A 102,377-nucleotide genomic window follows, 5' to 3' on the forward strand; every position below is an offset into this window, starting at 1 on the left:
AAAAATAATTAAATTGGTTGCATTATCAAATTTTAGCATTTATGTTCATGTTTTAGCTTAAAAAATAATTAAATTGATAGCATTATCAAATTTTAGCATTTGTTTTTTCATGTTTTAGCTAAAAATAATTAAATTGATTGCATTATAAAATTTTAGCATTTATGTTTCTTCATGTTTTAGCTAAAAAATAATTAAATTGATAGCATTATCAAATTTTAGCATTTGTTTTTTCATGTTTTAGCTAAAAATCATTAAATTGATTGCATTATAAAATTTTAGCATTTATGTTTCTTCATGTTTTTGATAAAAAATAATTACATTGGTTGCATTATCAAATTTTAGCATTTGTTTCTTCCTGTTTTAGCTAAAAATAATTAAATTTGTTGCATTATAAAATTTTAGCATTTATGTTTCTTCATGTTTTAGCTAAAAAATAATTAAATTGGTTGCATTATCAAATTTTAGCATTTATGTTTCTTCATGTTTAGCTAAAAATAATTAAATTGATTGCATTCTCAAATTAATGTGTTTAAAGCCGAACAGAACCGGTATTAATATTATTTTGCACTCCAGCTACGTAAAGTGTCCATGTGTGCTTGGTTTATATTTTCAGTAGAGCTGAACACTTTAATAGAGCAACTCAAAGTTATTTTAGCACCACCCACCTGGGATGTACCAAGGTCAAGACGAACCGCACCACAAGTGTCTAAAGTTAAGCTATCTGTGATGCTAGCAATAATGACTTTTCTTAATGTTTATAATAGTAAAAATGTAATCTCCTGTCTTTTGTTTAGTGTTTAGTGGGGTTAGAATGTGTATTTGGGTAGTTAAAACTGTTTTTTTAGCAATTTTGGGGTATTCATCTGTTACCTAAGGTTAGCTAGGTGGCTAGCTAGCATCATTTTGCTTACAAAAAGTGCAACTAGTGCATGGCTGTCAAGTTATCTTAACATTTGTCATTATATTACAATGTTTTGTAACATTTGGGTATCAGTTAAGCCACAAAGTATACTCTCAACTTCACCTCTTTTGTTTTTGTATCTTTTTTTTGTATCCTTTTTTCCCCGGTGGTGGGCGTACTATCTACTAGGCCAGAAGGACACAATGTGCGAGAGGAGAACAAGAGGACGGCCGGGGGACGAGCACCAGCAGCGCGGTGAGTGATGCTGTCAAGAAGACGCCCTCGCACTGTTTGGAGGGTGTGTGGTGGGGGCGGTTGGCAGGCATAATGTGAGATTGGGGAAGAATGAAAAGAAGAATCAACTGATAAAAGAAACAGGACACAGATCACAATAGTGTACTACACATATTATTAATGGAATACTGTTCCGACAGTGAACAAGACCCGATCCCCAGTCAAATCAAACATATTTTTCTTTATTTTGTAGTGTCGAATGTTGGAAAAGCAGAACTCGTGTATATACTTTCATTACTTATTTTTATCTCCTCCCTGTGTAGACTCCGCAGTGTTTCAAGAACAAAATTCCATCAACTGGTAATTATAAAACTCTTCACCATTGCTTGCCACACAGATTGAGATTAACCCCTTGACATTAGTGGTTCCACAGGTCTATTTTAATATGGCACAACTTAATCCTAATTGACCTCAGCCACCGCTTATGTCCTCTGGGCAAAATAATGTGGCTAATACGGCAGCGCTAACAGCTGGACGTAGCAGACTAGCACTGTTGCATTGTGGGTTATCACAAAGCTGATGTGGAGGGCTTATGCAAAACAGAATGTGCTATTTTAAATCTACTTTTATTTAATTCTGCCACATGTTCTCTGTACCGTCTTGATGGGTGGGTGGGGGGGCGGTTGTCATGGAGATTGCCTGTCTTGTTCATTTTGACAGCTTCAAAGGTCACAAAATGTTTGGAAAATTGCATGTCAAAAAGGTTAGTTATTACTACTAAGAAGCTTATATATATATATATATATATATATATATATATATATATATATATAGCGCTTCACTTTTTCTACATTTTGTCATGTTACAGCCTCATTCCAAACTGAATTAAATTAATCTCTTACCTCAAAATTCTACACAAAATACTCCATTATGACAATGTGAAAAAAGGTTTTTTTGACGTATTTTGAATTTATTAAAAATAGAAAACAAAAAATCACATTTACATAGGTATTCACAGCCTTTGCCATGAAGCTGAAAATTGAGCTCAGGTGCATCTTTTTTCCACTGATCATCCTTGAGATCTTTCTACAGCTTAATTGGAGTCCACCTGCAGTAAATTCGGTTGATTGGACATGATTTGGAAATATAATAACTGTCTATATAAGGTCCCACAGTTGACTGTGCATGTCAGAGCACAAACACCAAGCATGAAGTCAAAAGAACTGTCTGTAGACCTGCAAGACAGGATTGTCTTGAGGCACAAATCTGGGGAAGGATACAGAAACATTTCTGCTGCTTTGAAGGTCCCAATGAGCACAGTGGCCTCCATTATTCGTAAATGGAAGACGTTTGGAACCACCAGGACTCTTCCTAGAGCTGGCCGGCCTTCTAAACTGAGCGATCGGGGAAGAAGGGCCTTAGTCAGGGAGGTGACCAAGGCCCCGATGGTCACTCTGTCAGAGCTCCAGCGTTCCTCTGTGGAGAGAGGAGAGCCTTCCAGAAGGACAACCATCTCTGCAGCAATCCACCAATCAGGCCTGTATGGTAGAGTGGCCAGACGAAAGCCACTCCTTAGTAAAAGGAACATGGCAGCCCGTCTGGAATTTGCCAAAAAGCATCAGAATGACTCTCAGACCATTAGAAACAAAATTCTCTGGTCTGATGAGATAAAGATTGAACTCTTTGGTGTGAATGCCAGGCGCCATGTTTGGAGGAAACCAGGCACTGCTCATCACCAGGCCAATACCATCCCTACAGTGAAGCATGGTGGTGGCAGCATCATGCTGTGGGGATGTTTTTCAGCAGCAGGAACTGGCAGACTAGTCAGGATAGAAGGAAAAATGAATGCAGCAATACATAGAGATATCCTGGATGAAAACCTGCTCCAGAGCGCTCTTGACCTCAGTAGACTGGTCATGTACCTTGACCATATAGACAGTAGACATTAGCACACAGCCAAGATCTCAAAATGATGGAGCTTGAGACTTATTACAAAGAAGAATGGGCAAAACTGCCTAAAGATAGGTGTGCTAAACTTGTGGGATCATATTCAAAAAGACTAGAGGCTGTAATTGCTGCCAAAGGTGGATCAACCAAGTATTAAGCAAAGGCTGTGAATACTTATGTAAATGTGATTTTTTTGTTTTCTATTTTTAATAAATTCAAAACATGTCAAAAAAAACTTTTTTCACATTGTCATAATGGAGTATTTTGTGTAGAATTTTGAGGTAATTTAATACAGTTTGGAATGAGGCTGTAACATGACAAAATGTAGAAAAAGTGAAGCGCTGTGAATACTTTCCGGATGCACTGTATATATATATATATATATATATATATAGTAATAAAATAATAAATATAATAATAAAATAATAGTTTTAAGTCAATAAATCAATATTAATATGGCGGCTGCCTCAAAGACCAGGAAACTGGGAATTGGAAAAATTGCATATCAGAAGGATCACTCCATCCATCCATTTTCTATGCCGCTTATCCATATAAGGGTCACAGGGGTATGCTGGAGCCTATCCCAACTGTCTTCGGGTTTGAGGCGAGGTACACGCTGGACTGATAGCCAGCCAATCACAGGGTACCACATATAGACAAACAACCATTCACACTCACATTCATACCTATGGACAATTTGGAGTCGCTAATTACCTTAGCATGTTTTTGGAATGTGGGAGGAAACCGGAGTACCCGGAGAAAACCCACGCATGGGGAGAACACGAGGAGAACAGGGTGGAATCGAACTCGGGTCTCCTACCTGTGTGGCCAGTGCGCTAACCGCTCGTCCGCTGTGCAACATTAATACAAATTGAAACTTAAAATTGTTATTTTATTTACCTATTTTTGCTATGTAACACCATTTAATATTTTTAATATAAATAGAATATATACAGTTGTATAACTCTTCTGTTTTAGTACAAAACCAGCATTAAAATGTCTGTTCTGCACGATGCGTTCAGGAGCACCGTTGACAGTTGGTGTCCTTGTGCGTGTCACTCACCTTGCCCTATTGAAGATACAGAATGACCTGTGATTTAATGCTTTAACATGTGTGTAGCACTTTAAATGGAAATGTGACAATCCCACGAGCTTTGTCAAGGATAAGACTCCCGCTTCATTCGTCTGTGCATGCATTGCACATAGCATGTCGTCTCCTACCCCCCTTCCCGCCCCTCCATGTGTTGGCATGTATAACCTTGGGAGTGCTCTTTCCTCTAAGCACCATGGGATGGCTCAGAGGATAGGGGATTAGCCAATCAACTGTTAGGGTCACCTCAGTCAAATAACATCTTACTGTTCATCATCACACACACTGCAATAACCATAGACACCAACACAAGACGTTTCATGTACATGTTAGACTGCGTATGGACGATGCAAATGCAGTATTTAGAGCAAGGATGTTCAAAGTGCGGCCTGGGGGCCGTTTTTGGTACATGGCTGTTTCTTTATTGGCTTGTTGCATGTTCTGAAAATAGAATTTAAAATAAGAAAAATAAAAAAACAACATAAAAGATTGATGTATCAGAAATAATTTTAAAAGAATTAAGAAAAATGCAAATATTGAGAGCACAAAGTTGAAAAAAAATACGACAATGTCAAAATGAATTATTTTTGTAGCATAAAGTGGAAATATCAAAGAAAAATGAAAAAATTCTAAAATGTTAGCAGAATAAAGTCAAACCATTATGGGAATAAATTTAAAATTCTGAGAATAAAAATGTACAGGAAGAAAGTTGGAACTGAATGGGAAAAAACACTTATTAATTTTAACACTTATTAAATTTAAACTTTAAACTTATTAAAAAAAATTAATTTTATCAAAATAAAGTCAAATTAGGAAGAGGGAAAATACATATTCTATCAAGAAAATTTTACAAGAATATGAGTGTCATTTTTAGAGTTGAAATATTAAAGAAAAATATGTAAAAATTGAATATTATGAGACCCAAACAAAAGATAAAATTTTAATTTCTGGTAAATTAGGTCATAAAAAGAAGTTATATTATGGGAATAAAGTCAAAATATGATGGAAATAAATCCAAAATATTCAGAAAAGAAGATTTGCAAAGACAATTTTAGAAGAAAGTTGAAATATATTTTGAATATTAAAAAAAAAGCAAAAATGGGGAAATATACTAATACACCACTAATTACCCTTGGTGGGAAAACCATTATTTAGAGCAAAGTGAAGCGGTACAGCTTAAATTAGACACAGCCCATCCTTTAGGGAGGAGGAGCTAGAAGGGAAGGAAGCAACATCGAGGACACAAGATGATGATGACCTATGATGGTCCAGCACATTTTAATTTCTGGTAACTCACCTGCAACAAAAAAACAAAGCTTACTATTGTAGCTGTTCCTTGTAAGACTTGTACTGTAGTACAATTATGTCATAATTGAGCCTGGCTGCACGGTTGACGGGTGGTTAGCATGTAGGCCACACAGTCAGGAGATCGGGAAGACCTGAGTTCGATTCTCCGCTTGGAGAATTGCATGTTTTCCCGGTGCGTGAGTTTTCCCCAGGTACTCCGGTTTCTTCCCACATTCCAAAAACTAGTTAACTAGCGACTCCAAATTGTCCATAGGTATGAATGTAGTGGCCTGTGAGTGTATGTAATTCCTTTTATATTATACAGTATGTGTCTGTGTGTGTGTGTGTGTGTGTGTCATGTGACAGATGAGTAATGTACTGAGGAGTGAAATGAAGATGGGGGATGGGAGGGAAGGAGAGCTTGTAGTTGCTACGGTGACCTTCACTCCCCAGGGTTGTTTGACTTGTGTGGCCTTGACAGGGCAACAGCACCCTCCCTCCATATCTGTCGAAGGATAAATGTTGTCCCGTTAGCATCAGTGTTGTATGGAGACGGCCGTAAGTGAGAAGAAGACAAGGTTGACTCTTACTGTGCCTTTGCGGTACAGTAGACGCCATGTCTGAATAGGTGACTGGTTGCAGCCATAATGAAAACATTGCTGTGGTTGCCTAGCTAGCATTGCACCAGGTTACCATTGCAACACACCGATCCATTGGGGACTGCAGCGTTTCTCATCCCGTAACCTTTTCAGCACCTTTCTCAAGCCATGAATCACTGCCTTCTTTCTACGCTTGTTTGCAATTAATTTGGGTTGATACAAAAACAGGAAGTGGTCGAAGAATGCTCAATTTTGACATTTAACTATGGTTCCAACTAAAAATGCATCTCAAAATGTTGGCACTGTTGTTGTTTTGTACAATATTTGCATATAGACCAGGGGTCTCAAACTCGCGGCCCACGGGCCGCATTTGGCCCGCGAGATGCTAGTTTGAGGCCCCCACCTTAATACAAAAGTTTAATGTTGAAATGACAGCTTAAAGCTGTGTGCACACCGGACACAATTGACGTGATTTTGCCCCACGCCCATACTGTTACCCTACCCTGTTACCCTGCCCTGTTTTGCTTTGGATTAGCAATGAAGCTAAAGGCTTATGACGCTGGGTACAAATAAATGCAGGAAATAATTTGGAATAAAACGGAAAATACACGTCAAGATAAAGCATCTTATCAAATATGTTGTTAAAGTTACGACGCTGCTCCCAGATGGAACTGAGTACGATGCTAACTTGCTAATTGGGTAAAATTATTAAGTTTAATTAATGTTCATGTTAAAGGTTAAATAACTGTTAATACTGTTCATTTGAATCTGAAAAAAATAATTTCTCTACCAACTGTATGTGGTTTCTTATGTTTTTCTTATTTGCTGTTTTATTATTATTTTACTTATTACTAATTGATTGATTGATTTTCTTTATTCTTAATTTGTTTATTTATTTTTTCATCTTATTTTGTGTATAGAAAAATAAAAATTAAGATATTTGAGAACAGTGGAATGTTTTATCAGATTTTCTTGAGGAAAACCGGAACCAAAGAACTGAAAAGGTGTAGGGTATAGCAGAAGCAAAAGCACTGAAGATTTTTTATTGATTTTTTTCCGTTTTTAATAAATGCAATTTTGTTTTTTTGTTTTTTTAAACCTGATGCGGCCCGGCTTCACCTAGAACCTAGCACCAGTGGCCCCCAGGTAAATTGAGTTTGAGACCCCTGATATAGACCCCTGATATGCTTAAATTTAGAAATGTAAATTTCTACATCTTCTAGAATCTGCACCTATTGCAGCTGGATTTCCTTGGTCTGTTTTAATTTATTCCACCCACATCCCGCATTATATTTACCAGCCCTACTTTTTTTTTTCTTACACATTTATTCTTGTAAAATGACATTTTTTCATGCAATTTTGTATCTTTAGGACTATAATTATTAATTAGAAATCTTTTACAAGTTAGCAACTGCGCGGATGCAAATTGAACATGCTGTAACAGAATGAGGCCACATACTAGGCAAAGCATCTGGTCGGGTTTATTTAATAATTTTTTTTTGCTGACACCTCCATGCATAGAAGAGCCCCAGAAGAGCCTTACTTGGCATTCTGCGAGTGAATGCGTCATTAGTGCTCTGTTGCTGGTCTGTGATTGTGCTCGCTTTATTTCACACATAATTCTTTTATGACTGTGGCTTTATCGTACATACTTGGAGCCTATTTACTAGAACTAGCACCTCATAGTACCTGTATTTGTCAGTGGAACGTCAAAAAAGGTCATAGTAATTAATTGTACTACATAGCGGTGTCACAAGATTTTTCAAGATTAAAATGTGACGATATTTCTCGTTGAGACTATCAGACTGTGAGCTATGGCATCGCTACTGTGTATGATTATGCACTTAAGATGGACGTTCCGGTGCGTCAGGCAAGATTGGAACCACGCATCAAGTGTTTTATGCACACTACAATCCTTGCAATGCTGCTTTCACTTGGTGTTCCCAGCATCACTTCTTTGTTTTCATGCAGCTGCCACTGTTAAATGTCCAAGTAGAAGCTTTAGTAGTTCTCCATTTGATCAACATTACTTGAGATTTTTCAAATCAAAACACACTCGCTGTATATGACTTCTGTCAAAGCATACGATACTGGAGTCTAATTTGGACTTACTTCTTGCTCCTTGATTCAAAGGCAAGATAGTCGAATCATTCATTCATTCATTCATTTTCTACTCAACTATTCTAAGACAGCCCTGTGATGTATTATTAGAACATTTATAGGTTATCCTCACAAGGGTCGCAGGGGTGCTGGAGTCTATCCCAGCTGTTTTCAGGCAAGAGGCGGGGTACACCCTGTACTGGTCACCAGTCAATCACAGGGCACATATAGACAAACAACCATTCACACTCACATTCATACCTATGGACAATTTGGAGTCGGCAATTAACGTAGCATGTTTTTGGAATGTGGAAGGAAAACTCACACACGCACAGGGAGAACATGGAAACTCTACATAGACAAGGCAGAGGGTGGAATTGAACTCGGGTCTGTGAGGCCTGCGTGCTAACCACTTGTCCGCTGTACAGCCCCGTGTCCAATATTCATTCATTTTCGATCGCTTATTCTCACGAGGGTCACGGGCGGTGCTGGAGCCTATCCCAGCTGTCTTCAGGCGAGAGGCGGGGTACACCCTGGACTGGTCGCCAGCCAATCACAGGGCACATATAGACAAACAACCATTCACACTCACATTCATACCTATGGACAATTTGGAGTCGCCAATTAACCTAGCATGTTTTTGGAATGTGGGAGGAAACCGGAGTACCCGGAGAAAACCCACGCATGGGGGGAGAACATGCAAACTCCACACAGAGTGTGGAATCGAACTCGGGTCTCCAAGTTGTGTGGCCTGCTCGCTAAAATTTGGTAGACAATAAATATTTCAAATTGTACCTGTATTGTTTTGTGACTTTATGACATATTTTTCATTGTACTTTTCTTAAAAATAATATTAAAATCTTTGGTTCATATAGACCCCATATAGTGTGTTGTCAACTGTGACAACCCGAGTAGTGCACATTACTGCCACCTACAGGACCAGAGTGGAAAACGTTATCAGCCCCAAATGAAAACCACATTGTGCTTTAATAGCTTTAAAGACATTTCCAAGGTTCCTTTGCTGTTTTTCTTTTCTTCCTTATTACACTAATCATGTCGGTTACATATTATTGCCCACTTTCAAAACTATTCTTATCCTTGTTTCAGAGAATTCCTTATGCAATGATAGAAGCCGGCGCGTGGTTTAATCTTGTCGGTGATGACGTCCATAACGACCACAGAGGGAACAGACAGCGAGGTGCGGTGAAGCCGAGCCATGTGGCTGAACTTTAAATCCTCTTAATGTCCGCAACTCTCTCTCGCTCTCATTCATGTGTCTCCCGTGTGGATCTAACCACCAATCTGCTATAACTGACGTTTTACTTTGTGTCAATTAGAGCGCTTTTTTTTTCTTATCCATGCACCCTCACCATCCCTAGGCCCCAACCACCACCAACCTCCTCCTCCTCCTCCTCCCTGCAAGGTCACTCCCAAGGACAGCCTACTCCCAGCATCCCCTGCGTGATTGGATGACAGGTATTAAAGGGCCGGTTCCTTACGCTGTGCACATGGCCTGACTCCAACACTGCTGCAAGGCCGTCTGCACTCCCATCACTCCTCAAGCAGCCACACACAGCAGTTCACTGTTAGAAGATGCTGACAAAACATGCGACAAGGCAGACTTGACCGCCTCTTAAATCAGTTTGCTGCACTCTGCACGGCAGCACACTTATCACAGTGACTAAACATTCTTTCCAGCACATACACATGCTAGAAACAGGAAAATAAAACACTTGACCCAAGCTTACAGACTGCATCTAGCATCTGTCCAGGCAAACCTTTCCCTTTGTGATAAGTGGGCATGACACACTACAAGCTCAGCAGACTTGAAAAGCATAAACCAAATAGCTTCAGATCAGCTCTGGTAAATAGATGACCGGCCACCCACTTCACAGTAACCCCCGAATGTAACCACATGTAACACCTGGTAAAAGACTAGAGGATTAAAAGAAAAGTATTTCTGAAAATGTTGCCCTAATAGGTTCTTCCAAAGTGCATCAATGCTAATCCGCTGCGTAATAATAGTTAAAAGCTATTTTGCCCTCATCCTAGTAACCTCATTTACACAGCAAGAGGAGAGCGGTGCATTAAACATGAATGACTTTGATAAGTGGACACGTTTTTGTCCCAAATCCAACTCCCACCGAAAAGCTCAGACATTCTGGCAACAGAGAGAGGAGAGCTATTAGAGAGATACAGTGGTTTAGTGTTCTATAGAAAAAAAAAGCTTCATAAAATGCTTAGCTTTTAGTATAAAATAATGATCCATAGAACCAATGAACCACTGTTCTGGCACTAGTTCATGCTGGAAATGGACTTGAAAGTGATGCCACATTTTCTGTATATGTTTACTTTTGGGGGCTGCACAGTGGAAAGTGGTTAGCGCGCAGGCCACACAGCCAGGAGACTCGAGTTCGATTCCACCCTCGGCCATCTCTGTGTGGAGTTTGCACGTTCTCCCCGTGCATGCGTGGGTTTTCTCCGGGTACTCCGGTTTCCTCCCACATTCCAAAAACATGCTAGGTTAATTGGCGACTCCAAATTGTCCATAGGTATGAATGTGAGTGTGAATGGTTGTTTGTCTATATGTGCCCTGTGATTAGCTAGCGACCAGTCCAGGGTGTACCCCGCCTCTTGCCCGAAGACAGCTGGGATAGGCTCCAGCACGCCCATAACCCTCATGAGGATAAGTGGAAATGAATGAATGAATGTTTACTTTTGGCTAAATGAATCAATTCCGTTTGGTTATGAGCATCTGTCGGTTGCCCTTTGGCTGCTTGTTTTTGTTTTGTTTTTTGACCGTCGTGTGGTGCTTACATGGTTGGTTTTTTAATGTTCATCAATGCACCGTTAAGCCACTAAATTCCACACTTTTCACTCAGAAAACTCACTTAGAAGAAACCCTTCATCATTCAAAATAGAAAAAATCACCCATATTCAACTCTTGTTCTTCTGTTCCCACATACTCAGACAGCCAGTCCACCTTAAAAAACCTTTTTTAGACCTCGGTTGCAAATACTGCAAGTATTACACATTATGAATGTACCTGTTACTAAAACTTTATGGAAGTGTTTTTCATACAAAAAAGTATCATTACTATTTTGTAAAAAAAAATGAAATGTGACCCCACTAAACTTAAGCGCCATCCTTAATTTTCAACATTTTCACGAGCGTACAAACTGTACGAGGGGGGGAGGGGGTTAAGACATCAACGTACGCTTTTTTGAAAACCAGAAAATGTCGATGTCTGTATGTTCGAACCGCGGGACGCAGTCAAATTTTAGCGCGAATAGACTGGTCCGTCGTATGCTAGCGCGAGAGCGTACCAGTCCACGCGATACTCCACGTAGCTCTGCGTGCTTCGCATTCCAACACAACAATCAGACAATGGCCGACCCCGGTGATTTCGATTACCTATTTTCGTTCATCAAAAAGAGAATTACTGCCATTCATCGCTCACCGAGCAATGCATACAAACAATACATCAATGTTTACTGCTTTGTGCGTTCGGAAAGAAAGCGGAAGGATGCTGTCGCGGCTGGCCAGGCGGCTTGGAAAGGTTCCAAATCGAAGGAATCGAGCAGGGCGGATTTGTTCCGAAGTGCCGTTGCGAAAATGGAGAAGATCAAAACTAAACCGACCATCCTGAATCTATTCGCCAGCTTTGTGTTTATTTTCTATATTTGGGCATGGGCCTGGTTGGGATTGCCATTTTCTGAATGACTGTGGTGGTGAATTTGACTTTATGGACAGTGCAGTAACAATCAATGTGATTTTTACTTCCTGTGATACACTGACTAGACTATAGGTGTGATTGTTAAGCCTTTTCAAAACAGTTGTGGCATCTTTATTGCATACTTCGTTCACATTGAGTTGAGTTCAAGGGTTGTGTCCATCATTTCAAAGAAGATTTTATCTCCTCAGGCTTTTGGAAACCAGAGGCAACTCTTCTGCTCCTTGAGTAATCATGTGTGTATACAAGAAGTATTCCCTTGTTTAAAAAATCCTGTGGAAAACAGTTGTTGCATCAGGACCTTTCTACATGTATCATTTGATAGAAATAACAATACAAAAAGACCAAATTTGTAATACCTTTGTATTTTTTTGAAAGAAAAATACAGTAAACCTCGGATATATCGGATACAATTGTTCCCACTGGTTTTGTCCGATATAAGCGAAATCCGTTATGTGCGTATACCGGAAAATGTCCACCACATTCATTACACGGACGCGCAATGCCATGGGGGAACTTTCTTTGATCCATGTTCACAGCCAAAGCTGAAGATTATAACATCTTTGTATGAATTACAGACATGTACATGAGCATGTACAACGAAATAAAAAAAAAATCTCAAATCTGTAGAAATGCCTTCTTTTTGCTATTAAACGATAAACGTAAACGCAAACGATAATGACGTCACAGGCTATTGACAAGTCGGCAAGTTCCCATACATTTCAATAGCATGTGACGTCATTATCGTTTGCACTTACGTTTATCGCTTGGTTTCTAAACCTCGCTAATAGCAACAAGAAGGCATTTCTACAGATTTGAGAATTTTTTTTTATTTCGTTGTACATGCTCATGTACATGTCTGTAATTCATACAAAGATGTTATAATCTTCAGCTTTGGCTGTGAACATGGATCAAAGATGGCTCAAAGGCCACGATGCGGCCATCCGATATATGCCAGGGAAATTGGAACGGGACTGGAGATTTTGTCCAAAATAGGCGAAATCCGTTATAAAAAATCTGATATATGCAATGAATTTTTATTGGAAATGCATCACAGAAAAATTGGTTCTTTTTTATCTGTCCGTTGTGAGTGAATTTCCGATATATCCGAGTCCGATATATCCGAGGTTTACTGTACAAAAAAGGCATTTCATATAATTTTTTATCTTGTTCGTGTTCAATACAATGTTGATGGGCAGTGACTGATTGACCAGAGTCCCAAAATACAGCCAGAGAACACTATTGGATTGGATATGTTCGAATTTCCTGGCTGTATTGGGTCAGTTGGTCATGGACCTATCAACATTTTTCATTTGGGATTGTACTCTTTTTTTTGGGGGGGGCGGGGGGTTGCTCAAAAGAGTACTCTTTGTACTGAAAATGTTGAAAATTATGGATGGCCCCTTAGTAATGTATTACTTATTTTATATCTGTTGTAAAAATAAAAAAAAAACAGTAGAAATTAGTAATTCTAGCTGTTAATAGGATATACATAATCTGATTAGCAGGTAGGAGTGCAGTTAGCATTCATGAATTCCTAATGAGCATCTAATGTGAGTGCTTAAAGAGTAAACTGAGAATCAACACACACATGCTTTCCCTATAATGACTCATTAAGATTTTATTAAATACTGTTTTCATTTTGGAGACAGCATCAAATAAACAGAACCATGGAAGAACTCCAAGACAAAACTAGTACATTTATAACACTATGATGTCGATTCATTTCAGTTGTTCTTAGCACAAAGACAGAACAGTTTGTTCTTTGCAAGCATGCTTTGACGCTGCATTTTAAAAAGCCAAAGCCACAAAGTCACAATACACTAACACCACTTTGAAATGCTGCCAGCCTCTTGAGACTCTGGACCATCTGAGATGGTCGCAGGCAAAATGGCAAACATTTGCTGTGCTCCGATGAGCCCACGTCTGAAATTTGGCCTCAGGACTAAAGAGGGGAAAAGAAGCGTCCGGATTGTAGTGAGTGCAAAGTTAAATAGGCTGACATCTGTGATTCTGCCCACGGCATTTTGGGTATTGGCACATCTGTGAAAGCAGCTTTAATGGCTACATGTGCAACCTTATGCTGATTGTTGCACATTGTCAATACTGTCAGTACAATGAGTGTTTTGTAGAGCGGTGTTAGAAATTTGATGTCACTTATGGGGTTTAGGAACACCGCCACCATGGGTTGTATTTGTCAGAAAAATAATAGCACAGGCAACAAAGGCAGGGGTGCATGCTTTGACAAAATTTCTATATTTACAGCAGTCGTTTGTTTGCGTATGTTGGCATGGATGTGACCTTTTCTAGCTGAGTAGCTGAGGCGTGAATGGAGCAATGACAACATGTTGAGGTTAGGAAAATAAAATAATTGTCGACTCCAAATTGTCCATAGGTATGAATGTGAGTGTGAATGGTGGTTTGTCTATATGTGCCCTGTGATTGGCTGGCGACCAGTCCAGGGTGTACCTGCCGTGTCTTGGCGAAGACAGCTGGGAGAGGCTCCAGCACTCCCCTCGTGAGGATAAGCGGTAGAAAATGAATGAATGAACATTATTAGAGCCCTCTAGACATGAAATAACACCCCTATAGTCACTTATTACCCAATATAGTAGATATAATCAAAGAAAAGAAGCCATGTAAGACAAATACGACTTGTACTTGTGTATGTTGTACAGGAAGTGTCTTTTTCAAGTTATGACATAGATTACCCATTTATCATGTTCTAAATATATAGACCAGGGTTCAATTCCACCCTCGGCCATCTCTGTGTGGAGTTTGCATGTTCTCCCCGTGCATACATGGGTTTTCTCCGGGTACTCCGGTTTCCTCCCACATTCCAAAAACATGCTAGGTTAATTGGCGACTCCAAATTGTCCATAGGTATGAATGTGAGTGTGAATGGTTGTTTGTCTATATGTGCCCTGTGATTGGCTGGCGACCAGTCCAGGGTGTACCCCGCCTCTCGCCCGAATGACAGCTGGGATAGGCTCCAGCACCCCCTACAACCCTTGTGAGGACAAGCGGTAGAAAATGAATGAATGAATATCCGCTGCATTGATTGGTGGTGCTGAAAGAACAGCTACCGAGGAGAGAGGGAACCAGATGAACACCAAATAGGCTCCTACAGATACTAATCTAATCCAATACAATAACCATATAAAAAATTGTACCTTTGGAATGATAGAAACATTATATAACAAATAACATTGTTGTGGATTGCAATGATATACAGTACTGTGTTAAAAATGTAAGTTTTAGTAATTTCCTGCCGTTGAAGTCACATTGAATATATGCCAAGGCTGGATTATTTGAAAGAAAACGTCCATCTGTTTGTTAGTGACTTTCTGGTTCATGGAGCATGACAGCCAGTTGGGCCGTACCATTATGAAGGGTGGGCGATTACGTTTTTTTGCATCTGATATCCTGTGGAGGACATTGAGGGCATTGAAACAACAAAGATAGAGGTGGACTATTGAGAAGGCCACACTTACATCTAAATGAAATAACATTTTCCAGCTCTCAGGGACATATTGACCAATCAGCAACCTCAAAAGGAACATCAGCTGACTCCTCCATTCCTCAATAAAGTGAGAGACTATACTTTTATTCATTCATTCATTTTTTACTGCTTATCCTCACGAGGGTCGTGAGGGGTGCTGGAGCCTATCCCAGCTGTCTTTGGGCGAGAGGCGGGGTACACCCTGGACTGGTCGCCAGCCAATCACAGGGCACATAAAGACAAACAACCATTCACACTCACATTCATACCTATGGACAATTTGGAGTCGCCAATTAACCTAGCATGTTTTTGGAATGTGGGAGGAAACCGGAGTACCCGGAGAAAACCCATGTATGCACGGGGAGAACGTGCAAACTCCACACGGAGATGGCCGAGGGTGAAATTGAACCCTGGTCGATATATTTAGGACATGATAAATGGGTCGTCTGTCATAACTTGAAAAAGTCACTTCTTGTACAACATACACAAGTACAAGTTATATTTGTCTTACATGGCTTATTTCTTTGATTATATCTACTATATTGGGTAATAAGTGACTATAGGGGTGTTATTTCATGTCTAGAGGGCTCTAATAATGTTCATTCATTCATTAATTTTGACCGCTTATCCTCACGAGGGGAGTGCTGGAGCCTGTCCCAGCTGTCTTCGGGCAAGAGGCGGGGTACACCCTGGACTGGTCGCCAGCCAATCACAGGGCACATATAGACAAACCACCATTCACACTCACATTCATACCTATAGACAATTTGAAGTCGCCAATTAACCTAGCATGTTTTTGGTGGGAGATAACCGCAGTAAATTCCACACAGAGATGGCCGAGGGTGGGGTGGAAACTAAAAGTTTGGGCACCGCTGAGGTATTTTTGTGTTTGTCTTTTATTTTGTGTTGTCGTGACAGTACTTGAGATCTCATCGTGGAACAAAAGTGGTATCATTTTCTTTAATTGTGATGAAGATATGGTATTTTACACATGGATTAAAGATTAACAGTTTAATTTAAGATGACTTCATTAATGAAACAGGAGATGCCGACATCCCGATAGGATACATTGTGATTGTCTACGCCCAGGAAATTCTGGTTATCTTAGAAAGGGCAACATTTTTGATACATCTTTTGTACTGGAAGCTTAGATGCGGATTCAGGCATTTTAATTCCAGCGCCCTTATTTTTTGTGTGTCAAGAGAGAGGTCCATGGTGATAAATTGCACTGTGAAAAGAGCACAATAGCAAATGAAAGAATGCAAGATCCTAAATGTCAAATCTGGATTGCATTGGGCTGATGGTGACTCATGGTGACTATAAGTGTAGTCATATCCTGTGCAATCTTATCCTTTGTAAGTAAACCCCCCCCCTTAACTGTCATGTGGTTCCATGCTCAAAAAACCCAAAGGAATTTTCCATCACCACCCACCTGACGCCTTCCCTCCTTCATCTCCGTCATCCTCATTCCTCATCCCCTATCCTTGCTTTCAGCCATTCTCACGCCTCATTTCTGTGATCCTCCTTAACCTCATCTGCCTCTCCATCATCCATCCCCGGTGATCTCATTCCTCATTTTGTCATCTTCCACCACCTCTTTTCCCTCTTACCTCCCTCTCCCTCCACTTTCTCCTGCTTCTGCCCCCTCTCTGGACCCTATGAGTGGAACACAGATTATGTCAGACATTTATAAAACCGGCTTAGCTAGGATCACCTTCACACACGCACAGATGACTCCCACAACAGCATACAAAGTAATCTTGGCGCTGCATACACCCAATTTGAGTGAGAAGTATGCTGACACGAGTTGTGACATGCTGATTTTTGACATGTTGGTTCTGGTCTGTTTTGAAAAGGATGGCAGCATTGGCAGAATGACATTAAACCTTTTACATGTTTAGCCATGCAAGGCTCACTGTATGATAAATACTGTTTGTATGTTAGCAGGCTTCTCATTGACAGTTGACAGGACTGTACCATTTCTGTGGTGTGTGACTGAGTCTGTGAATAGAAGTGGAGGTGCCAACTTGTATTCTTTTGCTGTGCGCAATTAACGACCATAATTTTTTCCATTTTTTTCCTCACACTTTGAACCCTGTGGCTTGTACAGTCTTCTTCTTCTCTCTCACACCAACTACCCTTATGTCCTCCTTCACTACATCTAAAACCTCCTCTGGACATGTCCGAACCATCTCAGTCTGGCCTCTCTGACTTTATCTCCAAGGCCTCTAACATGTAATGTACCTCTGATATACTCCTTCCTGATCTTATCCATCCTGGTCACTCCCAATGAGAACCTCAGCACCCTCATCTCTGCTACCTCCGGTTCTACATCCTGCCTGCACACACTTCTTCACCTCCTTTTCACAATCGCCATTGTTCTGAACTGTTGACTTTTAAAATTCACCACCCTCTGTATCTCTTCTCCCTGTAACCTCACTCTTCTACTTGGGTCCCTCTCATTCACACACATTTACTCCATCTTGCTACGGCTAATCTTCATTCCTCTCCTTTTTCTGCGGGCTTATACTGTAATGCAACTAATTTGTGGTCACGTTCTGCTCTCTGCAACATCTTGTTTGCTTCTGAGCAGTCATTTTATGCTTGTGATGTGCGATCCCAGTTATTTATTTTCCAATTCAATGCTGAGTAAATTTCAGGCTGGTATTAGTGATCGCGATCTGATACATATATTTTGTGCAAATACACCTAACTTGTCAGGTAAATTTAATAAATAGTACATCTCAAATCATAGTATAGCTCATGGAATGAAAAATAGAAGACATCAGACTAATTAAGTTATTTTAAACAACTGCATAACAAGGTCTGAATAATGTATTTACCGCTGTGTTCGTGTTAGAAGTATCAAGTATATTTTGGATTTTTTAAAATTGATTTTAGAGCCTAAAGATCTGGTAACTCCGGTATTGATATTTCAGTATCGATCAGCACATCACTACTCACCATGGAGAATGTAAGAAGTGTATGGGTCTGCTGTATGGAGAACTGAATGGGTCTGTTGTTGTATTTTGGCAGCGTGAAGGGTGTCGGGAAGTTCATTGTCGCTGGTGAGTTTTGGGGAAATGGACAGCTGCTTGCTGGAGAGGACTGCACAGGCTTGGGGGCTGATTTATCTTGGGGCGGGGGTGACACTAGTAGCAACAACCCAAGGAGAGAGACTGCCGGTATGTGTGCTGAAGGAATAGTGTAACTGTTTGGTTCCGACCAATTTAAGTGATTTTAGTTCCCCGGATGAAGGCGAGGACAGCATTGACTTTTCTGGTAATTAGGGTATGTTTCACAATCCGTATTACACGTGTTACATCGGATGTCATCCAATAGTATATATTTTTTTATAAATATAGCACTTGCCCTGTGTCTCGCCTTAGGCCTCCCAAGTGGTGCATGACACTGAGACCTCATGACATTCAGCACTCATCTGCAGCCTTGACTCATGCCTCACATCATAGACTTACCAAAAAGGCTCCTCGGCCTTTATTCGTCTCGGCATGTGTGTGTGTGTGTGTGTGTGTGTGTGCACATCACTTTCTTGTAAATGCATGTGACACAGCAGCACCACATGAGCACAGCCGCCATATTCCTTCTCTCCCTCCTGACTTCACCCATCTTTCAATGTCTGACTCAGCAGTCTCAGACAAGGTCATCTGACTTCTGTTGCCGTGGCGACCAAGAATTGGGGCGAGGGTTCCTCCACCCCACCTATCTCTGCCTGCTTTTTTAGCTTAGGGTGCGTTACTTTATTTGAAAAGGGACGGAAGAGGTTATGATAGGGTAGCAATGGCAGCCATTTTGAGTGAACACAACTTTATTAGCAGCAAGGCCGGTGACAAAGCCATAAAAAAGCAGAGTAACATGTTCTGCGCTGCTTTGCATGGGCATCTCCAGAGACGGCAGGATCTGTATTTCCCTTGCAAATTAGCAGTGCAGTGCAGTGTGGGTCCTGCATGTCTGCAGTCGACAACCCAGCAAAAAAACAAAAACAAAAAAGGATGCTGCATCTACTTGTCACCGTCTGCTGACTCTTTTGGCACTGTTACATAGAAATGACATCTGTGTCATCATAGTGTATCCCTGCTGAACGTGCAACCCTGTCACAATTCCACATCTGCAGCTATAAAAAAAAGTGCTGACTCTGTATGGAGTCTGCTGCTTTAAGTGCAGAGATGTAACCATTACAAGGCACCTTTATTACACACACACACACACACAGACCATAATGTCTTTTCACACGGAGAGCAACACAAAAAACAAATGGAATCTAACCTTTTCTACAAAAGCCTCAGGTACCCTAGGGGGCGAGCCACGGAATTCTGCAGTAAACCGGGAGGGGTCGTTCTCATTCTCTCATTGGTTCCCGGTAACACGAGGGTGACACTCATTGGTCAGATATCCCAAGTCACCGAAAAGACGCACCACATCACGGTTGGTTAATTGGGCGAGCGTGGAAGAAAGAGCGTTTCCTATTGGCGGAGCCGGTGGTTGTGGGCAGGGCGTATGGAAACTGACAAGCCGGCTAAGCCATTCCCTTCGAGGCGGCGCTTCTTTCCTAAGCGTAGTGCGGAGGCGAGGAGTACTGCGGCCAGGAGGGGGGGTAGTGCGGCTAGTTAGATATTTTACTCCGGTCTTTTCGGGCGAGGGATCCATCACAGCGTGATGCTCCTCTTTTGCACCGTGACGTTTATTTAAAGAAATAACACCGGGGGTTGAGGAAGTCGTCGGGAATAGGCTTGTTATTTTAGTCAGTCACAGACGCTTTCATCTGTGAAACTTTCAGTGACGCACTCCTCGCGTCCTTAAAGCTAGCCTACCATTTTATTTTCCCTCCCTTTTTTCTGTTGTTTGACATCCCCCTACCACCACAAGAAAGCGAGTTGGGGGGTCGTCTACACCTCTCAAGCATCACCTGAGTGGAGGAGAAGAGTGACTGCGCCAACATGGGGGTAAGTAATAATAAGACGAGACTATTAGTAACTTTTAACGCCCACCTGAAGCGAACCCAAGAAGCGTAACGAGATTGTCCGAAAACGAAAGGACGATGGCGATGGTGAGAGAAGAAGCCGGTGGGGGGTGGGGGGGACCTCGACTCGACATGAGCCATGATGTAATTTTCCCTTTCCTTGAGCGGAAATCCCTATCTTGTGAGTGGCATTGCCTTGTAATGCGGAACTGCCTCAAGGAAGACTGCGACAAAACTGATGGTGGCCACAAAATGTGTCATAAAATTGGCGGATTACTGTGTTATTATTAGCTTGCAATGACTCGCTGTGGAAAATGTTTGCTCAAGTCTCCCGAAAGAAGACTAGCCCTGTGTCCTCTGAATGTTTTGCCTATAACCTTGCCAACCATTTAGGTAGGCCCTAATCCGTTTATACTTGGGGGGGTGAGGGGGTGCATTAGAGACGCATTTTCACCCATCGTTTATCACTAAAACGCTCATATCACCACCGTAACCCCCTCTTTCTGACTGATGCGCAAGCCCCGACTGCAGTGCCCTCTTCTCGGTCATTTCATCCTCGGTACCCTCCGTGACCCATGCGTCATAATGCGGTTACCGGGAATAAGCGCCTCACCAGCTTATTTCCCCTTTAATTTGTGACATAACAGAGACGCGCTAATCGCTAACAAGTGAATACATTTACACACACGCAAAATACAGTACGGATTAAAGAGTGTGTGCAAAAAATAAATGATGGGTCTGTACCATTGAGATGCATATGAAGGGGGGAAAAATCATATGCAAATGAAGTCAAGATGCAGATGCTAGTGTGCACCACTGCATCAATATTGTGACGCTGCAGACAAGAAAGGCCACTGTCCGCAGAGAGTCGGCGTCATTGCAGTGACACCAGGCAGCCGAGGGGGTCCCCTGCATGCTGCATCCCTGCTGCAGTGTCCCCTGCAAAGGGAGGTGACAGGCTTCTGCGTCAAAATTGGGTGCGAGTGTTGGGAAAAAAGGTGCTTTTGTGGAAGTGTGGTTAAGGAAGCATACATGTGGAGTGAAAAGAAAGGTTGAAATTTGCGGAAGAGCACATGAATACCCTTGAAGGGTGTTTTTCCCCTTAAAGGTCATGTGCATCACTGTTGTGCATGATTTTGTGTCCTCACACACACATTCCAAATTCACTGTGGTGGTGCACTGTGCGGTGACTTGCCAGCTGTCCTTTCCCCAAGGCCACAGGGGGCATCGCATGCAACGTGCCTGCTGCGTCAAAGTGGGGGCGGGGCCTCTGCTGTGGAAATTCCCAGCAAAGTGCTGTGATAGGCTGGACTCAGGGATGCACACAGTTAGCTCCAGATGCAGTGATGCGATGGAGCAGAGCTTCAATTGTGCGTGTGTCAAAAAGAAAGATAGTGACTGGTGGATGCTGGGAGCACATTGCCGCCTTTTCACCTTGACATAGAGGACAGGGACGTTTCATGGGGGGTGTTCGGCAAGTGAGGAAGGACACAAGGTGCAGCAAGAGGGATTTACAGTGAGCACGGAAAAAGGGAGGAGGGCTCGCCGGCTCTATATCCTGTTACAGGATAATGACCCAGAAGCTCACATTACCACGGCTCCTGTTTCCTCCTTGCAATGCATTGTGGGACGGGGTAATCAGGGAGACAGATGGGACGGGGGCGACGGGGTCAGGTGGTTGATCTTCATAGGGGTGTGGTTGCGGAGATAGGTGGGGAAATGGAGGATTAGTGTTGTCAGAAGATCCTTATGGCGGTTTTTAGTGTATAAATGTGGCTAGCAAGGTGATGTGCATTATAGTGAAAGGGGGGGGGGGTGCACTTGTATAAGCGACGTTTGCATGCGGCCTCTGCAGAGGCCCAACCCTCGCTTTGGTGCAGAGTGCTACACATCCCTCCCCACTCCACCTGCCGCACTGGACCACCAGAACCACACGGAAGAGTGTTCCTATAGCATAATCATCCTGTCTCTTTTATCCTAGCCGAGGGGTCAATTAAGGTGACGCTGACGACCTTTGACATCTTCATTAAACATCTGGAGGGTCCCTGTTCAATAAAAAACCCCTGTAATGAGGGCATTGTCCTTGAAAGCAGCGCTGCTGAAGGACAATCTGGATTTATTGTTTGGCTCAGCAGAAAAATGCTGCAGTTAGCATCCATGCTAACAGTGTTCTTACATAATGCTAATAAAATGTAAAGGTCATCGTTGTTTCTTTACTCCAAAGCTCTACTATGGTGGAGAAGACGCAGTGCCGGCGGTCATGGCTACCAGTACAATGACAGAAGGGTTAGGTTGCCTGACAACAAAGGACATGATTGAAGGTGTTTTCTTGGGAGATGTTTTGGGTGACACTTTGTTTGAATGGAGCACAATGAGACAGCAAGCAACGCGAATTCCAGTGCACTAACAGCTTTCTGATATGTAAGTGCTGATTTGGCAGCAGTTCAGCGGATCGGTAGTCATGCACATCTGCACATTTGTGTTTGACAGATGAGTCCTTATGTGCCCTCTTACAACACGGCCAGTGTGGTGAGATTCCACCTTTACTCCAACCTCTAAAAAGGCCAGTGTTACAATATTACTCTTCAGACGCACAGACATGCAAGGTACAGCGTAGTAGTGGGCAGACAGTAGTGTATGGAGAGATGAACAAACGACCAACGTTTTAGTTTCATTATTCAGTTAATGAAATAATTCATCTGTAAGGTATTCAGATAATAATAATAAGTTTGTGTTCATTCATCTTGTATGTGGTCAAATCTGTCTTTAGCATCAGAAAAGCGCCGTAAAAGAAACACTTTTCACAGTGAGCTAATCCACTGTTTCGCTAATCCGAACAGCCCTACTTTGAGACCCCCTAGTGCGTCCCAGAGGACCGACATCCTGCTGCATGGAACAGCAGATGGCCTAATGACCTTGCAAGGTTACAAATGCGTGCAATAGCATCTTCCACTTAGACACACACACACTAACAGGAACATGTCAACAGCTGGGGAAAATTCTCTTCTCTATTTGTATTTTAACTGATACAAATGATACAAATGTACTTAAAGGGTGTGTTAATATGCACTAGCAGTGCTATGATTTCTGGAATAATTCGAGTACCTCGATTACATCAGATTACAGCTTTTTCTTAATTATGACTACTGTGAGTATGTGGCAGTTTATTACGATGGTAACATGACTTCATACAGGGTTTACAGTATTTCATTTGCAAAAACACAGTGCTGTGAGTTAAGAAGATGGAGCATAAAAACATTGTAGCTAACCAATCAGTAGCTGCTTGTTCATTATTTGGTGTAAATGTTGTATTTTCTTTTGTATTTATAATTGCACTTTAACAAGGCCTGTCACGATAATGGATATATTGATTATCAAACTGTGCTATAACGGCTGGATGACATGAGGATTCTGTGTACATTGACTCTATATGAAATGAACACAGCATCTTCTCAGCTATTAAGTCTTTTTGTGCCAGGTTAGCAGTTAGCAACCAGACACGAATGTGAATGAAGGCACAAAAACGAGTGCCACAGTTCTTCCCGACAGTCAACATTTACTGAAGCTTTTGATCGGCGGAGTAAATATTATATGAAACAGCGCAAAATGGTGTGCATTCACATTGTCGCGCGTTATGGTCCAGCTTGTGATGCCCAAGAAGTGCAGTCTGTCATATCCATTATTTTACACGGCTCAAATTTGACCTCCTACTATAGTTTAACAATACACTACTTACCTCTGTGTGTACAGATTTTGTAAAATAGGGTGGAAAGCACATGGTTAGAGCTCACATCATAGTTGGTTAATATTCTACATTATACGTTGGTTGTGTATTGTCTGTTTGTATCCACCTATTGTGTTGCTGTGTGTATGTGTGTGTAGTTGGTTGATATTCTGCATTATTCGTTGGTTGTGTATTGTCTGTTTGTATCCACCTATTGTGTTGCTGTGTGTGTGTGTAGTTCTTTTGACACCAGGAGTAGGAGTTTTGTGTTCTGTGTGTTATTTGATTCTTAGTATATTAGTCACGTTTATGGCTAATTGTATGACAATATGATGCTTTGAGTATCTGATGATTCCAAGGCTTATCTTCTAGTTTTAGGCGTGAAACACAATGTAAAAAAAATAACGCAAAAATATGGTGTTAGTGCAGAGGAAGTTAAAATAAACGGTGGTTTCCCTTCCTGTTCTATCGACAAAAAATATTACCTCAGTAGCTGTACATAGCAACACCTTTTGTGTCCATTGTGAAAAAACTACTTCCTCATTCGGGTGTTCCTGATTTGTGAGATTTAAAAGAAGTCGAGAAAAATCCAGTTGAGCACAAAGCAGTTGTTTTTTTTTTGTGTGTGTGTGTGTGTGTGATGGCGATCTCTCTCGATTTTGCTCATGCGTGTTCTCAAGTGAAACCTAACTGAAATCGCAGGCTAAGCGGGCTTGCATCTTAAAAGTGATCTTTCATCCCCCAGACCCCCATCTCTCGCTCTCTCTCTCTCTGTCTCTCTCTCCCTGTGTCGCAATGCGTGCACAGATGCTGAACATACGCACTATAGCCAGCACAATGACTCACCTCCGCAAGCACTCACACATGCCTCCCAACGCTGTACAGCAAGGAACGCAGTGTCCACTTACACATGCATCAATTATTACTTGTCCTGCATCCCAGTAGGGGACCCTTGCAGTTTCTGTGTTGGTCACCATGGTTACCTACCCTCCAAACACACTTCTTACACAATACATTGTGCCCACATGAGGTCAAAAGACAGTATTGACTTTTTTTACATAAAGGTAAATACGTATGCTGTTGTAATTAGTAGTATGTCATTATTTTGCGTTGATGGGGCAGGTCTTGGTTCATTTTGGGTGGGAACTGCTTAGCAATTGTTAAAGTGCAAACACAGAGATGCATGTTTCCAAACAGATGATGTCAGAGTTGTGTGTGTGTGTGTGGATACATATGTCTGTTTTCTCTGAGTGGGCCTGCAGCAGCGTCTGTAATTCCAGCCACAGGGCTCTGTTTCCTCCCCTTAGAACAACAAAAGGGGCTCATTTCATTACACAGAGAGACGTGTCGGTCATTCGGGCACAGACACACTTTGATGTTTGCTAAATTCACATTATGTGAGAAGAAGATGGAGACAATGAAAACGGCATCATCAACAATCCTTATGAGATATGAACACATAAGTCTTTTTTGTGTGCATTTTTACAATGATATAAATACAGCTAAGAATGCACATAATTGGAAACACTTATTCCGCCTCCTAAGACTTTACAGATAGACTGTACATATAATGCGATTTACATATTAACAGAGCTGCAGCGACATGATTATTATTAACGTTGTTACCGATCAAACTCATATTGACACCACGATGAGCCAATTCAAGAAACAATACAAGCAGTTGATATCTGCTAAATACAAGGATGAAGAGTCTTGAACCAGTCATGATGTGCTATACATATCACTATATTGACACTTACTATGGTACCCATTATGGCATTGGATGGTCATATCACCTTGTACTTCGGTACGGGACAAAAAAAAATTAAATTAAAAAAAAAAACTATATTAGGAAAGCAGGAAGTGAACAAATGTAACAGTTACTGATTGTAAAAGTACCAGATAGAGGGGTAGAATTTAATAAGCTTTGCTTCTTCCTACTCCTTTTGGACACGTGAAACTGTGAACTGATTATGTGGTGCATTCAATTGTAATCTGATGCATGTTCAAATGAAATAAAACCATTACCATTACACCTTGCCACACCAAGCCGGCTAGGTACACCACACACTCTGCTACATATTGGAGCCGCTGCAACTGCTGCTGTGTGTTTATTTTGGAATTTGGGAAAGTTAATGCTAAGTTTAGGTGTTTGTTTCTGTGTTGCTATGAGAAATCAATACGCCCAGGAATGAAGTTCTGGTAATGCTTAAAAGTACCAAAGTATGACAAAATACTGTTAAGTATTACAAGTTATCATGAATGTACCTGTTACTTCATGCTCACAGCATTTATATAAAACCATAAAACCTTGTTGGAGGTTTTTGGAGGTATTTTAATAGCGGCCTTTGTAGGCAGCATAGGTGTACCCCATTACGTGCAGTAATGAGATGTCTCTTTGTATCTGTTTTTATATCTTTAAAACACACAGAAGAGATACAGACTAGTCTGTTTATTTCACACTCCTCCTTTAAAGGGTGTATTTAGTAGGGGTCAGAATCTCTGAATAGCTCAAACATGTGTGCAACACTGCCAAAAGCACACATGTAATACAGATATTCCCAATGTTGTAGAAGCATTTGACAAATGACAATAACTTATGGCCAATTCGTTGCCGAAGCCCGCTGTGCCCCTGCAAACATGTTTTGGTTGATGGTGGCCATGTTTTTCAACAAATCATACTGATATTTGCTTGTCAGTCCCTTAAAAGTGTGTGTCAAATTTCTTGGTAATTCAGCAAAACACCCTAAAATTGCATTGGGTGTTTTGTAAAGCGCATTGAAAAATTTTATGAGTAATTTAAATGTGGGTGTTTAATAGCAGCGTATTTACCAGAAAGTAATAGCACAAGCAACATGGTAATTTTTAAATGTTTTAAAAGTGAGAAGGTACTGGAGCACTGCAGGGATATTTTTTAAAATTGTCATTTATACAGTGGTACCTTGGTGTGTCTCAACTAACGAGTGTTTTTTTTAGATGCAAGTCATCTTTCAGCTGATTTTTTGTTTTTAACTACAAGCTATAACTTGGGTTACAAGCTGATGATTTTTACTGACAGGCATAACAGAGGACAGCTATTTAGCTTGTGTCAATTTGAAAAAGTAGAAGCGAGTGAGCACACTGAATATTAAACATGTTTTTATAGCTATGAATGTACATTTAATGTCTACGTGCTGCCTGCACATGTAGGATGCCTACCTGATACTGGTGTATTGATACTATTTTGTGATATTTAGTAGGCGTTAAATGGCATAGTTTAGTCATAGTGGTAGTGGGTGGTAGCTGGGTGTGTGTTTTTTTTGTCTTTCAGAAAGTTTAGGTCAGCACAGCCAAGGATCCTTCATTCATTCTCAACACAATGTCTTCTCACCTCGTCTCTCACACACACACACATACACACACTCTCACACAATGGATGATGACTAATCGCAAAAAAACGCAGCGCACAATTCTATAACACCTGACGCGGAGGGTTGTGCAATATGTGGGAGAGGGGTCAGAGCAGGTCAAATGCTACACACATACAGATTGTTGGTCAGTAACTAATTATGAGATTTTTTTTTTTGGGGGGGGGGGGGTTGACGTGTAACAAGTACACCTCCACCCCCCCACCTTCCAGCAGGACCACCTGCTTTGTTTCACTCTTTATCTGGCCCAGCTTCGCACCTCCCACTGATGTCTCAACTTCCATGTGTCCGCTCCTGTCTGTCACCAGCCTCCTTCACATTCCACTCTGCTTCGCTCTCTACATTCCTAAGCGTCACAGTGGCCCGCGTTATGTATGCCACCGGCACCATATGCAAAGGTATTTAAATATGTAATGAAAAGTGAAAAGGAAATCGAAATAATCTGTTCCTGAGTCAAACTGTGACCGTCGTCATCATAAAACCTCCATAGACAGTACTGTAAGAAAAGTATTTACGTTCATACAAAAATAAGCACTTCAATACTAACACGGTGAAACAATAAAACGCTCTTTAAAGCTACGGTACCATTTGCTTGTCATTAGTCAGCTATGTGCTATTTATATTAACATCAGCTTGCCACAATATAGGAGTATAGTAAAACTGTTCATGCTTTGAAGTACTATTAATATTCAAATGTGCTGCTCATCTACAAGCTTCTTTGGTCATTGGTGTTCGTCTTTCACCAATAGGTTTTCAGATACATGCTACAGTGGTTAATTGGTTCCATTCAATTGGTATCATCCAATACTAATAAATTTAATGTTTTTGTAGCTAAAGCATAGAAAACCTGTTTATGACCTTCTAAAAATGTTTAACATTGTTAGTTTGTAAACATGAAATAACATCCTTATGCTATTTTTACCGAATGTAGTAAGCATTAGTAAGACACAATAGCTCACCTTCAGTATTGGCAAAGTTCCTTGTTGTTGTAGTATCTCAAACGTAGCGTAGGTTGATCGCATGGCATTAAAAAAAAGACTCACATCATCCATCCTCGCTATGACATTTGTATAGTGTGATATTGTATAGATTGATATAGTCATGCCAGCCTGACATGCGTCTGCCATACATAGACGTACGTACACTCTGACAGTACTGCTAGCGTTGTTTACATCACATTGCGTACCGCTTATGCGCAGGCTACAGCATCTCTGAAGTGACATTTGAGATGGCCACCACTTTAAAAATAGCGATACTGTATGTTATGGCCACATAGGAGATCTGGAAGTTCTCCCCTGAGCATCTCTTTGTTTGTATGTTCTCCCCATGTGTGTGTGGAAGGGGGGTTCCTCTGGGTACTCCGGTTTCCTCCCACATTCCAAAAACATGCTAGGTTAATTGGTGACTCCAAATTGTCCATAGGTATGAATGTGAGTGTGAATGGTTGTTTGTCTATATGTGCGCTGTGATTGGCTGGCGACCAGTCCATGGTGTACCCCGCCTCTTCCCCGTCCAAAGTCAGCTGTGATAGGTTCCAGCATACCCCGGCAACCTAGTAAGGATAAGCGTTATAGAAGATGTATGGATGTACAATAAAAGTAAAGTAAAACTTTGAGTATCATCGGAATATCTCATTGTCAGTATAGATGTCCTGGTCAAAATATGGTCACCTTAAGTAAAACTAGGTAATATGCAGTTTATTTAAAAGCTTCTCCAGTCCTTTTAATACTAGTCATTCCGTTCACGTTAGCATCTGTGTGTTACAGTGAATTGTTTGCCATGTTGTTTGTACAACTGACCAGTGTTGCAGTCATTTTTCTTCATTCTGTCGTCACTTGAATGAATTATTCTACAGTGGCATCAAAGAAAAATACCCCGTTGTTGATTTGTTACTCATAAGGTACTGAGTAGTATGACGTGTGTACCACTTTTTGATGTCATTAAGTCAGGGGTCTCAAACTCAATTTACCTGGGGGCCACTGGAGCTAGGGTCTGGGCAAGGCTGGGCCGCATCAGGTCCCCCCCCCCAAACTTTTTCAGTGCTTTGGTTCCGATTTTCTACAATAAAAGCTCAAACATTCCACTGTTCTCAAATATCTCAATTTTTATTTTTCTGCACAAAATTAGATGAAAAATAAATAAACAAATCAAGAATAAAGAAAATCAATTAATCAGTAATAAATAAATTTAATAATAATAAAACGGCAAATAATAAAAACTTAAGAAACCACATATAGTTGGTGGGTAGACAAATGATTTTTGTTCAGATTAAAATGAATTTATACTCTTTTTATTTACAACATATTGCGCAACTGCAGGGTCTTGAGACACATGCTAACTCGCAAACTCGAGAGCTTGTGACCTAAACGGTCGCCTTTAAGTTATTTCCTTTAAACTTAAATAGCCAAAAACTTACCACTTCAACACGGATAGGGAGGATAACTATTAACAGTTATTTAACCTTTAACATGAACATTAATCAAGCGTAATAATTTTTTCTGGGTACATGATACCATACAGCATCCATATCAAACTTGCGCGGGCCGCACTAACATTAAACTTTCATATCAAGGCGGGGGCCTCAAACTAGTGTCCTGCGGGCCACATTTGGCCGGCGGGCCGCGTGTTTGAGACCCCTGCATTAAGTTCTATTTCAAATTCTATGGTTGTTTACCTTCTGTGCTGGCATCACAGAAACAAAGCTGAAGTTGCACATGGGTTGCACATGTGAATGTGCAAACTGTAATAACGATAATGAACACTCTGTAAAATAATTACCTCCCCGACGACATCAGCCAGGGAGGTTGCCGCAGATTTGTGAGCAGCAACAAGTCGAACAAAGAAACACATTTCCACATTACTTTGGTCAAAGGTTGGAGCTGGATGATTGAATTTAGCTGCAAATACATTTTTTACATGCTTTTTTTTTTTTTTTTTTTTTACTTCTGTTAACAGGTAATGCATGAGCCTTGTTGATATGTACAAGAAGTCGGTATTTTTAAAGGCGTATGCTGTAGTTCCAAATTAGGGCTGTTGCTCCCGGGCAGAGATCCTTGCTCTACTGCATGCCATTCTAGTCTATTGTGTTTCTTTACATTTTACATTTAAATTAATGTAAATTTAAAGCCTGAATGAAAGGCTAGAGCTACAGATCTACAGAAGCGCCATTCATTCGCATGTGATTAGTCATGTTGATAATACACACCAGCCCTGCACAGTTTCACAATCACATCAAATACACACACAAAAGTACTTTTCCATGACATTCTTTTTCTTTACAAGGCTTGTTTGGTCTTGCTGCAGCTCGAAGTTTACACACCTGCCCTTCAGTCTCATAGCAAGCCCCAGGTTGTTTATATGCGTGCACGCACACGCGTGTGCGTGTATGTGTGAGAACTGTACATGTATGTCAGGCCGCTCCCTCCGGCTCAGACTTACAACACGAACAAAGGCTATGGTTGTGTGTTTGGAGCGGGAATTGACGACACAACCAGAAAGTCCTGTCTTGTACCTATAGACCCAATTTCACTTGAGCTTCCAGTTCACATTAATGGCGAGGCAAAATGTTAATATTTGTCTTTTCTTGTGTTTGACTGGGTGTGGTTTGGGCGTCCATGATGTTTGTGACGATGATGTTTAAGCAATAGAGCTGCTCTTTCATAGACTTACACTTACTCATTGTGTCATTTGTGGTCAAAGCAGCTTCAGACAGTTGTGTGAGAAGACAAATCCTCTGAAAATTATTATTATTGCTTATTATTATCATTTTCATCACAGGATAGCTCTTACAAACCAATGCTTCAGTGTATACCTGGCCGTATTAATTAATCGATCACCAATAGGTAAGTCTTTTCAGTTCTTTAACTACTGAAGACGGACACACCCTCCTCCTCTCTCCCCCCGGTGGTCACGCTGCCTCTCTGACAACAGGCTGCCATTTACACTGGATGATAAAGTGCAGCACTGTGAAAAATGTGAGTTATTAATAGGCTGCTCACGTCTGCTCCAGCAACGGAAGTGGATTTCTTAAAGCACGAAAGGAATGAAGGAATGAAGCTGCATTGCAGCAAAAGCAGAAAGGGAGGCTGAAGTGCACTTGTGTTATCTTTATAGTATGCGCCTGTGATGTCATGTTTAAGGGAAAAAAAACGCACTTCTTTTGGAATTTTACCCATTATGCATTTTCCCCTTGTGTTTTCCATTGTGAACCTAATCCTCATTCATAATGCTCTAATGCTTGTGATTGTATTTTTTTAGAACATGCACGGTACGCATGGGCCGTAATTGGGACTTAATCCAACTCTTAATACCACCACTATCACATCACGATAATACAAACAATCAGTAATATACAGAAATTCAATACAATGTGTATCATTATAAATAGGGGATGAATACTATTATTTTACATATGTCATTGGGTAGGCCAGGCGTTTCCAAACATGAGACTTAACTACAAGGGTTTTCACACTTTGGCTTCTTCTTCTCACTATTGCTAGCCATGATTCCTGCTAGTGAAAGACTGGACCACATTGTATACATTGTATATCCATACCAGATTTTTTTGTACCACTCTTTTATATGCATTCTTAGTGTTTGCCATGTTTTATAATAATATTACCTAATGAAAGCCCCTTTACAGGCCCTATTTTTAATGGATATTAATTGTGGTTGAACACAATGTACTTTTCAAGGCTCCTTCTCATGATGTACTGTTACTAGCAAGTCTAATGATATACGATATGTGTTATAGTTACATCTAGAGCTCATTATTATATATAATAATTTCTATTTCTGAGACAAAGGGACACAAGCTACTACAGTGGAACCTCCAAAGCTGAACACATTCCATAATGTGAGCCATGATACTCAGGTGTCCCTCAGGTGAACTGCATGCATGGAGTCCATTTCTAACTTATTCAATGATAATATGTCAACAGACTATCAGTAATTGCTGAGAGTTGGACTTCCAAAATGGTAGAAACGGTGAATTTACTTGTTCCGGGCTCACACTGCCGACAACATAAAACTGTTATGAACTGTACAGGGTAAGCTTGCACAATTTTAACTATGTTAACCCTCTATGCAAGTGTAAAAAAAAAAGCAAAGAGGGACTCGGAAGGAGTCACCCAGTGGGGTGTGTATCATGTACTGCTGTGTAGTGCATGTAATTACATCGTTATATTATATTACATTATGTTACATTATATTCCTTGTGTTATACCAAACAGCCAGACAATTCCATTCCCTGATCTATGATTGTCATCGCATTGGTCCTATTTGCTATCCGTACAAACAAATAGCTTTGGACAAATCTAATCATTCTAGTTGAGATTTACAATTTACTGATGGGTCTGGTTTTGTTTGACTTTTGAGGCATATATTTCCAAAAATATTCAACTTTTGCTGCGTTTTTGTGTTGTCTTTGGAGGTTCCGCTGTATTTGTTCTAGTTGAAAGGCATGTATAAAACATGTGTGTGTGTCTGTAGTATGGCCGGTCAGACAGTTACCGCGTTGCCACCACACAGGACAAAGATGACCGATCCCCCAAGAAGAAGAAGGGGGCGGCGACCAAGGATATGGACGACCTGAAGAAGGAAGTACCCATTGTGAGTATAAAAAAAACCATCCTACTTTTTCAATACTGGTGAAGACAAGTGAAGGAGGGAAACTGTAACAATAATCTAGTTCTGTCAGTAATTGAAAAATGAAGGGTGTGGCTGACTGTCATATCCTCATGTCAAACAACTTGAACGCTGTTGAAGAGAACTGAAAGTCTCTCATTCAGGATGAAAGTTGTATTTCTTTGTCGGTTAGAGACTTGATAGCAGGAAGTCGCCACATCGCAGTGCGACAAGCAGACTGGCTGCCATGATACTCAGGTGTCCCTCAGGTGAACTGCATGCATGGAGTCCATTCCTAACTTATTCAATGATAATATGTCAACAGATTATCAGTAATTGCTGAGAGTTGGAGAAAGGGGTAGGACTAACAAAGCTCTGCTTCTTCCTACCACTTCTCGGACAATTGGGATGTATGTCCTTATTAAACATGTTGAAATAAATGAATATATATCCATTACCATAACAGAAAAAAATCCTTATTTTGAGTTGGACAAATAGTTTTCCTTGCATGCACAACTGTTAGGCTTAATCCAGATGTAATAATTATTTGAAGTTTGTATATTTTATTATTGTTTTTTTTTTCGCCCCCCCTTTACAGACGGAACACAAGATGTCCGTAGAGGAGGTATGCAGGAAATACCAGACAGACATTGTCCAGGTAATGGAGTGGAATGGAATGGCCTTTATTGTCATTATACAAGATTTACAACAAGATTGGAGAGCTTCTCCTTTCAGTGCAGTAGTCAAGCTAAAAAACGTGTACAAAAAGTAGAGTAAAAAAAAGATAATTTAACAAGATATATCCAAGTTATATACAAGATATCCAAAATGTACACATAATATTGCACAGGAGCATATGCAGGGGCAGACATATTGCAGATATAGTATTAATTTTAGTGCAATGATAAATGGGTCTTAGTGCAAATAATGACTGGTGTATACAGATGAGTAATAATCCTTCCATTGATTGTTGACCATCCTAATGAAATCATACCAGTTTTTTACATTTTAAAAATAAACAAAACTTTCAGGTTACACTGCAAACCTGATTTGACTCTTTGCTCTGGCTCACTTTAGCTTTAGCCTTGCTAGTCGCTGTAGAAGAACAAATGGCGACAGTGACTGACTTTGAGATTTGTCTTTTTTTTTGCTGCTAACCTCTCCAGGGACTGACCAATGCCAAAGCAGCAGAGGTCCTGCTCAGGGATGGCCCCAATGCACTCACCCCGCCTCCCACCACCCCGGAGTGGGTCAAGTTTTGTCGCCAGCTCTTTGGAGGCTTCTCCATCCTGCTGTGGATCGGCGCCATCCTCTGTTTCCTGGCTTACGCCATCCAGGCGGCCACTGAAGACGACCCTGCGGGAGACAACGTGAGTACAAACATAAGATCCATCTCTCAGAAAAAAATGATAACACCTCAGCCTCTAACGTGTGTGTTCTTTGTAGTTGTACCTAGGTATTGTGCTCACAGCTGTCGTCATCATTACTGGTTGCTTCTCATATTTCCAAGAGGCCAAAAGCTCCAAAATCATGGAGTCTTTCAAGAACATGGTGCCTCAGGTAATGTGTTAAAGCAGATATTCCACACACACACCGCTTTTATTAGTTTTTAACAAAACAAAATTCAGTTTTGTTCAATGTTTTTTTTTTTTCATCTGTCCACAACAGCAAGCTTTGGTGATCCGAGAGGGTGAGAAGGTGCAGATTAACGCAGAAGAAGTGGTGGCTGGAGATCTGATTGAAGTGAAGGGAGGAGACAGGATCCCTGCTGATATTCGAGTGGTTTCAGCACATGGTTGCAAGGTGAAAAGGCGTGCGTGGGCGCCACAGAATTGTCGTTAAACAAGACCAAACAAACTCTTGAATGTTCTTTCTCATATTTTCCTTTCTTTCCTTTAATAGGTGGACAACTCCTCCCTTACAGGCGAATCAGAGCCTCAGAGCAGGTCGCCTGACTGTACCCATGACAACCCCTTGGAGACCCGAAATGTGGCTTTCTTCTCCACCAACTGTGTGGAAGGTGTGTTATTATTAACATAATATCTCTGTGAAATTGCGTAATGTGTTTTAAAACAGGGCTGCACGGCAGTCGATTGGTTAGCGCGAAGACCTCACAGCTAGGAGACCCGAGTTCAATCCCACTCTCGGCCTTCTCTGTGTGGAGTTTGCATGTTCTCCCCGTGCATGTGTGGGTTTTCTCCGGGTACTCCGGTTTCCTCCCACATTCCAAAAACATGCTAGGTTAATTGGCGACTCTAAATTGTCCATAGGTATGAATGTGAGTGTGAATGGTTGTTTGTCTATATGTGCCCTGTGATTGGCTAGCCACCAGTCCAACAGCTGAGATTGCACCCCCAGCAATCCTCGTGACGATAAGCAGTAGAAAATGAATGAATTAATGAATGTTTTAAAACAATACGTTTTTTTCTACTTCATGCTCCTATAGTTGTAAACCATTGCTAGTCTTCTGCTCTAGTTTAGTACCGTAGAAGACGTGTGTTACTCTACACTGCCCACTGCAGCTTGGGAGTAGATGCTGCACTGAGTATAAAGACACACACGGCCTCTTAATCTGTCCACACGGCTCTTTTTCACAGCTCTGAGATGTGTAGTGAAGGTTTTGGGGTTTTTTTTTTTTTACAAAACTGTCCTCCATGCAGGCTGCACGGCGCAGAGTAGTTAGCACGCAGGCCTCACAGCTAAGAGACCAGTGTTCAATTCCACCCTCGTCTATCTCCCCGATTTCTCCCTGTGCATGTGTGGGTTTTCTCCGGGTGCTCCGGTTTCCTCCCACATTCCAAAAACATGCTAGGTTAATTGGTGACTCCAAATTGTCCATAGATATGAATGTGAGTGTGAATGGTTGTTTGTCTATATGTGCCCTGTGATTGGCTGGCGACCAGTCCAGGGTGTTGATAAGCGGTAGAAGATGATTGAATGAATGAATGAATGAATGAATGTCCTCCATGCAGTGGTGGGCGTATACACAGGGCAGCTTCATCTAGCGAGGGGCTGATCAGGAAAAGCCACAACTTTAAAAACCATGTTGGAGCATCTCTTCTCTCAAAGGTGGAGCAAAAAATGATGGAGATGATAGATTTTTCCCACATTTGGTGCTCAAAAGCACTACAGGGACTATTATCATCACTATTAGAACACCATTAAGAACCTGTAATGTGTCTCCATTTCTGATGCATTCAATGTGGCAGGGTTTTTGCATTTTTTTCCGCTCTTTTATTAAAGTGGAATTGCTGTTTAGCCTGTTTAAAACATTCATTCATTAACCAATTAACCCAGTCTAAACAGAAAAAAAAATACAACTGAAATTCCTTCCTCTCCCAAACCAGGCACAGCACGTGGCATCGTCATCTGCACCGGAGACCGTACTGTCATGGGCCGCATTGCTACTCTAACCTCTGGCTTGGAGACGGGCAAAACTCCCATCGCCAAGGAGATTGAGCACTTCATCCACATCATCACCGGCGTGGCTGTTTTCCTGGGCGTCACCTTCTTCGTCTTGGCCCTCATTCTGGGCTACAGCTGGCTGGAAGCTGTCATCTTCCTCATCGGTATCATTGTGGCTAATGTGCCTGAAGGTCTGCTGGCTACTGTCACTGTAAGTAGGAATCATTTGGCTGTCAGTTAAGCATTTAAGCTTAGAGGGTCTTGAGTCTGATCCATGTGATGTGTCCAGGTCTGTCTGACCCTGACTGCCAAGCGTATGGCAAAGAAGAATTGCTTGGTGAAGAATTTGGAGGCAGTGGAGACTCTGGGCTCCACCTCCACCATCTGCTCTGACAAGACAGGCACCCTGACCCAGAACAGGATGACCGTGGCCCACATGTGGTTCGACAACCAGATCCACGAGGCCGACACAACAGAGGACCAATCTGGTCAGTGTGGAGAGATTCAGCGGGGGGTCAGGCGCCGCTGCACAACATATGTGCATGATTCAAACGCTGCATGAGTGTTAGAAATTAATTCATGACGTTACTTCCTTCCTCCAGGTGCCTCGTTCGACAAGAGTTCGGTGACATGGCAGTCTCTGGCCCGTATCGCCTCTCTGTGCAACCGCGCACAGTTCAAGGCGGGACAAGACTCGGTGGCCATCCTCAAACGTGACGTGGCGGGAGACGCCTCGGAGTCGGCTTTGCTCAAGTGCATCGAACTGTCCTGTGGCTCAGTCAGGATGATGAGGGAGAAGAACAAGAAGGTCGCCGAGATCCCCTTTAACTCCACCAACAAATACCAAGTACGTCATATTTGCAGAGTGTTGGATGTTTCACCAGGGCAGCACGGCGGTTGAGTGGTTAGCGCGCCGACCTCACAGCTAGGAGAACAGGGTTCAATTCCACCCTCGGCCATCTCTGTGTGAAGTTTGCATGTTCTCCCCGTGCATGTGTGGGTTTTTTCCGGGTACTCCGGTTTTCTCCCACATGCTAAAAAACATGCTAGGTTAATTGGCGACTCCAAATTGTCCATAGGTATGAATGTGAGTGTGAATGGTTGTTTGTCTATATGTGTGGACTGGCGACCAGTCCAGGGTGTACCCTGCCTCTCGCCCGAAGACAGCTGGGATAGGCTCCAGCACCCCCCGCGACCCTTGTGAGGAAAAGCGGTAGAAAATGAATGAATGAATGGATGTTTCACCCATGAAAACAAGGCTTTCTCATTTGAACTTGAACTTTTCCTCCTCTAGCTCTCAGTGCATGAGACAGAAGACCCCAATGATAACCGCTACCTGCTGGTGATGAAGGGTGCCCCTGAACGGATCCTGGACCGTTGCTCCACCATCATGCTGCAGGGCAAAGAGCAACCTATGGATGAGGAGATGAAGGAGGCTTTCCAGAATGCCTACATGGAGCTGGGAGGACTGGGAGAAAGAGTATTGGGTAAGGACTCATGGATGCTGGAGGCTAATATTTGAAAAAAACTGCACTATAACAGATGAAGATGTTGAAAGAGGTTTTTTTTTGTTGATTTATTGCATGTATTTCAACATGGGCCAATTTTTTTTATCTCCTGTCAATTTTCTTATTTTTTTTCCCCTCAAGAGACTTTAGGTTACTTAATAATCCAATTACAAAATAATTATAATTGAGGATGTCTGGTGGGATACAGGACGGCACGGCGGTCGTGTGGTTAGCGTGCAGACCTCACAGCTAGGAGACCAGGGTTCAATTCCACCCTCGGCCATCTCTGTGTGGAGTTTGCATGTTCTCTCCGTGCATGCGTGGGTTTTCTCCGGGTACTCCGGTTTCCTCCCACATTCCAAAAACATGCTAGGTTAATTGGCGACTCCAAATTGTCCATAGGTATGAATGTGAGTGTGAATGGTTGTTTGTCTATATGTGCCCTGTGATTGGCTGGCGACCAGTCCAGGGTGTACCCCGCCTCTTGCCCGAAGACAGCTGGGATAGGCTCCAGCACCCCCGTGACCCTTGTGAGGAAAAGTGGTTGAAAATGAATGAATGAATGGTGGGATACATCATGGTTATCTACAACCATGCAATTCTAGTTTTAATTACTCCGGCACACCCCCCGCAAATCTAGTCAGGTTATAAGCGGCATAGAAAATTGATGGAATTACTCATACTCTTGTTTTTCCATGCAGGTTTTTGCCACCTGATGCTTCCAGAGGACCAATATCCCAAGGGCTTTGCCTTCGACACAGATGATGTCAACTTCCAGACGGACAACCTTTGCTTCATTGGTCTCATGTCCATGATCGACCCTCCCCGTGCCGCCGTGCCTGACGCTGTGGGCAAATGTCGATCTGCTGGCATCAAGGTGAGCATCTCCAAAACAACTACAGTAAAGACTCCACACATGAAGCAGAGTTTCTTCACCGTGTCTGCTTTATTAGGTCATTATGGTCACTGGAGATCATCCGATCACAGCCAAGGCCATCGCCAAAGGAGTGGGCATCATTTCTGAGGGCAACGAGACAGTGGAGGACATCGCTGCTCGTCTCAACATCCCCGTCAGCCAGGTCAATCCCAGGTAAGTCAAACTACTCTTTTGTATGTAAACACACTTTGAACCTCCATAACACTACTTGTGTCATATATTTTTTTTTGTAGGGATGCCAAAGCTTGCGTGATCCATGGCACAGACCTGAAAGATCTCTCTCAGGATCAGATGGACGACATCTTGAGAAACCACACTGAAATCGTCTTCGCTAGGACCTCGCCACAGCAGAAACTCATCATCGTGGAGGGCTGCCAGAGACAGGTTTGAATAATATTACTACATTTGATGTTTTTTGTTAGTTTTAAATGGGTTGCAAATTGGATGCACTCACACCTAAAGTCCAGACTCTGGTCCATGCTCCAGTTTGGCACACTTTCCCTCCTTTGACAGGAATGGAATAGCTGGCCTGACATAATTCTATGCATACTCAAATTTAGCCAAGTCATGCAATGACTGCAATGCAGTGCAGTGATGCAATCACTCCTGGCATGTACTGAATGATAATCGTCAACTTTCATAATAGAGATAACAATAACCCGTGACTATATTTGTGTGCGGAATAATGACTCGTCATTTAAAGTAAAGTAATTCATGACAGCTGCCACAAAAAAATAATCCAAACAACAAAAATACAACTGGAAATAAACCACAAAGCCACGGAAATTGCAGCAAAGCGATGGGACAAACGTGGAGCTGCAGCTTGAATGCTTAATGTGAGAACAGGCGAGTGGGATTCAGGAAGGGGGGGGGGCAATTCCGGTACAGTGTGAATTGCCTAGTGCAGGGGTGTCAGGGTGTGTGGCCAGGGGGTTATTCACGGCCCACAAGTCTTTTAAAAATGTATTTAAGATATATATTGTGCAGGCCGGCACGGCGGTCGAGTGGTTAGCGCGCAGACCTCACAGCTAGGAGACCAGGGTTCAATTCCACCCTCGGCCATCTCTGTGTGGAGTTTGCATGTTCTCCCCCGTGCATGTGTGGGTTTTCTCCGGGTACTCCGGTTTCCTCCCACATTCCAAAAACATGCTAGGTTAATTGGTGACTCCAAATTGTCCATAGGTATGAATGTGAGTGTGAATGGTTGTTTGTCTATATGTGCCCTGTGATTGACTGGCGACCAGTCCAGGGTGTACCCCGCCTCTCGCCCGATGACAGCTGGGATAGGCTCCAGCACCCCCGCGACCCTCATGAGGAAAAAGCGGTAGAAAATGAATGAATGAATATATATTGTGCGATATGGTATATCCCCACTATTTGGGTTTTGTTAATTTTGGTGTGTTTGTGTTGATATAAGCTATGAAAATAAATGCTTTTGGCCATTTTCCTTTTGTAAAAGTAGCTCTCACAAGAAAAAAACCTCGAAACTCAATGCCCTAAGCCTCGTACAGTTACTAAATCTCGTACAGTTACTAAACCCATTTTAAATTCATACAGTACTGCACTCACAAAATGTGCAGTTCCACGTTTTGTTAAAGAAATTTGACACTTGTGAGACAGCGCCCTCTGTTGGATTCAAAGCTGCAGTACTCTCATCACTCCTACAGATACTGTAAGTCTAATAAAGTTACTATTTAAAAAAATATTTACAATTTGAAGCTGAAATTTGATGGACTTTTGACGGGAAAGGTTTGTACATCCCTGTTGGGAGTGTGAATGCACCCTAAAATTAAATCAGTATGAGGCAGATTACGTGCAATACCGGTATAAGACACGAGATGGCGCCAATGGTCTGAGTAAAAAGATCCTCGTCCCCCACCCACATCCACCCCTTCCTCTCCCAGGGTGCTATTGTGGCTGTGACAGGCGACGGTGTGAACGACTCCCCAGCGCTGAAGAAAGCTGACATCGGTGTTGCCATGGGAATCTCCGGCTCTGACGTGTCCAAGCAAGCTGCAGACATGATCTTATTGGATGACAATTTTGCCTCCATCGTTACTGGAGTGGAGGAAGGTGGGAAGAATTAACAGTCGAATAGATTTCTTTTTTTTATTATTATTTATTTATGGCATCATTGCTCCCCCTCAGGTCGCCTGATCTTTGACAACCTGAAGAAGTCCATCGCCTACACCCTGACCAGCAACATCCCCGAGATCACACCCTTCCTCCTGTTCATCATCGTCAATATTCCCCTGCCACTGGGCACCATCACCATCCTCTGCATCGATCTGGGAACTGACATGGTGCCTCCGCTGTTAAATACTCCGTCCTCCTGCTCTACGCTCCAAGATGCTATAACTATGACGTCTTCTCTCAGGTGCCCGCTATCTCCCTGGCCTATGAGGCGGCTGAGAGCGACATCATGAAGCGTCAGCCCAGGAACCCCTTCAGGGACAAGCTGGTGAACGAGCGCCTCATCAGCATTGCTTACGGACAAATTGGTGGGTGAAGTTTGGTTAGAGTTTGGCGGTATTAAGTCAGCACAAGTAAAATTTTGGTTCTTTTTGGTTTTGGTTCTTTAGGCATGATCCAGGCCCTCGGTGGCTTCTTCTCCTATTTTGTCATCCTGGCTGAAAACGGCTTCCTGCCGTCTCGTCTTGTGGGCATCCGTCTCAACTGGGATGACCGTTCAGTCAACGACTTGGAGGACAGCTATGGACAACAATGGGTAAATACGTTTTTTTTTTTTACCTGTCTCTTATTTCCTCTCTTGTGCTCACTTCCTGTGTTTTCCATTCCAGACGTACGAGCAGAGGAAGATCGTGGAGTTCACATGCCACACCGCCTTCTTCGTCAGTATTGTGGTGGTGCAGTGGGCCGACGTCATCATCTGCAAGACTAGACGTAACTCTGTGTTCCAGCAGGGCATGAAGTCAGTCCGACAATGTCTTCCACTTCCTGTCAGCTCCCATCGCTCTTCTCTTAACGCCGTGATTCCATCCCAAACAGGAACAAGATCTTGATTTTCGGTTTGTTTGAAGAGACTGCTCTGGCCGCCTTTCTGTCCTACTGCCCGGGCATGGATGTGGCCCTCAGGATGTTCCCCTTAAAGTGAGTATCATGACACCTTTAGTCCGCTTTGTATGCTAGCCCTGTAAAAGCCGTTCATCCTTATGTTAGCCCTGTCCAATAAAGGACAGTACATACCGAATATATATTTCTTCATTTAGTGGCCGAGGACCTTTTATTTCATCCATCCATTTCGTAAACTACTACACCCCAGTACCGGCCCATCGGGACAAAACCCACATAAGCACCGCTTTTTCCTCACGAGGGTCGCGGTGGTGCTGGAGCCTATCCCAGCTGTCTTCGGGCGAAAGGCGGGGTACACCCTGGACTGGTCGCCAGCCAATCACAGGGCACATATAGACAAACAACCATTCACACTCACATTCATACCTATGGACAATTTGGAGTCGCCAATTAACCTAGCATGTTTTTGGAATGTGGGAGGAAACCGGAGTACCCGGAGAAAACCCACACATGCACGGGGAAAACATGAAAACTCCACACGGAGATGGCCGAGGGTGGAATTGAACTCTGAGCTGTGAGGTCTGCGCGCTAACCACTCTACCACCGTGCCATGTTATTATTTAGTCATATTTCTTCTTTTTTTTTTTTATTAGTATTAGTTACTAATTTCTTGTTATAGTCATATTTAAGGCCATTATTTTCTGCAGAGAATACCAGGAATCTAAGTATAAGATGGAAAGAGTTTATTCCTATTAATATTGGTGACAAATGACCCCAAAACAATTTAAAGGGGACCTAATATGCTCATTTACGGCCCCTTTGTATTGAGTTGTCGTCTCCTATAGAGCAGCTATCCAATCCAATCCACTTTATTTATATAGCACATTTTATAAACAGGCGGCACAGCGGTTGAGTGGTTAGCGTGCAGACCTCACAGCTAGGAGACCAGAGTTCAATTCCACCCTTGGCCATCTCTGTGTGGAGTTTGGTGTACCCCGCCTCTCGCCCAAAGACAGCTGGGATAGGCTCCAGCAACCCCCCCCCCCCCCCCGCGACCCTCATGAGGAAAAGCGGTACAAGTTTCCAAAGTGCTGCACAGACTAAAAAAGAAAAAAAACAATAAATAAAGGTACAAATTGAATTTAATCCAAAACTAAAAGATCAAATAAGAAAGAAAATAGTAAAATATATTAAAATATTAAAAACAAGAAGCAAAGCAATAAAAGTATAAAAAATAAAACCAATTAAAATAAAAAGAAAGAACTAAAAGACACAGGACCATGCGATTCACTCCGTGTTAAAATCCAGAGAATAAAAGTGCCTTACAGCTACACACAATAACACATAAAGCTTTCTAGACCTTCCAGATCCTGCACCTCTTTTTCCATGGATTTCCTGCTTCTGACCCAAACGGTCTGTTTAATTTATTCCATGATTGCAGAGGTTATTGCTAACTATGAAAATATTCCATTTATATTATCACGGTCGTGTCTGGAACCAATTAGCTGTGATAAAGGAGGGATTACCATATACGCGATAAAATGTTGTTGTGCTCATGATAATTCTTCATAATCAACAAAGTATATTTAACCGTCCCGTGTCCCTTTCTTGTCTTGCGTGTATCTGCAGGCCTTCCTGGTGGTTTTGCGCGTTCCCTTACAGTTTCCTCATCTTTGTTTATGATGAAATTCGAAAACTCCTCATCCGTAGGAACCCTGGAGGTGAGTTTTTCCATATACTTTTGCATTATATTATGTTATTCATGTTTTAGTAGACTTATATAGAAAGTATATTATTAATATATTCACTGTGCAATATTAAGGCTCTAAGTGCAATATATTAAGTTCTAAGTGAAGTATTTCTATAATGTCTCATATTAACTCACTAGCAAGATCTCATAGTGTATAGACTGGTCATATATCTCATCTAATTTCATATTATAGACAAACTGTATTTGTGTATAACTTGTTGATTTGTTAATACTTGGGTTGTTATATTGTTGCTATATTGTTTTTTTTATAAAAAATAAGTAATTACGTAATTAAGTAATTTTTTTATATTGTGTATTTTGTACTCTTGCCGCTGTGCAATGCAAATTTCCCCACTGAGGGACTAATAAAAGCATATCTTATCTCGTATTAATTTAAATAAATAAATAATTTAAAAGTAAATGTGATTAAGTCACATTTTATTTAATTTAAATTATTTATAATTTATGTATTTGAATGGATTAAATTTAATTGTTTAAATGTACATGTATTTAATTTTGCACTTTGTACTGCTTAACTGATTCTGTACTCTGGCCGCTGTGCAATGCAAATTTCCCCACTGAGGGACGAATAAAAGCATATCTTATCTCTTATTAATTTAAAATAATTAATAAATTAATTATTTAAAAATTAAACGTGATTAAGTTACATTTTATTTAATTAATTTAAATATTTATAATTAATGTATTTGAATGAATTAAATTTAAATGTTTAATTGTTTAATTGTTTAAATTTAATGTATTGTATTTAATTTTGTGCTTTGTACTGCTTAACTGAGTCTGTACTCTTGCCGCTGCGCAATGCAAATTTCCGCACTGAGGGACTAATAAAAGCAAATCTTATCTTATCTCTTATTAATTTAAATTACTTAATACATTAATTAATTATTTAAAATTAAATGTGATTATGTTACATTTTATTTAATTAATTTAAATTACTTATAATTCATGTATTTGAATGGATTACATTTAAATGTTTAAATGTACATGTATTGTATTTAATTTGTACTTTGTACTGCTTAACTGAGTCTGTACTCTTGCGCAATGCAAATTTCCGCACTGAGGGACTAATAAAAGCATATCTTATCTCTTATTAATTTTAATTAATTAATTAATTAACATTAAATGTGATTAAGTTACATTTTATTTAATTTAAATGATTTATAACTGATGTATTTGAATGGATTAAATTGAAATGTTTAAAAGTACATGTATTGTATTTAAATAGTAACTCACCTGTGTCCGTCCTTTTTTTTTTTTTTTGCCCTGCAGGCTGGGTGGAAAAGGAGACATACTATTGATCGTTGGAGCGTCTTGTTGCTCCCAGACCCCCACCCGACCCCCACATCCTTCCCTCCCACCACATCTCCTTCCACTTATAACTTCAGATGCCCTGCCCCCCCTGTCTTTCCCCTTTTAAACACACACAAAAAAACATGCTTTGAAGCAATTTCCACCACAACCGCCCCAAAGATTAAAAACAGCAAAAGCACCTTTACAACTTTCTACGTTCAACCCCCCCGCCCCCCCTCCCCCCTTCCCCAGCCGTCCCTTGTCGCCACCTCCTATGATAGTCTTTGCATGTGTTCTTTCACTGCTGTGTACATAAACCAATATAATATCTACCAAAACGGCAGCTGCATATTGTCTATGTAGATTTGAACGGGCATGATCACACGGCGTCTCAAGCTTGGCGGAAAAGGGCCATACAGCTCGCTTTTCTCTCATCACTCCCGACCTCATCACCTTTGCTCGTCCTCCGGACCGCATACAAAAATAGCGTTCACACTGACTGACTTCCCACCTGCGTCTCCTGTCTTGTTGGAGGACCAGCACGGTGGTCGTCTTTTCAATTCCCCCCCCCCCCGCCAATTCCCTCACATTCTCCGCGGCCACAGTGTTGTTGTTGTTGGGTTTTTTTTAAACATACAGTATGTCAGCTAGGGGGAGTTCATTTATTTTTTTAATTAAGATTTAGAAGGGGCGGGTGGGGGGTGCATATGTGAGGCCCAACAAAGCGTCCTTCCCTCCTCCTCCTCCTCCTCCTCCTTCCCTGTTTGTCTCTCGTTTGTGTACACTGTGTGAAACCATTGTTAACTACAAGTACCAACATTCCCCTCCCATCCCACCCACCCACCCGAACCTTGATAAATACTCCAATCTTTCTGTGTACTAGGAAATCTATACAATTCTATACTGGATTTAAAAGAATACAATACAATAAAAAAAAAAGAAAAACAATAAAAGAACATTATTGTTATTAAAAATGATGGTGAGATCGCGAGAGGTTTTTTGGATTGGTTTCAGTTATTTTGGCCCCTTTTTTTCCAACAACAACAAAACAGGCTACAGCAAATGTTGCAAAGACATCGAACAAGACTCAATGTAGGTGTGCTGTCATATGTGGGGATGATGATGATGATGATGAGTCCTAGCCCTGGTCCTGGTCCAGGTGTATGTGTATGTGTTTCAGGCTGGCTGCTTTAAAGGTTGATATTCAAGGTCAATAAATCTACACAACTAGTAAGAACGTGTGTGTCAAATAAATGAAACCAACACTGAAATATTTAATACAACCTGATTCTGCCTGTGTCTTTCTGTATCCCATTCTCCTCAGCTTCACTCATACCTGTACTCTGCTATCATCTCACTAAAAAAAAATATTAAATAATATTACATGCTGACGGAGTATTTTGAGATCTTTTTTAAATATATTGTGGATTTTTTTTTAATGAATGATAAAATATTTTTTTAAGAAATACTTTTAATATTTTTTAATACTTTATATAAAATATTATATAAGTATAATGTATAAATATTATATAAGTATAATATATAAATATTAGTATAAGTATAAATATTTATATAAAATATTTTATGCTGATTCCACACAACAATATTTTGTTAAGATTTTTTAAAATAAAATACTATTTGTTTTTATTATTTTGAGATCTTTTTAAAATATTTAATGAGACTTTTAAAAAATAGGAATAATTACCAGTAATTTACAAAAAATAATATATTGTTAAATTAATAACTGAATAATACTGCATTTTAAAGAAATCTTTAAAAGTAATATTTTACATTTCATTCCATGCAATTCAATAATAATTTAAATAAATGATACTACTATGAATTATTGCACAAAATAATTTAAAATAATAATTTTAAAAAATGGTATGATTAGTTTGCATTAAAAAAAACCTGGTTCCACACAATATTTTTTATTTTATCAATTAAAAGTGTATTAAATTGTTAAAAAGTAAATATTTTATTTTAGTGTAGTTTGTAAAATATTTTCTTTTATATTATTTTATTATTTAATAAATGTATCAGCAACTTCCACACATTTTATTTAATCAGGTTCCACAATATAAATTGGCTCAATTTCATAAAAAAATAAAATGTATTAATTTTTTTACATTAAGACACATTACGTAGAAATAATATTCTGTGTCCTCAACTTCCATAATAATATAATTTTTATTTTTTTAATGGTAAGATTTATTTAGAACATACATATGAGGTTAAATTAGTGTGTATATATACACAACATATATGTATATATATATATATATATATATATATATATATATATACACTTCAACATGTCCGAAAAGGAGTCAGTATTCAATCCTACTTCTTTTCGCATCAATCATTAATACGTTTTTTTCACACTGTTTCATATTGTTCAACACCACAAAATGTACATGTTTATTTGCAGTGGACGCTGTATGAACCATGTGATCAGCAAAGAAAGGTAATGAAACTGTTTATAGCTTTAGTATAACTATATATACAAGTCACATTTTTAAATTATGTACAAATTACATACAAAATCAAGTTTTCCATTGTTAGAATTTTGAATATTTCATGACTTATTGGATTTTATATGATTTAATTTATTCTACTTTATTAAAGGAGAAAGTGCATTGGAATATCATAGTTCTGTAGCGATTCAGCGACATTAAATGAATTAGTCCACATCATAGATAATATGGTATATGAGTATAATTATTGAGTAAGACTAAAATAGGTGGATAAGGCCACATTGGAGATAATACAATATACTGCAAATTAGCATATATCTGCTAATATGTCGGCATATGGAGCCACAAATGTGATATAGAAAGCTGTTTAGGCGTGTCCACCAAGGCTGCTGTGATTGAAGTCAACGTGTATGTGTGTGTGTGTGTGTGTGTGTACGTGTACGTGACTTTTAAATGAAAAAAACTTTACGGTGACAAACATCACTTGCACATGCACACACATGCACACCCACTTTGTGTCACCCTCCCCAATTGCCTCTGCAGCTGCCTCACTCACTGCAGTGCGACTACACCCACCACCCCCCCTCTGCACCCCCATCGCCCCCACACCTTCAACCACACTCCATTTAATAGAATATCGATCGCTCGCCTTTGCCGCAGTGTATAAGCCAGCTTCTGTGTGTGTGTGTGTGTGTGTGTGTGTGTGACGGGAGGGCTTCAAGGTCATCGCCATGGTAACTTGAGTAAGGGGTCCTCTCGCTGTGCTGTCACCGAGCACAGGTCACAGAGGTCACATGAAGAAGATGGGGGGACCAAAGAGGGGGTTTGGTGCGCGATGCAACATTTGGAGTCAACGCTAACAGATAACGGATCATTTTCCTTTGCAGAAATATGGAAAATTGCAGGTGTTTTATGTTTTATGTTTTGTCAGGGTAGGTGAGCTTGGATGGGATTTTTTTTTAAATAATAAGCGAAGATGATATCAACATTGCAATGTTGAGGTCAAAAGGCATATCTTATCTTAATGGCTTTGGCTTTTGTGGCGCCCCCTGTGGGCTCAGCTGATTCTCAGCTGGTGGGTCGTGAATTCAGTCTGGGTGTCGAATCACAAATTTAATTGGAATAATATAATACTGCTTTTTTTTCTCGTTAATTTTTACTCTGTTTTTTTTTGCATAGTTGAAAATGAAAAACAATAATCCGTTATTTAGAACAAAGACGGCTGCTGCTAGCATAGCGAATTCCATTAAATTGCTAATAAAACTGCTATCCAGCTAACTAATTAGCCTCTCCAATTTACATATTTTAACTTTAGTGGGGGGGCTACACAGCGGTTGAGTGGTTAGTTTGCAGACCTCACAGCTAGGAGACCTCGGTTCGATCACACCCTTGGGTTTTCTGTTTTCGAGTTTTCTCCGGGTACTCCGGTTTCCTCCCACATTCCAAAAACATGCTAGGTTAATTGGTGACTCCAAATTGTCCATAGGTATGAATGTGAGTGTGAATGGTTGTTTGTCTATATGTGCCCTGTGATTGGCTGGCAACCAGTCCAGGGTGTACCCCGCCTCTCGCCTGAAGACAGCTGGGATAGGCTCCAGCACCCCGTGACCCTCGTGAGGATAAGCGTAGAAAATGAACTGAGTGGGGAAGGACAAAAAAGTCAAAAGCTTACCACTTCCACACAGAATGAGGGGACCTTGTTTTCAGCCATAGCATTTCAGCTCACCTCAGCTCTGCTGGAACTGCGTTATAGCGAGGGACAACTACATGTTTTTTTGGTGTATTTTACACCAATATTGATATTTTAATGTATGCATGAAGGTGTCAGGTTCCTCATCAGGTCTTTTACAAAATGCTTTATATGAATCTGAAATCATTGTGTATCATTTCAAATGACATTTAATAACACCACTTAGTGGCGGCACGGCGGTCGAGTGGTTAGCTCGCAGACCTCACAGCTAGGAGACCAGGGTTCAATTCCATCCTCGGCCATTTCTGTGTGGAGTTTGCATGTTCTCCCCGTGCATGCGTGGGTTTTCTCCGGGTACTCCGGTTTCCTCCCACATTCCAAAAACATGCTAGGTTAATTAGCGACTCCAAATTGTCCATAGGTATGAATGTGAGTGTGAATGGTTGTTTGTCTATATGTGCCCTGTGATAATCGTGTGATAATCTGGCGACCAGTCCAGGGTGTACCCCGTCTCTCCCAACAGCTGGGATAGGCTCCAGCACACCCCCGACCCTCGTGAGGAAAAGCGGTAGAAAATGAATGAATGAATGTGGGTCATGACTTAATGACTGTTGGATATATGGATCTCGGTTTGAGACCCCTACTTTTAGGGTAAGGGGCGTGTTTTACAGTAATGGGTTTTGGCATGTTGGGGCGTTTGTGGTATGTATTTTCACATTCAGATCACTAGTATAATCTTTAGAGCAACATCCACAATAAAAAAGCAGTTTGATTGCATGGCCCAACTTTATAACACACAAAAAATGATTTCATCCAATTGGAAAAAGATTAAATGTTGATTACATGACATGCATATATTGGGATTACAGCTTCCAATAAAATAGGCATCAAGCGAAAATGTATAATCTACTGTTATATATGTACTAAATAGACTGACTGTGTGCATTAAGTACATTGTGCATTTTCTGCAGTACCATGCAGAATCAATCTTCCTTTAAAATTGCACTTTTTTTAAGGGTAATTGTTCCTCTTTTAGCAGTTAATCATTTAATCCAAGTATCCCAAACACTGCAGGAAAAAAAGACAGTAGACATATAAAAGTAAAAGTTTGGCATTTGACGAACAATGTGATTGAATGCACCATAAGACCAGTAATCATTTGTAACAGATACTCTATTACTCTAAGTAACCAATGAGAGAATCATTCTAAGAAGTACACTCATGTGCAAATCGTGGTCTTCACACGGGCTCCATGAGGAGCTCCTCCATGTCGGAAGGTTCCATCTCACGGAACGCGGCGTGACTGCCGATCACAAACAAGGTGGCACCTGGAAGAGTGATGGTTCATTTTACTTCATTATTGTTCCACATTGATACAAAGCAATTAATGCTTTATTTTAATATTGTCACATTGTACTTAATGTTGATGTTCAGTACATATGTAGTACATGGGAAAATACTCACCCAGAACCCAAAAAACTGCAGCTCCGGCTCCTGCCAGCCAGAACACAGGTAAGGAGACGGTTCCAGCTAGACTCATCTGGTGTGGGACTGTCAATTCCTTACCTGAAAGAACAATACCACATATTGAGTATACAGTAAATACTGTATATAGCACTGTATATAGCATCTGGCGTTTAGCTTAATTGATAAAATTGATTTATTGACGTCTGTTTCGGTTAGAATCACACCTTCTAAAATGAATTAATGATGCTAATGGAGGTTCCATCGTATATATACACACAAATATCAACTTATTATAAGCTGTACTCACCAAGGATGACCAGTTTAGACTCCAGGGATTTAAGGTGAATGATGTAGAAAGCACCGACGAACACAGCCAACGCAATGAGCAACATAGGTGAGCTGATTCTGAAATGTAAGACAACATATATAAGACGGTGACTCCTTCCTTACAAACACTGCGGCCATCTTACATGCAGTAAAGGATGAGGCCCAGGAAGATGAAAGTGTAGTTGCTGTTGTACGTCTCCACATTTTTCACCACCCGCTGACACAACTCGCCAAAGTTGCGAGGTTTGGAGAACTTGCGCTGGTCCACGAAGCTCGCCCACGGTCGGATGGACAACCGGCGCCTGTCCAGCCACTCTTTGGCCACACTGGCGGAGATGCCTTTGGGGAGGCCCAGTCTGCAGCAAGCAGAGGAAACACAAGGTCTTCTACGCAAGGACTGTGTAACCGCACTTCAGTTTAATGTTAAATAGGATCTATGTCTTACTTGGACAAGATTCCAGCTCCAACAGTTGGACGAGCATCCTCACCGCCGAACAGGTCTCCAGATTTGCTCTCCATGTCGACCTGGCAGTTCTCGCCCTTTGGAGCTGTCATCAACTCGACTAACTTGTTCTACACCTATAATAGACAACAGTGCATAATATTTGTTGGCATATATTTTTAATATATATCATAACTTCTTTTACAATCCCGATTTTTATGTCACAAAGCTATTATTTCACAATATGTTTACTGTTGTAGTTGGATTTTACAGTGATGAGTTTAATGACGCTAGGAAAAGTCACGTTTTAAATGTGCAGTGTTCCTGCAGTGGAAAATATGACTCAATTACAAGCTGGGCAAACGACATGTTTTTGACTCAATTACAAGCTGGGCAAACGACACGTTAAAACACAAAGTTATTTGTATAATACAAAGCTGCGGTCAAACTACAGGCATCAAATTCCGTAGAAACTTTGAGTGAATTCACTTCCATTAAACGCAGACAATAGAAATCAGAGCTAGCTAGCTAGCTCGTTAACATCGATGCTTTTTAGCAGTTTCAAATGGAAACAACACACGGCTACAGCCCCCACCCCAAAAAAAAAACAAAACAAAAAACGTGTCGATTAACGAGTATAGTATTTGTCATGAAAATAACACTCACACTTGAAGTTGTCCAAATTCCTTCAAGAGTGTTGACGGAAGTGATGTGGATATTCGTACCACTTCCGGTTTGGGTATCAACAAAACACCGCCCCCATTTGACTACATTCGTAACTGTTTATTTTTGTTTGTATTAGTGATTATTTTTATTTGGTGTTGGTGTTTGGTGAAAATATAACATATCAAATTCGTTCTTAAAAAGAAACAATATAAACGAGTGTTTATGAGCGAGTATGATGTAAATATTCCGACGACGACAGCATTCAAATAACCGACCTGGGATCGGCTGTATTTTCTTATACTGCATTCGCTTGGGCGAACATGGTGGCAAATACGTATGTCACACCAGAACAGCCAAACGTATACTGAATAGAAGTCGCCGAGCAACAACACGGACTGTGATTGGTCAGTTTCTCCGTTTGTGCTCAGGAACTTCTCTGACTGACCCCACATAAACAGGGCGGTGAGTTGTTTGCTCCATTATCGGGCTAAATTGCGCTTTAAAATGTAAGGACAGCCTTATGGATACACCTTTGTCGGTATTAAAAGGGATACGCATCGATGTTACCGTTTCCTTTTCGATGTGGTTTCTGCGCAACGCGAGCTATCACTGTTTTGTACGAGGCTGCTGTTGTAAGATTGTTTAACTCAAGCTAGCTCGATGTAAACATTATATTAAGTGTGTGGTTGGAATTCGTTCATTTATCGTTTATTCGTTTTGTAAGTATGTTCATTGTTCATTGTTATTTAAAGACACATGCTGCAGTGTTTGTGTGTCCCCACACATGAACGTGACTGCTTACGTAATTTGTCCAGGCTGCTGGGGAAATACACGGAAGGAGGGGGGGTTTATTTACCCCCTCCCGACACACATTGGAAAGGCGAATTTAAGAGACTAACACCTGACACGAACGCAGAATCACAGGTGGGTTTTAATATGGAGTTTGTGTGTTAGCTGTACACAACATTGTTAGCTTGTCATGCTATCTTGTTTACGACGCGCACGAGCTGGCTTGTTAAAACACACGTTTTTAAGATTCATGGTTAAATTATTGAGAGAATTAAACATAGGTCAAGTAATCTAATTATTCCTCAGTTTAGGTAGTTGCTATTCACCAAAATAATCAACTTTTGACTTCTACTGTGCTACGTTGCGAATGAACGCACCGGACACTTCATTCGGTACACCGACTTCACCGTCAAGTTCGTTCATACATTTGGGATGCTAGATGGGATGTTAGAAATGTTAGCTTTTTCCAAGATGCCGTAAAAATATACATTATTTTTTCCCCCACTTAAAACAAGTCCATGTTTTCAAATGCATTTTACCCATTCACTTTTTTTTCCAGGTTATAAGGTCTACAAAGGGGCCTACAGGCTGACCATTACCATGGCTGGCTACACAATGAGGCACTCTCTTTACTGGGAAGAAACAGAGTGCCTCAACTACTATGGGATGCTGTCCCTCCACGAGGTCTTCAACATTGTGGGCTCTCAACTGACAGAGACTGACATTGAGGTGCTCTCTTTCCTCCTCAATGAAACCTGCACCGCAGCACACCCCCTGGACCCCGCGGGTTGGACAGTAAAACCCCATGAGGGCGATCTACCAGACTCGGGCGTCACCCCGAGTCCCATGCTCCTTACAGCTTGGAAGCGGTTACAGTCCCAGGGCTCCCAACACCCAATGGTACAAGCGTCGTACAAGTTCAGAAATGGTCTGGATTTGTTGTTAGAACTCGAGAGGCGAGGATACCTCAGCGATGGAAACATGGAACCACTTCTCCAGCTCCTGAGGGTCCTCACACGACATGACCTGCTGCCTCTAGTGTCCCACAAGAGAAGGAGAACAGGTGAGGAACAGCATATTTCATCAAATAGTGGCCACTGTTATCGGACACCATGCTAATAAGTAACTGGACTGTAATTTAAATACATTTAAAGACCTGTGACTTTTACACCCGAACCAACAAAATGGATTCTGCTTCAAGTGTGTACACAACATACACATATTGAAGCAAATGTTATGTATTTCCTGCCTAAATTCCACAAGAACTGAAATACAAATCAAAGGAATTACGATGCCATGTTAGAATTATAATTGGTCACTAGGGTCAGTATTTGTTTGTTGAGACAAGCACCAGATTTGATTGCCAGAACAACATACATTTATTGCAGGTTGAAATTGGGTTATTTTCTCAGATTATATCAACAGTATTGGGTAATACAAATGTAAAGGTAACAAATGGTGTTATTTCACTTTTTTTTTTAATGCCATAATGAAAATATTCCATTCATACAGAAAACATGGTCGGGTCTAGAAGCAATTAACGTGATAAAGGGATTACTGCACATGTAAAATGAATAGACTCTCTGCAGTTAGGTAAATACTACATGCTTCTCTTTGTCTCTGTGTCTCCATATGTCAGCAGAATCGGAATGACTTTGTTTTTTTTTAACATTTCAGTATCACCAGAACGAACTAAAAGGCGACCAGGAGTACAACACAGAGAGTTGTTGTGCACTTCTGGCTTGAGAAGCTCCTACAGACAAGCAGAAATTCCCCTCCCTTCCTTCACGCAGCAGCTAAGAACCGGTATGTGTACTCTGATGTACTCTTTTGCTGAAGACTGCAATTACCTTGACATAAATCCTCTTGACACACAGCATAGGTATGTGCTGAAAACAAAGAAGAATTGACTTTGAAATTGTACTGTACATTTTCTCTTCCATGTACAGTACATGTATGTCTAAGTATATGTTTTTGCCAACAATCTCCATTAATTTCCTGCTTATCCTGTCAGGGGTCAACCCTCTAGTGTCCGGGCGAAGGAAAAGGAGAAAGAAGAGGGGCAATGGCTGGAGTCGCAGACCCAAGAAAACCAACAAGCAGGTCCATCCCTTGCCTCCACCAGCACCGCCTCAGAAAGCATCATGCAGTAAGTACAGAATGTTTTTGTCCTTTCTCCTAAATAGTAACATCTTCCTCCACCCTTCTAAAGCCATCCCACATTTTCTTTAAACAAATTATTGCCATGCTTTTTGTTTGCTCACATGTTGCGTTCTTTGCTGCATTTTCTGTATTCAGGCTGTCTTGCTCAGCCATGATGGTCAAAAACCTTTTAACTTCTCACATGCATTTTAGCCTACTTTATAATGGGAACGTTATTTGTCTACGGTGTGTTGCAGGTTAGATGTATATGTATAGTACAATGGAACTCGTTCGTCGTCACACATTGGATCACCTGACTCGCATTGACATAACCAATAATAGCTCTTGCTTGCAAATTTGGTTATGATTTGGGTTCTTTTTGTGATGATCCAAAGCTCACATCTATAGGTGCAGTTGGGAGCATATATTGACCAGTAAATTGAGAACTTTGTCTTCCGGCTCAGCTCTCTCTCGCTCCGGTACAAGAGCCGTATTACTGCAGATGCTACACCAATCCGGCTGTTGATCTCGCACGCCAGCCTTTCCGCACTTGTAAATAAGACCCCGAGATATTTGAACTGCTCCACCTACAGCAAGACCTCAGTCAGAATGGATGATGATAAAGGACCTCAAAAGTGGGGCAAACAAGTGAGGCAGATGATATATTTTTCTCACTTTTGGTGCTCATTAACAGGCTCCTGGGACACATAAGGCTACAACATCAATAAATGTCTTTTGCATAATAGAGGACCTTTCTTAAAAGGATATTTACGGCTTTTTGAAGAGGAGGTTTAACACTGGGCCGCTTTTAAATATGCTTTTACTCAACAGTTGTCAGCTGAAGTTGCTTGTCCTGGATTACATTTGCTCTTATTTTAATTCTTCTGGTCTGTGCACTAAAAAGTCATAAATAATAAAAACTATTTAATGCTCATATCAGATATTGCAAGAAGCAGTTATTGGCAGTTATTCACAAAAAAACATTAAGAAGGGATTTAATCATATTTACGAAACTTAATCTTATTATTCAGATGTCCTGCATGTCATTAATCAATCATTTATCCATCAACGAAAGCTAGTCAAATGCCCATCCCTTGGGTCTACCTGCATTCGTCTTAACATGAATGTCATTTTTTCCCCTTCTTGCCCCATGCTTTCTCGCCTGATCCACCACTTTGTCACATTCACCTTTTGCCTCCGTCAAAGGAGCAAAGATCTGCAGCTTCATATGCCTTATCAAAACAAACCGCAAATGGAAAACCTAACAACCACCTTGTTGTTAAATGCGGCTCTGACTTTTCTATGTTTCTGTTGGAAGCTTTCAACCACGCAACCCAGGGGTGCAAATAAAATCCAGTACAGAGATATCTGACAGCCTGTCTCAATGCAAGAGTGGACTCGTGTTGGGGCACACTTCCAATCTTCTGCATGCTCAAGTCTCTTCCACTAACGTGCAGATAGAGGCTTCAGTGTTCTTCAGCTAATCCGTCATTTTTTGTTTATAGACTAATGGAATCAGTCAATGAAAGTGTCAGGTGGGAGGATGCAAGGAGGACAGGTGAGGAAGGCGGAGGCCGAACTATGCTACAGCATAGTCACTACACCGGCCCTTTTGACAGTGGCTTGATCCTATTTTCTCATCTAATATATTGTTGTAATTCTCTACCAAAACGCTTGAGGCAGTGTTTTCCTGGGAGTGAGCAGCCACAATAGTAGTAATGGTACAGTGGCGACAGAACTGTAATCCAGATTGTTGTTGGAGCTGGAACTTATCGATGTGGAGCATCAGTCACTTGGTCTGAGAACATGCATAGTCATATCGTATTCATATCACTGCTCATATTTGCATTAATAATAAATCACCACTATTTTGAGGTTGACTGAAGCCTATTATTAGTAACAAATATCCATATTTAAGCCAATTTTCCACATTGAATACAGTTCAATAAACCCAAAATGAATGATTTTTCAAGCATAAAAATGACAAAATGGACTAAAATGTAAATTGAAAGACGTGTGCTATGTCGTACTATACACAGGTCACTCGGTGCCAGTAATGTTGCATTATGTTACACTGATGAGACAATAGCCACTGTAGGAAATACTGTCAACCCGAAGTGAAAAGAGCGAACTCGCCAAATGTTAACATGTCTCTATTATGTTATTTCCTATTTTTATATTGACTGTATTGGGTAATACAAGTTTTAAGGTGACAATAGGGGTGTTATTTCATGTGTAGAGGGCTCTAATAATGTTAAAACTCATATTTACAACATTGTAAACAGGTCTTTGATGCTCTAACTACACAAATATTAAGGGATCCTACTGTGCAGAAATTCACTCATGGTCGGGTCTGGTACTGATTAATCGTGATTACTGTATTTCTTCTCTGAGAATTTGGCAGACTTTTGGTGTTTTTCTGAAATTATGTACTAAAAGAAAGCGGACCAATCTCAGTCCTGTGCTCTGCAACGCCGTTGACAAAAGGCCAGCATTTTTCAGAGAGAGAGAGATGAAAGTACAGTAGGAAAAATACAACCAAATAATACTAGCAAACCATACCAAACCGTCCACGTACTGTTGTGGTTATAAATGTCCAAGGATGGGATTTTAACACACAGTTGATAAAAGCTTCCAACCAAAACATCTTTGAAGTCCTTCCTTCTACTTTAATTGCACGAGTCAAACAGTTGAGCATTTAGTATCAGGGATGATCCGATCAATGGGCCACCTATCAATATCGGACGATTTCCGTGAAAAATGTGACCTGTATATGGCGATGAATGCTTTTCAGTACCGATCACAAAAGCCACTCACTTCTGCCTCATACGAGTGCAGCCTGTTGCGAGCATCGGAGCATCCCTGATTTGTATGTGATCAACATCTTTTGCTAACACTGCTTTAACCTCACAAACCTGGAACTGTTATGTCAAGTTTGCTTTGTTATTCATTCACAAACTCAAGAAATTAAACTGGGTTTCTCCTCGGTTTTGGTCCCACATCCATTTATTTAGAAATCTTTTTCGACTTGAGTGCTGTTCCTGTGACTATGAACATGTTGTTTTGATTCCACTCAGGTTGGCTCAGGATTGAGGCTCTTTAGTGCTCAGGCACAAAGGATCACAGATTCACAGGGATTGCAGACTGAAGAACAAAACAAAACAAAAAGTGCCATCTCTGTCCACGCATATACGGCAGTGTGTGCACGATCAACTCAGTCATGCACCCTCTCTCTTGCTCTGTCAGTCTGGGCCCACGCCCAAAGGTGGGGAAAAAAGGCTTTTGCTCGCTCTTGCTAACGCACAGGTGGAGCTGCCATGATGCTTTGTACTGGATTCTTGTCTATCATCATATAGCTGCCTATATATGCCCTGGGTTCGATTCGTTTTCATGTAATCCCCGGGCATGTGTGGGTTTTCTCCGGGTACTCTGGTTTCCTCCCACATTCCAAAAACATGCCAGGTTAATTGGCAACTCCAAATTGTCCATATGTATCAATAGCCACGTTTACATGGACCAAATATTCCAATTCCATTCGGGTTATTTGCTCAAACGGAAAGAATGTAACCTTTGTATACACCTCACTCCGAAAGAAAAGTGGCAATCCGAATGAATATATAATGGGATTCACAGGGGTGGAATATTCCTTTCCCCAATCCGATTGAGGTATCTTGTACCCGCTCAATTGGAAAGTTGTCAGACTGCGTTCTTCTTCGTGGTGTTTTTCTTCTTCTGTTGTCTGTTGCACTACCACCATCTGTGGAACAGAATCTAAACCCTTTTTTACGCCATTCACAAGTCCAGTTTTATTAAAAAAGAAAATACATATCTATATAAAACATGTGCCGGGCTTAATTATAAAATATTAGCAAGATTGAACTTTATCTTTTCCTGTTCCCGGGTGCGTTCTTTCAGCAAATGCTGAGATATGACATAACACTCAGCTCGAGACGTTCTTCAGTTTAAAAAAATGGAGGCAAGCAATCGGCACTGGACTGCTGCGGAAAGTTTGTTTTTGATCCAAACTAAATTTCAAGAGTGGACAAATGAAAAACTGGCAATACGGAGTTAATCCAACAAGTGAAAGAAAAACTCGAGGAAGTCGGTATCACGTGATGTTGGTGTTTACGTTTGACTGCGCATGCCCCATTGACTATTCTGTTAGATTATAGCGACGCATGTAGACGCACGATTGGAATATTCCTTTCCATGTATACCATTGCTTTCGGAAAGGTAATTCGGAAAGATTCCATTCGGAAAGAGAAAAACTCCTCATGTAAACGTGGCTAATGTAAGCGTGAGTGATTGTCTATATGTGCCCTGTGATTGGCTGGCGACCAGTCCAGGGTGTGCCCCGCCTCTCAATTGCTTGCATCTTTTTGCTATTTGAGGGAGATCAGAGAATGCAACCCAAATCAATATTCCTTTAAATGGGGATATCCCGATAGGCGTATACGTAACCCAGGGGTAATATTTGGGTTTTTTACACCGGAATATGAGAATATTCAAGTTTTTCAAAAGGGTTATTGGTGTTTACATGGCGGTGTGAAACCGGATTATTGCTAATTATTGCATCTTTTTACTATTTGTGGCCACCACCGTTAGAGTTTTTAACCAAAGTTAAAAACTGTAGAAAAAATTGGCCTTGAACATGATGTGAATGTCAATCAAACCTGTAAGCTTAACGAGAACACAGTGGCTCATTCAATCAGCCCAAAGCCCACTACCTTAACATTTGTTGTCATGATACATTGTATATACCTTTTTACTTGGCATGTGTCAATTTTGGTTATGCTAAATTGGGTGCTTGCCAACGCCCTGACTAGAATGGACCTTTGCTGATTCATGTTATGGCAGGGGCTTTAAATAACGGGACGGTGAAGGTTAGGGTAAAGCCAATGGTCAAGTGAAGTCGCACTTTAGACGCTACCATGTCACGCAACAATATGAACACAATGTTCAATCTATGCCTTTACAATGATAGTAATGCTCAGTTTTGGATGATTAGTAATGTCGAACGTGACCTTTTATTAAATGCATCTCATTATGTAGAGCATATGTACCTAAGTGTCTTATTGTTCCACAAAACCAACCAACCCAACTGTGCTTGTCTCTCTCTTTTTCCTCTTTCTGTCTTCGCAGTTCTAAACAGACCGACGTGTGTGTATGTGGGTGTGTCAGCAAAAAAAAAACCTATCCTCACACACAATGAGAGGAAGAGCTAAATGCTCAAAAACAACGCAACAAACATACAACCAAAATGTTTACTTTTATTTCTTCCTCCGAAACAAGGATCGATAAGTTGACACACTGTGGGCCAACCAAATGTCTTCTTGTAAATGTGTGCTTCAACTTTGTTTTTGTTATTTCTCCTGGGCGAAACTGGTGTTTTTTTTTTAAAAGAAAATTGGATATCTCTGTGTCCAATGAATCATGAAGCGCTCTGTAAGCCATACAATGTGACCATGTCTAATGTTTCTGTGGCTTCTGCTCACTGTCCATCCCGCTCGTTATAACACGGGATGGCCCAAGTGGAGGCCATCTATAAATATACTCGCTTGCTGGAAGGGCAAATGTTTATTGGAGGCACAGCCCTCACAGCCACAGGTCAAACTTGTCTAATATATTAACCGAATGTTGGGAATTGTCTTTGAGCTGTCTTTCGGCAGTGATGCCTTCCTGTATTTGTCTGGACTTTCCTTTTTTTTTTAAGGAAAGGCCACTGTAATAACCATCTGACTGCTCTAGGATGTCCTAAAGAAAGCTATTGAAGGATACTTTACCATACAAGATGTGTCAGAAAAGTTTCAGGCATCGTGTCAGAACAGATATTTCAAATCCAAACTACATTTTTTCCCATTTAAAATAATGGCAGAGAGCAAGGGCCGGAAACCTTGACCATTAAAAGAACCATTTTGCCTCCTCTTCGAGTAAAGAGAGGTAGTCTGGCACCACAAAACATTACAGAGCTTATAGATTTTAAAAAGTTTTAATCTTTTAAAAATTGTATCTGTTGTAACAGAATTTGGAAGTGGGAAGCAGGAAGTGAAAACGCTACAGAAAGAGGTGCAGAATCTAGAAAGCTTTCTATGCGGGTTATTGTGTGTAGCTGCTCTACAGGAGTCCACATCTCAATTCAAAGACCAGAATAGTGACCAGTATAAGTATAAGACCAGTATAGTGGGTCGCCTTCAACTTAAAGCAAGAGCGGAGTGCGAGCGTTGGCCTACTTTGAAATAATTTGAATACTCAACAACAATGCAGGCCTTTTTGATTTGTGTAAAATTTTAAACCGGAATATAAGCATATTCAGGTTTTTCAAAAGGGGTATGGGTGTGTACATGGCAGTGTGCAACCAGGTTATTGCTAATAGGCTTTGCTCGCCCTTGCTAACGTACAGGTGTAGCTACCATGATGCTTTGTACTGGATTCTTGTCTATCATCATATAGCTGCCTATATACTCCCTGGGTTCGATTCATTTTCATGTTCTCCCCGTGCATGCGTGGGTTTTCTCCAGGTACTCCGGTTTCCTCCCACATTCCAAAAACATGCTCGGTTAATTGGCGACTCCAAATTGTCCATAGGTATGAATGTGTGCGTGAATGATTGTTTATATGTGCCCTGTGATTGGCAGGCGACCAGTCCAGGGTGTGCCCCGCCTCTCGCCCAAAGACAGCTGGGATAGGCTCCAGCATACCCACGACCCTCGTGAGGATAAGCAGCATGGAAAATTGACGTGGATGTGTTTCTTGTTATTTTTGGTTGACCTGATGAAGTGTCGAAATAGACAATTTTATGGGGTCTCAATTACTTGCATCTTTTTGCTATTTGAGGGGGATCTGAGAATGCAACGCAAATCAATATTCCTTTAAATGGGGATATCCCGATCGGCGTATACATGACCCAATATTCAGGTTAGAAAAGGAGTAACCCAGGGGTAATATTTGGGTTTTTTAAACCGGAATATGAGAATATTCAAGTTTTTCAAAAGGGTTATTGGTGTTTACATGGCAGTGTGCAACCAGATTATTTGACTGCATGTCAATGTAGCCATTGGCTGTATGGGCAAAATACTGTATGTCCATCTACAATTGCTAAATCTTTTATTTTAGGGACGTATGTTATGGTTAGCAACCACGGGTGTAGTCCCACATTCAAATGACTTTCATGTCTCACTACACACACTGGTCCCCTCCCCCTTCCTTTTGTTTATCCAATCAGCAGTCAGAATGCAATCTAGACTTTCAGTGACTCTGATATGTCAGACTCCTTTTCATTATAATATTTTTAAAATCACTTAGCTGTGGGTTGCCGACCCCTTCCCTAGTAACTAACGCACTTTCCCAGTCTTCTACGCCTTCATGCACTCATGGAAGGACTTTTGTTTTCTGATCGTTCACAGCTCCATCGTCACGACCGTCTTAATGCCGTCCACATCTTCAAAAACGGGTTCTCTTTGATGGCCTCCTTGAGCTTGGGAAATAGGAGGGGGGAAAAAAGAGAGAGTAGGGAGGTTCCCCCCCAGCACAGCGATGTGCGTTATCATGGGGAAGAGCCGCAAATTGTCCTGCCATAACGCTCATCTCTTCTCGCAAACTTGAACGAAGCAAACACCGCAGGTTCATGGCCGAGACCACAGCGATCTTGGGCTCAGAAAGGTTGGTGACCACTGGTTTTACGTGATCCTTCATGGTCCACATACTGTAGGATAATCATTTATTTCTTGCATTAAATCCTCCTAAATCACTTAATAACTGAGTTAGCCATAGTTGGTCAGATGACTTTAAAAATGGCTTTCTGTGTCTTCACTCATCAAACAATTGAAAGGGCGATGAATACTTGTAATTGTTGGGTTCACTTGATATCGATGCCATTTCATGCAACAACTTCTACCAAGTATTTAGGATGTTAATGTTAATACTTGGTAGAAAATGTCCCTCCTGTTTTGGGTTTTTTTTTTGTTGTTGTTTTTACAGCAGTCTAATTACAGCCCTGGTGAAAACATGCTGCTCTTTTGCAAATGTTAAGCCATGCAAAAATCAATGCCTTAATTCAACATTTGCCTTTGTAATGTTGGCATTTTACACACTTTTGTTCCCTCCCGAGTCTCTCAGCAGCTACTCCCTGCAGCCCCCGGACTAATACAAATGACTTTTGACTTTGAACATGAAACATTCATTAGCACGATGCTCATTAACTAGACATGATGACAATGTTTCTCCTACAACTGAACTGACAGACCATTTGAACCAAATCCATGTTTGCTTTCACCTAACTGATCCTAATGCAAGAAGGAAGGTTGAGATATTATAGGTTTGTGGTTCAAAAATAAGGGTCCAAATACGAGTGATGTTTCCTACTGAAGGGCTTTAAGTGGGCAAGCTACGTTTCTGTTGCAGCAAAAGCCACCAAGCAGCTGGTTTCTACTTTCCACCAGTTCTGGGATAATGACACGGGGATGCTCACGGCGGCGCTCTTGCTCAGTACAGTATGTATCCTCTGATCTTTCTCGCTGTGCTGTTGCATGACCGCCCGCCAATCCTGTTAGCAGCAAAAAAAAAAAGTTCATCTGGTGTTGTTAAAAACAAATCTGAATCCGGGTGTGACTCACACTGCTAAGATTCCACTTGGATTATTTTTTGTCCAGAGCGTCAATGTTGTTAACTTCTTGTTAGGTACTCTTGACTTCTACATGTTACGATCATTCATAAGCACTTTGCTCTATCAAAATGCACTATTTTTTTTTGTTCCTTTTGGCAACTTTTGTGCTGCGCTGAGCAAAAACCCCAAAAAATGATAAACTTTCCAGTCCAGTTAGCCTTCAATGCTCAACTGTGGTCTTGAACACCATTTTATGTTATTGATGGTATGTTATTAATCCATATATCATGCCTCTTTTCCACTGCACGGTACCTACTTGGCTATACTATAGCTGTTGAATATTTTCTGGAGGGAAAAAACAGGTGCTATATCAATAGTAGCATATATAGCTCCTTAGCTCCTTGATTAGTCATTGTAAAGTTAAAGGATTCATGCCTAAAGACGACACAATTAAACACACATGATTTAATGTTAGCTACTTCTGTTAGCTGTTCTTATGTCATCACTATGCGCTATGTTGTTTTCGCATTACCATCAGCTTCTAGGATAAAATTTGAGAGAGAAAAATACATAAACACAGCAGATCTGCCATTGTAAAGTTCAGAATACTGGACTATAAAGAACAAAAACACACAAGTTACATTGTGCTGCACTTTCTTTTTTCATTACCATCAGCCTTGAGAGCAAAAAAGGTAAATACAGCAGGTTGGTCATTATAAAGTTTGGGGATGGAGGACCAAAAACAACAAAAATAAACATATGCTAATGTTAATATATTGCTGCTGTTTTTTTTTGGATAAAATTGAGAAAACAGACAAATACTGGAGACAATTATTTTCCTCCAATGGGGTTTTTTTGGTCAAATTCCGGCATGTTTTCTTTTTGTACATGAAAAACAAATGAGGTACTGTGCAGTGTAAAAGTGCCTAATTTGTGAGATGTTTTTGACTGGCATCCCTGTTTCTCTCCCCTCTTGTTTTGACTTCATTCCACCCCACCCCTTCTCCCAAAATATTTTTTCCACTTTTCTTCCATTTGCTATCCCCTTTCTCCACACCACTTTTTCATCAACTATCAGATGTCCGCCTAAGGGTCCGAGCTGAATATCTGGAGCATGAATCCGCCCTGCGGGACAGCGTCTCTTCCGACAAGCAGCAGCTCCTGGAGCGCCAGTTTGAGTTGTTCAGCCAGGCCGACGCCCTGCTGCGCGCCAGGGATCTGGGATCCATCGTGTGCGACATTAAATTCACCGAACTGGACAACCTGGAGGCTTTCTGGGGGGACTACCTGAGTGGGGCGCTGCTGGAGGCCCTCAAGGGCGTCTTCATCACGGACTCTCTGAGGGTGGCGGCGGGCTCTGAGGGCATCCGCTTGCTCATCAGCGTGGACCAGGACGACTATGAGGAAGGCCGGAGGTTGCTGATGGCCAAGAGGATGCTCTCCTCCAGTACCGGTGGGCACAAAAGCAAACACTGAGGGATATGACTTGGCTTTGACTGTTTATATACTTGTAAATTAAAGCCATATAGGAAGTGGGAGGGAGGTTGATGCAATGCCTTTATCGTTCACTAGATGGCAGCAACTACCATTTGTTGTTTGTTACAGGCCTTTAAACGTTTTTAAGGTCGGATATTACTTGCAAAGAAATTTCCTTTTGAATTCATGCTCAGGTGCTAATAAATGAAAAAAAAACAATCTTAAATGGGAGCAGAACCAACAAGGATACTAGGTGCTTGGACTTTGTAAAAACTCAGGAGGGGGCTCATGTGCTGCTTAAGTTCAAAATATTGTTTGCCATCAATAAGTTAACCAGGATTTATTCAGTGAGGAGTAACTTTTTTTTTTTGCACCTAATGTTGGTGATAGAACTTAACTTTGGAGAACCAGGCCCGTACACTAGCATGCCATCTTGAGATAACCCGTACGGGGAAGATGGCCCAGGTGTGATTGCCGTGGTCAGTGGGCAGCAGCAGTTAGCTGTCAGCAGACCATGGAGGAGCCGTAGTGTTCCATCTACCACAGCCAGGATAATGTAAAGGCCTCGTGGCCCAGCAGGTAGCAGGTAGCGCATAGACAGGACAGTGTGTGTCGGTCAATACAAGTGATGTCCGGGAGATCAAAATCCAAAGTGCTCACATCCTGGCTGCACTCATCCCTGCTAGACTTGTCTAGTCACCCTGCTGGAACTAATGCCTGGACTTCGCTGGGAGAAAACGATCAATAAGGGCCCCCCCTCCCTCACTCTTAAGAACACTTGTATAGAAACCACTAAAGCAGACTGGTCTGAGTTACTGGGGTGGTATGTTGAAAAAAAAAAGTCTACAGGATATCTTTTTTGTTCAGATATTACTTGGTTTATGTTGTGGTCAGCTATATTGGGAAATAAATGTATTATGGATGATTTATTATATTAATAAAGGTGTGGTGACCCATTTATGTTTTTAAGAATTCTTGTTAAATCTTCATGCAAATACCCAAAAACTTACATTAGAACATATGGTAATTAACATAGAAGATGCTAACACAATGACAACGCGTAAAGTTACATTGATGCACTTACAGGGTCTGAAAAAGAATGGGAAGAAAATGTAACCGGACAAAACTTGTATGATTAAGTATCTTGGGTTTTTACCTAAAAAAAAAAAAATTCAAATTATCCATCAATTGTGCGTTAATCATCAACATTTTTTGCTCTTCTGTTATGCATTGTTTTTTTTGTGTGTGTAAAAAGGATCATGAATCTACATTTGCTTATTTATCAACATATTGTGTTACACATTTTTTAAGGAAGTTCAACTAGAGATACAAAATGCAATAATAATAATAATAATAATAATAATGTGAGTGAGACAAAAAAAACTGCCCTGCACTTGTCACGAGTAACAACCTTCATTTGGGCTGAGGATCGTCTTCATCTTTAAAAAAAAAAAAACAAAAAAAAAAAACTTCAAAATCAAAATGGCCCCCCACAACCTTTTGACATCAGTGGTAAAAAATTGGACCCCCATGATCTACAGTGGTATGTGCCTATAGTGTAATTGAATTTCCTGTCCATCTCACATTGCTTGCGTCTCTCCCAGGATGTACGAGGCATAAGTAAAAAAATTGCAAAGTCACATTGGTGAATGACAGCAGTGTATTCAAATAGCATGTGGCGTACCCCAAGTGTCTGGTCTTTGACTACTGTTTATTTTATTGTAGATTTGTTTTGTAGCATATTCATTTTGACTTTACTACCCACACCAGACTTAGAAATAATAGTCAATTTGTGTAGCCTTTTAAACTAAATAGTCCAAAATAAAAATATTGTTTTTATTATTTTTCTCAAGCTGCTGCAACTCCACTGAAGTTCTCTGGCGCCCCCCGAAATGTGTCAGATTATAAGTGTTTTTTTGTTTTATTTTTTACAATGCTAAATGAAAATCTACACTAATTAGTTTTCATATGTAGTTTTAAAAAATAGACTTTCCATGACGGACAACGGTAAAAGGAAGCAAACCTCTGAGGGGGAAAAAAAAAAGCCTGATAGGAACGTTTCTAACCAGTTCACAGTACACTTTCTCACATTTTCCATCCTTTTTTTCTGATATTTGATGGCCAGCCAAAGCGCCCCAAGCCTGCCTTGGGCTAACGCAGACTTTTCAAAGCCTTGCTCTCACCGTTCAGGGGCCTCAATGATGCCCTTCTACAGACCGGCCGCTCTGTCTGAGAAGTCGAGTGCATAACTATCCTGGTCCGACGTAGAGATCCTGTCATGTTACCTTCTTGGAATAACGTCTCCCTTCTGGATGACCCTGCCACTTTTAGCCGGAAAAGGAGGAAACGTCCGTGTCTGTCCTGGCTGCTAAGAACAACATGGGTAAAAAGACCATAAAAGTCAGTTGTGTGCACAAATGTAACTGTCCCTGCATGTTCATGATAACGGCTAGCATTGTTCAGTATACAGTTTTAGTACTTGTGATATTTTAACATGCTTGTATTAACATTTTTTTACACTTGCATGACAGTTAAAAATGTTAAAGTGCGACGGATGACTCCTCCGATGTGTGATGGATAACTCTCCTGCTTATTCTTCAAAAGGTGAGTACGCTAGTTTTGTTTTTTGTGCTACTTAATTTGATTATATAGTGTTTTTTGCACTTGACAGTTACAAAATGTTTATGAATGGATTCTAAACTTAGTACTTTTATTTTAATTTTACTTGATTCGAATATGCAGTCATCCCTCATTTATAGCGGTTAATTGGTTCCAGACTCGACCGCAACAAATTAATTTCAGCGAAAAAGGATCCAATGTTAATAACTGGAATATTTTTGTAATTATAGCATTGAAAACCTGTGTATGACTTTCTGTATTTGTTTTTTTTCCATTATTAGTACCTATGCCTATAGGCCTGTTTACACCACATTGCGCAACTCACACATGGCCGCGAGCTAGCAAGCTAACCACTTAACTTCAAGTGTATTTCTTCTAAACTTAAGAAGCCAAAAAACGTACCACTTCCACACAGAATGGGAGGAGAACCCTTTTTCACTTTATCATTTATCATTCACTTTATCGACTCAAAAAATGAACTAAAATCCAAATACAAAAAATTAGGAAGATCCATTCAAATCGTGAATGTAGTACTCTGCATTGGTCACTAGGTGTCAGTAAGTGAACGATACAAGCACCAGACTTGATAGTCGGAACATGGCAGGTTTAAATGATCTCTCAACAGGCACAATAAATAATAATAATACATACTATAATAATAATAATAAAATAATGCCAAAGGCTATTGTTGTGGCTGTAAGCCAGCAAAAACTCAAATCTGAACCCCCAAAGTCACTACCTGCACCCCCATCAATAAATGAGGTAGTGTTTGTTTCATTTATTTTTTTCTATTTAATGTTTAAATATCACTAAAAACATTAACAATAATTTAAGGATGGGCTCAGTTTGACCCCGGAACAGATGAATTCCATTTTCGCTATTTTTAAAAAGCATTCTAGAGATGTCTAAGCACTGCGTCCGTGTGTGTTGAACACCCGTACAACGTATAGCTATCAAACACAGCCGAGCAATCGTTGAAGAGGGAGACCATTTTCCTGACTTTACCCCCCCCCCCCCAGCAAGAGCCCACCATTTAACCACCGCCCCTCCAGTACACCACCCCTCCCTCACCATGCAGCTGCAGCACAGTCAAGCCATTAGGTGACCATGACGTCTTGCCCATCATCTCCATCCAGGTCAAGGTTTCTGCATGGGGAGGAGGGGGTGGAATCAAAGATCCTTTTGCCATGGTGATGACCAACAAGCATGGTCCAACACTTATAATGAATCACATTGTGTAGGGAATATCCTTGAGTGTATTATGGGAAACATTTCTATTATATACAAGCTTTATTGTGCTAAAACACCCCATAGAAGCATGAAAGGTGTTTACGTCTGCCTGTATAGTGCAAATTGCATTGTGGTCCAACAGCTAATGTAATGTTGTTGTGATACAGAGCAGCGCTCCTTCTCCTCCTCCTCCTCCTTCTTCTTATTCCACTGTCCGCAGGTGTTCTTTCACCTCCTTGATTGCATGGAGACGCCGGCCATCTCATGCCATCTCAGGCCCAAATCACCGCCGCTATTGAAACGTGTCATCTAAAGCTGATAGACACTATAGAAGCTGCAACGTTATTTTATGTATAACCTGCAGCATATTGTACACACCCGTCATGGTGCTCCACACCGGTCTATTGAATTATGGGATGTTGTTGTACAACAGCGTACACTTGTAGTCAAAGATGGCGTATGTGCTTTTTATACTACTTTTTGTGGTGCAAATCCAGATAAAGTTGCAAGTTTTTTCATATACATATTTTATAGGAAGACCACTTATGGCAAAATTCAGTCAATATTTATGATGTGTATAATAACCATAATAATAGGATGGCTTGGCCTTGGTGGAGGTCAGCTGACTCGCCTTTTAATACCTTTGGGGTGGGGTTTTGGGCTTGAGTGTTCCTAATTATGTTTTTCAAATGCTAATGTCTTTAATAGTTCATTCATTCATTCATTTTCTACCGCTTTTTCCTCACGAGGGTCGCGGGGGTGCTGGAGCCTATCCCAGCTGTCATCGGGCAAGAGGAGAGGCGGGGTACACCCTGGACTGGTCGCCAGCCAATCACAGGGCACATATAGACAAACAACCATTCACACTCACATTCATACCTATGGACAATTTGGAGTGGCCAATTAACCTAGCATGTTTTTGGAATGTGGGAGGAAACCGGAGTACCCGGAGAAAACCAACGCATGCACGGGAAGAACATGCAAACTCCACACAGAGATAGCCGAGGGTGGAATTGAACCCTGGTCTTCTAGCTGTGAGGTCTGCGCGCTAACCACTCAACCTTTAATAGGTCATTTAATTTTTATTAATTGTTAAATATTTGTAGTTTAAATGCATTTTGCTTTATTGTATGCAAAATTTCTACTGCAATGTGGTATCCAGTGGTGTATTTTTGGAGGGGGTGGGACAGTTTTTCAACCCCCAAAGAAAATGGAAACAATTAGTAAAAAAAATAAATAATAAGAATAAAAAATAATAAATGTATAAATATGATGAATTGAACTTACAATAAAATAAAAAATAAAAATGCATAAAATAAAATGCATTACAGTAAAATGTAAAAAATAAAAATTATAAAAAAATTAAAATTAAATGTAATTGAAATGTAATTTCATACAACAAAGTTTGCAAAATGTTCAAGGATGCAAAACTAAAACATATTGCAGACTTTCTTGTAACTTTACATTTAATAAACTGCCTTCAGTGCATTCCTTCTTGTGTTTAACTACTGTATACCTACAGGGGGCGACGTTGAGCCCACACTCTACCTTAATTGGTTGATTGCGGAAGCATTCTCTATTCAAAACCGGAAGGAAGTCGCACAACGTCGCAAACTTCCTGGTGTTGAAGGTAAACTTGAACTTCTGTATCATGAATGTAAAAACTCGGACCCATCCTACTCTTTCATTCTCTTCCAGGGAAGCTTCTTCCACGGCTGCCGCCTCCTCAGTACCAGCATCACAGCCTCCAGGTCACCATGGTAACCGCTGAGCGAGTGAGACCCACGTTGAGGTTGAGGGATGGTGAAATGAATAGGAAGGAATAGAGGAGGAAGGTGGGTGGTGGGTGGGGGGGCGTGAAAGGACGCCCCCACCCCCTCAATTTATTGCTGAGACCCCTATCCCAGCCAGATCAAGACCCCCCCCACCCCACACACACCCACCCCTCCACCTCTGCTGCCTCCCCATGTACCCCATCATCATCCTCTGCATCCCACTCCGGTCCAGACAAGCTGCCTGCGTGGTTGTGGATGGAGACGTTCGCCGATGGAAGCACTGGTACATTTCGTACATATACACTCAAATAAGTACCCCTAAAAGGGTGTGTGTGGGGCGGGGGGGCTGTTAAGAGTGAATTCCTTCCACGAGACCTTCCTCGTGGGGAGTAAATGTTACTTCATGTATTGATTAGAAAGGAATTAATTCACACATAGGGGGCATCCCCACGCTTGTGGCGACTCCTCTCCTCTCTCTAGCTCTCCCACTCTCACTTGCTCTCTCTCTCTCTCTCTCTCTCTGTGAACGTGAATATCTCTCCACCCCACTCTGCGTGGACGAATAGCATCCCTGGTCTGCTCTGCATGTTGCATTGACGCGGGAATGTTTGATTTTTTTTTGCTGAGGGTGGGGGGTGGGGGGGAAATGTGCATGCATGGATGAGTGTCATATCTGCCACGACGTGACGTGGGTGTGCTCGTGTTGACTGGCATACTCCTCGTGGTCAAGTTGTGCATGAACGGGGTCCACGCTGCGTGATGATGAAGTGGGTGGTCGATAAGTTGCGCGTGTACAGTGCCCACGCGGATTCCACAATAACACGGTGGTGGTTTGTGTGGGGTGGGGTGGGGGTAAATCGATGGACACACTGAGTTAATTATGAGAAAATCAATTAAAAGGAGGAGGGGGGAGATCCGGGCTTTATAAGGCCGAGTAGGGAGAGCTCTCTCCGTGCAGAGAGGCGAGGAGGAGAGCGGTCGGTGGACACCCTCGCGCCCGGGGATGGAGGCTCCTTTGTCGGATACGCTCCTTGCGCTGCGCGTGGTGCTGCTGGATCAAATGCGTTTAGATGGCATCTTTGCCCATTGCACTAAAGGCCCCTTGATTTTTTTTTTTTTTTAGGAGGGAGGTGTGGGCATTGTTATATCTTTTTGAGTGACGTTTGGGGTCACGAGGCGTGGGTTGTGGAGGGGGGGGGGGTGTTGAACGTACAGTTACATCTTGAATGAAGTACTTAAATATGATTATCATGGAGCTTTGCTTTATATCTTTAAATCCCACCTGTTTAGGTGTGTGTGAGTGTGAGTGTGTGTGTGTTGCATCTCTGTATTTTATTTATTTCATTTTTTTAAAAAAGATATTTGACAACATATTTGTTCCAAAAAGTGCAAAAAATAGGAGAAATGAATATAGACTACACACACACACACACACACACATTCGACACGCAATATTACCACACTTCTGTCCTTTAATAAAACATAACAATGTTTCAAATCACAGCAACTTTATTGTACATTTAGTTCCTACAATTTAAAAACGGACTAAATATTGCAAAATAGCCACAATAATGAATATGTTGCTAAGTTAAAATATTATTATGTTTGTAATACATACAGAATAGAGCTGTAGTACTGTATTGGTGTACCTAATGATGTGACCTGTGTGTGTGTGTACCCATAATGCATACCTGATCCAGGCTAAATAAAATAAATATATTTAATATAAAAACAACTATTATAAAAAACAACTATTTATCATATCGTCCATTTTAGTAAACTCATATTTTAGTCTTATTAACAAAAATGCATTGGCTTAGTTTAAAATACGACGTCATAATATTCATTTACAGACATTTTAATTAGGAAAAAAATATCTAATAATTACATTTCACCGAATGAGTGAGTTAACGGAACGGAATTGAGGCTGTATCATATTATTAGAATATGTAACTAGGGTTTTTGCATATTTATTAAACGTATACGTGCGTGTATTCATAAAGAAATCAAATCAATCTTATTTTTTTAAGCACACTTGACTCGAAAATGACAAGTTGTACATTCTGAAGTTGTTATTTTTTATCATGCAAGTATAGTTTTCAGGTTCGAAACTGCACTTCGTGGGCGTTTAAAGCGTCAAAATTTGCTTTTGAAAGCTGCTGTTGATTTTTATTCACTTCTGTATGCAAAATCGTATTTTTTGTTTTTTAGGGGAAATAAAAACGAACTTATTGAGAGGTGCAGTTCATTCCTTGAAGTAACACAATAACTAGCAAACGCGTACATATTCATAAAATATCGTGTTATAAAAAAAATTACGTTTGTTAGATTTGCAGAATAAATATTTAAATGTACTTAATTTCTTGCACTTGTGTAGGTTGCAAAACGTTGTAAAAAATTATTCTATATTACACAGAAGAGGTGTTTGTGTGTGTGTTGCACCTTATCAAGCAGAAACACACACGTATGAAGCCCACATGCTGTGGATTTGATGATATCCCCAAAACTATATTATCCTCCTCTCTCCCATTTTAGTAGCACACTTCCTTCCGCACACTTTCTATACATTCTTCATACATGTATTGTAACACAATATCAAACACTTGAGACCGAAATTAATCCATTTTGCTTCTCTCGACCCCCCCCTCCCCCTACCCCCCACCCCTGCACAATCCCATAATGACCTCAGCGGTCAAAGGCCGCTCGGCCAGTTTCTCAATTAATGCGGAGAGATTGCGGTTGCAAGACGTGTCGTTTTTCCCCCTGTATTGGGTGTCAAGAGGTGACCACGTGACCGGCAGAATACGTTCATGTTGTACTAGTAGTCATAATATTAGGTACACTTGCACTTTGGAATGTATAAGTTGATTCATTTTAAATGGTAATGGTTTTATTTCATTTGAACATGCATCAGATTACAATTGAATGCATCACATAATCAGTTCACAGTTAAAAATAAAAAAATTAAATAAAAAAAACTTTAAACTATATTCGGAAAGCAGGAAGTGAACAAATGTAACAAAGTGAACAAAGGTAGGATTTAATAAGCTTTGCTTCTTCCTACTCTTTTTGGACATGTGGAACTGTGAACTGATTATGTGATGCATTCAATTGTAATCTGATGCATGTTAAATTTGAAATAAAACCATTACCATTACAGTTCCACATGTCCAAAAGGAGTAGGAAGAAGCAAAGCTTATTAAATCCTACCCCTCCATCTGGTACTTTTACAATCAGTAACTGTTACATTTGTTCACTTCCTGCTTTCCTAATATAGTTTTATTTTATTTTTGTCACATACCAAAGTACGCGGTGATATGAGCATCCAATGACATAATGGGTACCATAGTAAGTGTCAATATAGTGATATGTATAGCACATCATGACTGGTTCAAGACTCTTCATCCTTGTATTTAGCAAACATCAACTGCTTGTATTGTTTCTTGAATTGGCTCATCGTTGTGCATTGTTTGAGGGTCTTACTCAATCCATTCCATAGTTTGATTCCACATACTGAAATGCTATGGCTTTTTAACATAGTCCTAGCATATAAGTGTTTCAAATGTAGTTCTTCCCTGAGATCATATTTCTCCTCTCTTGTAGAGAAGTATTGGATGACATTTTTAGCTAATTGGTTATTTTTAGCCTTATGCATTATTTTAGCTGTTTGAAGATGAACTATATCAGCAAGTTTAAGTATTTGTGATTTTAGAAATAAGGAGTTAGTATGTTCTCTGTAGGCGGCATTATGAATTATCCTTACTGCCCTTTTTTGCAGTACATTTAGCGAGTGAAGATTGCTTTTATAGTTATTAGCCCATATTTTGCTTTGTTCAATATTGAAATATTTCTGTTTGTCCTTCTGTTTGTTATATTACACAATAATAAAACATTTAAAACTACTTCATCTTGAAATACATTTCAGATATTAATCATGTTTATAGCTTATAAACAAAACAAAAATGTCGACTTGAGGTTTGATTTTTGCTTCTTCTCTGTTGTTGTATCTGTTGTATGTATAAGACACGTCCATACTGATGTATGGATGCTAATCAATCTTTGATGGTGGCCTTTGCCGCAAATTGGCTGCCACATTTCTGTCATATTATACCATGGCAGCTGAGTCTACAGATGTAGTTTACCACCACCGGTTTGAATAAATAATGGGTTTGTTTCACTTTGGGTACATTGAAAATAATATCATTATTTTTACAACCTTGGGTTATACAAAAACTGTTTCAGATGATCGGCAGTAGGCACATATAGACAAATATTCACATCCACATTCATACTTTGAATAGTTTAAAGTCATGGAAAGTCATGTCCAAAGTAGAGTGGAACCCAGATCACCTGAAATATTATTTTTTTTTAAACTTTAAACTAGTCAATTTTAAAAATGATGCCTGTCTGGAATATACGTACATATATAATATCAATAAGTCATATGTTTATAAGACCAAAACCGAAACAGTGTTTTTAGATGAACCCCATTCCAATCATCAGTAGAGAGACGCACTTATCAGGTTATTGGCAAAATACAATAAATATCAAAATATGTCTAGTCCAATAGAAAAGCCACAATGTAAAGAACCAATGTGTTGGATTTGCCATTTTTAAGGCTAATATAAGCAATAAAGATGAGAGTGAAATGTTCTATAAATAAACCCCCCTGCCATTTTTCCACACCGTGGCTTTAAATGATCCAAAAAGGAAGTGCCCATCAGCATGTGTTCATGTTGATTCCAATGTAATGAATGCGTCGTGTCACATGTAGCGCTTATTGAATAGAGTCAACGGTCAATTCCCGATCATGGCTGCATTGATTAGCTGATAACTGGTGACTGCTGGATCAATGCTCCGGGAAAAGACGCCGCCGTCTATAACATGACCGTGAGCCAAGATGGCGGTCCTGATGGTGGGATTGGTGGTGGGGTGGTGGTCGCTGGCCGGTCAGGGCTTCAATAAGCTGACACCAGCGATGTGATAAATTGATCAAAAATGACCACGGCGGCGGTATAGGTGGGGGGTAGGGTGTGTGTGTGTGGGGGGGGGGGGGGGTGTCACACATTGCCATTATGGGAGAGTGTCTGCACCTTTTTTTGTGGTTGGAATACATCAAGGGCTAGGGTTCAAAGGTCGGTTTCATCCCAGACTGATGACCCCGCAGACTGGCTGACCTTTTGGGGTCCATAGAGAAGGGGGGGGGGGGGATTGATGGAAGGAAGAGGGTGGATTTATTTTTTTATTTTTTAGAATGGTCTTGTTGGACCTTCGGTGGATTCTTTTTGTTTTTGTCCATCTTGCTTTGACGCAGTGACCGCCACTATAGACCCCCCTGCCCCCCCCCCCCACCTTCGTCGATTAGCAAATATGTGCTATCCAGCCTCTATACACCCACACGCTAACACGGTGTAAAAACACATACATCCTGTCCGCCGTCTACCATAAAATCAGGTACACTAGCACAATCTAGTTGACGGGGAAATAATAATACTTAATAATAATAGTCATTAATGTCACAGCAGTCAAAATATTAGGAACAGCCTTCATCGAGTTTGCCTCTAATTGGAATAATTTACTTATTGTGTCATGAATATCATTTTCAACAATTTCAATCAAAACCAAGCATTCTTTAAAGATAAAAACAATTCCATATGTGTGTATGATATTATGTAGTGTAAAGGAAATTAATTATTTTCTATTGTATAAGTAAATGCTATAAGAATATTCATTAATAATAATGATTTATTTATTCTAAATCTAAAAAGCTGATTAGTACAACTTGCCTTATAGCAGGTTCTATATTGAAAAATATGAACGTCTATTAAAAACCGCAAAAATACACATACAATTCACATGGAAAAAAATGCTAACTAATGCTTAAAAAAATGCTAACTATATTCATTAATAGTAATGATTTTATTTATTCTAAATCTAAAAAGCTGATTAGTACAACTTGCATTATAGCAGGTTCTATATTGAAAAATATGAACGTCTATTAAAAACTGCAAAAATACACATACAATTAACATGGAAAAAAAATGCTAACTAATGCTAAAAAAATGGTAACTATATTCATTAATAGTAATGATTTTATTTATTCTAAATCAAAAAAGCTGATTTGTAAAACTTGCATTATAGCAACACATTCTTGCCTTTTTTATATGTTAATATTTGAATTATGGGGTTTCAAAACCCCCCAAAAAATAAATCAAAAGTAAAAATCCACATTAAATTCACACCTAAGTGGCAGGTTCTATATTTAAAAATATGAACGTCTATTAAAAACAGCAAAAAAAATTGCTAATTATTATTGCCTTTTTATTTTACCATAAGCAGAAAATAAATGTCATTTATCTCACTGAATCTGCTTTTACGTGTGTTTCCCTTGTTAGTTATTATGATAGTATTATTAATATAGATTATGGTCATATTCCAGGTGATGAGTGTGACTCGGCAACATGTCGACCAGCTATCCGATTTCGACCGTTTGACTCCCACTGCGGTGTCATTCTCCTCTCAATGGCCAGCAGCGTTTTCCCACTCTTAATTCTTGACGGTGTTAGTGCTCGGTGATAGCCATTGAACAAGACAATTGCAGTACCGTGTGTCTCATCCATCCCTTGCATCCGCCCCGCATCCTCCCATCTTCCCATCTTCCCATCCTCCCATCCTCCCATCCTCCTCCAGGCTGCAGAGAGGGGCCTGCTGCATGGATTGATGGCCTGCTGGCTGCTTGTAATGACTCAGTCCACCTGAGAGTGTCAGCAGAGAGCAGGCAGTGTTGTTGTTTTGTGTTTTTTTTGTTTTTTTGTTTGCTACATTAGGTTGGTCCACCTGTCTTGCTTCCAGCTGTGTCAGACAGACAGAGGAGGGGGACGGGAGTGGAAGGGGGGGGGGGGGGGTAAAAGAGAGGAAGAAGGACCGTCTTTTCATCCCTTTGCTGTACACCTCTGACTTTGTCCACTCCTTGCCGGGTCTAATCCCCCTCCTTTTTTTTTTTTACCCCACACTCACTCCTTAATCCCAAATCTCTTCCTCCTCCTTTTTTTTGCAGTTCTCCTCCTCCTCCTCCTACTACTCCTCTCGCCTCTCCTTTCTATTGATTCTAAACACACAACATCCCAGTATAGCCATTTTATACCTTATTTTCTGTCTTAGTGTCTGTCCCATTGCCTTATTTTTCTTTGTTTTTATTCAGCCCCAATACATGAAATAGATCTCTATTTATTTTTTGTATTTTAGGTTTTTTTGTTTACTTTTATTTTTTTTGCATTAGTTTCGCTGTATTTCAAACACAGTTGCAGCATTACTGAAACAACTAGCACCCTGGACAGCACTTTTGGTTATATGTATATATATATATATATATATTTTTTTTTTGCAGTCCTTTTCATTTGTTTACTTATTTATTTATAGTCATTATAATTAAATGTATTTAATTTGCCAAACAGTAGAGGATAAAAAATAAACGTATTTTAATTATCATTTTAAAATGATGTCTTTATTTTATTATGCAACCTTACATACGCCCTTTATGTAAGAATCCGGACTATAATGTAGTCATTTGTTACATTATTTTTTATTTTATTTTTCATTCATTCATTTTCTACCACTAATCCTCACGAGGGTCGCGGGGGGTGCTGGAGCCTATCCCAGCTGTCTTTTTCATTTTTTAAAGTTACTTTTAAATTACGTTTAATAGTTTTTATTTAAGTATTTTTCTTGTTTTTTCAAAACAGTATGCATCCTTACATGTGTACGTGTTAGAGGAATTTAAATATTAAAATATTTATATATAATATTAAATATAAAAATAAAATATAACATAAAAATATATATTTAAATATAAATATGAAAATAAAAATGAGGGGAAAATTCTATGAAAAAAACAAGACAATAGTATTCAGTATTTTGACCTTGCTAATACTGTAGTAATACAGTATATTAATACTACACATGCCGCATCATTAACTGCCTTCTTCCCATCCATCCCATTTTCCTCTTCCTCTGTCTCCGTCTCAAGCAAGCAAGTTCACTTTTTTTGTTTTGTTTTTTTTTTGGTCACTGCAGCCATTTTCTGGGATGTGATCAATTTTGTGTGATTTTCCGCCCGTCATTGTGAGGTGATGCCACATAGCTCAACATTTTTTTTTCCTCTGTATCCTTCTTGGGTGGCTTAAGGAGGGGAATATCATTTAGGCTTTTTTTTTTTTCCACCCTCCTTTTATCAATTCTCTTGTGGGAGGGAGGAAAAAAAAACCCTACAAATGACATCCCACTTCTTCCTTATGGGAGATCAGGCTGTAATTTCAGCATGTCTTGTGACAAATGGTGTATCTCTGCCTCCTCAGCAACGCTCATATTATTCTGATAACAAGAGTCGGCGGCAAAATAGGATATGTTTTCCTAATCTGCCAATAGTCCTCAAAGACTTCATTTTGGATGAAAGGCTAAAAAAAAAACATCAATATGGCTGAGCAGGATAAGACGAAAGAGCCATATACAACACACTCATGCTGTATCCTATTGCCATTTGTATGGTGGACATATTGGATATCCACCACGAAAATCCACGATGGCTTCTGGTCTTCTGTCCAATAGGGGATTTTACATGGAACCAATGCATCCCCCACGCTAACATCTCCCAAAGTCCATTCCTCCAAGTTTTCCACTACTCCGTCTCCATCAGGAGCGTGACAGGTAGCGAGGATGAGGTGTGGATATTAGAGGCCGACATGTAGAATTTGAAGCATGGTCCACCGTGGAAATGAAGTGTGTATAGAAAAATCCACTCCCACTTTTGTATGTCTGCAAAGGATGGTCACACTACAATGTGCAATGGTGGTGGCTCTCTAGTCCGTCACACACACATAATAAAAAAAAAAAAAGAAAAAAAATTCACGGGATGCTGTCAGCTTTTCAGAAGCGTCTGGTACGCTTGAATGTGATTTAAAGGCTGTTTGTCTATGCAGCTGATCAATGCTGTTTGTCATGCTGAGAGATGACACGCTTTTAGAGTCAGACCGCTGTTGTACATGGATGCCTTTATGGCCCCCTCGGTCATTTCATTTCCTAGCCCTTTCATTTCGGATTTTTGGAGGAAAAAGGAAGAACAAACCCAACATATGAAAAGTCAAACATGACAGAGAGGGAGAGAGAGAAGGGGGGGGGGGGGGGAGGGGAGAAAACAAGAAGACTCTCCAAAGTGCAGGATGAAAGGCAGTCAGGCTGTTATTTTGGACAAATGATCCTGCTCCTCTTAAGAAGCAGCTACATTTTATTTTGTCTTCCCGAGGAGCCTCGCAGAGAGGTGTTTTGGCTCTTTTTTTTTTTTCCTGTTACAATGTGTTGTCTTTTCAGTGTGCACTTCAAGTTCAAGGTGCTTATCTAATAGATTTTCATGAATAGATAGCATAGATATTTTGAGAGGAATCGGTTTTGTGAGAACTTGGTAGGACTTAGGTTCATTGGTGACTCCAAATTGTCCATAGGTATGAATGTGAGTGTGAATGGTTGTTTGTCTCCTGTGATTGGCTGGCGACCAGTCCAGGGTGTACCCCGCCTCTCGTCCGAAGACAGCTGGGATAGGCTCCAGCCTACCCCCGGGACTCTCGTGAGGATAAGCGGCATAGAAAACAGATGGATGGAAATTGTCCATAGGTATGAATGTGAGTGTGAATGGTTGTTTGTCTATATGTGCCCTGTGATTGGCTGGTGACCAGTCTAGGGTGTACCCCGCCTCTCGTCCAAACTCAGCTGGGATAGGCTCCAGTATACCCTGGGACCCTAATTAGGATAAATGGTAGAAAATGGATATGCAAAAAAAAAAAAAAATCTGACACTGCTGTTTGTGAGGTAGAACTCAGGAGTACCCCAAGGCTCTGTTTTAGGGCCATTGTTGTTTTTCTTGTGACCTATTTTATTACGCTTAACTGAATATGCACCCACATTCCAAAAACATGCTAGGTTAATTGGTGACTCCAAATTGTCCATAGGTATGAATGTGAGTGTGAATGGTTGTTTGTCTATATGTGCCCTGTGATTGGCTGGCGACCAGTCCAGGGTGTACCCCGTCTCTCGCCTATAGACAGCATCCCCTGCGACCCTCGTGAGGAAAAAGCGGTAGAAAATGAATGAATGAATGTTTCTTCAGGAAATATACAAAATAAAACATTATCTTCATATCTAATTTGCTATCATGTTATTATATTTCTCTCTCGCCCTCTTTTCTCGTTTTTTCCGTGTTGCTAGTCTTCAAGTAGGAGCTCTCCGTATTCCGTCAGCCCAGATGTTTGTATCGGAATGTGTGTGTGTGTTCAACACGTGTCTGCCGTATCAATAGGTTAATAGTGGAGATGTCAGTTTCACTGACTGGCTGATTAGTTGTGTGTTCACTAATCCACACTGGGGCGGGGAACTATTGGCTTTGTCATTGATTTTAGCGTGGTGAGCAGGCAGAAGATAGAGAGAGGGGAGATCTATTGATTGACCCCAAATTAGCCCCCCCTCCCCTCCCCTCCCCTTCACCATCACCACCACCATCACCATCAATGGGTCTCTTCCGTCCGGCCCTCAGCTGCGGCATCCTCATTGAGCGCTGACAAACATCACCGATGTCAATTTGAAGTGTTACCTGGCCATTCAACTGGCGGCCCCTGGGCCAAACACAGCACGTGAATAACATCACACCAGCTCAAAAGTTCATTTCAAAAGTAAAAGTGATGTTTTAAAAACAGAAGAACATGTAGAAGATCTCTGTGGGTCCTTAAAAATAGCAGACCATATCTGTCATATAGAGGATCTTTGACTGGTGATTTTTGCTGTAGGTCATTGGTGTCCAAAGTGCGGGCCAGGGCCATTTGAGTCCATATTTTGATTCATACAAAATAACAATCCTACATTTTTGGGATATTTTTTTTCATATTTTGTAGAACCTGTTGAAAAAAGTTATTTGCACAAATACTGCAATGTAAAATAATCCTTTAAAAAATAAATTCATGGATCCAGACCATGATCCGGATCACCCCCAAAATGTTATCAGATCTTCCATATCTCATTTCTGACAATTCCTCCAGGAAGAATCAGAAGCAGGAAGTCCATTGAAACTCTGCAGAAAGAGGTGCAGAATCTGGAAGATCTAGAAAGCTTTCAGTGCGGGTTATTGTGTGTAGTTGCTCTATAGAAGCCCACAACTCCATACAAAGGGTGGGAAATTTGCATAATAGGTCCTGTCATTGTGTTTTTTGCTGTAAAGAGGATTTTGACTCCCGATTTTTGCTATCGATCTTTAAAAGAAGAGTAGAACACTTCTGTTGTTTGTCTTTGAATATAACAGTGGCGCTCCTACCGTATAGAGGATCTTTGACTAGTTAGGATCTTTGCAATGGCTATGTAACCAAGTGTTAATTAATAATCAATAACGCCGTAACAATACGGCGGGGATTGTCGTGATGACATTATCCACAGCCGCCCTTCACCGCCATTCCTCGCTGCCTCTCCCGCCTTCCCGGAGTCTAAGCTTTGAGCTTTCCCCGCTGAGCCTTTTCCTTCCCATACATCACTCCATCTCATCCCTCTCCGTCTGATATTCCTCCTCAGGCTCAGCCGCTCGCTCCACTCACCCGACCGCCCCCCTCCACAGCCCCGTGTCGGCGCAGGGAGAGGAAAGCTTGTTAAACATTTTTCTTCCCTCTTAATTGTTTTGACTGCTCCAATTGGCATCCCGATTAGGCCCATTGATTTCCTGGCGCTAAGTGCATTGATTTTTAAATTTCTTATTGATCCCCGCTCTAAATCACCTGCACTCTCACTGGCGGCCTCGCCGGTTTCTGTGGCACAGATGGAGGAATGGGCTGAGGGAAGTCGGGAGAGACGAGGAGGGAAGCGCCGTGTTATGTAAATGTGTGGACACGCTGACGGTGCAGTGGAATGTAACGACGCCTCAAGACACTTTTTCATACAGAAATGAGTGGAAATAGAAACCTACATCATAAAATCTTTTATTAACTGTTCTGGCAGTATTTCAACACACATTACTCGGTGTCTTACAAGTGTAAAAAGAAGTTAAATAATGTTAATAGCACAACATCAATAGATTTTATTGAACATAGAAGCGTAAAAAGTTCATTCATTCATTCATTTTCTACCGCTTATCCTCACAAGGGGGTGCTGGAGCCTATCCCAGCTGTCTTCAGATGAGAGGTGGGGTACACCCTGGCCTGGTTGCCAGCCAATCACAGAGCACATATAGACAAACAACCATTCACACTCACATTCATACCTATGGACAATTTGGAGTCGCCAACTTCAATACCTACAAGTGTTGTTTGCAGTTTGTAAGATTATTGGCCGTTTTAGCGGGAAGCACAAATCCAAGAAAATACAGCTGGGATGGGTGCAGATTCTGGAGGATGTAGAAAGTTTTTTGTGTGGGTTATTGTGTGTAGCTGCGCAACTCAATACAAAGGATCGAAAAATGAATGAAATTAGGTTCCCTTTAAGCTACCAAATAGTGAGCCTAAGATTGATGTAAATTGTGAATTAATTACTTACAGTTACTTTATTATTATAGTATTTTATATTTTATATTTTATATTTTATATTTTATATTTTATATTTTATATTTTATATTTTATATTTTATATTTTATATTTTATATTTTATATTTTATATTTTATATTTTATATTTTATATTTTATATTAGTATTAATAGGATTTATTATTTATAGTACCCTGCCTCTCGCCCAAAGAGCAAACAGCTGGGATCGGCTCCAGCACACACACACCCCCCGCGACCCTCGTGAGGAAAAAGCGGTAGAAAATGAATGAATGAATGAATTGTTTATAGTATTAATAGTGGTAGTTCACGACCAAATAGTGAGCCTAAGGTTGATGTAAATTGTGAATTAATTACTTACAGTTAATTTATTATTTATTATTTATTATTTATTATTTATTATTTATTATTTATTATTTATTATTTATTATTTATTATTTATTATTTATTATTTATTATTTATTATTTATTATTTATTATTTATTATTTATTATTTATTATTTATTATTTATTATTTATTATTTATTATTTTATATTTATTAATATTAGTATTAATAGGATTTATTATTTATAGTACCCTGCCTCTCGCCCAAAGACAGCTGGGATCGGCTCGAGCCACCCCCCCCCCCCTGACCCCCACCGCGACCCTCGTGAGGAAAAAGCGGTAGAAAATGAATGAATGAATGAATGAATTATTTATAGTACTACTTATTATTACTGGTAATAAAATAGTGCCTAAGTAGCCATAAGCTAAACATCATAACCCACACAAAGTGCATAGTTTGATTCAGACAGATTTCTTTTTTTTTTTTTTTTACGCACATGCGCGCACATGTGGGGCCAAAAAGCTGCGGATTGAGGCCGGTAGGGAGAATCAATAATTTTGTAATTATGAGCGGGATCAGCAGGGATGGTCAGCGGGTCGGCGAGCTGCTGGCCGCCATGATGGAACATGTTCATGTGTGCACAGAGAAAATGAGTCACTTTATGGCTGAAGCCAGCTTTATGAGGGATAGACAGATATTGGAAATGTCAGAGATGGAATGCAGTGTTTTGTCTTTGCCTTGTTATTTCACATGGGATGTGTACGTGTGTGTGTGTGTGTGTGTGTGTGTGTAGCACGCTGTGGACGCACACTATATATATACGTGTGTGTGTGTTATTTCTGGCTTATGACTGTGTTAGGTATTGGAGACCCGCTAGACTCCATGCCCACTGGTGTTTCTCTGAAGGTTGTGGGCCTAATTGGCTGTATCCATGTTAGTGTTATTGTGTCTTTGCGTCCGTGTGTTCGTATGTGTGTGTGTGTGTGTGTGTGTTTCCATGCATTCATCATCAACAAAAAGTGGTCCTGTGCAAGCTAAACTGTGCATCACCTCCCAACTTTGGTGTGCACATTATGGTATTCACTATGTTTGTATGATGCTGCCCACCTCCAGTAAAATGGCCTTCATCCTCAGCTTAAAAGATCATGTGATTCTCTACTTGTATGTGGCCCATGTCAAGAGCAGATTTTTGTGTGTTCTGAAAAATTTAAAAATAAAAAAAATATATATTTTTTTATTTTTTACAATGTGACAGAATATAATTATTCCCATTTAAAAATATATATAATTTATACAACTTCCGAAGACAGCTGGGATAGGCTCCAGCAGGGACCCGAATGAGGAGAAGCGGTAGAAAATGGATTGGATGGATATGCAAAAAAAAAAAAAAATCCGATACTGCTGTTGGTCGGTTTTATAACTATTTGCCAGGTAGAACTCAGGAGTACCCCAAGGCTCTGTTTTAGGGCCATTGTTGTTTTTCTTGTGACGTAATTTATTAGGCTTAGCTGAATATGCACCCACATTCCAAAAACATGCTAGGTTAATTGGCGACTCCAAATTGTCCATAGGTATGAATGTGAGTGTGAATGGTTGTTTGTCTATATGTGCCCTGTGATTGGCTGGTGACCAGTCCAGGGTGTACCCCACCTCTCCCGCCTGAAGACAGCTGGGATAGGCTCCAGCACCCTCCACGACCCTTGTGAGGAAAAGCGGTATAAAATGAATGAATGAATTTTTTTCCGCCGTTAGCGTGTTATTTTTGACAGCCCTAGTTTTTAATAATCGTATATCGATGTAATACAAATGCCGCAAATTAAGTGTTATTAACTTTGTAGTGGATCAGCTTCTAAAAGGTACCAAATGAAGTGTCCAGAGACTTTTTCATAGCTTTTTTTTTAATATCACGTATCATTACTTCTTTTTCACCAAATTGTCTCATCCTTTCTTCTCAAGTCATTTACTGCATCCAAGTGGCCCACACGATAGCGTACGACATATGGACACGTAATGACCTATACGTGACATTAATGTGCTGTAATTACAATGTAGTCTGTATCTCTAGCCACTTAAGACGAGTGCTTTTAAATCGCCCGGGCAGAAGAAGTGACTGTTGTGAATGACGCACGGAAGATGATGGAGGACTCTTGAACTCCTGATATGATAACGTCAAATGTGGGATGTAAAAATAGTATCGTTGATAACATGTAGCAAGTTATTTTACAGCATGTCATGACCCCATGTTATTGTCACTGCCCACATTTTACTAGCAGGCAGTACAACACATGAAGTACTCAACTTGCTTCACACTACATTACCCACAAACCATTGCACACACTAACTAACATTCATTCATTCATTTTCTTACCACTTTTCCTCACGAGAGTCGCGGGGGTGCTGGAGCCTATCCCAGCTGTCTTTGGGTGAGAGGCGGGGTACACCCTGGACTGGTCGCCAGCCAATCACAGGGCACATATAGACAAACAACCATTCACACTCATATTCATACCTATGGACAATTTGGAGTCACCAATTAACCTAGCATGTTTTTGGAATGTGGGAGAAAACCGGAGTACCCGGAGAAAACCCACGCATGCACGGGGAGAACATGCAAACTCCACACAAAGATGGCCGAGGGTGGAATTGAACCCTGGTCTCCTAGCTGTGAGGTCTGCGCGCTAACCACTCGACCGCCGTGCTGCCACTAGCTAACAATCCAGCAATTTTTAAAGGGGACTTATTATGGTCATTTTCGGTGCTTTGTATTGAGTTGTGGACTCCTATAGAGCAGCTACACACAATAACCCGCACAGAAGGCTTTCTAGATCTTCCAGATTCTGCACCTCTTTCTGCAGTGTTTCTATGTAACTTCCTGCTTCCCGAGGACTTCCGGTTACTTAGCTCCGCATTCACAGAGTGCAGATAATCTGCAGCCTACGTATATAAGGAAGACCAAATCGCATTGTTGTCAGTGGAACTGAGTGTTCAGATCCATCAAACTTTTTTCAGTATTTTTGTAAATGTCAACACTATCATTTGTTGTGGCGTTGTCTTGTGGAATTGTACAACAATATTGAACAGTTTCAGTTTTTAGGTCAGTCTTTCATTCTCACTTCTCACCTAAAAAAATGTAAATTAATTGTAGTTTAATAGAAAGTAGTTTAAAATTGAAATGGTGAACTATGAACGTGAACTATTCATATTTATACAGTGTGAAATTAACTTTGGGGGCTGCACGGCGGACCAGTGGTTAGCACACAGACCTCACAGCTAGGAGACAAGGGTTCAATTCCACCCTCGGCCATCTCTGTGTGGAGTTTGCATGTTCTCCCCGTGCATGCGTGGGTTTTTTTCTGGGTACTCCGGTTTCCTCCCACATTCCAAAAACATGCTAGGTTAATTGGCGACTCCAAATTGTCCATAGGTATGAATGTGAGTGTGAATGGTTGTTTGTCTATATGTGCCCTGTGATTGGCTGGCGACCAGTCCGGGGTGTACCCCGCCTCTCACCCGAAGACAGCTGGGATAGGCTCCAGCAGGGACCCGAATGAGGATAAGTGGTAGAAAATGGATTGGATGGATATACAAAAAAAAAAAAATCTGATACTGCTGTTGGTCGGTTTTATAACTATTTGACAGGTAGAACTCAGGAGTACCCCAAGGCTCTGTTTTAGGTCCATTGTTGTTTTTCTTGTGACGTATTTTTTTAGGCTTAACTGAATATGCACCCACATTCCAAAAAAACATGCTAGGTTAATTGGCGACTCCAAATTGTCCATAGGTATGAATGTGAGTGTGAATGGTTGTTTGTCTATATGTGCCCTGTGATTGGCTGGCGACCAGTCCGGGGTGTACCCCGCCTCTCACCCGAAGACAGCTGGGATAGGCTCCAGCACCCCAGAGTAGAAAATGAATGAATGAATGAAATTAACTTTGAACTAGTTTACAGGAACTATGAACTAGCACAACATTGCAGTGCCTGTACAGGTTTATGATGGCTGCAGTTTGATCCTGGAACAGATTCATGAACTTACTACTGCATAAAACAAATGTATTGTTATTTTTTAGACATTAGTGGCAAAATGTTACGCTAATAATCCGACTTCTTAATTCACATTTTCACTGCAATTTCTAAGAATATTACATGTGCAGATTAAAGTGCATGCACTTGCAGATTAAGCAACCCAATGGTTACGCTTTAGTGAATTTTAGGGAACCTGCAGACTCAGCGCACAAACACACACACACAAACGCCTACCCTATTGGCTTATACACACACACACACACACACACACATATACAGTGTCATTGGGATCAGAGACCCGCACTTTGTCCAATCATAACCTTGACGCCCACTCTCATTGGAGGCGATTCAGACTAAAGAACACAGCTACAGGAAGTCACATGTTCAATGTGTTGTCGCCGTATAAGTGAATAATTAGCTGGAGGAAACCTTGCAATTGTCGGACTCCTGTGCTGCTCTGTGATGAATTTCTCTGTCAAAGACAAATTCGAAATAAATCTTTCGCTTCAGACTTCCAGCGTGTGTCGCACTCTGATAATTTCCACAATATCCTCTGCAACACCCCCCCCACCCCCAGGGCAACCCCCCCCCCCCCCACACACACACACACACACAACCATAACCCCCTTTTACTCTTCTCTCCATCCTGTTTGTTTCTATCCTTGTAAAATGCTGCTTGCTTTGCTGAAATACTGCAGTGCTTTATCAGACCACTTTTTTCCGACCCCCCCACAAACCTCCCCACCTTTTTTTTTTTTTAGTTGTTGTTGCTGGTGTTGGGGGTGGGTGGGTTTGTGTGGAAGGCGGTGCGATGGAGTGAGGGAGGGAGGGATTTAGTAGCAGACGTGGGTGCGACATGTAACCGTGGCGCAGGAGAGGAAATCAATACGTGAAAGGATGAGGAGCACTGGGGTGGATTACCGTCTGGGGCCCCGGCTAGTGGAGGCAGATAGAGAGGGGCGGGGGGGTTTGGGTGGTGGGGGTTCAAGATGAGGCTCGGCATGTGTGTGTATGTGTGTGTGTGTATAAAAGGTGAAGAGGCCAGATTGTCCAGTCGAGTCCCCTCCCCTGACCAAGCGCTGTTTGAATCTTGACCCCTCCCATCAACCTTTCCTTGGCATCTAAACACAACTATATACGTGAACACACACACACACACACATATTCACATACACAAATGGCCTCTATAACGTGCTTATGGCCGCTGTGTGCTCACTGTGCTGATAACCCTCCACTATCTGTATGGGGAATAATCGCCTGATATTACCAGTGTAAATTAAAGCGCCCCAGAGAGACCATTTATGTGTGTGTGTGTTTGTACGCGTCCGTGCATTTGCCGCCACGTAGCAGCCGATGCCGCAAAGCAAGATAATAAATATCTATAATAAATATCATTATTATCGGGCCAAATAACGCCAGCTCGAGTGAAAGATGTCACAAGGGGACTGGAGGTGGATATTGGCAATATATCAGCATTGATTATTGAGAGTGCTGACATATAGAGAGGCAAAGTTAATAAAAACTCATAAAAAAAAGAGTGAGAGAGACACAGAATAAGAAAAAGAACAAGGGTTATCCAATGCTTGTTGAAGAGGGAGTGGAATTGGGCATTGGGCACTCCCATTGGACATCATGCAGAGTGGAGTCATCTGTTCAACTATCCCGATGATAACTGATAACACCTTTTATTGTTCTAGTTTTCTACCGCTTATCCTCACAAGGGGTGCTGGAGCCTATCCCAGCTGTCTTCAGGCGAGAGGCAGGGTCCACCCTGGACTGGTCGCCAGCCAATCACAGGGCACATATAGACAAACAACTATTCACACTCACATTCATACCTATGGACAATTTGGAGTCGCCAATTAACCTAGCATGTTTTTGGAATGTGGGAGGAAACCGGAGTACCCGGAGAAAACCCACACATGCACGGGGAGAACATGCAAACTCCACACAGAGATGGCCGAGGGCGGAATCGAACTAAGGTCTCCCAGCTGTGAGGCCTGCAGGCTAACCAATCGTTCGCCGTGCAGCCACAATGCAATCATTCATTCATTCATTCCATCATTTTCTACCGTTTATCCTCAGGAGGGTCGCAGGGGTGCTCGAGCCTATCCCAGCTGTCTTCGAGCAAGAGGCAGGGTACACCCTGGACTGGACCAGCCAATCACAGGGCACATATAGACAAACAACCATTCACACTCACATTCATACCTATGGACAATTTGGAGTCGCCAATTAACCTAGCATGTTTTTGGAATGTGGGAGGAAACCGGAGTACCCGGAGAAAACCCACGCATGCACGGGGAGAACATGCAAACTCCTCACAGAGATGGCCGAGGGTGGAATCGAACTAAGGTCTCCTAGCTGTGTGGTGTGCGCGCTAACCACTCGGGTTGCCGTGCAAATGAATGATGAAAAAGTCTTTGCCGCCTTCCTGATTTCGTATTGTTTTGCAGTTTGTCACACTACATGTGAGAAAATGGCCCTGTGTGACAGAGCTATTGCAACCCCCCCCCCCCCCCCCCCACCCCACCCCACCCCACCCCAAACCTTCCATTAAAACATAACTGAGATCTATCGGTCTGGAAAATGTTATAAATCCACTTCTAAAGCTTTGGGACTCCAACAAACTACATGATGACTCATCTAAGAGGTCACAAAAGACCCCACAACAACATTCAAAGAACTGCAGGCCTCACTCGCCTGCCTCAGTTAAGGTCAATGTCCATGACTCCACAATAAGAATGACCGAAACCAAAAACAATTCCAAGATGAAAACTACTGCTGAACAAAAATAACCTTTGGAAAAATGCTTAGGTGTGTGTCCCAGTACATCTGAAGTGAAAGGAACACTGCATTTCAGAGATAGAAGAATATCATACCAACAGTAAAATATGGTGGAGGTAGTGTGATGGCCTGGAGCTGTTTTGCTGTTTCTGGACTTGGAAGACTTGCTGTGAGGAAAGGAACCATGAATTCTGCTATGTACCGAGAATGTCCGACCATCTGTTCTTGACCTCAAGGTGAAACCAACTTGGGTTCTGCAGCAGGACTATGATCCAAAACACACCAGCAAGTCCACCTCTGAATGGCTGAAGAAAAACAAAATGAAGACATTGGAGTGGACTAGTCCAAATCCAATACTCAAAAACCCTCCAATGTGGCTGAATTACAACAATTCTGCAAAGATGAGTGGGCCAAAATTCCTCCCAAAATTCCCAACCAGTTATTAGGTTTAGGGGGGTCACTTTTAAACACAGGCCATGTAGGTTTGGATTTTTTTATTCATTCATTCATTCATTCATTTTCTACTGCTTTTTCCTCACGAGGGTTGCGGGGGTGCTGGAGCCTATCCCAGCTGTCTTCGGGCGAGAGGCGGGGTACACCCTGGACTGGTCGCCAGCCAATCACAGAGCACATATAGACAAACAACCATTCACACTCACATTCATACCTATGGACAATTTGGAGTCGCCAATTAACCTAGCATGTTTTTGGAATGTGGGAGGAAACCGGAGTACCCGGAGAAAACCCACGCATGCACGGGGAGAACATGCAAACTCCTCACAGAGATGGCCGAGGGTGGATTCGAACTAAGGTCTCCTAGCTGTGTGGTGTGCGCGCTAACCACTCGGGTTGCCGTGCAAATGAATGATGAAAAAGTCTTTGCCGCCTTCCTGATTTCGTATTGTTTTGCAGTTTGTCACACTACATGTGAGAAAATGGCCCTGTGTGACAGAGCTATTGCAACCCCCCACCCCTCCCACCCCACCCCAAACCTTCCATTAAAACATAACTGAGATCTATCGGTCTGGAAAATGTTATAAATCCACTTCCAAAGCTTTGAGACTCCAACAAACTACATGATGACTCATCTAAGAGGTCACAAAAGACCCCACAACAACATTCAAAGAACTGCAGGCCTCACTCGCCTGCCTCAGTTAAGGTCAATGTCCATGACTCCACAATAAGAATGACCGAAACCAAAAACAATTCCAAGATGAAAACTACTGCTGAACAAAAATAACCTTTGGAAAAATGCTTTGGTGTGTGTCCCAGTACATCTGAAGTGAAAGGAACACTGCATTTCAGAGATAGAAGAATATCATACCAACAGTAAAATATGGTGGAGGTAGTGTGATGGCCTGGAGCTGTTTTGCTTGGAAGACTTGCTGTGAGGAAAGGAACCATGAATTCTGCTATGTACCGAGAATGTCCGACCATCTGTTCTTGACCTCAAGCTGAAACCAACTTGGGTTCTGCAGCAGGACTATGATCCAAAACACACCAGCAAGTCCACCTCTGAATGGCTGAAGAAAAACAAAATGAAGACTTTGGAGTGGACTAGTCCAAATCCAATACTCAAAAACCCTCCAATGTGGCTGAATTACAACAATTCTGCAAAGATGAGTGGACCAAAATTCCTCCCAAAATTCCCAACCAGTTATTAGGTTTAGGGGGGTCACTTTTAAACACAGGCCATGTAGGTTTGGATTTTTTTATTCATTCATTCATTCATTCATTTTCTACTGCTTTTTCCTCACGAGGGTCGCGGGGGTGCTGGAGCCTATCCCAGCTGTCTTCGGGCGAGAGGCGGGGTACACCCTGGACTGGTCGCCAGCCAATCACAGAGCACATATAGACAAACAACCATTCACACTCACATTCATACCTATGGACAATTTGGAGTCGCCAATTAACCTAGCATGTTTTTGGAATGTGGGAGGAAACCGGAGTACCTGGAGAAAACCCACGTATGCATGGGGAGAACATGCAAACTCCACACAGAGATGGGTGGAATTGAACCCTGGTCTCCTAGCTGTGAGGTCTGCGCGCTAACCACTAGACCACCGTGCCGCCCTGACTGATATTTCTTAGTTTTAGTTTCATGAACTGAAGCATATTAAAGTGACAAACATGCAAAAAAAAATAAGAAAGCAGGATGTTGTCAAACACTTTCACACCACTGAGCAATACTGCCACCTAGTGGAGTTTTGTAGTTATTGTGTAGTGTAAAGTAGTTTATAAATATCTAGTTTTAAAGCTATTTTTGTGGAAACAATGGAAAAGTGAATTAATCTGTTTCCTCATGAGGGTCGCGGGGGGTGCTGGAGCCTATCCCAGCTGTCTTCGGGCGAGAGGCGGGGTACACCCTGGACTGGTCGCCAGCCAATCACAGGGCACATATAGACAAACAACCATTCACACTCACATTCATACCTATGGACAATTTGGAGTCGCCAATTAACCTAGCATGTTTTTGGAATGTGGGAGGAAACCGGAGTACCCGGAAAAAAACCCACACATGCACGGAGAGAACATGCAAAGTTAATGAAACTGTACAATAAAACTAAAATAAAGTAACACTACTCACCCTTTGATGACAATGACATGTAATAGTGATTCTGATACCGCCTCCAAAGGCGCAATATTGGCGAGATTTCTCAAAATTGCTGTGTCAGAGCCGTAACTGAAGATCCGGCATTTATTTATTTATTTATCGGCACGTTCCTCTTACACACAGAAGAACCGAGCTCAGTGGGATTTTTGCTGCAACTGTCTGCATTTTCACACAGACAAACGGTATCCCGCCATCACACAATTACACGACCTCAGTACTACTGTGTAAAATACGCGTCAGACGGCGGCAATCACTTTCAAGAAGTGAGTGTTCAAATGTCACTTTCATGTCCCGGCATGATTCACACGCAGAGGCCATCCTGCCTTTGTTGTACCTCTCGTCCTCCCTTTAAAGATATCGCTAGCCTCTTTCATACAATTTTTCATCATTTCCGGCATCAGAGTCTTAACTTGTTATTAACTTATGACGATTACATAAGACTATAGAATCCGCGAGAGTGGGATATTTTTGCAAGTGGCATCCTGTGATTAATTTGACACGTAATGACATTAGCACAGCTGCATGTGGGTCGTGTGGTTAGTGCGCAGATTTCACAGCTAGGAGACCCGAGTTCAATTCCACCCTTGGCCATCTCTGTGTGGAGTTTGCATGTTCTCCCCATGCATGCGTGGGTTTTCTCCGGGTACTCCGGTTTCCTCCCACATTCCAAAAACATGCTAGGTTAATTGGCGACCCCAAATTGTCCATAGGTATGAATGTGAGTGTGAATGGTTGTTTGTCTATATGTGCCCTGTGATTGGCTGGCGACCAGTCCAGGGTATACCCCGCCCGAAGACAGCTGGGATAGGCTCCAGCATACCCACGACCCTTGTGAGGATAAGCGGTAGAAAATGAATGAACAAAAAAGAGAGATTAATTTGATGCTTGCACGGTGAAGAAGTGGTTGGCTCACTGGCCACACAGCTAAGCGACCCGGGTTCAATTTCCCACTCTGGCATCTCTGTGTCGGTTTTCTCCGGGTACTCCGGTTTCCTCCCACATTCCAAAAACATGCTAGGTTAATTGGCGACTCCAAATTGTTCATAGGTATGAATGTGAGTGTGAATGGTTGTTTGTCTATATGTGCCCTGTGATTGGCTGGCGACCAGTCCAGGGTGTACCCCGCCTCTCGTCTGAAGACAGCTGGGATAGGCACCTCAAGAATGGGGGCGGGGGGGGGGGGGTTGAGTGTTCAAACTCAACACCTCTGTCCCAGCATTAGCGCATCAGGCCCTGACACACAGCTAGTCCTCACTGAGTTCAATTCCACCCTTGTACATCTCTGTGTGGAGTTTGCATGTTCTCCCCGTGCATGCGTGGGTTTTCTCCGGGTACTCCGGTTTCCTCCCACATTCCAAAAACATGCTAGGTTAATTGGCGACTCCAAATTGTCCATAGGTATGAATGTGAGTGTGAATGGTTGTTTGTCTGTTTTGTTATGATTTGGTTTTGTCTTGAATTTTCAGCAAAAAGTTGCAGCGGTTTTCTTACACTGTCTTGGTTTTTGTACAGTATTACATGTAAAAAACAAACAAACTCCAGAGTCATGTATTGTTCCGCAAAACCAACCACCCAAAAAAAGGTGTACCCTAAGCTTTGCTGACTCACTGTGTCCGACTGCTAAATAACCCACCATGGGGCCAAAGAAAGTTGCAAGTTTGCATTTCAACATTGTTTTATACATGGAAAACTATAATTACGCTCTATAAAAGGCTGCATGATGGACCAGTGGTTAGCGTGCAAGCCTCACAGTTAGGAGACCCGAATTCAATTCCACCCTCGGATATCTCTGTGTCGAGTTTCCAAAAACATGCTAGGTTAATTGGTGACTCCAAATTGTCCATAGGTATGAATGTGAGTGTGAATGGTTGTTTGTCTATATGTGCCCTGTGATTGGCTGGCGACCAGTCCAGGGTGTACCCCGCCTCTTGCTCCGAAGACAGCTGGGATAGGCTCCAGCACCCCCTGCGACCCTCGTGAGGATAAGCAGTAGAAAATGAATGAATGAATGAGTTGGCTTTTTTAAATAGAAACCTCGCAAAAATGTTTCATCAGAGCTGGAATTTATTAGTTTGTGCCTTTCACAAAGAAGACATATCCAGATTCTGTGAATCTGGCTATGTGGGAGATTGACACGCTATCCTGTAATCACATAATTCCATTCTTATTATTATCATTATCATCATTATTCACCCTGTAAGGTAAAATATTTGCAGGTCCACTTCATTCCCAGTCGGTGCCATTTTTATACAGAAGAAATATATGGAAAAGTGCTGTGTAAAATGGGCTTATGTATGTACAAATGTAACCAATATGAAGTATTGCGTTAAAAAGTCATGCATCACATTCATATAATCTTGACAAATCTATAAATCATGTCACAGTATGGCTGTATGTGAATATTACATGTACTGTAGCTGCGTGTTCCGTACAGGAAAGGATATGAGCAAAGGCGCTTTGGACCGGTGGACAGGACTATAGGATGGTGGGTGGGTTTTGGTGGTGGGGGGGGGGGGGGTGTGGAAAGAACAGCGAAGGGAGTGTTGTCCATTCTAATGGGGCCTCGTTAGGCCCCGCTGACACAGCCCCTATTGATTCACGAGCGGCGGCTTTATTGATGAGTGAGAATTTAATTCAGCCGCCTCGTTTGTCAACATGACATCGGCGTTTAAGTACAGCCATGACATGGATGTGAACGAGTGGGGATCGCCGCCCACCCCCCCTTCTCATACGTGGACACGGAATGATCAGAATCATTTTGAGCTTTTTGCTACATATGCATCATTTGCAGCGTGATTGTAAATGAATATTAGACAGGAGTGCAACAGAAGGCCCTGTTTAAGACTAATGTATAGCCTGAGGACACGTCAGGCTCCTTGTGATTGGATAAATATTTCATGCCCCGCTCTTGTCCTACAGCGCATGATGGCGGAAAAAACATGAGGCCAGAGCTTGAGCAAATTGCCTTCTGTGATTTTTTTTTTTTTTTTGTCGAAAACCACTTAACAAATTTACACTGACCAAATATATACATTTACTGACAATAATTCATTTGTATTGAAAATGACATACTTGCAATATTTAGGTTAACACATCTAATTATACTATAGCAGTTTGCATTCAATGGAAGTCTCCATTTCTATTATTAGTATCATTTGGAGTAATTCGGACTTAAGGATACCATACTGAAATACAGAAAAATTGCATAAAATATAATAACATTAAAAGTAGTTTTTAAAATCCTATTCAAAATCACTTGGTTTCTTCTTTTATAAACAACAAACCATATTTGGTCATTTAATATATTTTTTTCCTCGAAATAATTTTATCCAGATTTTGACGTCAATAGTGTGAATTACTTTTATAAGCAACAAACCATATTTGGTCATTTAATATATTTTTTTCCTCGAAATAATTTAATAATTTTATCCAGATTTTGATGTCAATAGTGTGAATTACTTTTATAAGCAACAAACCATATTTGGTCATTTAATATATTTTTTTCCTCGAAATAATTTAATAATTTTATCCAGATTTTGATGTCAATAGTGTGAATTACTTTTATAAGCAACAAACCATATTTGGTCATTTAATATATTTTTTTCCTCGAAATAATTTAATAATTTTATCCAGATTTTGACGTCAATAGTGTGAATTACTTTTATAAGCAACAAACCATATTTGGTCATTTAATATATTTTTTTCCTCGAAATAATTTAATAAAAAAGAACAATTTTTTCCAGATTTTGATGTCATTAGTGTGAATTACTTTTACAAGCAACAAACCATATTTGGTCATTTAATATATTTTTTTCCTCAAAATAATTTAATAACAGTTTAATCCAGATTTTGACGTCAATAGTGTGAATTACGTTTATAAGAAACAAATCATATTTGGTCATTTAATATATATTTTTTCCTCTAAATAATTTAATAAAAAAGAACAATTTTATCCAGATTTTGACGTCAATAGTTTGAATTACTCTTATAACTAATCAAGATACAATGTAATTGCTATAAATTAGTGATAGTTATTTCTAAACTATAAAGTTTTTTAAAAATGCCTTCCATTTAATATTTTTTTTCCTCCAAATAATTTAATAAAAAACAATTTTATCCAGATTTTGACATCATCAGTGTGACTGAAGTGTGAATTACTGTTATAACTAATCAAGATACAATGTAATTGCAATAAATTAGTGAGAATTATTTATAAACTATAAAGTTTTTTAAAAAAATGCCCTATAATATAATAGATTATCACAATATTCTGGTATTAAATATTTACCCCTGATAAAAATATGTGGTCAATAGGAGACTTACAAAGTAATTTTTTTTCTTTTTACAAAAGCTTTATTTAATAATATTGTTTTTCACAAAATATAGTGCATTCTGACCTCATTTAAATGTGGGAATTGCACATTTTCGGAGCTCTTATGTAGGGACATAGCATAAATATAGATTTCTACATAAAAAGGTAGTCCTTTAGCAACATAATGTCAGTGATTATACAGTAGATGCTGGATGTAGTTGACAGTAATCATCCATAATCGTTCTGCTATCATTACATCCATTACAGTGCTCTCTATATGAAAGATGCTGTGGCATATTTGTAGGCGTGCTGCTGCTGGTGGCGTCGAGATGGGGGCTTGAAAGGGGAGGGATGGAGGAGGGCAATCAGGGCTGTGATGCGGGCCACCGATGACAGCGGTCCAGCAGAGGTTATTGGCCAGAACCATCCCCCCAGGGGGGCCTTCTTTGCTTTTTTTCCCCCCTTTTTCCCCTTTGGGTCTTCCAGGATCCCCGGGGAGCACAAGCCTCCTGCTCCTGCTGGGCCTTCAAGCAGCAGGGGCCCTATAGGCAGCTACAACAAATTTGGTGAATTTAGCTGGTCACACTCCGACATGTGCACAAAAAGTGTAAGTCAGGAGTGTTGGGTCCAGCTTTTGACATTTTTTGTATGTCCCAGTTTTCGTACGATTTGGTTTGGTCTTGAATTTGCAGCAAAAAGTTGCAGCAGTTTTCCTACATTGTACAGTATTGTGTAGAAAACTACATAGTCATGTATTGTTCCGCAAAACCAACCACCCAAAAAAAGGTGTACCCTAAGCTTTGCTGACTCACTGTTTATTGTTTATTTATTGAGTTCAACTGCTAAATAAGCCACCATGGGGACAAATAAAGTTACAAGTTTGCATTTCAACATTGTTTTATACATGTAAAACCATAATTACTCTCTAAAAAAAAAGGCTGCACGGTGGACCAGTGGTTAATGCGCAGGCTTCACAGTTAGGAATTCAATTCCACCCTCCGATATCTCTGAGTGGAGTTTGCATGTTCTCTCCATGGTTTTCTCCCGGTACTCCGGTTTCCTCCAAGATTCCAAAAACATGCTAGGTTAACTGGTCCGACGACTAAATAAGCCACCATGGGGCCAAATAAGGTTAAAAGTTTGCATTACAACATGTTTTACATGTTTTATACATGTAAAACCATAATTACTCAATATAAAATGTATTTTTGTTCATATTTTTGGGTGTAGGCTACACCGTGTACAAGTGGTTAGAGCACAGGCCTCACAGCTAGGAGACCCGAGTTCAATGCCACCCTTGTCCGTCTCTATGTGGAGTTTGCATGTTCTCCCCGTGCATGCGTGGGTTTTCTCCGGGTACTCCGGTTTCCTCCCACATTCCAAAAACATGCTAGGTTAATTGGCGACTCCAAATTGTCCATAGGTATGAATGTGAGTGTGAATGGTTGTTTGTCTATATGTGCCCTGTGATTGGCTGGCGACCAGTCCAGGGTGTACCCCGCCTCTTGCTCTAAAGACAGCTGGGATAGGCTCCAGCACCCCTTGTGACACTTGTGAGGATAAGCAGTAGAAAATGAATGAATAAATGAATTGTTGGGTGCCTGGAATGGACGAATTAGAGTTACATTATTTTCTATTGGAAAAGTTGCCTTAGTTTTCTTTATAACAATAACTACGACTGTACGTTCCAGAAGGTTATTTGTATGTTGAATTGGTTGTAAGTTTCATAATTTTTCTCTCATTATTCCTTTGCAAGGATTTTCCGACATGGGTTGTAGCAAAACGTGGCACTCCACTTAAGGCACACAACTCAAAAGCTAGACTTGCGAAAGTATCACAAACAAAAATTTTAACTAACATGGCTGTCTGTTTGTATGTCTGAATGTTCTTAACTTAATGAATAAATAGGGTACTCAAACGTTCACATATTGGGCTATTTCTAGTTTTCCCCTTTGTTTTTTGTGTAATATTCTAATGCGGGGATTGTGTAAGTTCGTCACTAAATAAAAAATTAAGTGCACGCCCCGAGGCTACACTTTGGACACCACTTGGTGTAATTCACTGGGAGGCCTCCATGTTGTATATGTACTGAATTTTTCCATAATACCTCCATAATATCCTCACTCGGGTCATGGGTGTATGCTGGAGCCTATCCCAGCTGACTGGGCGAGAGGCAGGGTACACCCTGGACTGGTCGCCAGCCAATCACAGGGCACATATAGACAAACAACCATTCACACTCACATTCATACCTATGGACAATTTGGAGTCGCCAATTAACCTAGCATGTTTTTGGAATGTGGGAGGAAACCGGAGTACCCGGAGAAAACCCACGCATGCACGGGGAGAACATGCACACTCCACACAGAGAGATGGCCGAGGGTGGAATTGAACCCTGGTTTCCTAGCTGTGAGGTCTGCGCGCTAACCACTCGTCCGCCGTGCTGCCTGCAATAAAATTGTACACTGTAAATGAAAACAATACAGCACAATTGAAATAAAGTAAATTATATTGTAAATATCATCTAAATGAATACAACATAAAGTGTAATAGAGATATAAGGAATGAATTACACACAATAATAAAATATAAATAATTAATAAATACAATATAATCATAAAATGCATATAGCGTAAAATAACACAAATATCCCTTAAATTAAGTAAAAAATCAATCAAATAAATTCAACTAAAAATAAAATAAATTTTAAAATAAAAAAATATAGAAATTCAACAATGTATAATTAATGTATTACAAACAACAATAATCATCACCATAATTTTGATTATTATCATTTTTATTTGGAAGGGATGTAAAAAGCACATGTTAGAACGTGATCATATGCACATGACTGAAACCATATGTACCCACCCAAATAGTCTTCTTGATGTACACATTTATACAGCTACACAAAGTACTTCAATTGGTATAAACATATAAAAAGCATTTACACACATTCATATACTTCAAACCAAAAAAAAACATATATCCACTCATATAGGTAATTTCGACATGTTTCAAAGTGTGTACTATACTGTATATATGTACGAATAGTGGAGGCCAGGGCTGTTTTATTTCCTCTTAGGCATCCCACTCCTGCACTAGACCTCCATCCACCTGTCACCCCACCACCACCCCCCCCCACCCCCCCCCACACAAATGAAGCTGAGCTTTCATGTAGTTTGTACACATGCAAACAACTGCTGATGGTTTGTTTGTTGCTGTTGTTGAGGGTTTTCTTTTTTTTTTGGGGGGGGGGGGGGTTGGATGGATGCTATATAGGTGTCAGAATCACCTCCCCTCCCAATGCCGTCTTATTCCTCCCCTCCTTCAATCTCTCTCTCTTGCACACGCACAAGCGCACTACATTCTACAAGAAATAATTGCTTTTGTCTGGAAGGAGGGCGGGGAGGGAAAGGGGGTGCGCGCACGGCTCCCCCTGTGGAGGAGGAAAAGGGGGGTCTTTGAAGGACAACTAGTCACTTCTTGCCTTCCCCCCTTATTTCTTTTCGATCCCCTCTTCTTCTCGTCCTCATTGGAGCAGCGGATGTCATCTGTCATACGTGACGCTCCTAAAGGCAGAGGGACTATAAAAACCCCTGCGTGTCCACTGCGGGACATTTTTCTTAATTAAGGCCAGTTTAGCTCGCAGCGCTGGTGATGAGATGACTAATCTCCGAGTGAGCGGATGAGCCTCTCTCTTTCTCTCTCTCTCTCTCTCCAGTCCATCCATTTCCTTATCATTCCTTGGCAATATCCATGAAAAGCAGCACTGATCACCAGCATGCAGCGTCAAGCAGGGCCTGTAGGACGGGACCGTGCAGACAGAGCTGCAGGCTTGTTCCTATTGATTCGGTGGTATTGACTGCGATGTTTAAAGTATAGATTTTTCTATTTAAAAATCTATATGGACAATAATCTGGTGTGTAAGCGCCTGGCGTTGACTGATGCAGGGCAGTAATTGACAGCGTGGAACATGTCGGTCAGGGCAGGGGAGTCGGATGGAGATGGAGGGAAGACGATTCGGGTGAATGAGGGAAAGGGTGATGACCTCTATCAGGGAAGAGATCGCAGAACAATTTTGTGTGCGTTCCAAACATTAATTGCGGTTCTTACAAGGGTATTTTATCACTAGAATAGTTAGGAATGACCAAAATATGATACAATGTGGTAATTATATGGCTGTAATGATATGATGTAATAACGGTTCAGTATGCATCTCCATTTGCAAGATGCAAAACAACTGCTCTGCTCTATGCGTTTGTACTGTACTGAAAAATCTGATTACAAATACATGTACCGTTACACCCCAAGTAGTTACAGTGGCGCATTTTGTACCCGGGACGTTCAATAACTGACCTAATCCACCTCTTAATACCTCCAGACTATATCACACAGGCATGGCATTTTGCATATTAAGGACCAAAAAACCCAGCTACCCTTTTCTCTTTGAACGAATCATCTCGGAACAGCTGCAAACGTCAAAACTCTACACCACAATATCATCTGGAGTTTTTAAGAATCAATATAAGACAAAAAAAGAAAAAAAATAACCAACATACTCACCATTCGCTCGTACTGCAAGTACTTAGCTAGCTAGCTAGTTTCAGGGTTGCCTGACCTCCCCTTACGATGTCTATTGTTTCTGGAAAATTGAATTTTAATATCTTCTTCTTTGATTGGTTCAGATTCGGCACGGGCCGGTTACTGGTATTGAGTATCAATATGTCACGGTTTCAAAACCGCTAAAGTAGTCTGACATACCTTCCTGCGGTACCTGCCTTGAACCGACGCTTCCCCAGTGTCTGCATTCATGCAGGCCCACATCATGACACTACCACCACAACGTTTGACTGGGGTCAAGACACTATTAGCTTCATATTCATCTGTGTTGCCAGATCTGTAGACAATAACGGCTGTGATCGAACTCATTTTTAACAAATAGTAAATCTATACTGGTATACAATCTATGTTTATGTCGC

The 102,377-nt window shown here is 40.9% G+C and overlaps 3 protein-coding genes across 4 annotated transcripts; 2 read left to right on the top strand and 1 right to left on the bottom strand.

The window, feature by feature from the left end:
- The first annotated feature begins 13,776 nt into the window (after positions 1 to 13,776).
- atp1a3b (ATPase Na+/K+ transporting subunit alpha 3b) lies at positions 13,777 to 46,104 on the top strand. Its single transcript, XM_058052737.2, has 22 exons — positions 13,777 to 13,868; positions 32,993 to 33,112; positions 33,726 to 33,785; positions 34,294 to 34,497; positions 34,574 to 34,687; positions 34,796 to 34,930; positions 35,030 to 35,147; positions 36,475 to 36,743; positions 36,822 to 37,020; positions 37,135 to 37,379; positions 37,827 to 38,019; positions 38,742 to 38,917; positions 38,994 to 39,130; positions 39,211 to 39,361; positions 40,882 to 41,050; positions 41,126 to 41,280; positions 41,355 to 41,478; positions 41,560 to 41,705; positions 41,779 to 41,909; positions 41,987 to 42,088; positions 43,640 to 43,731; positions 45,051 to 46,104. Exons 1-22 carry the CDS (start codon positions 13,782 to 13,784, stop codon positions 45,077 to 45,079), a joined length of 3,156 nt encoding a protein of 1,051 aa, XP_057908720.2. The 5' UTR covers positions 13,777 to 13,781; the 3' UTR covers positions 45,080 to 46,104.
- Positions 46,105 to 50,005: 3,901 nt separating this feature from the next.
- Positions 50,006 to 52,267, bottom strand: rabac1 (Rab acceptor 1 (prenylated)). Its single transcript, XM_078790780.1, has 6 exons — positions 52,141 to 52,267; positions 51,478 to 51,611; positions 51,176 to 51,388; positions 51,013 to 51,110; positions 50,703 to 50,804; positions 50,006 to 50,566 (listed from the first exon to the last, which is right to left on the bottom strand). Exons 2-6 carry the CDS (start codon positions 51,585 to 51,587, stop codon positions 50,478 to 50,480), a joined length of 612 nt encoding a protein of 203 aa, XP_078646906.1. The 5' UTR covers positions 51,588 to 51,611; positions 52,141 to 52,267; the 3' UTR covers positions 50,006 to 50,477.
- A 189-nt stretch (positions 52,268 to 52,456) lies between these two features.
- dedd1 (death effector domain-containing 1) lies at positions 52,457 to 66,107 on the top strand. Of its 2 annotated transcripts, XM_058054154.2 has the most exons (6): positions 52,645 to 52,859; positions 52,956 to 53,064; positions 53,489 to 53,992; positions 54,607 to 54,735; positions 54,944 to 55,078; positions 64,752 to 66,107. In XM_058054154.2, exons 3-6 carry the CDS (start codon positions 53,530 to 53,532, stop codon positions 65,147 to 65,149), a joined length of 1,125 nt encoding a protein of 374 aa, XP_057910137.2. In that variant the 5' UTR covers positions 52,645 to 52,859; positions 52,956 to 53,064; positions 53,489 to 53,529; the 3' UTR covers positions 65,150 to 66,107. The 2 variants fall into 2 exon arrangements, with proteins under 2 accessions (XP_057910139.2, XP_057910137.2); XM_058054156.2 differs by lacking the exons at positions 52,645 to 52,859; positions 52,956 to 53,064 and adding an exon at positions 52,457 to 52,602.
- Positions 66,108 to 102,377: the final 36,270 nt, after the last annotated feature.

Source organism: Doryrhamphus excisus, linkage group LG5 (genome assembly GCF_037039965.1).
Source record: "Doryrhamphus excisus strain RoL-2023G ecotype Guam linkage group LG5, RoL_Dexc_Guam_v1.1, whole genome shotgun sequence".
Taxonomy (NCBI): Eukaryota; Metazoa; Chordata; class Actinopteri; order Syngnathiformes; family Syngnathidae; genus Doryrhamphus; species Doryrhamphus excisus.

Excerpts from the sequence above, each read along its gene's own strand:
- atp1a3b (XM_058052737.2), top strand. The coding sequence starts at position 13,782 with ATGGCAAACATTTGCTGTGCTCCGATGAGCCCACGTCTGAAATTTGGC. Across the intron at positions 34,498-34,573 it reads ACGACCCTGCGGGAGACAAC|TTGTACCTAGGTATTGTGCT; the intron begins GTGAGTACAAAC and ends TGTTCTTTGTAG. Across the intron at positions 42,089-43,639 it reads CTCAGGATGTTCCCCTTAAA|GCCTTCCTGGTGGTTTTGCG; the intron begins GTGAGTATCATG and ends GTGTATCTGCAG.
- rabac1 (XM_078790780.1), bottom strand. The coding sequence starts at position 51,587 with ATGACAGCTCCAAAGGGCGAGAACTGCCAGGTCGACATGGAGAGCAAA. Across the intron at positions 50,805-51,012 it reads GTCTAAACTGGTCATCCTTG|GTAAGGAATTGACAGTCCCA; the intron begins GTGAGTACAGCT and ends TTGTTCTTTCAG. Across the intron at positions 50,567-50,702 it reads TGCAGTTTTTTGGGTTCTGG|GTGCCACCTTGTTTGTGATC; the intron begins GTGAGTATTTTC and ends TCACTCTTCCAG.
- dedd1 (XM_058054156.2), top strand. The coding sequence starts at position 53,530 with ATGGCTGGCTACACAATGAGGCACTCTCTTTACTGGGAAGAAACAGAG. Across the intron at positions 53,993-54,606 it reads CCACAAGAGAAGGAGAACAG|TATCACCAGAACGAACTAAA; the intron begins GTGAGGAACAGC and ends TTAACATTTCAG. Across the intron at positions 54,736-54,943 it reads CACGCAGCAGCTAAGAACCG|GGGTCAACCCTCTAGTGTCC; the intron begins GTATGTGTACTC and ends TTATCCTGTCAG.